This window comes from Aotus nancymaae, unplaced genomic scaffold (assembly GCF_030222135.1).
Source record: "Aotus nancymaae isolate 86718 unplaced genomic scaffold, 86718_ANA_hifiasm-v0.15.2.pri h1tg000007l, whole genome shotgun sequence".
In the NCBI taxonomy this organism is placed as follows: domain Eukaryota; kingdom Metazoa; phylum Chordata; class Mammalia; order Primates; family Aotidae; genus Aotus; species Aotus nancymaae.
Genome location: NW_026988418.1, coordinates 59374069 through 59517812, shown reverse-complemented (window position 1 = coordinate 59517812; position 143744 = coordinate 59374069). Strand labels below are relative to the sequence as shown.

Here is a 143744-nt window from a genome sequence, read left to right as displayed (position 1 = left end):
CTTTCTCCTGTGGGCATTCAGTGCTATAAATTTCCCTCTACACACTGCTTTAGCTGTGTCCCAGAGATTCTGGTACATTGTGTTTTTGTTCTCATTGGTTTTAAAAAACTTATTTATTTCTGCCTTAATTTCGTTATTTACCCAGTAGACATTCATGAGTAGGTTGCTTAGTTTCCAAGTAGTTGTGCAGTTTTGAGTGAGTTTCTTAATCCTGAGTTCTAATTTGATTGCATTGTGGTCTGAGAGACTGTTATGACTTCTGTTCTTTCGCATTTGCTGAGCAGTGTTTTACTTCCAATTATGTGGTCAATTTTAGACTAAGTGCAATGTGGTGCTGAGAAGAATGTATATTCTGTTGATTTGGGGTGGAGAGCTCTGTAGATGTCTATTAGATCAACTTGGTCTAGAGCTGAGTTCAAGTCCTGAATATCCTTGTTAATTTTCTGTCTCATTGATCTGTCTAATATTGACAGTGAGGTGTTAAAGTCTCCCACTATTATTGTGTGGGAGTCTAAGTCTCTTTGTAGGTCATTAAGAACTTGCTTTACATATCTGGGTGCTCCTGTATTGGGTGTATGTATATTTAGGATGGTTAGCTCTTCTTGTTGCATTGATCCCTTTACCATTATGTAATGCCCTTCTTCGTCATTTTTGATCTTTGTTGGTTTAAAGTCTGTTTTATCAGAGACTAGGATTGCAATCCCTGCTTTTTTTTTTCTTTCCATTTGCTTGGTAAATCTTCCTCCATCCCTTTATTTTGAGCCTGTGTGTTTCTTTGCATGTGAGATGACTCTCCTGAATACAATACACTGATGGGTCTTGACTCTTTATCCAATTTGCCAGTCTGTGTCTTTTAATTGGGGCATTTAGCCTGTTTACATTTAAGGTTAATATTGTTATATGTGAATTTGATCCTGTCATTATGATGCTAGCTGGTTATTTTGACCATTAGTTGATGCATTTTCTTCATAGTGTTGGTGGTCTCTACAATTTGGTATGCTTTTATAGTGGCTGGTACTGGTTTTTCCTTTGCATATTTAGTACTTCCTTCAGGAGTTCTTGGAAGGCAGGCCTGGTGGTGATAAAATTTCAGCATTTGCTTGTCCATAAAGGATTTTCTTTAAGCTTATGAAGCTTAGTTTGACTGGATATGCAATTTTTGGTTGAACATTCTTTTCTTTAATAATGTTGAATATGGCCCTCACTCTCTTCTGGCTTGTAGGGCTTCTGCTGAGAGATCTGCTGGGAGTCTGATGGGCTTCCCTTTGTGGGGAAGCCCTTCTCTTTGGCTGCTTTTATCATTTTTTCCTTCATTTCAATCTTGGCGAATCTGATGATTATATGTCTTGGGGTTGCTCTTCTTAAGGAATATCTTTGTGGTGTTCTCTGTATTTCCTGAATTTGAATGTTAGCCTGTCTTGCTAGGTTGGGGAAGTTCTCCTGGATACTATGCTGAAGAGTGTTTTCCAACTTGGTTCCATTCTCTCCATCACTTTCTGTTGGCGTCACCCCACGTTGGGTGCCAGATGTTGTGGTCTGTGAGAACGGCACGTCTGCCAGTGGTCTCTTGACCTGCAAGAGGGTCCAAGTACCTGGAAGAGAGAGTGCGCAGAAGAAAAGAGTGACAGATAGCTGGGGTCTGGAGGACTGACGAGGCAATGCCCCAGTCAGCAGTTTATTTCGTGCACAGGGTCTCATTATATACTTGTCAGCCCGCAATGGCTGACGTCAAATCATTACAACAAAGGGGAACAGAACATTGCAAGCCTGGGGATCAAGATAAAACTAGTACATAAAGATTGATCCAAAAAATCATAAAACAAACAGATGACTTTTTCTATTTACAGGAATAAGATAACATTTTACAACAGTCAAAGCAAGCGATAAATCTTGAGGACAACAATTTCAAATGGCATGCGAATAGTCACAAGCTTCAGTGAATACTTGGTAAACAAAGTGATAAAACTAGCCCAGTACAGGAACTTCAAGAAACACAATGTCTAGTAAAACCAAACCACACAGCCTTCACCCAGCCTTAGTGTTAAGTCAGTGAACCAGAGATAAACTTCTGCAAAACAAATCCCCTTCAGCTCCTTCTTTCCCTTAGCTCGACTGCCTCCGGGGGGAGAAACGTGTCTAGGCTCAAACTCCATTATGGCGGAGACACTTAGGGGTCTCTACGCTGGAGTGATCCCCACAACTTTCAGGTACACCAATCAAACATAGGTTTGGTCTTCTCACATAGTCCCATAATTTTGGAGGCTTTGTTCGTTTCTTTCCTTTTTTTTCTCTAATCTTGCCTTCATGCTTTATTTAATTAAGTTGATCTTCAGTCTCCGATATCCTTTCTTCTGCTTGATCAATTCAGCTATTGATACTTGTGTATGCTTCACGAACTTCTTGTGCTGTGTTTTTTTTAGCTTCATCAGGTCGTTTATGTTCTTCTCTAACTGGTTCTTCTAATCAGCAATTTCTCTAATCTTTTTTCAAGGTTCTTAGCTTCCTTGAATTGGGTTAGAATATGCTACTTTAGCTCAGAGGAGTTTGTTATTACTCACCTTCTGAAGCCTACTTCTGTCAATTTGTCACACTCATTCTCCGTCCAGTTTTGTTCCCTTGCTGGCGAGGAGTTGTGATCCTTTGGAGAAAAAGAGGTGTTCTTGTTTTGGGAATTTTCAGTCTTTTTGCGCTGTTTTTTCCTCATCTTCGTGGATTTATCTACCTTTGGTCTTGATGTTGGTAACCTTCAGATGGGGTTTTTGTGTGGATGTCCTTTTTGTTGATGTTGATGCTATTTCTGTTTGTTAGTTTTCCTTGTAACAGTCAGGACCCTCCGCTGTAGGTCTGCTGGAGTTCGCTGGAGGTTCACTCCAGACCCTGTGTGCCTGGGTATCACCAGCAGAGGCTGCAGAACAGCAAAGATTGCTGCCTGTTCCTTTCTCTAGAAGCTTCATCTCAGAGGGGCACCCACCAGATGCCAGCTGGAGCTCCCCTGTATGAGGTATCTGTCAACCCCTGCTGGGAGGTGTCTCTCAGTCAGGAGGCATGGGTCTCAGGGACTCACTTGAGGAGGCAGGCTGTCCCTTAGAGAGCTTGATTGCTGTGCTGAGAGGTCTGCTGCTCTCTTCAGAGCTGGCAGGCAGACATTTAAGTCTGCTGAAGCTGCCCCCACAGCTGCCCCTTCTCCCAGGTGCTCTGTCCCAGGGAGCTGGGAGTTTTATCTATATGCCTCTGACTGGGACTGCTGCCATTCTTTCAGAGATGCTTTGCCCAGAAAGGAGGAATCTAGAGAGGCAATCTGCCTCAGTGGCTTTGCCAAGCTGCATGGGTTCCACTCAGTTCGAACTTCCCAGTGGCTTGGTCTACACTGTGAGGGGAAAATGGCCTACTCTAGCCTCAGTAATGGCGGATGCCCCTTCCCCCACCAAACTCGAGCATCCCAGGTCAACTTCAGACTGCTGTGCTGGCAGCAAGAATTTCGAGCCAGTGGATCTTAGCTTGCTGGGCTCCATGGGGGTGGGACCTGCTGAGCTAGACCACTTGGCTCCTTGGCTTCATTCTCCTTTCCAGGGGAGTGAACAGTTCTGTCTTGCTGTCATTCCAGGTGCCATTGGGGTATATATATATATAAAAAACTCCTGCAGCTAGCTCAGCATCTGTCCAAATGGCCATTCAGGTTTGTGCTTGAAACCCAGGGCCCTGGTGGTGCAGGCACCTGAGAGAATATCCTGGTCTGTGGGTTGCAAAGACTGTGGGAAAAGCATAGTATCTGGGCCAGAATGTACCGTTCCTCTCAGCACAGTCCCTCATAGCTTCCCTTGGCTAGGGGAGAGAGTTCCTGGACCCCTTGCGCTTCCTGGGTGAGGTGACGCCCCACCGTGCTTCTGCTCACCCGTTGTGGGTGGCACCCACTGTCTAACCAGTCCTAATGAGATGAGCTGGAGACCTCAGTTGGAAACAGAGAAATCACCCATCTTTTGCGTTGATCTCCCTGGGAGCTGTAGACAAGAGCTGTTCCTATTCAGCCACCTTGCCCAGGTTCCCTGACATTTTTTTTTTTTTCACTTGAGATGGAGTCTTGCTCTGTTGCCCAGGATGGAGTACAGTGGCATGATCTTAGCTCACTGCAACCTTTGCCTCCTAGGTTCAAGCAATTCTCTTACCTCAGCCTCCTGAGTAACTGGGATTGCAGGAGCCTGCCACTACATCTGGCTAATTTTTATATTTTTAGTAGAGACTGGGTTTCACCATGTTGGCCAGGCTGGTCTCAAACATGAGTTTGAGACCTCAAGTGATCTGCCTGTCTCAACCTCCCAAAGTGCTGGGATTACAGGTGTGAGCCACCAAGCCTAGCCTCTAAATGGCATTTAAAGGTGAATTTATTATTTTTAAATAACTTATTTGCAACTACCCCTCTTTCCCACAAAACATTGTCTGGTAAGGTGGCTAGACGTAAGAACCTAAGTGAATTAGAATTACTTTCTGAAAACTCATTGAAGATCTCTGTGTTACATTGGAGCTATTCAGGTACATAACGAGAATTGGAAATCCCTGGCCTGTTTGAACTTTTGAAAGGCTTACATTCCAGAGATGAGAGAGACATGTTTTTATAATGCTCTACATATCTGCACCTGAGTGCTGATTTGGGTGAATAGACTATTGGCTTTACCTGTAGGAACCTGGCTGCCTGAGTCAGCAACATCTGCTCTTTGGAGCCTACTTGGAGGCTAGACCGTCTAGGTCACTGAGTGGGGCAGTAGAGCCTGCGGGTTAGGAGTGGTGAAAATCTGACCACATTGAACATACGGGTGTCTTTTCAAGGAATTGTGACATGCGGGAGAAAATGGAGGCTAGAAGGGATGAGGAAGAGGTGTTCAGGGGAGTGAGGGCTTCTTGGGTACAAAGTTCCCTGACAAAGGTTGGTCAAGGTGCGCCTGCGTTTCTCCACTGCAACTACCCGCAATACTCCTGTAGACAGCTCTTAAGAAATTCAGCACTTCTTTCAGAAAATCAAACACCGCATGTTCTCACTCATAGGCAGGTGTTGAATAATGAGAACACATGGACACAGGGAGGGGAGCATCACACACTGGGGTCTGTGCGGGGAAACGAGGGGAGGGAAAGTGGAGGACGGGGAGTTGGGGAGGGATAACATGGGGAGAAATGCCAGATATAGGTGATGGGGAGGAAGGCAGCAAACCGCATTGCCATGTATGTACCTATGCAACAATCTTGCATGTTCTTCACATATACCCCCAAACCTAAAACACAATAAAATATATATTTAAAAAAAGAAGAAGAAGAAATTCAGCACTTCATTATACACTGCTTCCACTGGAAAGTACTGCCACATAAGCGGCTTTGGGTCCTGCCTAGATTGGAGACGATCAGTAAGGAGCCCTAATGCTACCAACACAAGACAACTAAGAAAAGTGCAAATATTCATGAAAAGCGTTGCCAACTGTTTTGTAATACTCACCACAATCCTGCAAGGCAGACATCGACATCCTCACCACTTTTCAGAGAGAGAAACAAAGGCTCAGAGAGGGAAGTGTACCTGGTTGGAATTGGCACTGAAGCTTCAGCTACCTGCTTGCAGAGATGTGCTCATCGAGCAGTTTCTGAGTGCCTGCTCTGATAAGGGAGGAGGAGAGGAGAGGCTTGCGGTGGTGCTTTGTAGGCTTGTAGGGTGTGTGTATGAGCCTGTGCGTTTGGGTGTGCGCGCGCGTGGCTATTTGTGTAGTCATTTATTGCGGAGTCATTTCCAGGGCTACATGTGCGTTTGTGTGTATATGGATTGAGATGCGGTGTATATGGATATTTGTGGGTCAGTTCTTGGAATGTGTGTATATGAGTGTGTGTTGAGTGGGGTTGGGGGGTTAATCCCTGAGACGTGTGAATATGTGGGTTGGGGCGCTGCTGAGGGCAAATGGACTTGAATTTTGTTCATGATTTTGTGTGTGTGTGCGTATGTGCTTGAGATTCCAAATATGTTGGAGGGTGGGTCGCAGGGTGGGGGGAGATCAAACCCTGGACCGTGTGTTAATAGTGCGTGTGTCTGCCCAAAAGAGGGTGGGTTACTGGGCTGTGCGTGTCTGTGTAGAGTGTGTGTGTATGAGGGTGAATGTGTGTGTGGAGTGTCATTCCCCAGGTCCTGTGCATGAGTGTGACAGTGCACGCCTCCGTGTGTGTCCCGGGTGTGTGGGGTCTGGGCGGTGACCAGGGGAGGGGAACGCCTGCCGACCGGGCCCCGCCCTCCGCTGCAGGTGGGCCGGGCCGCGGCGGGGCCGGCTGCGCTCGCTGCTCTTGGCTCGCGGCCGCCCCGGGCTCGCAGGGCTGGGCTCGGGCTGCGGGGCGGCGCCGGGACAGGAAGCGGAAAGCAGCAGTGCAGCGGCGGCGGTGGGGCTCTGCCTCTCCAGGAGCCCAGCGCAGGCCGCAGAGCCGGGGCCGCTGTGAGCCAAGACCGCGGGCCGCGGAGCCCGGGCGGCTGGCGCGGAGGTGAGTCCCGCGAGAGCCCCAGCGCTGCGAGGCGGCGGCCCGGCGGACAGACCTTTGGCGGGGAGACGCCCCCACCCCGGACCCCGCGTGCCCCTGCGCCCTCCTCCCGCACTCGCCCCACCGGACTTCGACCCCGGGTCCCCGGCTCCCGCCTCAGACGGGGAGCTCCCTCCCCTCCGGCGGAGCGCTCCGGGTCGAGCTTCCTCCGACTCCACTCTTCCCCGCGCAGTGCGCCCCTCCTGGCTCTGCCGTGCGATCCCCGCCGCACCCCACTCCCTGGGGTCCCGGGGTGCCCTGCTCACGCCTCGGACGCCCCTCTCTCCCGTGCCTGGCCTTTGGGTGCGCCCCTCGGGTGCGCGTGCCGGGGCGGCGGGCAGGCCGGCAGGGAGTGGCCGAGCGTTGGAGGCACCGGGCGGCTGCAGCAGCCGTGCAGGACGGGAGCCGGGGGCGCACCGGGGTTCCCACCCCCGACAGGGCTCGACCCCGGCACCGCCTGGCCCTTCGCCAGGAACCGGGACAGAGCTGGTCTGTGTGCACACCTCGCTCACAAAAAATTGAGCTGGCCCTGGAGGCCTGGAGGGCGAGTCCGGTTGCGCCTCGGAGAGAGCAACAGGCAGGTAGGAGTTTACTTTCAAAAACGCCGGGGTGGAGCCGAGGCGCCCGGCGGGTCTCTGCCCAAGGTGTCCCTGCTGGAGGAAATCTCACCGCGCCGGGGCAGCCTTCGCCACCGGCAGGACTTCATTTCCTTCTGCAGCCTTTGAACTGCCCAAGCATCGCGCCTGGAGAAGTGTGAAGTTTATAAAAATTTAAACGCGTCCGTAGTGGCGGCAGGAGTGGGGCGGAGCCGCGGCCTGGCTGCTGGGTGATGAGCAGATGAGACTTGGAGTCGAGAAATTGTTGTCAGTTTTCACTTCTCCAAACCAGGTGTAATGCCCACCCTGCGAAGGTGTCGTGAGCGCCCTTAGATGCTGGTTAGGAAGTACTGGAGCGCCTTATGATGGTGATTGTGTGGATGGCCAGTGCATTTTGTTAAAACTCTTGCCCTGGCTTTGGTTAGAAATGAATGTATCTTAGACACTTAGTTCAAAAGCTAACAAACTGTGGAGAATCTGGCATTTTCACTGACATGTTTATAAATTTTACAGGGTTGCTGAAAAATATTATTGCTTTTATCAGCAATCAACAATGATAATTAGCATTCTCCTTTCAGTGGGTGGGTTGAGCGCACAGCTCTCAGGCTCTGTAAATGAGATGGCAGAAATTGCCTGAATACAGGGAGAGGTAATTAGCCATTTTCTGTAACCTCTAATTACAGAGTTTTTAGAGTTGAATTAAATCGATGTGATATAGTTGGGGCTTTGATTTGTGGGAGGAAACTGTTTCTTTTTCCAGTTCAAAGAAATAACACGCTTCACCTATCCGTGAGCATTAAACATTCCCAAACGTTGCTGTCTCTCAATGTAATTAGTGAAAACACTCAGGGTGAAAGTTCACTGTTAACAATGTTGGCAGTGAGGCTTGCTTGCAACTTAATTTGTAAGTAAAATGGGAGAAGAATTTTGAGAGTGACATATTTGTAAAGACTACTTTGCAAGCAGTACCTTCTTATTGTCTTATGTATGAAGCAACAGGACAAAACCATAAAGGAAATTTAAAGTTTCTTTACCAAGCAACAATTCCATGTCACCCTTTGTTGAAGGATAAATGTGCTGAATGAAGAAGGCATCCTCCCTATTATCATCCCCATAACACACACACACACACACACACACACACATACACACACATACACACACACGCCGTGCTTGCTATCCTAGGCTTTATCAGCTATTTGAGTGGGATGGGCCCTTATCACATTATGTTTTAATTGGAGGTCTCCACATTGGGGCTGTGAACTCCTTAGGAGTTGGAACTATTTTAGATTCATTTCTTTTCTCTTGAATGCCCCACAATGCTTGGGACACAGAACCTGTGAGTAGAAGTTGAAATTGCAAAATTCTTTGTGGGATTATATGTAGTTTGGGACAATTTATGATTGTTGCTTATACTCCTCTATATAAAAAAGCAATTCTGGTAATTGCTACAATGCTGTAAATTTTCTGCAGCTAAGAGCACAGGCTCTGGAGTTGACTCTCATCGTTCAAGCCCTGGCTCCAGTGTGTCAGTTTGGTTTCCCTAACTAACAAGATATTAATGTTTTCTTTTCCTTAAAGTCTTATGATGAGGATTAAGTGAGATATTACATGTGAGTGACTTAAAACAGCATCTAACACATAGTAAACACTTGACAACCATAAACTGTTAGACTATTACCATCATTTCTGTGAAGTCAGCTAGTTAGTTAGGGTCTTGCTGTATAGGGCATGCGATTTGGGCATCACGCTATTTTATTTTACTTAAGATGGACAAAACGAGGTGGGCTTGTGATTGGACTGTGTTTCTGTTAGCAGTATTGGTCCCTCTGAAGTTTGGTGCAAGGATACATGTGGGTTCTGCTGTCTCTAGCAGTGTCCTGAATCCCACTATAGAACAGCAGTGATTAGACCCCATACCATCAGATTTACAGAGGAGGTAGTACTCATGAGATCTATTTTTCTGAAGTTTGAGTATCTGGCAGGGGACAAATATTTGCAAACAAATATACATCACAGAACTCCAGACATGTTAACAGTTCACAGCTCTTCAGAAGTCTATACCCAGCTGCTGGAGGTGTTTCAGGGTAATTAATGACTAGAGAGAGAAGTGATTCTGGCAAGGTGAGTTGAACTCATTGGTGAAACAAGTAAAACAAAGTAGACATTTTCTTTCCTTGTAAATAATGACCCAGAATCGTTCATTTATAAGCTGTTGTAATAAAAGAATCACTGGGTTTGTCACAAATGCCATAAGCTCAGCGGATCCTCACATCAGTGACCTACATGATGTTTGATGGTTTATAGACCAGAAGTTCAAAATGTTTTATAGATCGTGCCCTGCATCTCTGCCCCCTCCTTTCCAGCCCCATGCCCCTCCAAATAAACCCACTAAAACACACACAGTTTCCTCTGGTCTCTCTGACATTTGCTTCCAACCTGGGGATGGTAAATAGAGGCCTGTAAGGAACAGAATAGAAATCACTTGTTGCTTAGGTACAATTTATAGTAGTAGTTAAAGGTGGTAGCAGAGACTAGAAAAATGGTATATGTTTGGTACAAATGATACAGAAGTTATATGCCATGCAACCCCTTCAGTTCTTCCTAATTGAACAAATTTCATGTTAGTGAATACTAGCAGTAGTTGACAGTTCTGAGTGCCTACCATGTGCTTGGCACTGTTCTAGTAATTTTTATAAATTTTCTCATTTAATGCCCACCACAGACCTATAATGTAAGTAAAATAAAATTTGTTGTTTCAGTTAGGGAAACTGAGGCAACGAGCAGTTAAGTAACTTGCTCTGAGGTCACACAGCTAAGTACTAGAGCCAGGATTTGAATGCTCTTAACTCCACAATCTGGGCTTATTGCTACTCTCTAGAAGAATAGTTGACTCTAAACAAAATTATTTCAATTGTCACATTCCCCTTGAGTGCTATTTAATTAAAAATGGGTACCCCTAAGAAGAATGCTAGCTTCAAGACATAATATTAATAATAATTAATAGCATAAACCCTGTAGAATTCTATGTAATAATCAAATATTCAAAGTAATGTACACAGCGTATATAAGCATGGTTGTACCAGATGCCACTTTCCCTTGGAAATAGATCTACTGCAGAGGAAGCAAAATGTCTCTTTAAATTCAGTGTGTGTCTCTGTACCCCTTACAGAGTAACTTTCCAAACCAGAGCTCCCTTAATTACTTAATAGCTTTAGGCAGAGCTGTTGATGTTTTTATAATTTCCTTTTTGCGAAGGTTAGCTTATGTTTACCACTGTCATTATCATAACATATTATTTCCTTCATACGATTTGCTAAACACTGTGTTTTCGTTTTAAGTAGTAGGATTTTTATGTGAGTGAACACGACTTTAGGGGAGAATTCTGTTTGAGGCTGCCAATCTTCATTTTGCTTTTAATAAAGGATGGTAAAAGAGGTTCTTTCTGACATTTTTGCCTAGGAAGTCCAGAGTTTAGGACACGGCCACTCAGAAACACCCTGTGCGCCTGTCTCCCAGGGTTGACCTTGCCTGTGTGTGATGTGGTTTGATGAGCCTGGCCCTGTCCTGATATTTGCTTCTAGCTCCAACCCAAGCAGTGCCGAGCAATGCACTCTGAAGGGGTGGGTGACGGGTGAGGTGGGATGCTCTTGAGCAGTGGCTGAAAGAGGCTGCTGCTGATTTTTGCTCAGTGTGTCTGCAGTATGACCTGTGCCCCTGAGTGGGGCTGCCATGCGAGCCAGTAGATAGCTCTGGTTTTTGATAGTTCCGGTATCACTGCTCTATCTAATATCTGCATCTTTTTCTTTTCACCTCTAAAACTAAGGATTTAAAATAGATAATTTCTTTTTTTTTTTTTTTGAGATGGAGTTTTACTCTTGTTGCCCAAGCTGGAGTGTAATGGCACCAATCTGATCTCGGCTCACTGCAACCCCCGCCTCCTGAGTTCAAATGATTGTCATGTCTCAGCCTCCCGAGTAGCTGGGATTATACGCATGTGTCACCATGCCCAGCTAATTTTGTATTTGTAGTCGAGCAGGGTTTTCTCCATGTTGGTCAGGCTGGTCTCAAATTCCCCACCTCAGGTGATCTGCCCGCCTTGGCCTCCCAAAGTGCTGGGATTACAGGTGTGAAACACTGCACCTGGCCTAAAATAAGATAATTTCTAAAGTTTCTTCCACAGTGAATCTATGGCCTCAAGTCCTAAAATCTGCCACAAAACCCTTCATTCAGCAGACTTTTATACGGTACCCATAATGTCCTAGGAGCTGGAGAGACAGTCATTAAAGTACCTCTGCCCTCGTGGAGCTTACAGCCTGTAGAGGAACTAGACAATAAGTGATCACACAAACAAATGTATAACTGGAAGTTGGATAGAAAGGAAGAGTACAAGGTGCTAGAGAAGAGCCTGATTGAGATTGGAGCATCAGGAAAGGCCTCTTGAAAGGAGCAGTATTTAAATTGAGGAGTGATGAGTAGGAATTTGGCAAAACAGGGCATGTAAAAGGTGAGTACCAACAGATACACTGGGCTCTGCCAAAGCCCTAAGGCTCCACCTTAAAGGAGCTGGAGCTGGAGGAGGAGGAGGGAGCTCGAGCACTGGGCAGGACACTGCATACCAAATGAAAGATTTTGTATTATATTTAAAGTGCAATAGGACACATGGAAAGGTTTTAAACAGGGAAGTAAAGTCTGCACTGTAATTTAAAAGGTCATTCTGGCTGCTGTCCAACCTGGGCCAAACACAATATGAGTCATGTCAGGGATCAGTATGATAGACAGTTCCAGGTTCTGGGAGCCATATTCCCACCTTTATATGACTGTCCCATTCATGCTAGTGCGACAGCCTATCAGTTTATTACCCTGGGAACCTGACTCCTTTTCATTGCTTATTATCTTTTCTGATAAGGGATTCCTTCTGCCCTTATCATGAGTCTTGTTAATTTCTTGTGTATGCAAGGGAACTATCTCCTAGATATATCATTGCAGCGATAAGCTTCACGATATCCTTTTCTATTAAGTCTGTTGAAGTTCTTACCTTGGCTCAGACTCTGTTAAAATGAGTTCAGTTTGGATTTTATTAGTTTACCTTTTATCGCATCTCCTTAATCCTCACTCAGATCTTGGATAGGGTAAGAGTTGGTAACTATTAGAAAAGGTATGACTTAGAAGGGGCCTGAGCTGTGTAGACTGGATGGGGTGAGGACACCTGGAGGCTTTATAGTGGTCTAGCCCCGTGTAGGTGGCGCCTGGAGGAAGTGGGTAGCTGTGAATTAGTAGAATGAGGAGGGGAGGATCAGAGAGGGTATTGAAGGCGGCACAGGATTGGATTCATAGGATGAGGGTATTGCTTTAGTGAGAAATTGGGAAGAACAGGACAGGATACTGGAGAACACCTATAAGAGGGGTGATGGTATTCCCAAGGGGAGCAAGATTAATCTCAGTAGGAAATGTACACTTGGGATTTAGTCTTTCAGTAAGTATTTGTTGGATACCTGTTATATTCAAAATATCCTGGGTGGAGACATAGCTGCTGTCTTCAGGAGCTTCTGCCATAGTAAATCTGTGGATGGAGAAGAATGAGGAGAGTTTTGCATGTCAAGGGATAAGGTAATGAGGGGAGAGGAGAGGGAGTGTTAGAGAAGTAGTAACATACAGGCCATTGGAGGCTGGCCAGCTGCAGAGAAGCTCTGCTAGGGCAGGCAGCGTGCATTTGTCATTGCTGTGCCCTAGCATTGTTTGGCATGGTCTTGTAGCTGCCACTTAATCTGGAGGTGGATGGACTAATAAATGGAATAAGCACTGGGGGAGGAGGACAAGGATGCTGCTTGGCTCACAGTGATCCCTGGCCAACGTTGAGTTGTTTCAGTGGAGTGTTGTGGATGGGGATTTGGAGTGACAATGGAGAAGGAGGGAGTGACAGCATGTGCAGACCACTCCTTTGTTAAGTACAGGCAGGAATCATGGGAAGAAAACCGGACTAGGGTTGTTGGTAGAGTTAGATAAAGACTTTCCCCGGAGGGCAGTCGGGACCCATGGTTTCCTTTGAGGGACAGGCCTGGAGTTGTCTTAATGATTGGCCAAAAGTTTTCAATGAGGACAGGGAATGAAGTCCTCGGGCAGAGGGAGAAGGAATAAAACTTGGGTTACCATGTGCTGGAGACTTTACCTTTGCAGTTTCATTTAATCCTCGCAAGAACCCTGGGAAGAGAGAATATTAAATGACCTCATTTTATGGGGTGGGGTTGGACAAGCTCAGAAAGGCAAACATCTGCCCCCTGATGTCACAGCTAGGAAGCACCCAGCTGGATCTGCCCTGATTTGTGGGGCCTGGGCCGCCTGCCTCTGAGACACTCCAGCAGCATTTAGCAAAAAGTAGCCAGAAGTTGAGATGGAATGGGGAATCCAGAGTTATGGGTTGCAAGGCAGAAAGAGTGTAGGAGTTGTGAAGGGTTAATTATGAATCTACAAGAGAGGGAATTTACTGTTCTGGACCAGGGAACTGGACATTAGAATCTGCAAATCAGCAGAGAGCTGGGTGAGGGGCTTTCAGTGAGGATCTCAATTCATGCAGGGTTAGGTATGTTGGATGTATCTTCTAATGTTGATGTCTGCCTTTTATGAAGCAGGTGAGAAAACAGCAAAGCCCAGGGCAGCAAGGAAGTGAGACTGAGGTGTTGCAAGCTGGTTGAAACTGCTAGTGAAAATGGTGGAGACAGTAGGGAGAAAAAAGATGACTCAGCTCTTGAAGTCTTCTAGGAAAGTAGGGTAAGTCCAGGAGCAAAACAGCATTTAAAAAAGTCCTGCTGTGTTTGTTTTCACATTTAATCTTTACAGTTACCTCCCTCCCCCCTCCCCCATAATAGGCTGCCTTGCTTCCTTTTTATGGATTGGGAAATCTCTGAGGCTCCAGGGAGAAACTGCTTTACCCAGGTTTATAGCTAGTTAATAGGCTAACTAGTAGGGCTGAGATGCGAGCTCCCTTGTGTCTGACTGCTGGTGAGCCCATAGAGGAGCCTTGTGGCAGGAAGACCAGCACAGAAACTCTGTCTGCCCTGCTTCTTTCCAAGTATTTCTCTCATTAGACAGAGAGACAGAGGAACAGGAGTTTCAGAAGCCTTAAAGGGAGTCGTGATAGCCACTAACTTTCATTTACCTAGCACATCTGGAGCTCCTGCTGGGTGCCTCAAAGTTGTTAGCTCATTTGGTCTTCTTGGCAACCCAGATATTTGCATTTTACAGTTACATATTCAAAGAGGTTTATTAATTTTGACTGGGGCCTGATAGCTAATAAGTGAGTAAAACCCTAGGTTACACCCGCCTCTGGAAACTTTATCCGCTTATATTTTCAGATCAACCTGTGAGGTCGGTGGCTGGTTGGTTTACCGCGTTTAACAGATGAGGAAACTGAGGCATAAGAAGGCAAGTGGCTTATCCCAGGTTGTACTACACAGTGACTGAGCTCAGACTAGAACTCAGGTTTCCCCAGGGCTAGCCTTGGGCTCTTGATGGCAGAGGAGAAGTGAAATCATAAGTCAGGGCATCAGGGACAAAGGAGGCTGGCCCTGGGTGGCAGACCTTGGAAGTGAACGTACCTGACTTCCAGGAGGAATGAATGGTAAGGGCAAATGCACCCTAACTGGGATTGGAGGCTCTGGGGGCTGTGGTGGTGGTGTATGGCGATTTGGGCTGACCTGATTCCCACCAGACTTCTGTGTTGTTGCTGGGGGGCGGGGCCAGGAAAACCTGGCCTCCTGCCAGGAGGGTTAAGGAATGGCATTTACAGCGCCTTTGTTTTTTCTTCACACTTACCTCACTGGCTGTGTTTGCAGCTTCAGCTTCCAGCTCTGGAAGAAGGAACCCTGTGGAGCAGAGACTAGCTCTGGGGTGAGGGGTGCAGAGAGAGACAGAACTTGTGGATCTCAGTTTTCTAGAAGTAAAAATTTAACATGTGGGAGCTCAGGAATGTACTTGGAAATGTTCCCAATTTATTTTTATTACAAAGCAATATCGAATGAAAATGTGGGAAAAAACCCAGGAGCCTGCAAATAATTTATTACCTGCTTTCATTTTCTGTGTCTCCTTTTAAAAATCTTTGTCCTTACATGAGCAATTTTGTATGACTAACTGTAATGTTGATTCACTGTGTATCAACAGTACTGTATCCTGCTTTTAAAATTTGTCTTTATGAGAGTTTCCGTTTCTTATAATAATCATTTTAAACATATGTGATACTTTTCTGGTGGATGAACCATGTTTTCCTTACCTATTCCTTTATTCTGCGGGTATTCAGATTGTAGCGTTTTACCATCTATAGACAATGAGATATAATTTTTCTTTTAAAAATAAATTAGTTTCCTAAGATAATTTCTCAGAAATTTGGATCTTGGATCAAAAAGATGGAAGATCTTTTTTTCTTTTTTTTAAATTGACATTTGGAAATTATGACCGAATCCCTTAAAAGCAACTTCACTGGGTATTGTTTTTATAACCAGCAAACTGGCAGTGGGGGGCTGGGCATGATGTGGAGGGCTGTAGATATGGAAAGCCATCTCCTAAAGCCAGTGAGCAGGGGTCAGGTCGTCCTGAGAAAGTAGACAAGTGCCTCCCATTTTCCTGCTGCTGTGATGGGGGTTCAGCCTGCTTAGCACCTGTCCTGTCTCTCTCCCACACACCTGGGGAAGCTGGTTGCTGCACAGGCGGAGCATTTAGAGTTCAGTTGCCTCACCCTCTCTCCTTGCTTGTTCCATGAGAGAGACCCCAGAGAGGAGGTGTGGCTTTATCACTTGTCTTTCAGCCCCATTGGTTGGCTTTGAAGATTGATGTCATGTTTTTTCCCTGTTTCTCAGAATTTGTTCCTGTTGAAGAGTGGCTCCTCTTCTAATTTCCAGACTCCTCGAGATTTTAGGAGTCTGAGTGAAATTCTCTACCTCTAAGGAGATACAGTACCTACTCCTTCCTCAAGGGCAAGCCCTCCATTGCTATGGATACCGAATCCACTTATTCTGGATATTCTTACTATTCAAGTCATTCGAAAAAGTCTCACAGACAAGGGTATGTAAGTTGTTCATTATTCCACTTTTCTGTTTGGGGAAACCTACAGGTTGGTGGGGTTCTCTATACTCACTTTTCGCTGACTTGGTACTGGAGGTTCGGTCTATTGGTGCGTGAGAAGCTGAGCTTTAAGAGCATTTAACGTTCTTGGGAGTAACTGTGCTACCAGTTTACATTTCATAGCCACCATTAGAGTTGATGACTGTAATTTCTCACAATTGATTTTAAATTAAAGTTTCTTCCTGCAGTGGAAATGTTTTCCATTTCTATGTATTTCTTATAGGTATCGGCTCTCCTGAAAGCTTTATGAAGAATGTAAATGGAAGACTTAAAAAGTGTCCATTGCTTGTTGCTTTTCACCTAAAATTGTTGACTCATTGTCCATTATGCCTTTGTCCTGAGGCTTATTTAGTGAACTGGTGGGATTGGCCTGGCACCTTATTTCTCTTAGACTAATCTTAAGGTGAACAAGTCTGGGTTTTGAATACATTGTCCTGGGTGATATTGGTCAAACTCCCCCTTTTCTGCAAGATAAACAGGTGTGCACTGGTATTCTTAGGGCCTGCTGTGTTACTGACCTGCAGAACATTTGCTAAGTAGAAGAGCAAATGAACGAATAAAGAAATCAGTGAACAGATAGGTGGTGCTGTGCCAGTTAGGATTGTACTTGGTGAAATTGCAGTGCTGCCATTTACTTACCCTTCTCATCTGTGAAATGGGTACAGTAGTCCTCTCCTACAGGGCTGCTGAGAGGATTAAATGCGATTATGCATGTAAAGCGTGTAACGCAGTACAGGTTGGAGGTCACTTGCCAGTGGTTGGATTAATGCTGTAGGTCTTGGCATTTCAGCACTATGTTCCAAGGTACCAGCTGGCTCCCGTCCAGATGTCCAGCTCTGCACTGACTTGGGAACAGTGATCGTAGTGGTTTTTCCCTAACTGAGCTGTTCTCCATATAAGCAGCCGAATGCAGAGTGAGATTTTGTTCTGTAAAACAGCAGTGAGCTCCATACATCTAATTTTGTACAAGCCCATCTGGGTCACTCACATAGAAAGAGGCTTGGGAGGGTATTCTCCAAGCGGCCAGGAGTGGTCATCCACAGGGGGAGGCTTGGCAGAAGCTGAAGACTGATGGGAACTTTCATTTATGTTTTTGTATTTGTTCAGTTTTTTTACAAGTGTATATTTTATAATTTTTAGAAATGAATGGAATAGAGTATAAAGGAAAGGTTCTCAAAGACATTTGATAACATGAGAACATGTTCATGAGACCACGTTATAAGAAACAGAATTCAAAATGTTGTATGCCGTAATACTTACATGTATATATGATGAGTGCTCACATACTGACTATGCTTGTGTCTGAGTATAGGACAATGGTTGTATTTTCTTTTTAACTTTCCTAAATTTTTATGTATTGCTCTTATCATAAAAATTTGGGGAAAACATATCAGGGAGCTTGTGCTGGAATCCAGGTAAGGCTTTCAAATCAGGATGAGAAAAAGAAGGAACTCTGAGGCAGGTGCCGCTGGACGGGGCCTGGGGTGACATGGCAGAGTCCAGCTCCTGAGACAGTCAGAAACCCGCTGGCCATAACAATTTGATCATACATTTCAGCTGGTGGGTAAACTTATCAGATTTGGTTATAAAATACCAAAAATGGCTGTTTTAAAATACCAGTTTTTAGCCCTACCAATTCCCTTGTCAATGCCAGGCTTCCCTCTGGGTGCTTGGGTGAATAAAGGAGGTTGGCTTGCAGTATTCTTTGTGGGAACCATCTCTGGCCTCTTTTGTGTACACTCAAGTTCTGACTTTTACGCTTCAGGGCCTATTGCCACGCTCTGCTATTTCCTTAGGCCTCTTGGGGTCCCCAGAAATTGATATTCCAATGCCCTTGTGGTGACTCAAAGAGACTGTAACTTCCAATTAAAACAACATGCAGAATTTTTAATGCATTCTTGGACCCATGTGGAAAGTACTTGGCAAATGTTAATACAAGCTGAGACTTTTAATCAATTATTCAAAAAATGTTCCTGGATATTTACTCTGAGAAAAGCTCTGAGGAGATGAGCCTCAGAGATTTGTAGTGTACTCCATGGGTTCTTTAAAAACGCCACGACCACCTACCAGTGGCGGATTCTCAGCTGATGGCAGCGCGGGGCACAGCAGCTGTGGGGTGAGGAGTGCCATCCCTGGAGAGCATAGGCTGTGGTGTACTTTGCTGAGGCCTAAAGAAAGTTTAGCAGTAGGAGTACCCTCCACGGGCTGAGAGCAGGCCCCAGGCCCAGCCAAGAGTGTTTTGTCCCAGGAGTGTCCCTGTGAAGGCTGCCCTGCTCAGAGGTTTGTTGGGAACCTTAATGGAAGGGTAGGGAGGTGCGGGGGGTTGGTGGGGGGGGGGCACGGGAACCATGCTCTTTGGTAATTTTAGTCAGACTGCAACTCAGGGAGGAATAATGAAATGCACCACACTTGATATGCCTGATGACACCGTGATCATCTTAGAAGACTGGCCAGGTTCCAAGCAGATGACAAGTGACTCTTTTCTAACAAAGAGGTCAGTGGCCTGGTTTTGTGATGCTTGCGGCCTCCAGAGGGTGTCCAGTTAACTTGCTGGGAGAATAGTGTGGACTCCTGCTGGCCCCACCTAACCTTTGGGCTTGGAGCACAAGTTCCCTGATTTAAACACAGCAGCTGCCAGCCATGTTAACTGCTTTGGGGGTGTCTGCTAGGCCCCTCATAGCCATTATCTTGTATTCTCACAGCAGTCCTAGAATGATAGGAGGTCGTAGCCCCATTTACAAGTGATGAAATAGAGGCAGCGAGGGCAACACTATTTGTCTAAACTTACAGTTAGTAGGTGCCCTCAGCAGATTTTGGCCCACCTTGTTTCTTTAGAAGGGAAATGCTACTTTTGGAAAGGGAAATAAAGTGTGACTCATGTGACTAATGTGCTGAAATACACAAAAAGAGGGCTGTTGGGGCAGTGGAGGAATTGGTGCTTTTGTTCCAAGGCTGCTTCAGAGTCTGTGTGCCCTGCGCCCAGCCCTGCTACCCCCATCACAGCCAAGAGGAAGCAGCCAGCCGGGCCCCAGTAGCCAGCAGAGAGAAAGGGCAGGTCGTGGGTGGTGGGAGAGAAGGAAAGGGAGGAGTAACCGGTGGGGCCAGCTTTCCCCAAATAGAAATAGGCAAACAACAGAAACGGGACTAAATAATCTTCCCAGGAAATGCTGACTGTAAGTGGGAACGGTGGTAATTACAGGGGTTCTGGCTGGAACGAGGAGGGTGACAGCAGCCCCCAAGGGCTTAGCTCTAGAACCACCTAAACAGATGCATTTGCTCACACACGTGCGGTGCAGACACACGCCCGGCTGCCTACATGCCACCACTTGCTCTTCCTGCCCCCCTCACACACGCAGATAGACTTACCTTTACTCGTACAGTCAGATGTTGCGTGGAGACAGATTCAGAGATAAAGATACAAAGAAAAACCCTCATAGTTGACACAGCAGCCCAGCAAAGGCACAGAAGTGATCCAGACCACTGAGGCAGAGTTGGAAAACCACACAAGTGTACATGTGTTTGCAGCACACCTCCCTGTGGCTCGGCAGCCTGTTTACGCCCCTGGTCTCCCATTTCCATACTCTTAGACACCGTGAACGGATTGTCTTCATTATTGGGGAACCCTCTCTAGACAGCACTTGGCAACCATAGGTTTCCCCTGGAGTTATGGCATCTGGTGCTACAGGGGTGAGCATTTGAGTACATGTTACAGTAAGGTGGCCACACTGTAACTCGCAGTTCTGCAGTCTGGAAAGCATGAATGGCAGGATTTTTGTAGAGTGTCACTATGAAGTCCTGGCTTGGCTCAGAGACCTTCTTAGAGCAGAAATTGGGGACCAGCGATTTCTGATAAAGTTTCTCTAATTTTCTAAATTTTTTAAAATAAAAGCTGTATGGCAGGTTCTGCTCCCTCGGTAGCATGACCAGTACCTGGCGCAGTGCTGGTGCTGAGCTGACGGGAAGTGCCTCACCTTCACCTCTCACCTGACAGTGGGTGAAAGGCTTTCGGCTCAGGGTGTCCCTCAGTCATGACTGCACGCTGTCCTGAGCCTTTCTCCCAAATTCATCCACTTCATACTATTTTAATAAAGCGGCGCTGTGTATTGTAACACTGTGCGGCTGAGCATTACACTCATGGCTCCCGTTATTGAGTCCCTGCTGTATACAGGGCATTTCACAAAGAGGCAGACTTCCAAGCAGTCACCCAACAACCTCCTTCCAGGAGCATGTGGCAAGAGAATCTTGGGGCAAGTTTCCTTTACCACCTGCAGTCACCTCGGATGCTGGAGAAAATTTTGACTTCCGCTGTCTCCCTTCCAGAAAATTATTTGAGAGTGGGGCCAACAAATCTGCACTTGAGTCCATAACCAGGGTAGTTTTTCTGTACACTTTTTTAAGTTTAAGAAGTGTTTAAAGTTTAAGACACACTGGTTAGGGTTTTGGGCTCTGGAGAATGAGAAACCTTCCTTGAGTTATCAGACAATAAGTTCTTCTCTGGTTTCCCTCCAGTGTTACTAGGGGAATTGTAGGACAGTTATTTCACATTTGGGTGCTCCTGGGCCCTTTAAGAGCCAGGCTGGGAGGACTGGTGATGGGAGCCCTGGCTGGTGAGCGAGGCTGTTTCCACCCCTGGGTGGCTCCCCACCTGCTTTCTGCCCTGGTAGGGTTCAGGCTCCGGGAATTGGCACTCAGTGAAAGAATTTTGATTTCCAGTGGAATTTGTGCTGTCACAAGATTTGACCCATGGGACCAGTGAATAGATAGATGGGTTAGGTGAGCATGTGACTTGGCTGGTGGCCGAGAGAGTGATAAATGTGAGAGCAGTTGGGGGAAGTGGAAATGGATTAAGATAGAAGAGGGGCCGTGTCCATCTGGCCGAAGGCAGGGCCGGGTGAAGCAGCCATTCTAGACTTATTCTGAGGTTAGTTCTAAAACTGACCAAACACAAGGAAAGTCCTCCCAAATTGTTTATTGTTTCTCACAGTGGGTGCCTTTTGAAGTGATTGTATTTGACAGCCCAGAGTGTTGGGCACACAGTTTTGTGCTATCTAAGGTCACGGTCCAATTGTGACTCCTAGTAGTAGCTTCAAAGGCATATTTCATAGCTCTAGTAGTTTTCAAGTATAAGGGCGTGAGAATGAGCTTGAGGAATATTTATGCCATGAAGTCTTCATGCACCATAGTGGGTTTGAATAGAAGTGGTGGCAACAGACCCGAATTGAGGTCTGCCACTTACTATAATACTACTTTGGGAAATAACTTAAACTCTGTGAGCCTCAGTTTCCTTGTCTGTAAAATGAAGACAATAATATTAGCTTCATAGGATTATTATTAGGATTGAATGAAATTAATATAGTGAAGCATTCAGCAAAGTATTCTATAATTTCTTAAAATTCTATTTACCCAGAAATACATCTAACAATGCCAGTTACCTCACATCCAGGGTAGTTTTTCTTTACACTTTTTTAAGTTTAAGAAGTGTTTAAAGTTTAAGACACACTGGTTAGGGTTTTGGGCTCTGGAGAATGGTGAGGTAGGATGTGAGGTAATTGGCATTGTTAGATGTGTCTCTGGGTAAACAACCAAGTTCTCTGCTTATTTGCCTGTTTCCCTAGCTGCCTTGTTAAAACAAAATACCTGAGTTGACCAGATCACCTTTATTTTTAGAGTCTAACTTAGCAGTTGTATTAGTCTGTTCTTGCATTGCCATAAATAAATACCTGGTTGGGTGCGGTGGCTCACGCCTGTAATCCCAGCACTTTGGGAGGCTGAGGTGGACTGATCACCAGGTCAGGAGATCAAGACCATCCTGGCCAACATGGTGAAACCCCGTCTCTACTAAAAATATAACATAATTAGCTAGGCATGCTGATGTGTGCCTGTAATCCCAACTACGTGGGAGGCTGAGGCACAAGAATTGCTTGAACCAGGGAGTAGGAGGTTGCAGTAAGCTGAGATCACCCCACTGCACTCCAGCCTGGTGACAAAGCCAAAAAAAAAAAAAATACCTGAGACCTTCATAAATAAATGAGGTTTAACTGGCTCACGGTTCTGCGGGCTTTACAGGAACCATGGTACTGACATTTACTTGGCTTCTAGAGAGGCCTCATGAAGCTTACAGTTGTGGCAGAAGACGAAGGGGGAGCAGGCACATCACATGGTGAAAGCGGGAGCAAGAATTGGGAGGGGAGGTGCCACACACTTTTAAAAAATCAGATCTCCCAAGAACTCACTCACTATTGTGAAGATAGCACCAAGCCATGAGGGGTTCATCACCATGATCCAGACACCTCCCACCAGGCCCCACCTCCAGCATTGGGGGTTACAATTCAGCGTGAGATTTGGGTGGGGACACCCAAATCAGCAATAGATTGTAATTATAATTTGTGCTCTAGGGATAGAGTTGTCACCAAAAGATTCCCTTGGCCATCGGAGCCTCCTGGCTCTTTAAAGGAATCGATCAGTGCTTATCCCAGGGAGATAATGATAAGGTCGAAGTTTAACAAGAAATCTGCATTTTCTTAAGCTAAGTGGTAGCTTAACAGAAGCTATGTTGTGTGTTAATAGTTCTACTTACATCTCTTTCTCTGGGTATATACACTCTGTGTCACTAAGTGAAGACACCGTTCTTTGACATTGGCTAATAGTAATAGCAATTACAGCCACTGTGTGTTAGCACTTACTCCACATCCTTGTACTGAGCACTACTTACGTTAGGTGGTGGTGGTGTCACCATTTCATACATAAAGAAATTGAGGTTTTCAGAGATTGAATAACTTGTGCAAGATCACACATCTGGTAGGGCAGAACCAAGATCTGTTTGTCTCCAAAATCTGCTTGTATCCTGCCTGGGAGACCTTGGGAATGAGGGCGAGTGCTTGTAGGAAGCAGGGCTGATGTCAACGAGGCTGTGGGGGCAGGAGGCTGAGGGAACTCACTGACCCTTGAGAGGTCCTTAGGTGGGGGCTTCTGGGTTTCCTGTTGGCAGCTGGAGGGGAGTGCCAGTTTCCATAAGTAGTTATTGCCCGGGTTGTGACCTGGGCTTGGCCACGGTGATTGGTTCCTTTTGGAATTTCATGAATGACCCCCAGGCAGGATTCTTACAATCACCCTGGAAGACCACCCAGGAAGTTCCTGTGGGGTAAAATGATGCAGCAGACTGCTTTCCTCAGGAGGCCTGAAACCCTCCCTGAACACACACACACACAAACACACACACACACACCCTCCACACCTCTTGGTACCTTTTGTCCTTTTGTCCTAGCTTGTTTGTTTCTGTGGTTGTCTTCAAGTTCAGCTAGAACCTATGGGAATGACTTAGTTTTGAACTTGTAAGAATGAGAAGTAAACAATTCAACCAAATCAACTCAGAAATTATTACAGTAAGGTGTAACTAGCTACAGAAATTCTAAAATTACAATTTTAGGCTTTGAAAAAAAAATCACTGTTGATAAAGGAAGAATGACAGCCTTTGTTTTGGGTCTTGGAATGGCAGAAAGAAAACATTAAGTAGGGAGTAAAAATCAGTGTACCCCTTGAAGTGTGGTGAGGATGTACGTGTTTTGATGCTGTGTGTGCATGTGCATGTGCACGTGCGTGCATGTGTATGTGTGTAGAATTTTCCTAAATTCAAAATGATACTTATATTTCTGTGAACCCAGATCGTTAATTAACATGGCATAAATGTGCTAGTTCATTGTTATTTTTCAGAGAGAGAACTAGAGAGAGACACAAATCACCCCGGAGTAAAGATGGCAGAGGGTCAGAAAAGTCTGTCACCATTCAAGCTCCCACTGGAGAGCCCCTGTTGGCAAATGATTCTACTCGGACAGAGGAAGTTCAGGTAAGGATCAAAGGCGGTCTGTAAGCACACTGCCACTTGGCCAAGACTCCTTTCTGTAAATGTTTTCCTAAGTCTTGTTGCAGTAGGTTCTCTTGGGTTTTTGTCTTTATTTTCCTAGCATGCTAATTAGTTTATCTACGTCCTGTGGTCTCTCGTTGGTCTAAGAACAGCCTGTCCTGCCCTTTGGTAGCTTGGGGATTCTTCTGAAGTATGATTGGTTGGCCTGCTTTGCATGGTGTGGAAAAGAAGCCAGCCAGGTTGATGACAGGGAAGGTAAAAGCTGAGGTCTCCCACAACTCATTTCAAAATGGAGCAGTATAAGAAGGAGAAGGGAACCCAGAAAACCTACATAGTGTTAAGAAGAAGAGGGAAAAACGTGGGGCAGACCAGACTGACCATTACTACTAGATCTATGCAGTAAATCAGAGGCCGCAAACACAGATACCTGGTAGAGGAACATAAGTTAATTAAGGAGGCCCTGGGTCGAAAAGAGGGGGCAAAAATATCTCAAACAAGCTTTGGGTTAACAGCAGTCTGTGCAGTGCCTCAGTGTCACTGCCGTCGTGTGCAGTGAAGGAGCCTGTGGCAAACTGGAGAATGCATTTTCTCTGCAAAGGAAACAGCAGCTCTGCAGCTCCAGACACCTACTGCTGCTCAAGAATGCAAGGATTCAGTGTTTAAGAAAAGCTGGAAATCCTAATTTTATATTATTTTTGAAATATACTTTATTTTTTAAAACATTGAGTGGGTTCTTCTCGAGGTTCCAACTGGCAGCCCATCTGATTTAAATAAACATCTGAGCTATACACAAAAACATGTTTGCACACCCTCTGCACATCCTGAAATGTATATACACATGTCCAGCCTTGCCCCTCATAAACAAAGCAATGTATGATACACAGCTGTAAAGATAGATACAGGACTGTAGATAAGCATAAATCTGTACATACCTGTGCATACACACAGGTGAGCATTTATAATCAGATGGACTTGGAATTCCTAGGAGCACAGAAGGGGTTCTTGGGACACAAAGCTACAGTTGTGGGTTGAACATGGGGTTCATGGAGCAGTGAGCAAATGCCTTTAGTGCTGCCTGCTTTGGCTGTGGGATGGCTGATGGTTGGATGGGACCAATCCTAGGACTGGGTCACCCTGGAGTGCTGGAGGGGGTCAGTTTCCTCCTGGATGTGCGTTCAGAGGGGCTGGTGGCCTACAATGAAGGCTCTTCTTTCTCCACATCTCCTCTGCACCTCATAGCTGAGAACTACTTTGGGAAGCTATGGGTGCTGCCCCAGGATGATCTGGTGAGAAAAGCATCGAGATGGGTATTTGGAGGCTGTATTTCTCAGTAGCTCCATTACCTTGAGCAGTCACAGCCTTTGTAGGCCTCAGTTTCTTTATGAAAATCTAGGATGAAAGGATCCTAGGTCCTTTTTCTTCTAAGAACCTCAAGCTTGATAGGACCCTTTGTACATGTACATTTTTTAGGCATGCATGTGCACCCCGGGAAATTCTCTTGTGCCCTTCCTAGTCAATCTCTGCCTCACCCTCGCTTCTCCAAGGCAACCACTGTGTTGATTTCTACACTGTAGATTAATTTTGCCTGTTTTTGAATTTAATATAATTAGAATCATATGGTCTGTCTCCCTCGCACCCACCACCCCGCTCAGCATGATTTTGAGATGTATCCATGTTTCAGTATGTTTCAACAGCTTATTTTTTTTACTTTTGCTGAGTAGTATTCCATTGTATCAGTGTACCACAATTTATTATCCATTCTCTTAGTCGATGGACATTTGCGTTGCACCATTTTGGCTATTATGAACATTCTTGTTGTTGTCTTTTGTTGGATATATCTTTTCTTTTCTTGTTCTTTCTTTTTTTTTTTTTTTTGTTTTTTTTTTTTTCTCTTGAGACAGAGTCTTGATCTCTTGTCCAGGCTGGAGTCCAGGGATGTGATCTTAGCTCATTGAAGACTCCGCCTCTGGAGTTCAAACAATTCTCCTGCCTCAGCCTCCTGAGTAGCCAGGATTACAAGCGTGCACCACCATGCCCAGCTAATTTTGTATTTTTAGTAAATACAGGGTTTCATCATGTTGGCCAGGCTGGTCTCAGACTCCTAACCTCAGGTGATTTGCCCACCTTGGCCTCCCAAAGTGCTAGGATTACAGGCATGAGCCACTGTGCCCAGCTGGATGTATGTTTTTATTAATTTTTGGATGAAACCTGAGAGTGGAATTGCTGGGCCATAGAGTTAAGCGTATATTTAAATTTATATGAAACAGCCAGAGTGGTTTTCCAGAGGCACTGTATCATGGTCCACGTCTGCCAGCAGTGTCTGAGAGTCCTGGCTACCTCTGGCCATCATCTTAAATAGGAATTTCTTAAATGGGAATTAGGTGTATGTGATCCGTCTAACTTTCCAAGTTGAAGGATTATTGGTTCATAGGATTGAGACCTTCACCACCACCACTTCTTACCACAGCCCATACATTTCATAAATTCACGTTTTTTTGGTTATTACTAGATTTGAGATTATTTGGTTATGAGCGATATCTGTCTTGCTGATTTAGCTACTAACTCGAACCAGCTTTTTCTAAGTTGGTGTCCTAATTTCACCTACTTTGTCACTGCATCTGACCGTTTTTCCAAGTGAAAGGATACATATGAGTCTCTGAGGCAAAACCTCTTTGGCCCCTGTGTCTTTTCAGTGCCTTGCTCTCTCGTTGCTCCATTATTATTGCCAGTTGTTTTTAAACACCAACATCCTTTAAAATTCTATCACCTGGATCTTGCTAAGTGAATAGACTAACTGCTCTAACTAGCAGCTGCCTAGAAGTTTAAAAAGAGAGGAAGCTGGAAAGTAAAAGATACATTATAATAATCCTGGTTATTTCTGTGCCCTTGATGTTTAGTTTGTCATGAAAACATGTTTTAGAAAGAATTTTTAAGCCAATCTGGCCGTAAATGGATTCTTGGATTTGCTTAGATTGGTGCATGAGAAATATTGTTAAAGAGTGCTTGACACTGATACTTGTTAAGTGGGTCTTGTGAACATCATATGGAGATTTTAAAATGTGGGTTCTAGCTGCAGGTAAGTGTGGGTTTGTGTAGTGGTGTGAGTTCCATTGCTACGCCCTTAGCTCTTCTGGGCTGCTGGAGGATGCAGTAATACTCCCACCTCCAGAAGTTGGACTTAGTAAGCCTTTATAACCTAGTGTGAATTGGAAAGAAAATACAGGTGGTTTATCTCTATAGATGAGCTCTCACAAGATTAGTCTAACACCTGGATTGCGCATTGCAGGGCAAACAGCTCCAGGCCCTCAGAGCCTCTCAAGGCTTTTCAGCACAGGGGATGATAATCAGTGTTATGTCAATGAATCACCCAAACAGACAGATCACATTATGTTTTCTCTGTTTGAAAAGGTGAATACCTCATACATTTTGAACATTTCAATGAAAATTGTTTGAGTTAAAAAGTTCTAATATTTAAAGAGTTAAGCTTTCATTTTTTGGAAGCCTTCGTGAATAGGGCTGGGTCGATGTGGCAGGCCCTGCATGTTCACTGCTCTTTGTAGCTTTACAAATGACTTGCTTCGTGTCATCCTTACTGTCTTCTCCCCACCAGGATGACAACTGGGGAGAGACCACCACAGCCATCACAGGCACCTCGGAGCACAGCATATCCCAAGAGGACATTGCCAGGATCAGCAAGGACATGGAGGACAGTGTGGGGCTGGATTGCAAACGCTACCTGGGCCTCACCATCGCCTCCTTTCTTGGACTTCTGGTTTTCCTCACTCCTATCGCCTTCATCCTGTTACCTCCAATCCTGTGGAGGGATGAGCTGGAGCCTTGTGGCACAATTTGTGAGGGGCTCTTTATCTCTGTGGCATTCAAACTCCTCATTCTGCTTATAGGGACCTGGGCACTTTTTTTCCGCAAGCGGAGAGCTGACATGCCACGGGTGTTTGTGTTTCGTGCCCTTTTGCTGGTCCTCATCTTTCTCTTTGTGGTTTCCTATTGGCTTTTTTACGGCGTCCGCATTTTGGACTCTCGGGACCGGAATTACCAGGGCATTGTGCAATATGCCGTCTCCCTCGTGGATGCCCTCCTCTTCATCCATTACCTGGCCATCGTCCTGCTGGAGCTCAGGCAGCTGCAGCCCATGTTCACGCTGCAGGTAGTCCGCTCCACCGACGGCGAGTCCCGCTTCTACAGCCTGGGACACCTGAGGTAAGAGGCGACACCCAGGAGGAAGAAAGGACGGCTGCCGCCTTGCTGGGAGACAGCTGCTCTGTATTACGTGAGGGGTGGTGACAGATGCCAAGTGCGAGGACCGGGGTATGACTCTTTTCTGGTTTGGGAAGAGGATATGCGAGGGTAGGGAGGGTCTCTGTGTTCATTGAGCTTCTAGACTTCTGGATGGCACAGGGCAGTTGCTGGCTCTCACTCGGGTTGAGGTTTTGCTGGGCCTGTTCTCAAAGTTGTTGGCAGCTCCCAAAAATGATGGAGAAAGGAGATGCATAGTGATGGCTGCCTACTTTGATGCTGAAATTGGCCTATGGACAACGGATAAAGTGACCAGCAACTCCCTTTTGTCCAAAATGTGATATCTGGTTTACCATGTTGTCCCAGTGGAATCATTAATTGTTCCTTTTTTTTCCTACTCTCAGAGGCCTGGTTTGGGCAGTGAATTAAATGGTCATCCTAGGGACCCTCCAATAAAGAATCAAATGCAGGTTAGAGACTCCAAATGTGTAAACCTTGAGTGTTTTGAAAATTGTATGCCCGAGAAAAAGTTAGAAATCAGTTGGGTTGTCATACATTAAATCTCTGCATAAAATCTTATTATTTTATGGTTAAATAAGAGTGATTACCATCATTTTATTTACTTCAAGGTACGTACTTTATATAGATTGTATATTTAGTCTTCATAGAACCCTGTGACCTAGGTATTATTAATCCCTGCGTCACAGATGAAGAAACTAGGGTTTAGAGGATTTAAGTAATTTGCACAAAAACATATGGCTAGTCTCATTTAGGATTCACTCACGTGAGGCCAGGGCTGAGTAAACGCCCTCATAATGGCATCTCTCACTTTGTAGTTAGTGGCCTATTTTTCCATTTGTTTTCTTCTACAGACTATGAACTCCCTGAGGCCAGGGGCTCCCCTTATATGACATCCTCAGTGCCTGGCATGGAGCATGGCACACATTTGGTACTGAGACAGCCTCTGGGTGAATGCAGAGCTTGGGATATCTGACTTCAAAGCCTTTGCCCTCTCCCAGTCTCTCTGTCTCCCTAGGCAGTATATGCTTATGTGTTTAGCCTGTTTGGCACAGAGTAGGCACTTAGTTCATTGTAACTATTACTGCTGTGATCGTGTAGCTGGCAGAGCAGCCAAGATCAGCAAGGGCACACCTTAGTGGGTATCAGAACAATCGGCTTTGTCTTAGATTTGGCTGGGCTCCAGGGAGGTGGCTTGGCCTGTGTTTGGCATGAGGCCACACTGCCAAACCATCTTCACGTTGGCATGTACAATCTTTCATTCGTCTGGTTTGGCTTGTACCACGAGGATGGGATGATTAGTGTTCAAGTTAACTGCTATCCTAACTGATCCTTGGTGGAAACGAGTGTCCAAGTCACATGTCTGTGCATCAAAGGTCTGGTGTTTTGAGTCCTTCACAGATGCCTATAGGGCTCTGAAGACAAGCAGGTCACTGCTTCGCTGCATATTCATCTCAGAAGGATTTCTTTCCCCATGTTTGGCGTTGGGGAATGACCAGCAGATTTGTGTTAAACATCTGTGTGCAAAGCCCCGGACACACCAGGCTGGCTGCCTTCAGAACTCTGTCTCAGCACCTGTGGCGCTGACAGTCACTTGGACAGAGACCAGTGCACCGCTCTCTGGTGGGCAGGTGCAGAAACAGGCCTGGGGGTATAGGAGATAGGAACACAGGAGGAAGGGAATTTCAGATTGTGGCAGCAATATAGCCAAGGAGGAGACAGTCTGTCTCAGAACAGGTTTTGCTGCAGTTAAAGTGGCAGAGAAAAATCCGGCGGCGGTCACGGTGGAGATGAGTGATATTTGGGACTCTGTATATGTAAGTAGCCAAGACACTGGCTAGGAGGGAGGTCTGTGGCAGTTTTGTTTTTTGGTGCGTAGGTGGGAAACGGCAGAGCATCTTCTCACCGCAGGTCATCCAGGGTGGTGAGCCTGACTTCCCCCCATGGGCTCCCACGTTGCTCCTCCTTGTAAGACTGGTTGAGCTGCACACTGTTTCTGAGTGGGGGTGGAGAGGGGACGAAGCAAACAGCCTGAGGAAAGTATACCTGTGGCGTGTTCAGAAAATGTAATTAGCGGCAGCTCTCGCCTCTCACCACACAGCTCTGCTGGTCAGGGCAGAACTGGATGGGAGAAGCCAGGCTGTGCTGTCTGGCTCCCAGGCTTGCTACAAACCTCTCAGTCTGTTCTCACCGTGTCCAGCAACTGTCCAGGCTTTCAAAAACTCAAGTCAGTCACCCCAGCTCCCCAGGGAAACCTGGAAGGTGGCAAGTGCCCAGCAGCCTTGGGGAGAGCTTTCTGAGGTGGTCCCCAGCATCGTCCCTTCAGCTTCTCTTTAAGGCTGTTGGTTTTCTTCCTCTCCCTGCCTTTAATAAGGCCCCCTTTGTCCCTCTCATGGAGACCCTGGGTTAGGGGGTGGAAAGAATGGCTGGGGAAGGAGGGATGTCTTTAATGACAAATGGAGCCCTCAGGCAGGGCCAGATGCCCAAGTGACAGCCAGTCTGCCGGAGCTGGAGCAGGCTTGGCACCTTTCCTCCTGGCATTGTGTGGGCCTGGTCACCCACCGATCCTTGGGCTAAATCTGGTCTGAACCCAGCAGTGGCTGGAAGAGTTACTGGGCCAGAAATACAACTTCTAAGGCCCTTTGTAAAGCGTAGAAACAGACAGGAGGGAAGAGGGAGCGGGAATAGACAAAGCGAGCTTCAGAGATCAGAATAGCAGGTCTCCATCAGACCCAGCAGAATCACAGGCTGTCGGCTCTCCCTTTATGTAAAGCCTTCAGCGTGGCAGCAACCTATCGGGCTTAGGTGCCAAGCGATGGTGAGTTCTTTTTTATGTTTTCAAAGATGATTTTATCGAATTGACTGAACTATTTTTGAGAGTTGTCAAAAGAATGCCTACTCTTTAGTTTCTTAAAGAAAATAGGCTTCTCATTAGTTCATCAAAGGGACTTGCTGGTGGCCCTGCTTGTTGGAAGGAATGAGGTTTGGGGCTTATTTGAAAACTTTCAAAAATATAAAAAGTTGTTGCAGAAAGTAAGATACCGTAAATAGATTGAGATGCTTCCTAACCTCCGCCCAGTGCACTGGGAGTTACAGAAAGCTTTTCTTAGGTTTGGACTCATTTACTGCTCCTTGCTGCCCTGTCAGAGATCGGAGCAGGTGGAGTCAAGGTGTCCCCTTTTACAGTTGAGGTCCCCAAGCCCTAGAGTACGGGACTGCTCAAGGTCACAGGGGAGCAGCGCCTTCCTGTGCATCACACCCCTTACCCCACCGCACTCTCTACAGCGTCCTGGGGTCTCGCATGGTCGCTTCGTGATTTTCCATACACACCTTGCTTGTCACTTTTGTTGGCCCCGTTCTCACAATTTGCTGACTTTTCCAGGATTTTACCAGAGACTAATTTCTTTTGATATTCCTTTATTTGAAGAGAAACCTGGAAGAATAGAAACTAAATAAATAGAGACTGGAAAATGGCATTCAATTACCTTAATAATTTCTCAGTTTTGAAATCTCTAAAGGGAAATACTGTGAATATTGGTGCACAGACACAAGTGTAATTGGTTGAATGTGAAATGGTAGAACAACAGAGACAAATAAAGAAAAGCTTAACAATAAACAATCACATAGTCTTTACTGGGTGCCAGGTACCTTCTAGTCTTTTAACATGCAACTCAGTTTTCACAATGGTCATGTGAGGTGGTAGGTTCTGGTAGCCTCCTTTTCAGATGAGCAGACCGAGGCATGGGAGAGTTGAGTGAGTCCAAGGCCCCACACTTTGTAATTGTGGGATCCAGGATTTGAGCCCAGGCTCTCTGGTTCCAGAATGATCTTACCCATTTCACTATTACTAACTCTGAATAGATAGGTTCATGTTCACATCACTGCTTTAGGAACACATGAACAAATCTGGAAGCATTTTTTGAGTGTTTGCCATGTGCCAGCCTGTGTACTAGCTGTTTTTGTATACATTATCATATTTCATTTAACACAGAGCTTAGGGCTGGAACAGAGAGAATGTGGAGGATTGTCAAGATGGCTTGCACTCTGAGGTTCATTCCTTAGCTCCACTGGTTATTTTATTCACTCAGTTGACAAAGTCTGGTCCTGAGAGTCATAGCAGTAGTTTTGAGCCTTTGGTCAGACCTTTTTAACCTCCTGTACTTCACGTGTCTCAGAGAAAACATCTTTTATCTGTTGTTGTGTAACAACTCCCCACCACTTAGTAGCTTAAAACAACCAATTCAGTATTTCTCACAATTCTGCGGCATGGATTGGGCTCAGCCAGGAGGTTCTTTAGCTGATCCTGCCCACGGTCCTGTGTGATTATACTCACATGGCGAGTGAGCCAAGGCTGACTTTCTTTTCCTGTGTATTCTCCCCTCCTTCTAGTGGCCTCTCCTTGTCGCTTCCTTATTAGGGTTGCTAGATTCCTTAAAAGGCAGCTCAGGGCTCCCAGGAGCACAAAAGCAGAAGCTCCCAGGCCTTTTAAGGTCTGGACCTGGAATTGGCCCAGTATTATTTCTACTGCATTCTCTTGGTGAAAGCAAGCCACAGCCCTATCCCACATTCAAGGAGAGAAGACGACACAAGACACAGACTACTAGGATGTTGAGTTCAGCGTAGCAGATTCCCACAACCACCTCAGGCTCTCATTCTCAGAGTCTGTTTATTCTTATTTTGCATATAGTTCTAACAAATTTAATTATTGATTTCTATACCTTAAAAAGTCCAGAAGTAACATATTTTGAGGGGAAAAAGAGTTGCTTTAAGGAGGTGTATGAAAATCAATGAAAAATGATAGCTGGTAGTCATCAAGAAGGAGAGAGACTTAGAAACCACAAAAGCAGGTAAGACTCAGCACTCTGGGAGGGTTTCCACAGCGACCCATTCTGTAGGATATTTATATTGCTGAAGCTTCATTGTACCTAATTCAGCCAGCAGGTTTTAACTGTTTGGGTTTTTAAGCTTCGGGGTCAAAGTTTTGGGGTCAAAAATGTTTCATTCAATGAGACTGAGAAAGAGTAGCTTATAAATCAACACTAACCATGGACCTTGATATGGTTTGGCTGTGTCCTGCCTGAATCTCATCTTGAACTGTAGCTCCCAAAATTCCCACATGTTGTGGGAGGGACTCAGTGGGGGATAATTGAATCACGGGGGCAGTTTCCCCATACTGTTCTCGTGGTGGTGAATAAGTCTCAAGATTTGATGGTTTTATAAGGGTTTCCCTTTCACTTGGCTCTCATTCCTGTCTCTTTCCCGCCGCCTTTCGCCTTCTGCCGTGATTGTGAGGCCTCCCCAGCCATGTGGAACTGTGAGTCCATTAAACCTCTTTTTCTGTGTAAATTACCCAGTCTTGGGTATGCCTTTATCAGCAGCATAAAAATGGACTGATACAGACCTTTTAATCAAAGATGTGGTAACTAATCAATCACAGAACCACCTGTGCTTTAGAAGAAATGATCCTTGGATTGATTTTCAAGCGGTGGAAGTTTATGATTGTCACATTATCGATTGTGATTATATTCAAAAAAGTGTTACAGACTGAACGTTTGTGCTTCCCCCAAATTCATATGTGGAAGCCTTAACCTCCAGTGTGGCGTATTTGGAGATGGAACCTCTAAGGAAGTAATTGAGGTTAAATGTAGTCACAGCGTGGGGCACTGTGATCCCACAGGACTGGCGTCCTTACAAGAACAGATACCAAAGAGCTTGCTCCCTCTCTGCACACACCCTTAGAAAAGGCTGTGTGAGGCCACAGAAGAAGGTAGCCATCTGTAAGCCTAGAAGAGAGCCCTCAACAGGAACCAGATTGGCTGGAGCCTTGATCTTGGACCCCTAGCCCCCAGAACTATGAGAAAATAAGCTTCTGTTGTTTAAGCTACCTAGTCTATAGCATTTTGATACAGCAGCCTGAGCTGAGGCAGGAATATTACATACACTGGAGACTTTTGAGCTGTTGAAGTAGAGCTCATCTTGCCCTCTCTCCAGCTTATGCATGCATCCTCCCAGCTTGCACGGGGCCTCACTTCTCTGGATTATACTTTGGTTTCTAGTTTTAAGTGATGAAGGTAGAGTCTTCTTGGGAGGTTAAAGTTATTCCAGTAATTCCAGGATATTTCTAGCTCCTTTTGAAATCTTTGGCTTGTGATTCTGGGTCAAGTAATGTCCAAGCCAGTGATTACATTGCTGGTAGGCATGGCTCTCATGCTGGACCACACCCTCCATCCCGTGTTCACAAGGAGCACCAGAGCCAGTGGCTGCAACATTGGGAAAGTTCTTAAACGACCATCAGAGGTTTTGACTCATGTTACTACGATCGTGGGTTCATATACCATCTCATTTTTAGAAATGTGTGTTTTTGTACTCCTGTAACTACTTTTTAATAAAGATATTTTGCCAGTCCTCAGCCCCACTCCATAGCAAAGCAAAGGCCAAGAACAAGTAAGGGATAAAACCCAGAGTGTGGAGGGTTTTGCTCAGGCCATGCTTTACTGTGGGAGAATTCTGAAGGCGGGAGTGGAGCTGCCGTTTGTGGTTTGGTGCTGTGGTGCCTGTTAAAAGTGGCTTTAATGAGAGTGTAAGGTGCTGCACACTGAAGCCTTGTGTTTATTCAGCTGCCTGCTGCCAGTGGCTACAGCTGGGATGGCTTCCTTCGCACAGCATCTGCCCACAGCCTTGCGCCGAGGCCCAGAGAACTCACGGGGGAAGGAGCTGGCGAAGGTGAAGCTGGTTTTGATGGTCTCCTGAGGGCCCCTGACCCCTGGGAGATGGGTCACACTCCCTGAATGCTGTGCTGTTGGTTTTTCTGGAGGATTCATGCTGCAGGCCAGCCCCACGTTCTCCACACTCACCATGAGTGGCTGGGTGTGACTTGACAGCGTGGAAGTGGTGGGGTGCTAGCGTTCAGGAGGGCGAACAGCCTGCAGCCTCCTTTCCCTGGCTGCAAAGCCACCACTCAGCTCTGCTCCGGCCCGAGTTTTGGGGAGCCAGGATCCACTTGGGCAGGCCAGGAGCCTCAGACACAAGGCTTTTCATGGCGTGCTCCTTCCTGCTTACTCACGAGGAAGGCAAGGCAGTCAGCATCCTGGGTGGGGTGGAGGTGTTTCGAATCTATATCTAAATCTGCTTCTTAGAGCACCCCAAGCAGGCCACTTTCTTTGATCCCCATGCCTCTGCTGTTTATCTTGATGTGATTCATCACTGTAATTTAAGATGCAGAGAGAGGAGAGTTCCCATCCCAGGCAGGGGAGGCGCAGTGCAGGTTGGACCGTGCAAGGAAGAGGCAGCGTGGCAAGGTCTGCGCCATGGCCTACAAGCAGGGCTGCATGCTCCCCAGGCAGACTGTGGCAGAGCCAAGCCTCTCACTTGGAGGGAAGTGTGTCTCCTAGGTGCCCCAGTGGGGGATGTCAGCCAGCATCTCTGTGCTGTGGGGAAGGCAGCCAGAGGGCTCCAGCCATCACTGGCTCAGCCGCTCAGGAGGAGACCGGCAGTGTGTCTCTGCACTCAGAACTACCACTGGATCATGGTGTTAAGCCCAGGAGGGGTGCACATGTTGACAACCTTGTATTGCTTCGTTGCTGAGACCAGAAGAACCAGGTCGTTGCATGAGCTGTTAGCTACTTCTGGTTCTCACAAACTCCTCTCAGTGTTGATAGAGAATGGTATCCTCCGGGCATGCTCTGGGTGTAGTTTTATTTGTATTATTAGGGACTCAGGGAGAAGTGCTCTGGGTGTCTCCCACACTGCACTTTGGAGGTCATTCTGTGATTCCCAAGTCCTGCTGATTCCACCTCCTTGGCGCTCTGGGATTAGATACCCTAGGCTGCGATCTGCTTGCCCTTTCAGCAGGGATACCCTCCAGGGCTTGTCCACAGCTTGAATTTCAAAGCAAAAGCCAGGCACGCTTTCCAGCCTTCAAATATTGATTCAGAGAATTCGGCTGCTGAAGCTTTTGTGTACCTGAGGCATCAGCAGGCCCAGGGCACCAGTGAATCCTGGTGGCCCGAGGAAGAGCCTTCCCGTGGGCCTCAGCAACCACACACAGCCTCCGATCTGTTTCCCCTTGCGAGATGGGACACCTCCTGTGTCTCAAGACCTCAAGCAGAAACCTGTGGCCCTCCTCTTCTGCCCTGAAAATCCAACCAAGTCCAGGCCTTTGTCGTGCAGTTTAACCCAGGCCTGTCAGTAAACACGAGCTAATTCCGGTTTTTGCCCTCTTTGTTCTTCTCAAGTTCCAAGGTGATCATTGCTTGTTATCTATGGGACTTGTGTAAGCTAACTTCCCAAATGCAGCTGCGAGACAAACATTTTAATTAAAAGGCAGAAGGGCCAGGAGATATAAACACTCATGTGCCTGGTTGTCAGTGAAGGCGGTGGCGTTCAGCGTCCAGGGGCTAATTATATTCTCTTCTCTGGGACTCACACAAATATTGCCACAAATGGTCCTGACTGTCAGACTGAAGTCCTTTATCCCAAGTGTGGGGAGCAGTGAAGCCCACACCTCCAGGTAGATTTAGCTCTTACGGACTCTGCTGGGAAGTAGCAGGTGGGTAAAACTCAGAGTATCAGCTATCGCACCCTGGTTGGAGGTTTTCACAGGCAGCTGAATCAACTTGCACTGGGGGCTCTGCATTTTAGAGTTTTCTCAAAGACCTAGGTTTGGGCTCTAAAATGCAGCCACCAGAGCAGGCACACCTTAAGAAGGAGGCAGTGAGTGGCCTTAGTGCCTGGGCAGCCTTCACTGCTGGCCTCCTTTGGCTGTCCCTGTCTTTGCACTCATCTGCAGCCTGTTACCATTGACGTCAGCCCAGTCTTGCCCCTCACCTGCCTTCTCCCTTCCTTCCCTAAGTTTAAGTGCATTCGTTTCATAAGGCTGAAGTGACAGTATGGCACAAACTCGGTGGCTTAAAAGTTCTGTTTCTCAGAGAGTACAAAATCTAGGTGTCAGCATGGCTGGGCTTCCTGCAAAGCCTCAGGAGAGGAATTCATCCTTCCCCTTCCTAGTTTCTTGTGGCTGCTGGTAATCCTTTGTGTTCCCTTGGTTTATAGCTGTGTCACTCCAATTTCTGCCCCCATCATTACATGACCTTCTCCGTGTGGGTCTCTGTATGTCCTCTTTTTTTTTTTTTTCGAGATGGAGTCTCACTCTGTCACCCAGGCTGGAGTGCATTGACGTGATCTCAGCTCACTGCAACCTCTTCCTCCTGGGTTCAAGCAATTCTCCTGCCTCAGCCTCCTGTGAAGCTGGGATTACAGGAGCACGCCACCACACTCAGCTAATTTTTGTATTTTAGTAAAGATGGGCTTTCACCATGTTGGTCAGGCTGGTCTCAAACTTCTGACCTCAAATGATCTGCCCACCTCTGCTTCCCAAAGTGCTGGATTTCAAACATGAGCCACTGTGCCTGGCCACCTCTTTTCTTATAGGGATACCAGAATGACGTTACTTAACTAAGCATAACATCTACAAAGATCCTGTTTCCAAATAAGGTCACATTCTGAAGTTCTGGGTAAATGCAGATTTTGGGAGACACTATTTGCCACATGGGTTTCTCCAAGCTGTGCTGTCTTGTGACTGAACACTGACCTCGTTGCTCTATTATGGATGTTTGGGAGGATTGACACCAGCCTGTTTCTGCTCACACTGCTTTCTCCGCCTGGAATTTGCTTTACAGCCTGTTGTCCCTGGCGTGACCATCATTCATCTTGTAAGACTTAACAGCCCAGCTTTGCCCCCACTGGATCCCTGGCGGGAGCACCATCCCCCTTCTCATCATGTACATGTTCTGTCACGGTCTCTGGATCACTTGACTATACTTATTGTTTGGGTGGTGCTCACCACCTATTAGAGTATAAGCACCTTGAAGGTTTCATTTACATCCAGGTCTCAGTACTAGGAACTTAGCAGGTATTCATAATTTATAACTGCTTGTGTTGGAGAGGCTAGTTATTAAGATTTTTCTGAATGTCAGCACCCTTAGCTGGTTTTCAGGATAATGACTGTTTGCCCTAAAAGGAGGTCTTTGCAGATTTTACTCTGATGAGAAAACATTTTAGTGCTTTTTCTGTCAGCACGTACCTAGGTAATGAGAAGAATGACCTGGCATATATGTGGGGAATTAGCATACAAGAAGTACTTTGACATTTTCCACAGTGAAGAAAGCTGTTTTTGTTGACCTAGATAAAGGGATCGAATTAATATTTGAAGATGTGGCTAAACTGAAAAGGACTTGTCCACAAGGCATGTCTTCATCCCTTCTCCCTGCTCAGGGAGAAGCTGCAGGCCATGAAGTGTGAGGACATCAGCCTGGATGAGCTCTAAAACTCGATGTTAATTTCTGATTTTCATAACATGGAAGAGTACAAGTTTGATTGCAGAAGCCACAGTCAAGTCCAAGGGAGGGTCAATGAATGGGAAATAGAAGGGACTGTGTCTACGTCTGTGTGTATGTATCCCTGTGTGCACACATTTTTTTGGGCTTTGGTTCCTTTAACTACAAAATAAGGGAGTTTAAAAGGAGGTGGTTTATGGCCACAGTTGTTTCCTTCAAGTGTCTAATAGGCTTTCACAAAAAAGAGAGACTTCGGTTCAGAACAAAGCAGTGGGTGAATCAGTGGTAGAACTGAAAGGTCATTTCAGTGTGAAAGTTAACTTTCTTTTCAAGCAAAGGCTGGATGTCATCTGGGAGCTTATAAAAAGAATTGGTATATGGATGCCAGGTGCAGTGTCTCATGCCTGTAATCCCAGAACTTTGGTAGCCTGAAATGGGCATATCACTTGAGGCCAGAAGTTTGAGAACAGCCTGGGCAACGTAGTGAAACCCTGTCTCTACTAAAATACAGAAAATTAGCCAGACATGGTGGCATGTGCCTGTAGTCCCAGCTACTCAGGAGGCTGAGGTGCGAGAATCGCTTGAACCTGGGAAGCAAAGGTTGCAGTTAGCTGAGAGCGCACCACTGCACTTCATCCTGGGTGACAGAGGAGACTCTGTCTCAAAAATAAAAATAAAAATTGGCCGGGTGTGCTCACACCTGTAATACCAGAACTTTGGAAGGCTGAGGCAGGTGGATCACCTGAGGTCAGAAGTGCAAGACCAATCTGGCCAACATGGTGAAACCCCGTCCCTACTACGAATACAAAAATCAGCCAGGCATTGTGGCGTGTGCCTGTAATTCCAGCTACTCAGGAGACGGAGGCAGGAGAATTGCTTGGACCTGGGAGGCAGAGGTTGCAGTGAGCTGAGATTGCACCACTGGACTCCAACTTGGGTGACATAGTGAGACTCTATCTCTAAATAAATAAATAAAAATAAAGAAAATAATTTTTTAAAAAAACTAATTGACATATGGATTGGGAGATTGGACTGATGGACTCTTGAGTTCTCCGATTCTTGAATCTCTGCTTGAGTGAACACTAAGATTCCTTCCATTTCTAAAATTTTAAGATTCAGTATAAGTGGAATTGGGTCATGCTTTTTTGCCCAGGGGCTGTATGTATATTCTAGCTACCAGCCAACCCCATCCCCACTGCAAAATGCTCATGCTCATTATTAGTAATGTGATAACATTTTGTGTTTGTATAGTGCTTTTTAGTTTATAAACGCCCTCACTGTCATTATTTCATTTGCTCTTCTCAACGACCACATGCAGTAGTTGGCATTATCTCTCCATCAAAGGCCAAGAAAGAGAAAATGACTTATACAGGATTACAGGGTAGGTAGCAGGAATCTAGACCTTCTGGAACCCAATACTCCTACAGTGGATGCCTCCCTATAGGTAGGTTTGATTTTCAGGAGGCCAAGAGTTGGCACAAAGTACTGCCTGAAAACAAAGAGCAGCATAATTTTCTGGCCCCAGTCCCTAAGAAAAACTGTGCAGAGTGGACCAATCTCGACTCGTTTCCCATGGCAGTACCCTCATGGTGAGCCTCTGAGGGGAGCTTGGTACAGGAGCATGTGGGATCAAGTTGGCCTCCTCAACATAGATGGCCATAAAGCTCATGGTAGCTATCGTTGATGAGCTATTTACTTTGAGCCAACCACTTCAGAATGTGTTACGTTATTTCATCTTAAGCATAGACCTAAGCCAGGCAGGCTTCTCCTCCTCAGGAAGCAGGAAAGTGGAGGGCAAACTCCCAAGTCTCCAGTATTTTTCCTGGTCTAAATGCCAGTTAGCTTTGAAGTCTCACAATGTCATAGGATTCAGAATCGTCCCAGTGTAGAGTTAAGCTCACGAGACTTAACCTGCCTCAGGGTAATGCCGACCTCAGCCACCACTTGGTACACTTGGATCTCACAGGCTGCTGCTGGAGGTTCCAAGTGGCTGCCTGCACCCGTCAATTCATTAGCCTTTCAGTGAGACATTATATGCCACTGAGTATTTTGGAGCCCACTTATCATGGTAGAGCAGGGTTTTCGGTGCTGTTCTTCCCATCCTGCAGATGAAGCATCTGAGGTTTGGAGAAGTGTTTGTTTAAGGTGAATGAACGAGTGAGAGAGCCGGGAGTCATGTTCTCTGGGGCCAGGGTCTGCACCAGCTGCATTGTGCGTGCCTCCTCCCACAGCCTCTGTGCAGCAGACTCTCACATGCACAGAGCATGGGGAGGCAGTGGACGGTCTGGATATGCAGGCCGTTAATTTGGCTTGTGTTTTTTTCTTCAGAATTTATCTTTTAAAAATACGTCTTTCAGATTTTCGTGCATTAAAATGTGAACTGTGTTTGGGGGTGCTTCTTTCCAGGTCTGTTTAAGAAATGTCGCCCAAGGGCAAGCCCCTCTTCTCCGTTGCCATGGCAGTCATAGAACAGTTGTCAACAACACTGGAAGTGCTTTTGTGGTTGATTAGGCACAAAAGACCACAGCATTTCTCATTCCATCCTCTTTGTCCTGCAAAGAAAATAGGCCAGTAGGCAATGTGGTCAGCAGAGAGTTTTAAATTAAAATGTAGCTGTCAAATTCCCTCAGAGGTTTGTGTGCCCTCCTTCCCAGGAGTTCAAGTTTAGACCAGCCTAGACCCAAGCCTACCGAGGAGGTCTTTATGCATAGGTCTCAAGCACATTTCTTTCTCAAGCAGAACTAGGCATATCTTTATGAGCTATCTTCCACAAACCTATGTGGTCTGGGAGAGGGTATTTCTTTCCCTGGGTTGTGACTAGGCAGGAATGTTGGCATGCGGCATCAGTAGAGCTCAGAGTCCTCTATCTTGCGAAAATGCTCCTTGCCATAGGTTTCTGAGGGGGCTGAGTCCACAGTCTATATTTCAGGCTCCCCCGACCGGATTACAGGGTTCCTGTTCAGTTAGGCTGCCGCCTTTTCTCTCTGAATGTAATGGTGGTAACAGAGCGGGCAAGTTTCTAACCAACTTGATTTTTCTTGCCTCCCACCTCTACCCAAGATTGTCTGGTCTAGAGATTGGGATTTGTAGAAGGATTTACTTCTATTCATCTCTGGGGCCCTTTTTGCCTCTGAAATTCCATGATTTTATGAAATACATATTCAGGACTGATCTTAGACTTACGGGAATTCTCAGGTTGCATGAACAGATAAACCAGCAAATATATACTCATGGAGGAACCAAAGGAGTGTCCCTTATGTGTCAGGGACTTGCATAGGTGAGCTTGCTGAAGGGACAAGACCAGCTTGCTTGACTCCCTTGAAGATATCACAAGTCATATGTCACCACTGTTGATGCTGCAAGTTTAGAGACAGATCAAGGACTGGAGAGTTGGAAAAGGCTTCCTGAGAGAAGCCAGTCCTGCGTCGGCCTTGTGCTTCCTTCCTTATTTAGAGGATGCAGAGGAATCGGGGCGGGGGGAACGCTGGGCCCTGCATCCTGGCCTCCTGGGACTATGACTGAGGCCATGGCATAGTAATTAGGAATGACTGATAGCCAGTATTAAGGGAGATCACAGTAAATAAAACAGCCTCGCCTATTCACACTTGCTGAAGCCTGGGATGAGTGGGGACAGATGGCCTCCGCCTCCTGATGGAACCCTGTGTGTTTACCGCATTATGTACGTGGCACACCTCAGTGTTAAGATGCGTAATCATCATCCAGAGTCATCAAGAAGACTTAATTCATCTATCACATAGCTTACTCTCTTCAAAAACATGAAGAAAGGTGGGGTGCAGTGGCTCACACCTGTAGTCCCAGAACTTTGGAAGGCAGAGGCAGGCGGATCACTTGAGCTCAGGAGTTCAAGACCAGCCTGGGCTACATGGTGAGGGCCCATCTCTACTAAAAACGCAAAAATTCACTTTGGGAGGCCGAGGTGGGTGGATCACGGGGTCAAGAGATTGAGACCATCCTGGTCAACATTGTGAAACCCTGTCTCTACTAAAAATAAAAAAAATTAGCTGGACATGGTGGCGCGTGCCTGTAATCCCAGCTCAGGAGGCTGAGGCAGGAGAATTGCTTGAACCCAGGAGGCGGAGGTTGCAATGAGCCAGATCATGCCATTGCACTCCAGCCTGGGTAACAAGAGTGAAACTCCGTCTCAAAAAAAAAAAAAAACGCAAAAATTAGCCAGATGTGGTGGCGCATGCTGTAATCCCAGCTATTTGGGAGACTGAGGTAGGAGAATCTCTTGAAGCTGCGAGACGGCGTTTGCAGTGAGCCGAGATTGTGCCACTGCACTTTAGCCTGAGTGATAGAGTAAGACTCTGTTTCAAAAATAAATAAATAAAAAGACATATTGGATTTTATCCCAAAAGGTCACAACCATTTTATTTAAGTCATGCACTTGAGTTATGCGTTTATTTAGTTACCTGGAAATTCTCATTCCCTAATATTGCTAGGTTTATTGAGCATCAGACAGACCGTCCTCTGTAGGTGAGAGCGTGCACACTTTTGGAAGTGTTTATCGTGAGATCCCTTCTCAGCTTCTCAGCTGGGGGCTGGCCAGACCTGCCGCAGTCTCTGAGTCATCCCGTCGCTGCTCTGAGAGGGCAAAGCCAGAGGGAGTGCAGGACGCTTGCACTTTCCCCTTGTTTGGTATTTTTGAGCAAAGGCTCTCACTCCTTGAGAGGACTATGAGAGCCATGCCTGTGACACCCAGGGCTGGCATCCCATGGTACCCACCTCCACCCGGGGCACTTCCTGGGACGGCAGGGCTTTGCTCTGAGGGGGCTGCCAGGTGCGCTGTGGATTCGGCCCATTGGAGAGCATCCACTGAGCCCCAGGCTGGAAGGCAGTGGGCTGGGAGCCCTGCTGGAGACAGAAACCACTGCCCTGGGCAGCGCATCACACTCACAGGGTGGAGGGCTGAGACACAGCCAGGAGGCTGCAACCCAGACATCCCCTCACTGGCCCCAGCTGAATTAGTGGGATTCCCTTGGCCCCTCCTTGCAGCTGAATAAAAAAGCAAAACCCAGCAACCACAAGACAGTTTTGAGTTGAAGATGGTTCTGAGGAGAACTTCTGATAATTGCCTTCTAATTTTTAAATTTAAATCAAGGTAATACTTTCCTGTTGGAATCCAGGAGCCTAGAGATGGTTCTGTATCAGTGGAGGAGTGGGGATGACGTGGGTTTAAAGCCCAGACACTCCGGAAAAGACATGCACAGGGGTGGGAGCTGGGCTAGGCACACGGGGGGGGGGGGGGGGGGGGAGGGGGGAGGGGGGGGAGAGAGAGAGAGAGAGAGAGAGAGAGAGAGTGTGTGAGTGATCAGGGAGAGGGCTGTGATAAATCTCTGGATAAGGCAGGAATAAAGAAACACTTGCACACCAGGGAGTGTGTGTGCGTGCGTGTGTGTGTGTGTGTGTCCAGGGAGAGGCCTGCGATGAATCTCTGGATGGGGTAGGAATAAAGAAGCACTTGCCCCTTTCTGGAGAATGCCATGGATAGAGGACAAGGACAGGGTTGGAGCCACATTGACTTGGAGATTGCCAGGTGAGACCTTCAGGGCAAGCAGAGGGATCTTCTGCAGGAAGAGCTCTCATGACACACAAACCTCCGCGCAAGGCCACCTACTCAGGAAGCCTGCTCTTGCACCCCACCCTGTCCCAGGCAGCCAAAAGCTCTTCTCTGTAGTTACTCAGCCCCACGTGTTCCAGCAGGAGAGCACACTCACCACCATGGGGTTCATGCTCCACATACCGGCTAAGCAGGAGCTCCTTCTGTCCATCTTGGTATTCCCAGGGCTTAGCAGACACAGGCACTCAAATGTGGAATGACAGTGAGCAAATGAGTGATTGAATGACCAGAACTTTTGAAATGTGGATTTGCTTTTAGGAGTCTTAGGTAGACTTCCATTATGCAATGTTGGTCTCACCAGATTTCCCCTGATAGTGTTCCCCAGCCTCACATGACTGTACATTATCTAGGACAATATTAAGTACCAACTGAATGCAGGCACTTTTGGGGATATAACTCTGAAAGCTTTGCCATGATTCTGCTCTTTTTTTTTTTTTTTTTTTTTGAGACGGAGTTTTTTGCTCTTGTTACCCAGACTGGAGTGCAATGGCGCGATCTCGGCTCACCGCAACCTCCGCCTCCTGGGTTCAGGCAATTCTCCTGCCTCAGCCTCCCGAGTAGCTGGGATTACAAGCACGCACCACCATGCCCAGCTAATTTTTTGTATTTTTAGTAGAGACGGGGTTTCACCATGTTGACCAGGATGGTCTCTATCTCTTGACCTCGTGATCCACCCACCTCGGCCTCCCAAAGTACTGGGATTACAGGCGTGAGCCACCACGCCCGGCTGATTCTGCTCTTAAGCAAGTTAGCTGACTGGCCTCCAGATTTGACTCTGTTAAAGTCTTGAAGCAGAGCTCCAAGGGGAACTAAAGGGGCAGGCAGACAGAATTCCAGTGGATAGGTTAGGAGCTCCCTTGTCTTAGTGTGAAGTGGCGATCCCTGAGCCACCCTGTGAGTGCTGGAACACAATGCGGTCATCCAGGAATCAAAGGGAGTCCCATCCTGGTCCTCCAGCTACTGCAGATAATCCTTGTAAGCCGATCTGCTTAGCAAGGTACTAGAAAAGGAAAATCTAAAGGGCAAGATAAAAATATATCTGTGGTACTTAACACGGTGGTGGTTGGAGATGTCAGCACATATGCTGTTACACAGAGGCCATGTGTTACCGGGAAGCCCAGGGTGGAGGTTTGTAAATCATATCAGAGTTCCAGCTCTCCTATTGATTCAGCGCATGCCGTTGTGCAGGTCATAGACTTTTGAGCCTCAATTTTCTTACCTCGAATGATTGTGAGGGTTCAATGAGAATCAGGTATGTGCAAACTCTTGCTGTGTCATTGCAAGTTGTTCTTCAAAGTGGTGAGTGTCCTGCACTATAGACCAAGAGCATATTCTTTAGCTGCCTACGCTCCTTTCCTGTTACAGGTGCCCTCCCGCATCCTGTCTCCCACTTGGTGGTGGTACCTGTTCTTTGCTCCCTGCCGCTCTCTGAGGACCAAGCAGGGGATAGGTTGGAGACCGAGAACCTCGGGACATGGATTGTCACCTTCGTACCCCTCTGCCAAAGGCCAGAGATAGAAGTCCAAGAGGCGGAGGGACCCAGAAAGATCAAATGGTCTCAGCAGAGGCCCTCTTAAGTTCACTCTGCCCTGGATGGCTGCAGTTGTTCTGATGTGTATAAAACCTAAGTTCCAGCCTGGGCGCACTTTGGGTGGCCAAAGCAGGCAGATCATTTGAGGTCAGAAGTTCAAGACCTTCCTGGCCAACATGGTGAAACCCTGTCTTTTTTTTAAAAAAAAAAAAAAAAGTAAGTTCCAGGATTCCTTATACACAGGGGCACTGAGGCCTAGGGGACAAAACCCTGAACGAGGACCTGAGAAACCTGAATCTAGACTTTGTTCTTCACTCATTAGCTCTGCAACCATCAGTAAGCCTCTTGTCCTTTGGGGGGTCCTCAGTGTCTTCTTTTGTAAACTGAGGAAAAATAGAAAAAAATTTTTATGTGCATAAAGTTAAATGTAAGTTACGAGTTACAACTTCCTCCTCTTTCAACAAAGGGCTAGGCGGGATGCAGCTAAGCACGGGTCCAGAAGAGGGCACAGAAGCCACTTGGCCAGGGGGCTGAGTTCCAGCTTTAAGTTCTTATTCTGGAGACAGAGGTGTGATGGAACCTAGCTGGCTTCTGTATGAGGTCATCTCTGATCTTTTGTCCCATTATCTGATTCCAAAACAGGATTTTTCTTTTAGGACCTGCTTATTCAGTGAAAAAGCTTTGCGTTAATTTTGTTTTTATTTTTTTTTCTCAGTATCCAGCGAGCAGCATTGGTGGTCCTAGAGAATTACTACAAAGATTTCACCATCTATAACCCGAACCTCCTAACAGCCTCCAAATTCCGAGCAGCTAAACACATGGCCGGGCTGAAAGTCTACAATGTAGACGGTACGTGCTTTGAAAGGGTGTCTGGTGCTCACAGGGCCACAGCTGGGTGACTATTGAAGCTTCATGGTGCGTTTGGTTCTGCTTCCTCTCTGGGCCTACCTTTATGGTGCATTCTCGTTTCAGAACAATTTCTCTTTTTTACGTAGGCAGACACATTTTTAGAGGAATGTTGATTTACCATCTACCTATGTGGGAAACCTGTTCATTTTGGGATTTTATGATTGAAAACAGTAGTGATGTGTGTTTCCTGCCTTCTGCCAGGATCACCTTATTTTGGAAGTGGCTGCCTTCTGCCAGGATCATCTTATTTTGAAAGTTAGCCCTTTCCTAACCCTATTAGGAAAGGGCTGCTTTTCAAAATGTGTGCACATTACCCAAAGACTCCGAAAGCTACCTAAATCGTGAAGACTAGAAATTTCAGTAGTTGAGGCCTCTGGGGAGATACCTACAGGCACTTCTTACTCGTGGCTAGGAGCTGGAGTTGAGTGAGTGGCAGGAGGCTGGAGGCCAGGCTGGGGAAGTCCGAGCTATGTTTCAGGGTATCAGATGGTCAAGTGCAAGAAACAGGACACGGTGTCATTTCTTACGGGTACCTTGGGTGAGGACAAGGGCTTAGCAGACCCTAGGAGAGGATTATATTGTTAACAAGTCTAGTGATTTATATACAGTGTCCATTTTTGGTGGCAAGATCCTCCCGGTTATTTGTTCATTTTTTGGCCCTATGAGGTGTGAGCTCCCTCATGAAATTTGAAGGATTGATTAATTCCACCTGCCATCTGAAAACTTAGCAAAGATTCCCTTTAGTGAAACCAAGTCACCAGTTAAGTAGGTCATCCATAAGAAAGGCTGAAATCTGCCTTATCTTTCTGAAAAGTTAAGGTGGTCAGGGAACAAGACAGAATTTCTGAGTCTGTTAATTAATGGTTATGTTGCATGTCCTTGAGCATTGGTATTTCCTATAAAAGTCGTGGCTGCCATGACATTCCAGCATAGCTTGTTTTCCAGTGTGGATTCAGTGTCTCGCGTCCTTTGACTTTCTTTCTTGTCTCTCTGTCCTTGTTCTCCCCGTGCCTCTCATTCTGTCTCATCGTCTTGTTGCTGAAATTTGATGTCCCAGCTGCCTTTATGGCCAAACTGAAACTTTATGTAACAGATGCTGACATCTTCAGCACACTCTGTGTGTTTTTGGCCAACATTTTAATTGTCAAGCATTCTTCATCCCCTTCTGCGTTCTTTTTCCATTTCCACTGACCAGATTGGGGTTTAGGGAGATTCCCCTGTTCTCTTGCCTTGGACCTAGTAAATACAGAGCCAGGGCACAGTTCACCCTCTTGGGAAGTGACCTTTAGGATTTGTGTGTGTGTTTCATAGGGGATGGGTAGACAGCATTGATAGATTGTGGTACTAGTTTTCTGCTCTGTTTCCCAGCCTCGTGGTATTAACACTGTTCTTCCACTGTCCTTTCCCCAAAGGCCCCAGTAACAATGCCACTGGCCAGTCCCGGGCCATGATCGCTGCGGCTGCTCGGCGCAGGGACTCCAGCCACAACGAATTGTATTATGAAGAGGCGGAACATGAACGGCGAGTAAAGAAGCGGAAAGCAAGGTATACGGCCCCCCTGATGCCAGTACCCTTTTGTAGACTTTGAAAATTTTATTTTATTTTATTTACTTTTTAAAAAAATTTATTTATTTAGAAACAGAATCTCACTCTATTGCCGAGGCTGGAGTGCAGTGTCAAGATCTAGGCTCAGTGTAACCTCTGCCTCCCAGATTCCAGCGATTCTCATGCCCGGCTTCCCGAGTAACTGGGATCACAGGCACCCACCGCCACGCCTGGATAATTTTTGGTATTTTTAGTAGAGACAGCATTTCGCTATGTTGGCCAGGCTAATCTCAAACTCCTGACCTCAAGTGATCTGCCCACCTCGACCTCCCAAAGTACTGGGATTATAGGCAAGAGCCACCGTACTCAGCCTCTTGTAGACTTTTAATCTTTTATTTTTTACCACAAGAATCAGGTCTCTGTTTGAAAACACGACCTGCTGGGACCTTTGGAGTGCACCTTGCTCCAGTGTTTTTCAAATTGAAGCCTGTATGAGCATCACTGGGAGGGCCGTTAAAATACACGCTACAGGTTCCGGGCCCTGCCTGCAAAGGCCCAGCCCAGTAGGTGTGGAGCTGGGCCCAAGAAATGGCATTTCTAGCAGATTCCTGGGTGATGCCAATACTCCTGGCCCCCAGCCCACACTTGAGTGGGCCTGTCCTGTACCCCTGGACCCTTACTGGTGTTCACCGTCAGGTCGTATTACCTGATGGGGACAGAGGTGCTTTCTGTTACGTGTGCTGTGCCTCTTCCTGTTTCCCAGGGGCCGCTGGTGTGGGTGGCTGGACAGGGGCACACAGCTCTGCTTCTTTGTAGGGCTGCTTCTGCACCACCAGCCACCTCTCTCTGTATAGAGCCTTTTTTAGCCAGTTGGAGGGGCCTCAGATAGACTCTTTTCATCTAACCATTGCAGAGATGAAAAAAAGATTTAAGTGAATTTCCCAAGCTCATCGGTGGCAGAGTTGAGAACAGAATTCATCTCCCAGTCCTGGAGCTCCTCCCTGACCCCTGTGGCCCCTGTTCCACATGTTATTTTTGCTGTTGCCTTTCTTTCTCCCTTCCTCCCTCTCCACCCTCTAGGGGACAGTGTGATTGGGCCTTGAGTATGTTGGCAGGTCGGGCCACAGCAGGGTGGACAGGCGTCATTCTGTTCGCACATCCTGTGGTAGGCACCATCCTGGTTTACTTAATGTTACATCACCTTCTAGGCTGGTGGTTGCAGTGGAAGAGGCCTTCATCCACATTCAGCGTCTCCAGGCCGAGGAGCAGCAGAAAGCCCCAGGGGAGGTGATGGACCCTAGGGAGGCCGCCCAGGCCATTTTCCCCTCCATGGCCAGGGCGCTCCAGAAGTACCTGCGCACCACCCGGCAGCAGCACTACCACAGCATGGAGAGCATCCTGCAGCACCTGGCCTTCTGCATCACCAACGGCATGACCCCCAAGGTGCACTGCTCTGGGCAGCCTCTGCCACCGTCAGCCTGGCTTGTTACTGAGCTGGGCCAGTTGAATTTTAGGGTGTTACTAGAAGTGACAAGTCAAAGCCTTCTCTAAAACACCAAGTAATAACAATTAGTGATTCTCAGTTATTTTCTATTATGTTAGTACAATTGTTTTTTAAAATGTGCCTTTCGAAGGCCTTTAGATTCTAACAGAGGAGAGAATTTCACTTGGAAACAGTATGGAACAGTGATTGGAGAGAGTATAGAATAGTGATCAGGGGCGCATTATGGACTCTGGAGCTGAACTGATTCATTCTAAGCTGGCTCCTCTACCAACTAGATGTGAAACCTTGGGCAGATGATAATGGCTTTGTGCCTCAGTTTCCTAACCTGTTAATTAGTTAAGATAATACTAATAACTATCTCATTTGTGTATTTTGGGAACTGAGTTTATTCATGTGCTTAAAATAGTACCTGTCATATGATGAGGATGGACTAAATAGCTATTATTATTATTATTATTGGAAAAAATAATGCCATCAGACATTTTGAGTATTATAGAATTAGTTTTACTGAGTGGTCTTTTAGATTATGATATTTAGCACACTTTAAAGAGTGTTACAAGAAACAACTATATATCTAATACAGGGTTGTGACCAAGGAGGCAAAATAGAGTAAAGATATAGCAAATGACTTCTCTACAGAGAGGTGGGTTCAAATCCTGGCTCCACCACTTAATTGGTTTGTGACTGTGCACAAATTAGTCTAGCCTCTATTAGATATATGGCTGCTGCTTGTAATATCCCTAAAAGTGTGCTAAATACCATAATCTAAAAGACCACTCAGTAAAACTAATTCTACAACACCCAAAATGCAAAGTGATAGCAATACTTTTTCCAGTAATAGTAATAGCTATTTAGTCTGGCCTCATCATGTGACAGGTACTGTTCTAAGCACTTCAAATGAATTAACTCTTTCAGTTCCTCTATCCTTGTTTGCTCTTGTATCAATGAGGATAATAATAATTTCTATCTGATGAGGTTGCTGTGTAAGAATTACATGAAATATGACAACATGGCATGTTAATCGCATGGTAGAGGGTAGATGAGCGTGGCATGTGGTACACATGTAACATTTGGTAGCTGTTTTTTGTAAGGACCCCTATTCATACATTGTACTATATGTGTATCCTGCTGGTTACATTGTCAACCAATAACTACCCTTAGGAAAGCAATGTAGAAATAGTAAGAAACTAGAAAGTTTTTTGTGTTGACTCACTGATCTCTCTCCTAGGAAAACTATTTAGTACAATCATATATACACATGAATATGCACAAGGGTGGTGTTTTGCAAAATAATCTGTAATACCTCCACAGTGGAAATAATGTAAAACTATCACAGTGGCTTATAAATTATGGTATATCACCTGTTTAATCATGGAAGAGTCTGTTAGAATAGTAAGTTAGAAGAAGTAGAATGCAGAAACGTGAGTGCCGTGGTTGCAAATGAGGAAAACATGTCTGCAGGTGTAAAATGATGACTTTCCCGTGTAGAGCCAAAACAGTTGTTTTCCTTTTTTTAAAGATTTTAGAAAGTTTCCTGGTTGCTTTGCATTTCATTTAAAAATCTTATACTTTTCTGAATTAAAAATAATAGCCATTGTTCATATAGAAATCTAAACATTAAAGGAAAGTATTATGTGGAAAGTGAAGTTTTCATCCTCCCTCCCCTAAAACAGTTCTTACTGATAAGGAGTTGGTGTATATTCTTTCAAATATATGCGGATGTTTTTTAAGCTGAAATGGGAAAACAAAACGGAAATGGGGCAGTTTCTCTCTGTGTGTGTGTAAACCACAGGCACGTGCCACCATGCTAATTTTTGTATTTTTCTATTTTTTTGGTAGACACAGGGTTTCGACATGTTACCCAGGCTGTTCTCAAACTCCTGAGCTCAAGCAGTCTACCTGCCTCAGTTTCCCAAAGGGCTGGTATTATAGGCCTCGGGCCAAGCCTATATATAAGATAGATAGATAGATAGATAGATAGATAGATAGATAGATAGATAGATAGATAGATAGATAGAGATTTACATACTACATCTCTCTATATAATATATATTATCTTTCTATATATAGAGAGAGAAAGATACAGATATACAAAACCTTGCTTTTTTTTCTTAAAGCTATCCCTTGGCTGTCTTTCCAAGTCAATACATACAGATCTTACTCATACAGAGCTAACTACAGATAGAACTCATTTCTGGTAATAGCTACATCTTATTCTACCGAATACCATGATTTATTCCACTGATTGTCTGCTGGTACACATTTGGATTAAGAGGTTTTGTTAGTCAAAGCCAGGGGCTGGGCGTGTTTGTTACTCAGATTTTATTGGCACACAGCCACGCCCTGTTCTTTATGTATCACCTATGGCTGCTTTTACTCTGCACCAACAGTTAAGTAGTTGTGACAGCAATATGGATTGAAACTCTGAAAATATTTACATCTCTGGAAAAGTTTGTCAGTCCCTGGTTTAAACAGCATTGCGGTGAATACTTTTTTACATGTGTATTTGTACAAGTATTTCTGATGCGTAAGTTTCAGGTAGAGAAATGGCCAGGTCAAAGTTGTAGATCCTACCACATTGCCCTCCTAGGGGTGTTACTTTTGCATGCTTTTGCCTCTCACATCTGAGGTTTTTTATTTCCTACATACTTGGGAGCATTGGATGTCATCTTTTTAATCATTGCCCATCTAAGAGGAGGAAGTTAGTTTTTAATTCTTTTAGTTTATATTTATTTAGTTAATAATGTGATAGAAAAATTTTATATGCTAATTTTCCAATAATATTTATTCTCCTGTAAAATTATTGTTTTAGATTCATTTCTCTAATTGTTGAGTTATTTTCTTTTTCTTATTATTCATAAGAGCTATATTTATATTAGAAGTATGAGAGCCGACAAAGTCTTACTTTCTGCCTTACAATAGATGTTTCCACAGATGAAAAATAATATACCTAGCAAGATGTGAATAAAAGAGGATACCTGTTAAAAACTGTTCTTGGCCAGGTGCGGTGGCTCACACCTATAATCCCAGCACTTTTGAGAGGCTGAGGCAGGCAGATCACTAGTGGTCAGGAGTTCAAGACCAGCCTGGCCAACATGGTGAAACCCCATCTCTACTAAAAATACAAATATTAGCTGGGTGTGGTGGCACGTGCCTGTAATCTCTGCTACTTGGGAGGCTGAGGCAAGAGAATCACTTGAACCTGGGAGGCAGAGGTTGCAGTGAGCCGAGATTGTTCCACTGTACTCCAGCCTGGGCAACAAAGTGAGACTCCGTCTCAGCAAAGCAAATAAAACCTGTTCTTGACTCTGTCTGGGACCTGATTGATATATCCCAGTATGTTTCTGTCTGTATTACTGGCTCATTTCATTCTTTCTTCCCTTCTTATAGCTAAATCACTGTATTTATTTGATTTAATTCACATGCTGTTGAGCTCCTAGTATGTGCTAGGCACATTGGAAATTCACGTTTTAGAAAAACAACAAAACATACTTCCTGCCCTTCAAGAGAATGAGGTGTAGTATGGGGAGCAGACCAGCAAGTCAGCAATCACTTTGAAAGTAAAGGGTCACACGAGAGTCAGTGATTACAGGAGCCTGGAGGAGGACATGTTAATCTGCCTGAGAGGTTCGGGGGAGGCGGCTTGAGAAGATTTGAAGGACAAGGAAGAATGAGCTGAATGACAGTGTTTAGCTGGAGGAACAGCACATGTATCAGAACTCCATCGAGCCAGGTGCCACTGGCGCAGAGAAGTCAGGAGAGGGAAGGAGGGCATCAGGCCTGGGCGTCTCCTGGACTTGCCGTGTGTACACTTAGCCCAACGGGAAATAACCATTGCTTGCTTACCATGCCAGGCATTGCTGTGAGTGCTTTTTGAGAGCTAACACTTTCATCCTCATGGCAGCCCTGTGACTTAGGTAGTGTCACTGCGTCCACTTATAGAGAGTATAAATGACTTGTGCAGAATCACTACTGGTAAGTGGTAGAGCATGAACTTACAGTTCATGCAAGTATATTCAACTCATGTTTCCTGAGTGCTCCTTTGGCCCTGGCCCTGAGATACTTTTGGTTCAGGAGGAGGAAGACATGGAGAAACAGGTCCAGTAGGGCCATACCCTAGGAATGGAGTGATGCAGGGGTGCTGGCCTCCAGCCACTCTACCTTCGCTCCCCTCCGTGGGTGCCACTGTTCTCACCCTTGGTTGGTAGTACGTGAAGGGGAATGAGGAAGTCCAAGAAGTCTTCCCTTCCCAATAATGACTCAGCTGATGAGTGTGATGAGCTGGGCTCTGGTCTAAGCTGGTTCATTTGGAAAATGTTCTTCATAGGTGTGAGAGTGCATAGCTGCCTGGCAGGACTGCCCTTAGAACGGGCTGTTTCTTCTCTAATAGCTTTTCTCCTCTGCTTCCAGGCCTTCCTAGAACGGTACCTCAGTGCGGGCCCCACCGTGCAGTATGATAAGGACCGCTGGCTGTCTACACAGTGGAGGCTTATCAGTGACGAGGCTGTGACTAATGGATTACGGGATGGAATTGTGTTCGTCCTTAAGTGCTTGGACTTCAGCCTCGTAGTCAATGTGAAGAAAATTCCATTCATCGTACTCTCTGAAGAGTTCATAGACCCCAAATCTCACAAATTTGTCCTTCGCTTACAGTCTGAGACATCAGTTTGAAAGTTCTATATTTGTGGCTTTATTAAAAAAAAGAAGAAAAATATATAGAGAGATATATATCTATCCCAGAGGGGTGTCTTTTTTTTAATTCTTCTTCATTGCTGACTGAAACTGGCAGGTGATAGACCAGTATCCTTTGACCATCTGCACTTTATTTGGAAGGAAGCAGGGACTGTCCACCCTGAAAAAAAGTGACTGATGACATCTGACTTTTGTTGATAGGACTTCTCAAGAAGCTGTTCCCTGGAGTTTCTGTTACAGCTGTAAACCAAAGTGGAGCTGGTGCATTCTTGGGAGCCTCGCCTTACAACTCCTTCCTGCCTTTTGTCCAGTACCACGTCCCCCGTTGCTTCCGGTCAGCCCACTTGTAGACTTCCAGGGGACACATCTTTATTCTGTTTCAGGAAACCAGTCACGACACATCCACACATGTATTTGTGTATGTTCATGTTCAGTATCACATCACCCATGAAAGTCGTGGGCAGTTCAGGAGATACCTGCCTTCGTCTTTGTTCTTTGTTGCCTTACGTTCTTCAGAGAAAGATCACAACAAAAAATGTGCACTGTTGTTTACAGCTATTAAGTGATTTGATTTTGTTTTTTTTTCCCAAAGAGAAAACCTACCCACCCTGTTTCTGATCCCGCCCCTCTACTGGCTTGAAGCCGGTAGCCCTTTCCTGGCCCTGCAGCTGCCCACCTGGCCTCCATGCCATCATACCCCCACCTGGCTGGCAGCCCTGGCTCTCCATGTGTGCCCTCAGGCTCTTTGTGCAGCCTCAAGTCGGTCCTAGGATTGCTTCCATAGGGAAGGGTGGGGTGCCCAGCAGGTAGAGCACAGGGACAGCAGGCAGTGGGAATGCCCCCTTTAGGCTGTAGCAGGAGCCCCGCCCTGCCCAGTTTTCCTCCCCACTACTTTACACCAACCAGGGGAGACTAACACTGTGACTCTGGGATTGGCAGGTGCGACTTGGAACCACTTGATTTCCTGGAGTCATAAGTTCTCCTGAAGCTTATAGCAAGCTGTCCTGCCCAGGGAGACCAAACCATGCCAGCCATGCTAGCAACTACTGCTGTCCAGCCCCTGTGTTTCTGACCACCGTCACTGCAGCTCATCGCCTCGGCCACTTAGGACCAGGAAAGAGGCTCGTTTTGCTCCCACTTTTAGCTGCTGATAAAGTGAGGAGAAGCAAAATGGACACTCTGCAGAGTTTGGGGAAGGGAGAGTAGGGAACCCATCTTCTTGTCCAGAAAGATTCATCTGTGAGCTGTCTCTCTCTCTCTTTTTTTTTTTTTAGATGGAGTCTCGCTCTGTCACCCAGGCTGGAGTGCAGTGGCGCAATCTCAGCTCACTGCAACCTCTGCCTCCCGGGTTCAAGCAATTCTCCTGCCTCAGCTTCCTGAGTAGCTGGGATGACAGGCACTCACTGATTTCAGTGGCTTTCCCCTGGCCCTGGGAGAGCAGACACTGCTTGGGTTGTGGGTAGAGGAGCCATCCTGGTGGAGCCCTGCTGCAAGGGAGCTTCTTCAGGAGCCCCATCCAGACCTCTTGCACTGGGCTGCCTTTGCCCCCACTTGCCTTCCTGTATCTGCAACAAACGTTTCAAGTGTTCACTCTTGCTTTTCCCAGTATTTCAGGTAATTGGCCACCTTGCTGTAGTACAGGATGACACTGTCCAGTGCTCTTTGCCCCCTGCTTCATGCACTCTACAAGTGGTACAGTATTTTGTGTCATTGTAAAAATCAAAATTGGCTTTGGATCTCTGTAATACACCTGTACCTGAAAAAGTAAACAACATTCTTCAATCACCAGCCTTCAGCTTGGGAAAAGACATGCTGGAGAAGAAGGAAGGGGGAACCCGTAGGTGTGGCATGAAGCCAAGATGTGCTATTCAACTATGTGGTTCTGTTTATAAAAAAACACATACCATGTAACCATGGTGCTTTTGTTCTTAGTTTTTGCCTTTAGGTCCCTTTAAACTGGAAGTTCCTAATAATGTCTTTCTCAGGAAATATTTTGGGAGATGGGGTAAGGGATGGCAAGTGTGAGATGGGCTATGTCAGAGGTTGCTATGTCATAGATACAGTGCAGTTCAAAGTGCCATAAGTGTATATACATATAGTTAATAATGACACTTCATCACCATTCTAAAATACTGTTCTTCCAACCCTATCTTAAGTGACCAGTCCAGAAGGGGTTAAGCTGCATTCATCTGCTCTGGCATGTGCATTCCCAGCAGGGTGAAGAAAGGTCTAAATTAGAGAATTTATTTTCTCTCTCCCCCTTCCTCTCTCTCCCAGTGTTTGCATAGGAGAATGTCAGACTTTCAAGAATTACTGTTTCTGTTTTAAATTGAGTATTGATTTTTTACATTGACTTTGTATTGAGTTCTTTTTGAAAGAATAACAAAATAAAATGCAGGATCTTTGTAAAGCCTTTGCACTTTCAACCTCTTAATAGCTTGAGTTACTGGCGCAGCGGGAACAATGTAAATGACATTTAAAAGATTTAAGGTTTCAGAAAGCTGCATCCCACAATTGAACACAATGCATTTTTATTTCAATTCTTGGAACCAGTAGGCTATTCTTTATAAAAGGGGGTAAACTCTGCCCTAAGCCTAGTAGAGCATATGTTCATATTATAGGAGACAGGATTTCATTTGCCTTAAATGTTTATAGATTTTTAAAATAATTTTCAACCTAAGTTATTAAAATTAGAGCACTGAGTGTTAAAGAACTTAATGAGGAGTATATGTCTGAGATTGCTCTCTTCCCTGGTGATGTTTTCACTGGTAGATAACTTGTTCTTAAATTTGTACTTTTGAAGATAGGACAATTTTTATTGTCCATGAACCGGATGTTAAAAAGTTCCATACGCATTCTCAGAGGGGATTTTAAAGCTATGTGGTTCATCCACCCTTTGCGTTATCAAAATGTTAAGTCAAATGCATAATACTTTGGCTAAAGTTCATAAAGTAAGCCCTAGAGAAAATACTTGAACAGAAATTTTTTCCCCAACTTCATCGCCTCCCTCCCTTGTGCCTCCCACATGGCTCTGTTCTTCCCTTTTGACATCTACATAGAGGACAAGTTTTTTACAACAATTGGTAAGAGGCAGATGACCTGGTGTGTTTGCTGTGTGTGGTTCATTGCCTGGGGCTTGGGACTCCTTTTTTAATGGAGAGACTGGCTGTGCAGGTGTGTGTTGGACAGGGCTGAAGTGCTCACCCCTCTCCTCTCTATAGTAGGTGGTAGTAGTTGATTTCTCTCTCATTTTGCCTCTCATAATCACTTTGGAGTGCACGTATTTACCTAAGGGCTATAGCTTTGTGGGATGCTACGAGCATATTAGACTGACAGAAATTGATTACCTTGCCACTCCAACCCATGTACTGAATGAGGGTTCCAGCCACTCAGTGAAACCAACAAAAGTCAGTCCTTGGTTTACCTTCCAATCTGGGCCCTGCTGTGTAAGTCTCCCTAAGTGGGGATGCATATTTGTTTGTGCGTTTTTGTTTCCATATATGTGAGCATTTCTCTGAGTGTATTACTAGATGGATAGCACATTTATATATCAGACTCTTAACATCTGTGTTGTCTGTAGCAGATAGGTGTGTAGCTTGGCAGATACGTGTGAAATGTGTATATAGCTGAGTGTGTGAGGGTGTGTTTCTGCAGTCCCCTGTGTTTAAGAGATTACCTAATAACCCTGTGTTTTGAGAGGTCACTCTAAAACCAATGACTTCTCCCTCCCCTGCTTTATTCCTTTCCCTCACTGACACTGGCTCCTCCCCTGAGTAAATAGCTTTAGCACAGCACTGTCTTCTGGGGAGCCTGCTGTCCTGCAGGCAAGGCCATTAGACTCTTGCTTTAGGACTCTGCAAATCGCAAGAAACAAAGAAAGGTCAAGCTCTATGAGAATTACTGCCCAAACTTCACTACCCTGGAAGCCTTACTAGATATTGCTTAATGTAACTTACAAATTGGGCTTTATTTTTAAAAAGAAGTGATAGGTTACTTAAAGCAGCACAGAAATGTTAGCATATTTATTTAAATAGTCCTGCAGCAGAGACTCTGTGATTGTAAAGTGATTTAAGTATTTCTGGGTAGTGTTTGTGCTTTATGGATTTGTTACCACAAAACAAACAAACAAAAAAATCACTACTGTGAATTTACTACTATGTAACCTTGTGGTCGTATTTTATTATAAATAAAATATGAATTTCTCTTCTGCCCACCGTGCTTGATTGGTATTCAGTGCAGTAGTGAAATGAGATAGTTTAGACACTGTTAAAATAACTGCATTGAGCTTTGACAAAATGTATGCTCAGAAAATTCTATTTTGGATCACATGTTGACAAAACATGTTTGTCAAAGAAAGGAAAGGCTACTAACACATTTATCAGGTATTGTATATCACAGCCCGTGTTCCACCGAGCCTTGTTAGCCCCACATTCTTTCAAGATCGGAGTTATCTTAGTTTTTCAGGTGAAGAAAGGAAGATCAGAGACGAAGGGGTTTGCCCGGGTCTCATGGCTGGTTAACAGAATTTCAAACTAGATGTTGGATTCTAACCCCTCAGTCTTCTGTACCTTGAAGTATGGTCTAAATTATTTGACACTTCGGGATGTTGAGGAAGGACCTAGAGACACATCCTAGGGTGGAAGGCAGGATCTCTTGTTTCCCTTTGGATTTATGCCTTGTCCTTTGGGAAGCTTCTCCACTTTGCTGGCAAATATCTTGGCATATTTGATGGAAAGAACTTGAGAATCCTCCTTCCTTCTGGAAAACCCAGCTCTGCCAATGTTGTACCTGCCTCAAGACAGGGATGCTGCTGTTCCTTCAGCCCCCCTTTGCTTTTGCCTGGCCCCACCTGCTGCTCCCACTCTGCTGGCTTGGGCAAGATGTGTGCCTTGGGCCTTGGGTACAGGGGGGCAGGCAAAGGCTTGGCCTGGCCTCTCTCTGGTGACATGGCAACATTATGCCCCAACCTTCTTCCATGGTTGGAGTGAGAGGGGCTGACCGCAGCCCCATCCTGGGGGTATCTCGAGCTGGAGTCCCTGGCCTGCCTCCTTGACATAGGCGTTCTCAGCAAGCAGTTTGCATCCCACTGTTTTTCCCACACTTGTCCTCAAGACTTTTGACAGAGCAGACAAAACAGGACTTGGAAAACCATTTTTCTTTATTTTCATCTGTATTAAGTTTTGATTCAGTTGTCCATAAATCGTTTTCTGCCCTGCTGTTTGCTTTCAATGGAAGACAGTAGAGGGAAGGTGGTGCTCACGTCTCTCCTAGTTACATCTCATTAGGAATTAAGATGCGATGGATTAGAAATATAAAACTTCAGAATAAAATTAAATTAAAAATGTAAAACTTCGGGATAAAATTAACTTTTAGGGCTCTGTAAGTCCCTTTTTCCTGGGTCCTGTTACATTTCTACACAGATAACCCAATTTGTTTTGTCTTTAAATAAATCTCTTTACTGGGTTGTTTTAGAGTCTCTCCAGCAAAAGAACAGATTCCTAAAGCCGGATGCAGCACCATGAAAAGTTTCTTTTAATATGACACCAAGAGTCTACCATTTATGTCTCTCAGCTTACAAACATCAAGGATTCTTTCTGTCTTGGTGGAAGAAAGACACTTATTTTGAGCCTTGGGGACAAATGTGACAAACCCAGACTTTTAACAGTGTCTTTGGCACTTATCTTGGCACTGAAATGATATTTGGATCATGTTATTTGAATGTACAGTTGCTTGGTTTTGCACGTGCTTATATTTATCTGAGCTTTGACTTCTGGGAGTGGCCTTTTGTTGTGAACTTGCTTATCATTTAGGAGTGTTTAATTCTAAAAAGCCCTCAGCCTAAGGAAGCTTCATCTGTGGGGACCGGAGACTGTTGCTTAGGGAATTAGTGAGACTTGGGCATCTGATCTCCAGGTGACAAGTTTAGTTCAACTCAAGTTGTAGGGAATTTAGACAGTTGCCCATCATTGCCATTTAGGGGCCTTGCAGAAAGACGTGATAGTTGCTTTTTATTTGCCAGCACCCCTCAGTTATAGAGGCAATGGAACATTCACTTACTTTCCATCATCATTCTTTAAAAGAAATGTACAAAAATCTAAACTTTGGCAATAATTTCTTTTTATAATAGTTTACCGTAGGCTTTAATTAAATGGCAAACTCCTCTGGGACCCTTAAGTTATGGTGTGATTAACCAAATTGGATTTCCAAGTCATTTACGAACATAGAGTGCATGATGCCAGCAAAGATGAGGGTGGGGGCAGATACTGGTTCAGTGATTTAACTCACATTATAGATGACCCCTTCCTCAACAGAAATGCTACTGAGAGAACCGGAGAGGCCTGGGCCAAGCAGATCTTACTTGAGAGGAGATTATTTGATAATTGCTTTGGTTAGAAGGACTTTACATGTCTAGGTTTCAAGTCCAGCACCAATTTAGAAAGTTCAGAGATGAAACCACCTGTCTTTATCTAATAGAGTCATAACTGTTTGTGCAGAAATGTGGCCAGGGATCTTTTTTGTTCTTTCTGATTAGTTACTACTGTACTTTGTAACCAGGAGGGGCAGTTTTGCCAACCAGCCTCTGCTCAGGGTCACCATATGTATATGACAAGGCCTGAGTGAGTTCCTGCATGAACTGGGCGGTGAGCTCTTTTGAGACATTTGCAAGCATGCAAATGAATGAATGACGCTACCAGGAACCATCTGTACAAGTCCATTTACTTACATTCGTAAGGTTTATTCTATGAAGCTGCTTCTCGTTGTGACGTCAGTAACAGAGTTACTGTCTCTGATGGAACAGTGTACCTGTCATCCAAGTTATTTTGTTCCCTTTGGGTCCTCCAGTATAACCCCCCCATCCCAATTAACTGTAAAATGTTTTCTTTTACACATTACATTTTTTACACCGTAAACCTGGAAAATAAATTGAAATCTCAAATCGTATCTTTTTTTTTCTTCGTGTGATTATTTCAATCTAAAAAGTTGCTTACTTTTTCAGGGACATTTTTCATTCTTGCATAATTTTGAGACCTTCAAAATTTCAAGACAACCTGTCATGTTTCTATGAAAACCGAGACAATTATGATAGATTGGGAAAGTAGAGCTACCATTGTAACAAAACTACTGGTTGTCAATCATTTTAGAGTGAAGAAAATGTTTTAAATAGATAACTAAAATGAAATCCTTAGGATCTAAAACATGGAGATCTTCTGAGTAAAATATCTCCATCTTTTGAGTAAAACATCAAAACAGATCTTTTGAGTAAACCAGCAAGGGGAAAGATAGTTGAGTCAAATAAGAAGGAAGAAAAGTAACAGGCCTTGGGTTGATGTGGGAGGTGAATATTGGATTGTTCTTCTAAGTGGCTTGGGAATTCAAGTTAAATTATCAATTGATTTTAGATAGGTCTATTTAAAGGAAACGATTATTTGACAAAGAAATATGAAGCTTGTTTTCTGCTTAATTCAGCATAGAATCTCGACAGCACACAATCAACTGCTTACCTATTGCATGGACAGGAATTAGAGAAAGCGATTGACTAGGAGATATTCATTGGATAGATTATTGATAAGCTATTTCTTTGGGCCATTAAGCAAAATGTGCACAGTGTATATCTGCATAAGTAAATCCTGCTAATACGCCTTGTGTGCTATCATTGGGATATTTGTTCCCACCAAATTCCATGCTGAAATTGAATCCCCAGCTCAGCAGTGTTGGGAAGTAGGGTCTAATGGGAGGTGTTTGGGTCATGGATGGATCCTTCATGAATAGATGAATGCCCTCTCTGGAAGAGGTGGGGTGTGAGTGAGTACTCGCTCTGTTAGTTCCCTGGAGAGCTGGTTGTTAGAAAGAGGCTGGCACCTCCTCTCTCTCTCATGCTTCCTCTCTCACCATGTGATCTCTGCACACACTGGTTTGCCTTTACTTGCTGCCATGAGGGGAAGGAGGCCAGGCTTTCACCTGATGCCCAGTCTTGCAGCCAGCAGCATTGTGAGCCAAGTGAGTATTTTTTCTTCATAAATAACCCAGTCTCAGTTATTCCTTTATATGAATAAAAATAGACTAAAACACCTTGTAAGCTCTGTTACACAATATAAGTATTCTGGTTAATCAATTATTCATCCATCAACTCAATAAATGAGTATCTACTTTGTGATGGGCAAAGTGCTAAGTGCTAGGATACTAAGATAAATTTCTTGCCTCTAAGGAGCTTGCAATTTAGTGAAAATTTCAGTCTCCTTAAATGATAAGTGGCATGGTCCAGGGCTGGACAAAGCGCAGAGGGGACAGGGCACCCTCAGGTCACCTAGACAATTGGATAAATGGTGCTATCACCCACCCAGACTAGGACTCCATGAAGAGGAGAAGGAGATGTTTAGGGGAGAAGGCAATGAGTTCAGGTTTTGTTGTATTGAGTCTAAAATGCTTTACAACATCAAGTCAAGATGTCCGGAGGCGGTTGAATGAATGGGATTAAAAATAAGGTGAGGGGTCAAGGTTAAAGACTCAAATTTGGAGGTCATTAGTACATGGATAGTATTGATGGGCATGACGACACTTGGAAGAGTGTGTAGAGTAGACATGCTAAGAAACACCGTCATTTAAAGAGCAGGAGAGGAAGCGGGGCTAGAAAGGAAGAAATGAGGAGGTAGGACTGGAGCCAGATGAGAATGAGCACAGTTAGAAAAGTCAGAATAGGATTTTCAACAATGTCTGAATATTTTCCAAATATGAGTTTATTGACAGGATTAAGTAGTATTCCACAAAGGGATTGCTCTATTTTCAAAACATTTGCACAGTGTCTTACACATGTGCTAAAAGATTGAGAAAATAAATTAGAAAATTATACTGCACACTTAACACTAAAACTACCAAGCACAGTGTAACTTTTAGACAGCTCTGAAGGCACTTTGGGATTTTTTTTTCAGCGCCTCAGGGCATCATTACGAACTGCAATTATTGTTGCCCTGACCAACTGTGTGAGTACTGATAAGTGAAGAGTTAATTGACTGCTGGATAAAGCAACCTTTCATCTAAATGGGAAGGCTCACTAGCAGCTACAGAGAAGGGGTATTCAGATCCCAGCTTAGGCTAGGAAGCCAGCTGACCCAATCAGAGACATGAACCCATCAGAAAAATGTGAAACCTTTCGTCTTTCTAGTTTTCCCCCACCCTCCACTCCTGCTGCTGAATATGTGAGACTTGACAACTAGGGGGAAGTTCAGAGAGCAAGTCAACCTCCCAACCTCCATGGGTTGGGTCATGATGGTGACCTGTACACGTTTCTTTATCCAAGTTCATAATGTTATGAATGACCATCACTTGAAATAAGTTTAACAGAGCCATGAGAATATGATTTATAAGTTTGCTTCCAAGGCTGAGCCTTCCCTAAGAAGAACTGTCTTGGCTAGAGGAGGGATCTCAACTGACGTTCAAGGTATGGAGGGAGCTAAATCATTAATCATGTATCTTCCCTGGGCTCTGATTATAAGGTCACTTGATGCCTGTGCGTTAGCGAACTGTCAATTCTGTTACTGTCATAATCAAAGACAAGTAAACCTGTGTTAGGGAATTGTTCATCCCAAGCTGCCATGTTCAGGCACTGCCATGACCCTTGATGGTCTAGCAAAGAACAAGATCTGTTCCATGATAGTCAAGACAGTCAACATGGAGATAATTTCCCTTCTGTCCCTGCTAAGTGGGATTGCTGCATTTGAAAAGGCATTCGCTGAATGATACTGTTCCTGATGTGAAGGAAGAGGGAAAAGAGATGATGGAAAAGGGAAAGGAGCTGGCTGGGTGTGGGGCGGCTGCTTGCCACCACCTATGCTGTCTGTGTGGTAGTGGGTAGCTGTGACTTTGTTTTCATCAGAATTGCTTGGAGTTGGGCTACTCATCATTATCATCATCACTGTCATCCTCTTCATCAGAATTATCATCATCATCATCGTCATCATCTTCACCTTCATCTTCATTGTCATCATCTTCAGTGTTTATCTTTCCAGAAAGCACATCTTCAATCCAGTCCTCCAGCTCCTCAGCAGTTGGAAGGTCGTCATCATCTGGAATCTCCATCCAGACACTGTCAGCCTGCAGTGAGGGACAAAATGAATGAGTGAGTGAATGCATGAAGGCTGAGCCAGACCAGGGGTAGCTGTGCTGAGTAGCCGTGCTGAGTGCCCCCGAGTCTCTTACACTTATTAGGAATGTGCACATTGTTAAATGGAAATGCCAAACTGCAAAACGGAATGTGTAGTATACTGTTTGTGTAGCATAAAAGGAAATGTGTATCCCATTACTCAATGGAATATATATATGAATGACACTAGGGATTGGGTCAGGGGAGTAAGAAATACTTTTTCTTTTCACCTTCTATTTTACTGTTCTGTTTTAAAATGTTTTCACTTGAGCATATTTTAAAAGTTATGTATTATTATTATTAATTTTAAAGTAGTTTACAAAATAAATGAATGTAGATTTTGTAAACTAAATGAACATCTACCAACAGGGCAAAATGACATTGTTAACTGGCCCCCATTCTTAAGAGATTCTACCTGAATTAATTATGGCTCTAATGATCTTCTGTGATCATCCCTTTCTGTCCACTGTTTGCCTGGTTGTATCTGTCCCCACTTCGGTTTTATGATGGTGGAGTTGAATCAGATGTCTGATTCATCTGAGATCTAAGATTTCTTCACGTTCTGCCAGTCCACCTCACGAGCCTGTCCCACCCTCAGCTCAACAGTGCATGAATCATGAGGAGAAGCCCCTTACTGGTATATGATTTTCTTACTTCCCTTCTGCAGGCCTGGTCTCCTGGCTATGGCGTAGTTGCCTGCCTGGGATTCTGGGCCACGATGGCCCCAACACCCATTGTGCAATGATGGCTTCTGGTATGGGTTTCCTTCTGTAAAGAGACCTTGTTGTTCGTTGTTTGGCTTTGGGGGTAAATACTGGAGAGTTTGCTTGAGGGGAAATTTCCAAATCGTGATTCTGGAAAGGCTGGCCTGTAGACCAGAAAACTGCTCATGGAAGACAGCCATGGAACCACAGATTGGGACTGGCTCGGAGACCAGGCGTGGAGTATACTAGCAAGTTTCCTTGGGCAGGACCCCTGCCCTCTTCTGAAAAGGCAGGACTCCTATCGATGCTCCTACAATCTAGGCTGTGCAGCAGAAGACAGGCAGGCCAGGGGTGCCTGAGCAAGCCTTCACAGGGGGTACTCACATCTGTCACATTCACCACCCCAATCTGTGGCCTGAATAGGTCAATCTTGAAAGTCTTCTCCCAATAGGCAACGAGCTGCAGCAACAAAGATAAGATAAGACAGCAGGCAGAGGGCGTTCTCTGTGAAGGCCACTCTTTGTGGCTGGACCCACCCGCTGTCCCATTGCAGTAACTGGGTCACCATTTGTTAAAGGTCTTCAAAACAGCTGTGGGCACTTAGCAAATTGAAGACTTGGCCTCAGACTTTAAGCACCTCAAATAAGCATTAAATAAAAGATGACATAGCATAAATTATGGAAACATGTAAGTGTCTACAGCTGTAAGAAAGAATATTACAGAGGTGGTCTAATGTTGCTTCCCAAATTACTTGTGGCTCTTTTATAGTTTATAGAGCCATTTCCTCCACCTCTTTTTTAATGTCCTGTTTTAAAAATCCCTTATCTTGAGCCACTCCGCTACATGAGATAGCTGGGAAAACCATGATGGGTCATAAGTTGCCAAGTAAGAAGAAGTCTTCTTCATTTAACCAGGCTTGGACTCCATGTGGATAAATCTCTGACTGGGGCAAAAATAAAGGAGCAAGGGGCCACAGTTTGTTTGTTGTTTTTTTTTAATGGAGATGATTCAGTGGTAGAAAATCTCCCAAGCAAATATATGGCCTAAAGGGGACTAGGGATATTCAAGAACCTGGAAATAAGAAGACTCTGAAGATTTCTTCTTTGCAAACACCAAGGCAAACACATAGAACTGGCCAGAAGAGAGGCCAGGCGTGGCTCATGCCTGTTGTCCCATCACTTTGGGAGGCCAAAGTGGGCAAACTGCTGGAGCCCAGGAGCTTGCAAACAGCCTGGGCAACATAGTGAGACCTTAGCTCTACAAGAAAATTTAAAAATTAGTTGGGCATGATGCTGCACACCTACAGTCCCACCTACTCAGGAGGCTGAAGCAGGAGGACTGCTTGAGCCTTGGAGGTTGAGGCTGCAGTAAGTTGAGACTATGCCACTGCAGCCCAGGCTGGGTGACAGAGTAAGACCCTGTCAAAAAAAAAAAAAAAAAAAAGAAAGAACTAGCCAGGAGAACTGCAAACCATCTGCAAGCTTGTGTAACAAAACAGATAAAGTAGAAACGCAACCAGGCAGAAGCCAGATCAACAAAGCTGTACTGTATGCAGTCTTACACGGCCATGACTTTGTTATAATTACCCAGTGCTACGACATTGGTCTCAAGTGTCATGGAAGCCTCTGCCTTTGATTCACCCCTCCTCTACATAAGACTGATTTTGAGCACTCTTGAGATCCCTCTCAATTTTCTCTATTTAATCACAGTATCATCCGTCATGACCTATGCAACTAATGATAATTCCTGGAAGATAAAGTCATCATTCATAACCTAATGATAACTAGCTTATGCTGATTACCGCGGTAAGCTTTTACCTAAAGCAGTCGGTAGGCCAAGCTTTAGCATCATGTAGACCTCGGTTGGAATAGCACATCTATCACTCTCTAGCATTCCCCTCCCCAGCTGTCATTCTCTCCACCTTGTGACAGGGATTATAACAGTACCTACTTCACAGGGTGGTTGAGAGGATTCGCTGTGAAGAGGCATGTAAAATATTACTATGGTTCCAGGCATACAGTAGAGTATATCAGCTATGCTTATTATCTGAGATTATTATGTATTCCATGATTGCGTTTAGCATCCGAGGAGGTGGACTAGGCAGGAGCACTTGAAGAAACCCAGTGGCGGCCCCCATCCAGTGTGGGAGGTACCAGCGGGCTCGATTCATGTAGTGTACAAATTGTGCTCATTCTTTTTGAAAGCTAAGTATAATCAAAGCATTTGGGTGTCCACAAAGCTTTTGGGTGTTCATTGATCATGGACACTGGCAAGAGTGTGGACTTGAAGTTTCTTGCCTATTCATCGTGGGCTAGACACTACGCTAGGTCCTGGGAGAACACGGTGAACACGACAGGCATGTTCTGTTTCTCTCCACCAAGTTCTGAACTCGAGGCAAAATGTTCATCTCTGATTTTTATTACTCAGTCATTCAGGTGGCCTCAGAATGATGGTCACCACCCAGAAAATAAAAGTAGTTCTGGAGACAGGGAGTGGAGTAATGAGGAGCAGCTCTGGAGCTGCTGCCGAAGAAGTTGACCCTGCTTCACCTGGGTGGGCTCCCAAGGGTCAAGGGTCTTCAACTCCTGGTCTCCAGGGAGTGAGAACACTAAGTCTAACCCTTTCAGTGTCGGCACCAGGCCCCAAGTTCAATACTGCGCCAAGGGCTAAGGCCTTCCACACTGGATGGGGGCCGCCACTGGGTTTCTTCAAGTGTTCCTGCCTATTCCACCTCCTCGGATGCTAAACGCAATCGTGAGGCTGTGACAGCGACAGAGGGTGGGGCGCTGGCTGGAGCCACTCACCAGAGGAAAGTCGTCGGGGTCGATCCACAGGATGCTCAGGTCGGGGTTGTCAGTATTGTCCCGGGCAACCTGTTTCAGGATCTCCAGGAATTCGTAGCCATCTGAAGCAGGATTCAAGAGAGTTGAGTAACCCCTGCACACACACAGCTTCTAATGTTGAGAGCAGAGAGTGTGGTTTTTCCATGAGGACTTCTTAGGCCATTTGCTGCTTACCCTCAATTATAGGATTACTCTATAGAATGAGTCAGATGAAAGCTCCAGGCACAAAGCAGCTTATACAAAGGAAACAATAAAAAATTTGAACAAAGGATTAAAAGTTCACAGAGAACTGGCTGGTTTTTAACTGGAAGCCAAACTTCATTTGTGAAGAGTGCCCAGCCTTGGGTCAGAAAGTCAGTCCCAGAACAGAGAAACTCCTGCCTGTCCTCACTGATCCTCCGCCATCTCTTGAAACAGATACTTTGCTGTCCCTCAGAGTCCCCAGTAACACTTGCTCTAGGGACCAAAAATGTTTAACCCTGGACCCTTAGTTATCTACAACCTGGAATTCCTAAAACCTTCCAACCAAGCGAGCTTCTGATTTACAGTTGGTTTCACAGCTCTGAGAGAGTAAACGGGCTTCCCTCCCTCCTTCCCTTCCTCCCTCCCTCCCCTTTTCCTTGTATACCGTGCACTCCCTCTGTTCAGTCAGCAGCAGTCATTGCCCCAGGGTCGGGATGATTCATAAGAAAAGCAGAGAGGAGCATTATAAGCTTCAAGAACACGAACTTTTTAGCTTTAAAAGCTAAAATCTTGAAGGACTGGGAGCATACAATTTTTGCCATAAACAAAAATTGTAGGAGAATGTTTAGTAAGAGATAACAAATTCTCAGCTGTCAGCACCACTCCCCAACCCCCAACTAGAAACTGAAAAAATAGTTCAGATTTTGGAAGGTCCCTGAGAATAATAAACTGTTCCTGTGTGTGTGTGTGTGTGTGTGTGTGTGTGTGTGCATGCACACGTGTTTGTGTGTATTCGTGTGTGTGCATGTGCAGAAACACAAGCCATGTGTGCATGTGTGTCCATGTAAAGAATCTCCATTGTCTCAGGGAATCACGAGAGTGTAGAAGACCCATGATGTGTTTCAGAATTAAACTCAGGCAAATGAAAAGATTCCAGAATCCCTTGGAGAACCCCCTAGTACAGGAGCACTAGGGCAGAAAAGCCTACCTGAAGGCCCCATGGAATTGTCTGTCATTCTAAGGAACTTGGACACGCCAGGAGGGGAGGCAGATCAGAACTAGTCCTATAGTTGGGATGGAGAGGACCAGTGGTAACCTGCTTGGAGCAAGAGCCAGAGGTCAGACAGAACGACAGACTTCTTTGTAGATGCCAGCATGGACAGATGATGGTGACCCGTACCAGATGTACACCCCACTCAGCTATGCCTGGGAATCAGAAGCCCCTGGACCCCTCCGGATGGTGGGGTTGGGGTGAAGGGCCATTAATTCCCAGACCCAGCTCCCACCATTCAGTGGTATACACTCAAAATTGAAATTTAGGTTCAGTTCTAAATAATAAAGTTACATTTCTTGCATAGCTGAATTTGTGGCTTGAAATTTATATCTTGAATACAAGCAACTCACCAGCTGCTGGGGAATTCTATGTGGTAACTGTGTTTGCTTTGCAAAGTTTTTCTGCTTTTGCCTGGAGTCTCAGCAAACTTGAGCTCCTCCCTATGGCCTCTGTTTAGCAAACCTCTCCTTTCTCCAGGAATGCTGGCTTTTGTTTGGCTATTTTGGACTCTTGGTAAATTTTTTTCTACACTTCCTTATCTCTAATGCATTCCAGGCAAAATGCATACTATTCTTAGCAACTCTGCTTTGAGTTTTTGAGTTGGTGTAGTCACTGTTGCTAGCTCACACTGAAGATTCAGGCTGAGACCCCCTTAGGCCTTATTACCTGGGAAGCACAGCGACCTCTAGTGGAAAAGAAGTTTCTCTTTTTTTTCTTTCTTTCTTTTTTTGAGGGTCTCTGTTGCCCAGGCTGGTGTGCGTGGTGGGATCATAGCAGCTCACTTCAGCCTCCACCTCCTAGGCTCAAGTGATCCTCCTGTGTCAGCCTCACCAGTGGCTAAAACAACAGGTGTGTGCCACTATGCCCAGCTGTTTTTTTTTTTTTTTAATTTTTATTGTTTTATTTTTGTAGAGACAGAGGTCTCATATTGTTGCCCAGGTTGGTTTTGAACTCCTGGGCTCAAGAGATCCTCCTGCTTCAGCTTCCCAAGTGCAGGATTACAGGCATGAATCACTGTGCTAGGCCATAGAAGGGGTCTTTATGGCCGGTAGCCACTTCCTGCAGAGAGGCAGAGTGTACCTAGGTGATCTTTTAATCTATGCTCATAACCAGATTGCAAATGAAAGTATGACAGACAGCAGAGATTGGCAGGTCCCTAAGCTTTAGACTTCATTTATCTGTCATTGCGGGGCTGGGGGTGGAGGTGGGGTAGCGGTACTACTCCTGCTGCCTGTAGGTGGAACAGAAGGTCCTGCCCCTGCAGTGTCTCACTGGCTGCCATGTGTGGACACTCTGGGTCCTCCTTTGGCCATGTGTCTGTCACAGGAGAGGGAAATATGGTGCCAGCTTGGTTATCTGTAGAGATAGGAATCATAATACTCAGACCACAGGAGGAATTCCTCCAAAACAACTTCAGTTACTGTTTTTAGCTGCAGAAAATAAAGAAATAATAATCAGTGAGGTGACACTGCCAGTATTTTAAAAGACGAGAGAGAATCAAATATAAAAGGGATGGGACAAATCTGAAATTCACAAAGAGGATGAAATGGAACAGCACAGACCCAGATGAAAGCAGAAAGTAAGCTTGAGGTGCAAGAGACGGCTTCACATAAAGGAGAGGAGAGACTAGGCAGGCACAAGCCTTGTGGAGGGGCAGGGTCTGTGACCCAGAGCTACAAGCGGAATACACAACGGAGCGCTGTTGTTTTCTTATGGGAAAAACTCACTTAACATTGGGATTCATCAAAAGGAATGTCGTATACAAGAACATACATACTACATTTCTATTTGACATTCTAGAGCAGGTTAACAGATGAAAATGAAAACTGAACTGTGCTAGAAAAATCAACTGGATTGTAGTTTTTATGTAACTACATAATGTAATTGAACTCCGGTCTTAAGTTTGCACGTCTGGAGCCACTTCCACTGTCTCCTACCCTCTGAGTGAAGTCAAAAGTGTGGCTCAATGCCCATTTTTAAGAAAATGAAAGGGTTTTGATTTTTTGTTGTTGTTTTTTTTTTGAGACTGAGTCTCACTTTGTCACCCAGGCTAGAGTGCAGTGGTGTGATCTAGGCTCACTGTAAACTCCACCTCCTGGGTTCAAGTAATTCTCCGCCTCAGCCTCCTGAGCAGCTGAGATTACAAGTGCCTGCCACCACGCCCAGCTAATTTTTGTATTTTTAGTAGAGACGGGGTTTCACCACCTCGGCCAGGCTGGTCTTGAACTCCTGACCTCATGATCCACCTGCCTTGGCTTCCCAAAGTGCTAAGCCACCGTGCTCGGCCAAAAGGTTTTTGTGAGGAGAATATTCTTTGTGTCTATGGAGAAGCAAATCAATCTCAAAAACCATTCACAGAATAAATTAATAAATAAGGTTGACATTAAAGCTGAAAAAGTTTCACAGAATAAATTAATAAATAAGGTTGACATTAAAGCTGAAAAAGTTTCCTCTAGATCCAAGGGCAGGTTTCTGATGTTCAGGGTGATGAATTCTGTAATGGGCAATGTCTATGTCCCTGAATATTTTCAATAACAGAACAGAGTCCATTCTTCAGGGGATCAGCCCAGCATGACCCTTAAACACACAGAGGGTCAAATGACCTTGGCCAAGGTCCTGGTTGTACACTTAGAGTGTGACTTAAAGCAAATTATTTAATGCCTGTCTCCTCATCTGTAAAACGGGGATGATTACAATGACAGTATCTACTTCATCGGGTGGCTGTGACTTAAATGAATCAGTATCTCTGAAGCACTTCGTGCCTGGAATATAGCAAGCTTTAGCCATTATTCTACTTAAATTATCTGACGTTCTATGTTCGAAGGCAAGGAAGCTGGCTGGAACTCCCTAAGCCTGGCCATTCCTCCGTTCATTTACCACATCCGTATTAAGTTCAGTGATCTGGGCACCGGGAGTGGGTTAGAAGCAGTCTTGCATCCATGTGGTAGGGAATATGATTGCAGAAAATCACATCAAAGACAGTAGAGCGTGGGGCAGATCCTTTCCGCTCCTATTACCGATTCTGTGACTAAAGGCTTCAGGGATGGCTGTACCAGCTGGTGTGACTACAAGAACCCTACCCTTAATAACTGGGTCAGGGAAAGATTTAATTCCTTTGCTTTTAAGGCATTAGCCTGTGTGGCTATTCCTGATCGGAGGCTTACAAGCCTTACACGCTCTCCTCTTCAGACCCCAGCCTTGAGCGCAGACCTGTTAGAATGGATTCTCATTAATCTGGGAAAGTGAGTTAAAGCAGCTAACCTAGTCTCACATGTATTCAGTTGCTAAAATTGTATGTCACAATTCAGTTTTTTTCCAAAGAGAGCTTCCGTTTTCTTTGTGAAACTGGCAGGTCCCCTGGAAAAGGGAAAAATTATCTGGATCCTCCCTTTTTGACCAGGAAGGCAGGTCCCACCTCAGCCTCCCAAAGTGCTGGGATTACAGGCATAAGCCACCACGCCCAGTCACATTTCACTTTTGTAATTAGATATTAAGCAAGGACTAGTCCACTGTTAAAATTATACGGATGAATGAGTTTGAAATGAGTAAATGTTTCCTTTATCAGTGGTAGACATGGCCTGGAGGCCTTTCAAGATTGTGGTCATGTATGTTTCAGAAGGAATATAGCCTATACTTCAAAAAAGTATATAAAGAAAAAGGGGGAAATGCTGTTCAGAGATGTGTAGGTTAACAGTTACCTAGACATAGCAAGCAGAGGACTGTTCTCTGCAGTTATCAGATAAGCATCAGTTCTCAAAACCAGAAGACACTCCTGCAACACAGACATTCCAAATCTCCAGGTAGGTGAATAGCCCCCACTCAGAACATTGGTCTCTTTTGAATATTTCCAGGATGGAGACCCTTTGACCTTGCTAAAGGCTGCTTGATCATTCTAACAGCCAAAAATCTTATCTTTGTATCCAACTGAAATCTCCTTTTTTCACATGATGTTTACTCCCCAATTTCTTCCTTTATGGACACAGGACGTTGTTCTTTTTTGTTTTGTTTTGAGATGGGGTCTCACTCCGGTGTGCAGGCTGAAATGCAGTGATATAATCGTGGCTCACTGCAGCCTTGACTTCCCAGGCTCAAGTAATTCTCCCATCTCAGCCTCCTAAGTAGCTGGGACCAGAGGTGCATGCCACCATGCAGTTAATTTTTTAAATTATTATTTGTAAAGATGAGATCTCTCTGTGTTGCCCAGGCCGGTCTTGAACTCCTGGGTTCAAGCGATCTTCCCACCTCAGCCTCCCAAAGTGCTGGGATTATAGGCGTGAGCCACCACTCCCAGCCAGGACACAGGGCATTGTTCTTCATATGCAGAAAGTCTATAATCATGCTGCTCCAACCTTTACTTTATGAGTCTCTATTGAACACTTACTGGGTATGGAGTACTTTTGCGTTTGATTTTTATGACTAGTCTTGATGGAAGTTGGGAAAATTTTATCATGTCCATTTTAAAGAGGATGGATTTAAGACCCAAGGAGAGCAAATGACTTCCCTAGCATCACACGCGAGCAAATGGTAGAGCTGGGAGTTGAACTCAGGTCTTAAGTCTGCACATCTAGAGCCAATTCCACTGTCTCCTACCCTCTGAGGTCTCCGCACTCCCACCAATGTTGCTGCCATCTTGCTTCCTTGAGTTTGTGCTTGAGATGTTTAAGCCCAGTGTGAAAGCTTCAACATCAGGGAAGCAGGGGCTGGGGCACTAAGGAACCTGTCCATGGGGCAGCCCCGGGGGCTGGCTGGCCTCTGCCTTCCCACGGAAGGGTCCCTTCCCCTCCTTCAAGCCATGCTGCCAAGCCCTCGCCTCCCAGAAGCTGCAGGGCGATGGTTGGCTAACTCAGAGATGGCTCTGAGTGGGGCTGGCGTCTCAGAGATGGATGTAAATAAAGACACCTGGTGCTGTGAGAACTGCAATTCCTCCCCTGCCACTCTGCCTTGGAGTCCTTAGAGACCATGACCCATGGCCAAGGGATACACGTTGAGTCAGGAGGTTTCCCACGGCAAGCGAGCGGCCTCTGGGAATCACATCTTTGTGGGAGGAGAAACTGGTGATTATCCTCTCCTGTTTCCCTGGCAGGGACTGGTGGGAATGAGCCTTTGTCAAGCCCTAGGGGACCTGTCCCAGGCCAAGCACAGCCATGTCAGGACACAAGGCCACATTCGGCAGAGCTCACGTGTCTCCGATCAAGCAGTGGCCCGGGGGTCAACAGGCCCGAAGCACGCAGCAGCCCGGGAGTGGACGGGCCCACAGTGTGCAGTTGCCCGGGAGTGGACGGGCCCGCAGCACACAGCCTGCCCTGCCCTGCTCTCTGTCCTCATGGCCGCACTCCTGAAGGAGCTGGCTGTGCTCACTCCACAAAGGCACTGAAAGGAACACTTCCGGACTCCATGCCGTGGGAAGTTCTGGGCCTCAGGGTCTCTGCTCCTCTGAGGAGCAGCCTGGGCTTGGTAAGGCCAAGCCCTTCTCGTGGGGTCCTGCCCTTGCTTGTGTGGCAGCTGGACAGATAAACGGCCAGGGCTGCGGCCATACAGTCCAGAGGTTGTATCTAAAGAGGGCACTGGGTCTGGAGTTTAAAGACCTTGCACAGGTCACTCAACCTCTCCCCTTTCATTTCCTCCTCTGAAAGTGGAGCGAAAAGCTGCCACACGACCTCTCGAGCATGTTGACAATAACAAGATGGCATCAGCATGTGGACTGGGTAAAGTGTGTAGGGAGGCACACGCAGGAGGACCTCATAAAGACTCTCTGTCTCCTTCCTTCCCCTCCTCCACCCCCATCAAACTCTCACTCATTTTAAGTTTTTTTCTTTCCACTACTTTCATCCTTCATTGATGGGAAGAGTTTTTTGTTTTTTTTTTCTCCATCAGGTAGGTGTAATCTGAGTGCCCATAACAGCTTAAGCCCAGAGCCAGGGGCTGAGACACAAGGGTGTGTGTAGGACAGGTCGTCTCTCAGAAAGGCTTGTTGGTCTCTAGGCCACTGCTCACTCAGTAAGTATAGAATTCTCAGAAAGCAGCCCAGCATCTGAACTAGACCCTTTGGGAAATCTCAGAAGGACAGACAAGGCCAGGAGCTGTCTTCTGACAAGATGGAATTGCCAAGAAGTCACGTGTGAGAGTCAGACATCCGTGTAGGACAGGGGACATTATCTGGGCCCCACGGCTGGGAGATGCACCTGAGACGTGCATACGCCCTTACCTCAGCCCTCTTTCTCTGCCTGTCTTCTCCTGGCCCTAGGAACCCAGAATTGGTGAACAAGTCAAATGACATGGTGTCATGATGAAGAGAAGCTTAAGCTGGTGGTGACAGAGCCCAGACTTAGGGCTAGAATGCTGAGTTTGAATCCTAGTTCTATCACTGATTAGCCATGTGAGCTGGGGAGATTATTTAATTTCTTTGTCCCTGCATTTTCTCATCTGTACACCAGGGAAGATGATCAAAACAGCACCTAACACGATGGGTTGTTGCAAAGGTTAAATGTGTTGATATTTGTTAAGTGCTTAGAATAATGTTCAACACATGGTAAGAACCAGGCCAGGCGCAGTGGCTCATACTCATAATTCCAGCACTTTGGGAGGCCAAGGCAGGCAGATCACCTAAGGTCAGGAGTTCGAGACCAGCCTGGCCAGCACAGTGAAACCCCTTCTCTACTAAAAATACAAAAATTAGCCAGGTGTGGGGGCGAGCGCCTATAATCCCAGCTACTTGGGAGGCTGAGGCAGAAGAATTGCTTAAACCCTGGAGGTGGAGGTTGCAGTGAGCCGAGATGGCACCACTGCACTCCAGCCTGGGCAACAGAGGGAGATTCTGTCACAAAAAAAAAAAAAAAGAAAAGAAAAGAAAAAAGAACCAAATTTAAAATCAAAAGTTCAAAGAAGTGGTCCTAGTTGAGACAATTAGTCTCAAAAAGATTTTTACAAGAACCTGAAGCAGTGGAAGCTTGGGTGGAACAGGGCTTGGAGACCTTCCTTCCAGGGCCTGTCACTAATTCTGTTCCACATGCGCAGACAGCAGCCTGTCCTTGCATTTCCAGCTTGTTAGCGCTAATATTCCCGGTGCCCTTTGAGGATATCCTTCCAGCATGCACTCATGTAGAAACGCCGCTTTGCAAACCTTTCATCATGTTTTATAAAGAAGATGTCAGCCTGACACAGACATATCTAGGGGTGGTGAGGAAGAGAGTGGTTCATTTTCAAACCTGTCAGATGAGCAGCTCTGGCAGGCACTTTGAGTGCAGGAGCTGGAAGAAGAGGAGCAGCACTACCAGGCAATGGATAAAAGCACAGCGCTGGGAAATGCCGTTCCCAGCCAGGCCTGCCTGAGAACATGGGATGAGTACAGCAGGAGAGATCAAGCGATTAGGCTCCAGGGCCAGGAGAGCAGACCCTGCCTCCTGGCAGGTGGGGGTGGGGGTAGGGCTTTGCTGCCTGCCCTCAGCTTTCTACAATGGGTGAACTCAAGTTCTTGGCCATGAAGGTCATGTCAGAACTACTTGAAGAAAGTGTTTGGGGAGTCTGGATCACTGGGATGTATGGTTGTTGCTGCTGTATAATCTTAGATCCCAAACCCAAACAGTCAGTGGGAGAAAGCTGGACTTTTCCTCCCTAACGAGGCTCTCAAGCTTCCAGGTGGTTTTGCGCTCTTCTCACCTCCCCCTGCTCACCTGCCCCTGCTCACCTTCTCCAGCACAGTGCAGCAGCATTGCACGTGCTCAGAGCCTGCGCTGGCTGGGACATTGTTTGGAGCTGGTGTGACAGGGTGGACTGCGCACAGAGGAGGCCCTCAGGGAAATCTAAGCTCGATTTTCACCGTGCTTATAGCCCTGTGATAAGCATGCCATTGCACTGCCCTGGGTCTCTGCTTTCTTGTCTTTCAAATGTTGGAAGTGGAGAAGGTGGCAAAGGGCAATAGAGAAGTAGGAAGGGGGACCGAATGATCACTTAGCACAAGGCTCTGCTATGGGCTTACATGGCACTCAGAGTTGCTACCCTGACAACTTCATATAACTCTACGGCAGGGCCTCGTGGTTAAGGGTGTGGGCTGGGAAGCCAGGCAACCTCAGCATCATTCCAATTTTATGCTTCCCAGTGAGGTAAGCTCTCTCAGCCTCAGCTTCCTCAGCTGTAAAATGGGAATAAAATAACACCTTCCTCATGGAGTTCTTGTGTACATGTAAGTACACATTAAGTGACAATGTGTACTTATATGTACACATCTTCCTCATGGTCATGATGTATTTAGAGGTCAAGACAGCCTGCTTGAATTTGAATCTTGGCTTAGATACAGTGAGTGATTTATTTAACCTCTAAAACTCGTGGTCTTCACCTGACGCTAGAATAATAATCATCGTGCACATATGACAGAGTGGCTTTAGCTGCTAAATGAGGTCATCTACATAAAGCTCCTAGCAAGGTTCCTCAACGTTGTTAGCTCTTTAAGAACTGTATTATTTTCCTGGATGTAGAATCTTCTTCTTTGGGGCAGAGGGGATAGGTGTTTGGTTGGGGCGAAAGGCCATGTCTAACTTGTTAGCAAGAGCAAAGGCATGCAGAGGGACTGTCTTGCAGGAATGAAATTCCTAGTCCCACAGTCAGGCCCCTCGCCCCAGGTTACACATCAGTATCTGTGAGTAAATCACTGATTAACCACAAATTCAGTCAGGGACTTTCGCAGACAAGCCTTTCCCTTTCCCAGCCCTGAGTGGCAAGGCCCTCGCTCACGGAAGATGCTTTTAGAGCTCCTACCCTTCCCCCCACCCTTGCCTCAGTGCATGCTTACAGCTTCCCAGTACAAGCCCCAGCTTGGGTTCTAGTGGGGAAAGGCACAGCTTCCGGCCCAGGGATATTTGTGCAGGGAGGAGGTGGAAGTAGTTTCTGGAGCTTGATTCATTACAGCAGCAATCTCGGTCAAACAGGTTCCTGCAACTTCAGGGAGGCCTCTTTGTTCCATTGTTCCAAAGAGCCAGACAGGCTTCCCCACAACCCTGGACAGGGGCAAGTGAGGCGAGGAAGGAGCCCCCGGGAGTCTGGCCAGCAGGCTGCTGCCCATGGCAACTACATCTCTGTTCACATAACACCAGGGATCCGATTCTGTTTGATTCTAGCTTGTAAACCTTAGGCAATGGGCTTCCTTTGCTATTTGCTCCTCCAGGGCAGAGTGGTGACCAGAATCTGTGGGAAACCCACTGAAACCACGCTGGCTTTTTTTGAACGGGTGGAGACAAGGGCTAGATCTTGTTGAAAAGTGAAAACGCCAAGAGAGTGCTCAGATAATTTACAGCATAAATTTGGTTTTCACACAATGGAATATTATTTGTCCCATATCATTGGTACACCATGAAAACATCATGCTAAGTGAAAGATGCCACACACAAAAGGCTATATATTAAATGAATCCATTTATATGAAATGTAGGTAATTCCTGCTTGCAGGGTGGGTAAGAGGGGAATGGGAATGACTGCTAATGGCTATTTTCCAAAATGTTCCAGAATTAGATACTGATTATGTTTGTACAACTTTGTGAATATACTAAAAACCACTGAAGTCTTTACTTTAAAAGGGTTACTATCATGGTATATGAATTAGATCATGATTTTAAAAATCATATGATTAAAAATGTGAGTTTCACACTATGAGAAACTATGTAGGCTATTAGTGTATTGCCAAAAAAGGGAAGGAAAAGCTGGTCTGAGAGTGAAGATTTTGGGGCTCCATCTTGTTTGGTCATCTAACTCTCTAATCATCTGCCAGACAAATGTTTATTGAGACCTACCATGTGTCAAGACACTGCAATAATCAGCTATGCATTAATGAACAAGGAGATCTGTTCCCCCTCATGCTCTGCCACTAACTGCGTTCTCTTGGGCAGTTGGTTTAGCTTCCCCAAGCCTCTGTTTCTTGATCGTCCACTGGAAGTCATCCCTAGATCTCTCCCTGTGAGTATACAAGAGACTGAGGTCCCCAGCAGACATCGTGAAAGTCTACATTCCCTTGTGTTCTCTGGTTACATTCTGGGTTGTCCCAGGGTTTCCAAAATGCACTTTAGAATGTCTGATTCCACTTTCTCTTGGGGACTCTCTGTCTCACAGAGCACTGCCATAGGGAATCAGCATTTTGCTCGCTGCAAAATTAATTTTCCTGCACTTCACTCTCCACTAGGGTTGAAAAAAGTGAAACCAGAGAAAAGTTGTCCAAGTTCCGAAAACAAAGTTACTCATCTATTTATAGGATCATCTTGCACTTTTAAAGTAAGTTGCTCATTTTCCCCAGTTCTCATTATTTAGGGGATTATTTTCTATTTGATTTCCTAAGCACAGACAATATTTTATGGATCAAAGTATACATTTATCCTATTTTAAGGTAAAATTGTGATTGACATGGCAAAATTGGTAAATAAACTTTTAATGTGAACAGAATTTTACACATGCACACACACACATGCACACACAGCCCCCGTAAAGCTGGTATGTTTTAATATCCTCCCCAGTGCCCAGTGTACGTTCTTGTGTTTGGGCTGCAAAGCAGAATGTTTGAGAGCATCTCCAGAAACATTTTATAAACACAACCAGGGAAAAAAAATCCTGGTAGGCTTCCCACACAATCAGCAACAATCATGAAGCTGGCTTGCCCTCTGGCCCACTTCTAGTCACGGCTTACTACCCCAGGATAATGTGGCCCTTGTCATAAGACTCGTCCATTTTCTGTCCTATAGATAAAATTTAAGACATGGTGTGATGATAAATTATATGCTTTGGATCTGTGTCCCTCACCCAAATGTCCTGTTGAAATGTAATTCCCAGTGCTGGAGGTGGGCCTGGTGGGAGGTGATTGACTCGTGGGGGCGGTCACTCATGGTTCAACACCTTGCCCCGCTTGGTGCTGCCATCACAGTAGTGAGTTTTCACAAGATCTGGTTATATAAAAGTACGTGGCACCTCCCCACCACCTTGGTCCTACTCCCACTTTGCCTTTCGCCTTGAGTAAAAGCTTCCTGAGGCCTCCCCAGAAGCAGATGCTGCCCTGTTTTCTGTACAGCCTGAAGAACTGTGAGCCAATTAAGCTTCTTTTCTTTATAAATTATCCAGTCTCCGGTATTTCTTTATAGCAATGTGAGAATGGATGAATACAATAAGATTTCCATTTGAGTTTCTCTTTAAGTTCTTCATACCAGTAAAACTACTGATGCTGGCTGGTCTAAAAGGCCAAGCAAGGAGCTGACTTATGGAAGAATGAAGTTTCCACATCCTCATGATTTCATCCCTCATACCCCGATTAATCAATGACCGCAATTTTCCAGGCCCCCACCTTCCATGATCCTCTTAAGAATCCTTGCCTAGAACCCCTCAAAGACTTGGATCTGAGGCTTGCGAATCCCTCCCCTTACCCATTTGGCAGCCTTGAGATTATTAAACTCTTTCTCTGCTGCAAATCCCACTGACTCAGTGTGTTGGTTCATTGCTGTGCAGTGGATGTAGGACTCTGGTAGTCTATAAGATTCTGATTTGTTCACACCTTTTCTTCTCTTAGCTGTGTGCACAATTGAAAACAAACTCACACTTAATGAGTGACCACCAGGGGGTGCCCAATATCTTACAGTTGCATTGTGGATGGGATGTGAGGGAAGAGAAAGGTGAGGGCTGACAAAGGTGAGAAATCAGTTCTTGCTAAACGTGTGAAAGGGCAAAGTGAAGGTTTCCTACCTGGGTCACTCTTCTCTGCAAAAGCCACAATGTGGATCCCATTCAAATCATCTTCCTGTAGGAGAAAAGAATCAAAAGTTATACTTCCAGCTGGAGGGATACAAAAGGCTGAGCCAGGGACAGGGACTCAGAAGCTGGAATGGAAATAGGAGAGGTGGGAAGAGGCATGGAGGGGGAGACGAACACAGAGGCAAAGAGGAGTACAGTGGGGCTCACATTAAGGAAGGAATGCTGATGAGCAACTGGAAGGAATGCATAGGGTTTTGATCAAAGATTCAGATAAATGAGTTTGCAAGGCAGGAAAATACCAACCACACACAAGACATTAGCACTAAATGAGTCTCACTCCTGTGGTCTGGTGGTTCCAGGAGAGCAGCAGTAAAAGGCAAAATGAGAAAGAACATAAGTCTGGTTTATCAGGAGATCTGAGGGCAACGGTGGCTCCAGAGGCAGCCCAGTAAATGAGCCGTCAGCCTCTGTTTCAGTAATTTACCACTGGCAGATACAGTCAGTGATGTACCAGGTTACGGAGGCTTCCTAATGCTGCAGACAGATACTGAAACTATTCCCAAATGGATGGCAGACAGGAATGACGGAGGTCAGTTAGGATGTGGGCTGGTGTTGTTCACACGAGAATTGCATACAAGGGTTGTGCTTCCCTGTTAGGACCCTGCCTGCAGAACCCATGAGTATAGGGAACACTTTGCTGACTGTGACCTCTAGGTGACTTCCTTGAAGTCCTTGCCAAGTCAGTATAGGCCTCCAGTGCATTGCTGACGCTGCAGGAAGAGTCTGGAATTTGAGTGTAGGGAAGGTTGAGGGTGTGTGACTGAGAAAAGTGTGTGTGGCTGTGGGGACAGGGGCAGGAAGAAGAACCTAGAGAGAGTATTTAAGTCTATGGGGCAAACAAGGGGCATTTCATGTTTCTACACCGAGGACAGCAAGGCCTTGTGTCTCCTTTGCAATGATTATTCCTGGAGGAAGAGGAGCTAGAGCTTGGAAGGGGCTCTGCTATCAGAAATGTGATTCTCAGGAGACCTGGAGAGGAATATGTGTGAGAAAGAGGCACCCGTGGACAAAGCCGAGTGCATACTGATGATGAGACACGGGGAGAGGTATGCTTTGGTGCCCTGGATGTCATATCAGAATCATCCTATGGAAAAACCTCCAGGCGTCTCAACCTTCCATGATCTCTGTTTCCATTTCAATTGATTTTAATGCTGGTGCAATCCTATCTAAATGCTAATTTTTTTCCTTTGAGTTTGGAATGGACAAAACCTCCACAAATTCTAAGAAAGATTAAATGGAAAATATTATTATTAAAAACAAGAGAGTGGGCACTGCCTTGGTCAGATTTCTCTGGGGAATTTAATTTTACAGACAAATGCATGTGTGTGCCCATGTGAGCCAGCTTATTACTCAAATCCAACGGCAACCAGAAGGGGAGTCTGAGGTTTCACTGTTTTACATTTGCTATTATCTCCAGACAGAATATCCCGATCAGTTCTCATTAGGCTAGCCTGTGTCTCTGTCTCCTGCCAGCAGAAGGAAATGAGTGCTGTTAACTCTGTGAAGCTGACTTCATTTCTGTGTGCCCTTCTAGAACGCATTTGGAAATTGGCTTTAGAATTAAGAATCCATATTTGTTTTCTAGGAGGCTGCTCATAACACGGCTGTCACTCCCCAGATCCAAGATGGTTCCTGGAGGGAGCACTGTCACCAAGGGAAAGAGCCTATCTCTTTGTGGGTCACAAATATTCAGCGCACGGACCTGTATTCCACATCCACAAGGAAGCAGGCCAGAGCTAGATGCCAGGCATTTTCAAGTAATAAAGTCACAGAGCAAGAATCCAAGGGCAACCTGGCAAGTCGGAGTTACTCAGTGAGAACCCAGCTTGCACAGGGCAGGAAGAGCCGCGCGGGCTTGAGGACTGAGAACCCCCCAGGGCCTCTCTGAATACCACAGCCTTTGCTACTCAGATCTCTCATTTGGTCTTTAGGTCACATTGTCTTGGAAATTCTCTTTCCAATTGCATGAATCTTCCCTCCTCAACTAGATGGTGAGCTCACTGAAAAAAAGGATTATGCCTAAAAATAACAATGATGATTAAAATGACAACAGTATCTGCCATTTGCCACTTTTTCTGTACTTACTTTGTAAGTACATTATCTTGAAATCTCGTAAGAAAGTCTTACTGATGCTTGAAGAATCAAAGTAACTTACCTCAGGCCACAGAACTAATAGTGACAGAAGGGGTATTCGAGCCAGTTCTGTCTGGTCCCAAAGCCCACTGTCTAGGTCCATTCTGGCTGCTGTAACAATGTATCAAAAACTGGGTAGCTTATAAACAACAGAAATTTATTTCTCTCTGTTATGGAGGCTGAGAAATCAAGACACCGGCAGATTTGGTGTCTGGCGAGGGCTGCTTTCTGGCTCAGAAACGGTGCTTTCATGCTGTGTCCTCACGGTGGAAGGGACCAGCTAGCTCTCTGGTCACTAATCTCAACATGAGGGTTGAGCCCTCAAGACCTAATTGCTTCCCAAAGGCCCACCTCCTAACACCATTACCTTGGAGGCTATGATTCCCGTGTATGAACTTTGGGGGGAACACAAAAATTCGGACCATAGCACCCGTCCTCTTTTTTTCTCACCACCACCAGCAGAACAGCATCCATGAATTGATTGCCCCCTGCAGGATTTGCAGAAGACGTTGCAAACCTGGGTCAACGGCTCTTAAGTTGAAAGAGGCTGGAAAGAGACCCACATATAAAGGAACCAAGTGCAAGATTTTCCAAAGAACTGGAGATTTGGGAGTAACTTCGGGGAACCCCTTCCTTTGGATTCCCCAGCACTTTGTACACCCCTCTGTCACAGCAGTGAGCATACTGGGCTGGCTTTGTGTGTCTTGAGACTGTTCCATCTACTCAATCTGAGGTCCTAAGGACAGGACAGCAATGTTCATTTTTATAACCTCATTGCTTAGCACAGAGGTTCTTTTGAATACCTAGAGACTCAAAGGAGTATGTCAATAAAAGCTTTACTCATTGAAGAAAATTAGAAAATATTAGGTATACCAAGAAGAAACTATACTTATCAATTACCTACCAACCACATATGTTACCACTTAATATTTCACCCAGTTTCCTTCCAGTCTCTGTTGAATGTTTGTTCTCATGTTGAATGAAGAGATGCAAAGAAAAAAATGCAGTTAAAATTAGCAGGCTCCCTATTTAAGGTGCAGTGGAGTGACCTAGATGCTAGTCTGGAGGTCTCTGACCCCATCTTGAAAGTGCTTTGCTGTTGCAGTAGAGGGAGGCTTCTTTTAGAAGAAATTACTGACTCTCCTTCCCTGTGGGCAGTTCCCCAGAACTGTAGCTGGCTGGATGGAGGGTGGAGTCTCCAAGGTGAATGATAGATCAGCACTGGGTCTCTTTTTGCCCTGCCTCACCTTGACATTCTTTGAATATTTAAAATAAATAGCTTTCCAATGTACACAAAGCAAATATTACCAGGCACCAGTTTCTTTAGTAATCATGTGTGATGTGTTTTCTATGGCCTGCATCTTTAAAAACCTGCACAATTGGAGAGAGAGAAAGAACAATAGTTGTTTTAGCTCTAGCTAGCTTTCCCATCTTAGTTAAATATTTTGTAATGTCTGGGGAAATGGACGTCCGGGGAAGTGGACGACCGGAGAAGTGGATGTTGAAGGTTCTTTTCTTTTCTTTCTTTCTTTTTTTTTTTTTTTTTTTTGAGACAGGGTTTTACTCTGTTGCCCAGGTTGGAGTGCAGTGGCACATCTTAGCTCACTGCAGACTTTGCCTCCCAGGCTCAAGGGATCCACCTGCCTCAGCCTCCCAAGTAGCTGGGACCGTAGGCACACACCACTACACCCAGCTAATTTTTGTATTTTTTGCAGAGACAGGGTTTTCTTATGTTGCCCAGGCTGGTCCCAAATTCCTTGACTCAAGCAATTCACCCACCTCAGCCTCCCAAAGTGCTGAAACTACAGACATGAGCCACCTTGCCTGGCCAAAGATAAAGACTTTAAAGTTTATTAACTGGTCACTTTCCACAACCACATCTGTGGTTTAAGTTGCTGTGGCCACGTGGCCCACAAAGACGCCACTCTTTAGAGCAGTGCCCTGCTAGGGGGCACAGGTAGAAGAAGGGGTATGGAAAGTGACTCCTCAGAGGTCCCTTGGATGGACTGATTCCTGTTTCTCCCTTTCAAGGAAACAGAGATGACACTGGAGGGTCCTGTCCTGCCTTCCCTCTCTAGATGGAGACTTGAATGAGGGACTGACTAGGTCTGGTTAGGGCTCCTGGGGTAAGTCATGGGGCTGTTCCAGAATGGGGAGGGACGGAATAAACCATTTCAGTTGCCCTTCTCTCTACCTGGTTAAATTCAGTGTGCTATCTTTTCCCCAAGTAGAGAACAATTCAATATACAATAATGTGGAGAATATGAGCCATCACCATTATTTTATGTTATGGCAAAAGACTGTCATTTATCTTATTCATTAAATGAAAAGAAAGCAGAGAATGAGTTCCAATGAAACCCAACAGTGAACTTCCTTTCTGAACATCTGCCTCTAATATGCCAAGAGGGAGTATTTCTGCAGCCATGTGGGATATGTGAGGACACAGGCTCACCATCTACAGAACACCATGGTCTCAGGTGTGATACTGCTATAATAGGAAGGAAAGTCCTGGGAGAAGGGGTCCATAGTGTTTTACTCCCTCCTTTCCTGGAACCTAGATAATTGAGACTTGCCGCTTAGGAATAAAGACAATATAAAGAAAAACACTGAAGATAAAGCCATAGCAGAAAAGAGCATCAGTAATGACCTCAATTTAAAGGATAGTTTGTATCATGAAAGACAAATACCAATATCCTGTTCCAGACTAAAGGTGACTAAAGAAGTATGAGCAAGCCAGACGTGGTGGCTCATGCCTGAAATACCTCCTGCCTTTGGAGGCTGAGGCGAGAGGATCACCTGAGGTCAGGAGTTCAAGACCAGCCTGGTCAATGTGGTGAAACCCCGTCTCTACCAAAAACATAAAAGTTAGCCAGGCGTGGTGGTGTGCACCTGTAATCCCAGCTACTTGGGAGGCTGAGGGAGGAGAATTGCTTGAACTTGGGAGGCAGAGGTTGCAACAAGCCAAGATGGCGCCACTGCACTCCAGCCTGTATGACAGAGGAAGAATCCATCTCAAAAATAATAACATATAAAAGAAAAAGAAACATAAGGAAATGCAAGTGTGAGATCCTGGATTGGATTTGGGCCAAGAAAAAGAGAAGTTTTTCTTTTGCAGTAAAGGACATTGGTGGGACAACTGGGCAATTTGAATAATGGTAGTAAACTTACTGTATCCGTGTTAATTTCCTGATTTTGATAATTCTCTCTATCTATCTATATCTGTCTATCATCTATCTATCTATGTGTCTATGTAGATAGAGAGAACGCATGGTAAGATGTTAACATTTGGGAAATCTAGGTGAAAAGATAATGAAGTTCTTTGCACCATGTTTGTATGTCTGAAATTATTTTAGGGTAAAAAGTAAAAACAATTTTTAAAAGAAATATTTTAAAGCACTATTATATCCTTTTGCTATTATTATTTTAAAATATGTTATAAGACTCTCCTTTTTTTTTTCTTTTTTGAGACAGGGTTTCACTTTGTTGCCCAGGCTAGAGTGCAGTGGGGCAATCACAGCTCACTGCAACCTCTGCCTCCTGTATTAAAGTGATTCTCTTATGTCAGCCTCCTGAGTAGCTGGGACTACAGGCGCCTGCTACCACACCCAGCTAGTTTTTGTATTTTTTGGTAGGAATAGGGTTTCACCATGTTGGCCAGGCTGGTCTCAAACTCCTAATGTTAAGTGATCCACCCACCTTGGCCTCCCAAAGTACTGGGATTACAGACATGAGTCACCATGCCTCGCAATAAGACCGTTTTAATATCTTTGAAAGGTTTAAATGTTAGGAAAGTTTGTGTCTATTGTGCTGAGTTGTTATTAAATAGTCCACTCCTCTGGACTGGATTATTTACCCTTCGGTGTCTTGTGAAATGTTTGCTCTACCTTCAAACATCCAAGTAAGTTACAGACCAGTAAAATAGTGTCAAGTTACTCCCTGGTTTTGTTTATCCATCACTTCAAAGTATTAAATAGACAAATACTTCCGTGTTAATTCCTTTCTCTTCCTCCCCATCCCTCATCCCAAATGACCCCTTGTGGGCACATGGTCACTCTGGGGAGGCATTCTGCAGAGAACATGAGGTTTGGCTCCAGATGGCCGACATTTAAGTTCCAAGAACTAATGCTTATTAGTTATGTGTCCCTTAGTGATTAATCTATATGAGCATCGGTTTCTCGATATGTAAAATGGGGCTAAAATAATACTTGGTTTTGTTTGTTTGTGGGAACAGAGTCTTGCTGTGTTGCCCAGGCTGGAGTGCAGTGGCATGATCACAGCTCACTGAAGCCTCAAGCTACTGGGCTCAAACAATCCTCCCACCTCAACTTCCCAAGTAGCTGGGCTGCAGGGGTGCCAATGCCTGGCTGATTAATAATATTTGTTTGACATCACTTTCTAGAGCTATTGGAAGATCCAAGTAAAAGGATGCATTAAATGCTTTGAAAAATGCTCCACAGCCTTTGTTACTTATGAAATTCTGTGCAAAGCTGAGGTGTGAGTCGGGGGTTTATCTCCACGGCCCTCTTTCTAACACTATTTGAGCTGCCCGACATATTATCCGTGACACAGACCTAGAGGACGAGTTGGCTCAGCTGTTTGCCTGTGCCTTCAGCTGATATTTTAAAAAAACAGCTACCATATTCTGAATTCTTCATATCATTGATCCTTATAAAAAGTCCAAATTGTAGATGAGGAAATTCAGACAGCTTAGAAAGGCCACATGACTTGACGTAGGACACAAAGCTACTAGGTGGCAGATTCTGGACTTGAACCCAAGTGTCTATGATGTTATAGTCTGAGTTCCTTCCACTGTGTTACTCTGTGGTTCTGGCGGTCAATGAACAGAAGCTATATCACCATGGAAAATAAACTCAGAGCAATTTTGCCTAGTGAGTAGTACCAAAGAGGCTTAGTTGATCCATGGAGAACTGTGTTTTAATTGAGCATGACATTGTCCTTGTTTTTGTTTTGTTTTATTTTTTTGAAACAGGGTCTCACTGTGTTGCCCAGGCTGGAGTACAGCATCACAGTCACAGCTCACTGCAGACTTGACCTCCCAAGCTCAAGCAATCCTCCTGCCTTGGCCTCCCAAGTAGCTGGAACTCCAGGCACATGCCCCATGCTCGGCTATTTTTTGTAGAGACAGGGTTTTGCTATGTTGCCCAGGCTGCTCTCAGACTCCTGAACTCAGGTGGTCCCTGGCCCCAGCCTCCCAAAGTGCTGGGATTACAGGTGTGAGCCATCGTACCTGGACTATCCATGTTTCAGATACTCATCTAGACATCCACTCAGCCAAATAAAACTTGGTTTGTTCGGGGACTGAATCTAAGAAGCACTCCTCTTGGGGACTATACTCATCTCTACAAGGCAAAGAGAGTTTGCCACTTTCTTACCCATGTTTCAAACATTTCTTCTGGGCGCAGGCGACGTAGAGTGGGTCTGAAAAAAAATAAAAAGAAGGAGCTTCCTTGAGTAGGGATCCCTGTGGCAGATACTGCAGCCACGGCATGGTGAAATGTAAAATGAGATGCTGGTTTATTGGCAAGGCATGGAGAGCCCTAAGAGCCCACTCGTCCCCTAAGGAAACAGATCTGCTCTGCTCTGCTGTGTCAGACAGTGAGCTGGGCCTAAGCCACTCAGCCTTTTCACAGACCCACTGATCCAAGGATTATGAGGTCTGTTACGAACAGTGGGTCAGAGGGCACAGGGCCAGCTCATTCCCAGGGCAAGATGCCATAGATGGGCACCAGTCTGGAGAGCCCACAGCAGGCCAGAATAGGCAACCTGAGGGGAGAAACAGGAAATCTCGGATTTTGTAGGTCAAAACTGCCTTTGTTTTATCATCTGGGGGATCCATCAAAAGTCCTTTAGGGATGTTTGGGGGAGCAGATAGGATCTATATTTTGCTCATAGTTTCATTTCTTTAAAAATACTGGCACATAGAGCTGGGTATATTAATATTTGTCCCTCCAAGAGCTGCCTTTCTGAAGTAACTAGGACTGTCCAGGTGAGGAGAATCACAGTTCTTCAGGTCCAAGGAACGTACTCGTGCACATGTCGGCTAGGGTGGTGGACAAGCCAGTGAGCCTACCGCCGTGTTCCATATTCCCATATCATTACTCCCTCAGGAGCAGGGGTCAAAAAACTACAGCTGGTGGGACAAATCCAGCCAGGACCTCCTGTTTTCCTAAATAAACTTTTACTGGGATACAGCCACACCCATCTGTTTATACATGATCCGTGCTGCTTTCATGCCACAGCTGCAGAGTTAAGCAGTCGCAACAGACGCCATCTGGCCCACAGAACCTGAAATATCTACTATTTTGTTCTTTACAGAAAAAGTTTGCTGATCCATGCTAGAGCTACACTAAGTGGCAACAAACATTCCTCTCCCAGAAGTTTTATGCATAGAGTGCTCATCTTTGGCTAAGTTACTTAACTACTGAGTCCAATTCCTTGATCTGCAAAATTGGGATAATAATAATTACTCCATAAGGTTGGAGATTAGATAAAATAGTTTTCCTAAAGCACTCAGCATGGTTATTGGTATATGGAAACTTTCACTAAATTTCTATCATTCCTAGTATAGAATTATATTTATATCTTGCCCTGGCTTTGAGGGAATTTGCTGACTGAGGGATTTATCAAACCCTGCTTGTAGGTGCAGACTTACATTCAGAAGTAATAATGTCCCTGGTAGTCACCACTGATCAACAAAGCCATACTACTGAGTTCTGTACTGCTGGGGTACTAAATAGGTTGTTGCTCTTGGCGCATCTGAAATGTTAGCACAGAGAGGTTCTTCTCCATTCCCCAGCCCCCAGCCCCACAGCCCCTGCATGCCATCTCAGGCACCTTTGGTGTTCCTTCACAAACTCCACAAGCTCCTCTTCCGTGTACGGTTTGTTGGGGATGGCAATGGGCTCATCCATAAATGGCTCATAGAAGTCAACTTCATTCATCTTCAAGGATAATTTCTTTGCAACCTGTAACCATTAGAAATAAGACAAAGTTTATGCGAATGCTAGTCTAGAATAGCAATGTGTTGTCCATCTAAGATAAGTGTGTATGTTCTCTGGCAAAGACATTAAAAAAACTTGTACAGTTTTAAATTCAATGTTGAAGTGTTATGAACTCCATCACCCAAGTCCTGGCTAGACTAATCTTCTTTTGTGATCAAAGAAGGAAAAAGACTTATCTAGAAAATGAGGGTCAGGCAGGGGCAGGAAGCAGTTAGGATAAGTGGGAAATTTAATTCTACAATCACCATCACTCTACTGCATTTGGCAGGGCTGGATGGGAAGAAAATGCCAATGGAACATGTTTTCTATCCTGGGTTGTATGGATTTAATGGAACCAGCATTGATAGAACAGGCACTTGATGAAGATCCTTAAAGCATGTAGGTACTCAGAATCAGAACCCAACCCATTAGCCTGCCCTTGATCTGCTCATAACCGTAACTGGTATTTAGGTTGAAGCGCTGGCCCTAGAGTTAAATCTCTCAGTACCCAGCTTTCTTTGTGGTTTGTCAGGTTTTGGGAGCTGCCTAGTGTGTCAGAGGTCATGAGGTAACTGACCATCTTGCTTTGCTGTGGGTGGAAGGACTTGCTGGGAGGCTGGACTTTCAGTACTGAAACTTGGAAAGACCCCGGCAAGCCAGGATAATTTGCTCATCCTACAACAGATAAAGAGCTCAGAGAGTCAGCCCATAGCCTGGAAGACATTTTCTCTCTGGATTAAAGCGGCCACATGTTCAGTGTGTTGTCAAGGCAGAATGGTTGCTGTTTGCCTGCACGGCTGCTGAACTCAGGACCTCTGTTTGTGAAATGATTTGAGAGGCCTGGAATATGCAATGCTCTATAGAAAACCAAATGCCACTCTTTTCTGGTTCAGAGCCATGGTTCAAGAAAGCACAGGGATGAACAGTGGTTCCTTTGAAACTGAAGAGGAATTGCCTAAGAGCCGACGCTCTGTGGTGGTAACCCGTGGTGACGTGACCTGGGGTGGCTGCAGCTAACTGGGGAAGGGGAGGAGCTAGGTATTGCATAAGCTCTTACACAAGGAGGTCCATACTGAGGAAACACTGACATCCATATGGTGTTTGTCATCAGTTGCTACTAATTCCAGGTCACTATATTCCAAAAGACATTTCATACAGTACTTATGAGGAAGAAATTCCAGCATCGTACTCAGAGATAAAGAAAACAGGCCATGTTGACAGCTATGGTCAGTCAAAGGAGATTTTATTGTCAGGTTGATTTCAAGAGAGGGAGACGTGGAGTTTTTTTTTTTTAACTGTTTTTCCCTCTTCTCTAGAATAGGGGGTGATACACATGATAGGGTGATGAGGCAGGGAGCCAAGGAGGGGGAAAGAGCAAACATACAACTAGTGTCTACCCACAGTTGTATGTTTGCTCTTTTACGCACAGTTCTTTGCAAAGCTGCGCCTATGGTAGAATGGGCTAGGAAGTGATGTTGAATTCTGGTTTTCTGAGTTCGCTTACTATATATTCTAGGAACCAGAAGACTGTTTTTATGAAAGGAGAAGTGATCAGAGTGAAAACAGTAATGATAACAAACATATGGAGTGCTTATCATGTGCCAGGCACTGCTGCCAGTTGTTTTAGGTTTATTCTTTAATTCTCACTTTGATTGTATACGGTAGGAATGATTATTTCACTTATTTTACAAATGATGAACCTGAGGCACAATCTGGTTAAGAAATGTGTCGGGATCGTAGATCTGGAGGGAGCAGAGCCAGAAGTCAAACCCACCTGCTGGTGGGGGTAGTCTCTGGTCCCTGAATGCCAGTGTCTGGGTCCACGTTCTGTCTATAAATGTGGAAACTGTTGTGTCCTTAATTTAAGTCTTGGAAATGTTGAGGAAAATTTCCGAGGGATCTCTTCACTATCTCCCTACCACCATCATGGAGTGCCCTCATGTTTTATCTCTGAGAATCCCTTTCTTTCATTGTTTTTTTTAAACTTTATTTATTTTTATTTTTTTGAGACTGAGTTTTGCTCTTGTTGCTCAGGCTGGAGCACAATGGCATGGTCTCGGCTCACTGCAACCTCCGCCTCCCGGGTTCAAGCGATTCTCCTGCCTCAGCCTTCTGAGTAGCTGGAATTACAGGAGCAGGCCACCACGCCTTCCCTGCCCGCTCTTTCATTATTATTTCTGTCTTGGACAGTAAGGACTGAAGGAGATTTGATGGATTGAAGCATTTATTCATTCATTTATTCAGTAAGTATTTACTGGGGCCTACTGAATCCAAGGCAGTACTCCAGGAGGAGACCAGGTTCCTGGGTATTAGCATTACATAAGAATAAATTATATTATTAAGAAGCGAATAGGTCCATAAAAATGAATTCTTTCATGCTTTTGTTAACTAGTTGGAATAGATTTTGACGAAGATAAGAAAACTACAAAGTACAATGCTGATGTTCTGATATTTGCATGAATTTTGATACGGATCATTTTTCCTCAAGTTGGCAAGCCATTTTAGTTGCTGCCAATGAAACCAACGCAAAGTGTTAGGTTGGTGCAAAAGCTATTGCGGTTTTTGCCAAAAGTAATGGTTTTTGCCACACTTTTGCATCAACCTAATAAATTTAGGTCTTCCCAACATCTACCTTCTCCACTAACTTTGTTTAGAGAGTCGCAGTTTCCTTTGGCTCCAGTGTGATTAAAAAAAGAGAGTGACTTTTCATCTTATTGTTCTCTCAGACAGAGAGAGGAACAGGCCAGGGGGAGGCACGTGGGATTGTAAGAACTGATATTTTCAGGCTGTGAGGTGCAGCAGAGTGGACGCCAACCTCGGCCCTCCGACACTTTCCTGCTCCAGCTGCATCTTCAGAGAGATTGGACCTTCATGTGGCTTGATGTAGGATTAGTATCAACAGATCAGTGCTGGTCCCAAACCTGCATACCCTTTAAAATTCCTTGGGAGGCTTTTGAAAATGCAGCTTCTGAGACACTGTCACAACACTAAAAAAATTAAAATTTTCAGGGCTGGGGTCCAGAGATTAGTGGTTTTAAAAGCTTGTTCAAGGATACTAATATGGACTAGTTGGGAACCTACTGTCAAATTTACATCGGCAGCTATGACATCTCACTCTCTTTACAGTCCTGCAACTCATACGACGTATTTATTGGTTTGTTTACTTATTTACTTTGTATCTTTCCATCTTTTCTTTTCCAGACTAAACTTTAAAGTCTAAAGGGCAAGAATCTGCTTTACTTAATGTTGTGTCCCTGGCACCGAGAAGAGTGTCTGGCACATAAAGGGCACTCGAGAAATACTTGAGTGAATGAATGACTGAATTAATTAACTAAAGACATTTCCAGTAGAATGTTTTCCCAACTTTTAGAAAATTGAACTCATAACCCCATCTCCTGTTCCTCAATAGATTCTTCTTCCTAGATTTCCTAATGTTTTCAGTAGCTTCATAAGTCTTGAAGCCAAGACTTGCTATCTTAAGTTAGTTTGAGGCCTTCTCTCATCTTCTCATCAATGGCCAGGTCTTCCTGTCACATCCACTTTTGCTAGTGCCAGTTGTTTTTTGCATTTTTGTGACTTCATTAGTGCTTCCTTGTCCCTTGCTTCTCCTGGTTTCAGACTTCAACAAAGCACCTTCAGGTCCCTCTTAGATTCCCTGGAGTGTGTTGTACAAACAGATCCTTTCAGCCCCTTCATGACATTTATTACTTTCCCCCTCTTCTGCTCCAGCACCCCCTGCTGGACACCACTGAGGCTCTGCTGGGTGCAGTCATGCCTTCTGGACCCCCCCATCTCCCTTTGGCCACCCCTTCCACCCCAACTGATGGGTGCAAGTTCTTAAGCACCAAATGGCATCAGAGTCCTCTCAGTGCTCTCCCCTCCGTGTGTCTTTGTCTTTTTAAATGTTCTGAAATCCCACAAGGCTATGTGAACACTGGCACTTATGACACAGTGTCTTACAGAGTTTTAGTAAAGCATCTTTCTGACTTTTTAATCTTAGCCTGAACTTACCTTTTTCATGGGCCACAGGCATGAAACTATACAGTTGTACTAGGAGGCACTTCTAAAAACAGATCCTACCCTGAGCTCAACCTTGAACCACCCCTCTAAAAACTAAGGCTTTGTTGCTTGGCCAAATTAATTGGCCTGCCTCTCTCTTCCTTTCAGCTGGATTCTTACCCGGGAGCCACTTTAGCCACACCTAGTCCATCAGAACCAAATATCAGTAATGGATTCAGTTTAGGCTTCTCTGTTCCTCCCTTTCTCTGCTAATATCCTATCCGAGCCTCCCACCTCCTGGGCCTAGATGACTGACTTTTTATCAATAATGGTGCCCATAGCTGGCTAACTGTTACTGAATGCTTTCTGTGTGCCAAACACCAGCTAGGCAATTTGCATATATTGCTTCTTTCTCTGGAGTACAGTAGGATAGAGCATTGACTTTGGAGTCAGGCTGGTCTGAGATTATAACAAGCTTCTCAATCCAGTTACTGCATGACCCTAAATAAACCACTTAATCTTTCAGGGACTGTTTTATCCTCTGTAGAATGAGAATACTAATTCCTTCCTTTAGGAGTGTTGAGGGGATGAAGTGAGAAAATCCATGTTAACTTCTTAGCACAGACTCTTGCACATGATTTTTAAAATTTTATTATTTTTTATATTTTTATTTTTTGAGAGAGGATCTCACTCCGTTGCCCAGGATGGAGTGCAAAGGAATGATCACGGCTCACTGCAGCTTCAACCTCCTGGGCTCAGGTGATCCTCCCACCTCAGCCTCCCAAGTAGCTGGGACCTACTGGTGTGTGCCACCACACCCAGCTAATTTTTGTATTTTTTGTAGAGATGGGTCTCACTATGTTGCCCAGGCTGTTGTCCAGCTCCAAGGCTCAAGCAATCCACCTGCCTCAGCCTCCCAAAGTATTGGGATTACAGGCGTGAGCCATAACGCCTGGTCCATAATAGATACTTAATACATGATCATTATTTTTTTAAAATATTCTTGCTCAAGATCCCTCCCAACTGTAATCCAACTAATTAGGATAAACATTCTTCAAGTTTAGATTATATTACTTGGATCATAGACCTCTCTTCTGGATCCTAGGCTTAAAGACAGGGCCACATCCATAGAAATGGTTCATCATAGACGTGAACTGAAAGCAATCTCATCCCACCATGCCCCTTCCCTGCTCCAGCTCACTAGTGTCCTCCTGTTCTTCACAGAACACTTGCTTGAACTCATCACAGATGAGTTCCCATTCTACTCCCCACCCTGACCCAGTAGAAGGGGAAGTATGCAACCCCAGGAAGGGAGAGGATACACCATAAGGAAAAAGGAAGCATGGCTCAGTGGGCTGGCACGCTCTGGGCCCACACATTGCCCGTCTCAGTGTACGAGAAGATAAGGGTGGGCCATCACTTTTCTTTGGAAGTTTTTAGAAATAGTCTTCCATCCTCTGAATTAGTCATCTTTGTACTCATCTTTCATCCAATCATGATTTAGTGACATAATTCTTAACCCTTCTAGAGAAAGAGGCAAGGGAGGATGGTTAACGTCTCTAAAAGAAAAAAAAGAGTGGTGGGAAGTTCAAACTTTAATCCTTCATTCCTACAACACTGTTCAAATTGGGGTTTCGCAGGTACTCACCCCTTTGTCAAAGGTGGCAAAGAATTTGATGTAAGGCTGGAAGTGTTCAGCGGCTTCTTCAAAAGCCTTGTAGTCTAAGGGGAAAAACAAAGATGAAGGGAGAGACGTTTTCAAGATGCACACTGAAGGATCTTCTTTTTAAATGAGGTAGAGGGTAGAAAGCCAATTAATCCTGACTGGATAATAATTTATTAGCTATTATTTAGAAAGGTAATGATTTAATACTATTTAAACCCATAGTTCCCCCCAAGGAGTTGGAATTGACTGGAATTCACATGCCCAAGAGAAGACCCCTTCACCACACTTTTATGAAGTGCATAGATAGAAGGCAGGAAACAGGGAACCGGGAGGATAAGACACAGAAAAAGACACGTAAAACCCCAAACCAAAATAAAAAGGCCTTTCACTCTAACTCACTGCTACTTATAATCACGCCCTCTAGAGAGAGTGCAGTTTGCCAGCATAAATGAGCCCTAAGTAAGAAAGAAGTTTATCTCACTGTATAAAGTAACCTCAATCACAAATGACATCACAGAAGTCTTTTAAACTTCTTTTGTTTTTTTTGAGATGGAGTTTCGCTCTTGTTACCCAGGCTGGAGTGCAAAGTCGCGATCTCGGCTCACTGCAACCTCCGCCTCCTGGGTTCAGGCAATTCTCCTGCCTCAGCCTCCTGAGTAGCTGGGATTACAGGCATGCGCCACCATGCCCAGCTAATTTTTTGCATTTTTAGTAGAGATTGGGTTTCACCATGTTGACCAGGATGATCTCGATCTCTTGACCTCGTGATCCACCCGCCTCGGCCTCCCAAAGTGCTGGGATTACAGACATGAGCCACCGCACCCGGCCCTGAAGTCTTTTAAACTTCTTAGAGGAAGTACCCCTGTTGCTGAATTCTAGTTTTCTTTCCCTTTTTTCATTTTAAAGTTTTCTTCTTTATTTCGATGCCGCAAGAGGACTTCCTAAACTTAAACTCTTGATTGACTATGGTCTCAAACTTGAGTCCATACTGGTCGAGGCAGGCATGGGATCAGGTGAGCACGGGAGTGCTGTACCTTGGCACACCTGGGGAGTTACTTAGGAAAGAGATTTGTACTCAAGCCTTAGATGTGAGGGTGGTTGTAATTGTGGCGGTGGTGGCTGTTCCGAATAAATTCTATAATCCTGAGAGTCAACGAGCCTGTGATTTATTCTTAACAAGATTAACTTCTTTCCGTTTCATGGAATTCCATTTCCCTTAACTATCAGAAGTATAAGCCTTAGTTAAATTCTGACACCATGCAGAATTTATTAAGATGCTATCAATTATTTTTTAGAATAATGCTAGTTCAGGGGATACCAAAATGAATAAGAAGTTACTGAACTTAAAAAGCTCTCAGCCTAGAGAGGGCTGTGGATCCTCAAACAGTCACAGTGCAGCATGACAGTTGTTACAGCAGAGGTGAAGGCGACAAGCACAGGTGAGAGAGGGGTTGGAAAGTCATAAGAATACTTGTCCATACTGATACACATTCACCCAAATCATCCTCATAAAAGCAAGTGGGTAGTCAGAAATATCCTGTAACCTGATAGCTGGGATCGAGAATTGGGTAGAGGTGAGAAGACGGCTGGGAGCATTTGAAGAATGAATGGAGAGAAGGTAGGGAAGTTGAATGGCTAAAGCAACAGCTAAGCTGTCTGTGTCTAAAGCAGCAGTGGGCTCTATCAAAATCCTCTGTCCCCCTCTTTTCCAATCCCCATGTCCCTGATGAATTTCTCCTCCCTTCCATGAACTCCCACTCTGATGAAAGAATGGCTTAGGTCCGTGTCAGGGGCCTCCCTTCCTGTCTTGGAGAGCTGTTTTGCATCACTTTAAGGCAAAGAATGAAGCAAGGTGACCCCCAGATGGGTGATTCAAAATGTGGTTTGACCTTTAGCCTCAGCCAAACAGCAGTTGTTTTCTAGAAGGCTCCTCTTGTCTTCTGCTCTATTAGAACTTAGGTCATCTCTAGGCTTTCCCTGCCTCCTCGTCCTGTTTAGATGCTGGCCAGCCTGTTCCTGGTCCCTTCCAGTCAGACTCCCCTCCCACTTTCTTTGATGACTCTTGGCTTCAGGAATAGACTCCTGAACATCTAGCTTACTAAAGATTTAGCTTAGCATTTCCTCACCTCTCTTCCCCCCTCTCTCAGGATTGTCCATTCTGGATATTAGTATAGCAAATTTTAGTAACAGGGTATGTTTGATGGCATCAGTTAGAAACCCTGGTAAGAAATGCTTGGAATAATATCGTCTGTCTTACAAAGAAGAACCAAACCAAGTTGTTGGGATGAAACATTCAAAGAAGTAAATGAACATGTCAAAATATATTCTGAAAGCACTGCCCAAGTTAAGTGCACAGAGTTAAGTGTATAAACTTTACAGTGTATAAATTGTATACACAAGTGTATAAACTCTGAAGTCAGATTTTAAAAGTGCTGTCCAAGTTCGTGTAATGATAGTGCAGCTGACGAGAAGGTGTAAAGGCTTTACATCAAGTTCTTTCTGAAAATCCTGAGATTCAAATAATATTTATTCAGAGAAAAGCTCTGTCATATAAAGGCTTGCCTGTGAATCTGCATTCCACAAAAAGGTTGCTATCTTTAAGAAGTGACTCTAATAACATCCAAACCTGTATAACTCTTTCTCTTTATGGCTTTTGGTGAAGAAATGGGTTCAGGAGACCTCTCCCTGCTCTTTCATCCTAAGGTAGGTTCACTCAGCAACAGGTTTACAGACTTTATTAGCTAAAAAGTAGATTTTAAAATATGCTATGAATTATACTTACTTTGAAAATATTTCAAGGGATCATTAAATTAGTGGCTTCAGAAAAGGCTAGGCCTTGCTAAACACCTACCTGAATGTACTTAACTGAAAATTACAAGGACTATGTGAAATATATAATGTACTAATGAAGTTTATAAATTTAAAAACAAAAATCTAACCTTAAAAAGAGGTTAAAATGACTTACTAACAATTTTATTATTTACATTTTAAAAACAATTATTAAGATGAGTAGAGCAATATCTGTGTATTCCTAAGGAAAAGCTTCATTATTATTTTGAAATACTATGATATAAAAAAATTTAATTGGGATTTGTAATCCTTTCACATTCATTCAAATTATTACAAAGAATATGAACATTATATTTGTCAATGAAAAGAAAAGGAATAGCTGTCAGATTGAATTAAGTGCCCTAAAGGACACTTATAGGTGGAATTCTCTGCATTATGTCCAATGGCAAAAAAAGAATACTCATCAGTCAAAGAAAGAGCAGGCCAGGCATGGTGACTCATGCCTGTAATCCCAGCACTTTGGCAGGCTGAGGCAGGTGAATCATCTGAGGTCAGGAGATTAAGACCAGCCTGGCCAACATGGTAAAACCCCATTTCTATTAAAAATGCAAAAAAATTAGCTGGGCATGGTGGCAGGTGCCTGTAATCCCAGCTACTCAGGAGGCTGAGGCAGGAGATTCACTTTAACCCGGGAGGCAGAGGTTACAGTGAGCCGAGACTGCACCACTGCACTATAGCGTAGGCAACAAGAGTGAAACTCGGTCTCAAAAAAGAAAAAGAAAAGAAAAAGCAATGGATATTATCCTCCTTTTTGTCACCATCCACATATACAAGTGAAGTCTCTTGTCTATGGTGACCATTAAGAATTTGAAGAGATCATCATTTAAAATCTGGATAAGGAATTTCATGTTGTTATTTCAAACATAAAAGCTCACGCCTGTAATCTCAGCACTTTGGGAGATTAAGGCGGGTGGATCACTTGAGGTCAGGAGTTCAAGACCAAGCCTGACCAAGATGGTGAAACTCCATCTCTACTAAAAATACTAAAATTAGCCAGGCATGGTGGCAGGCACCTATAATCCTCAGGAAGCTGAATCAGGAGGAGCTTAATCCGAAGAGTCAGAGGTTGCAGTGAGCTAAGATCATGCCGCTGCACTCCAGCCTGGGCAACAGAGAAAAACTAGGTCTCAAAAAACAGCTATATTCTTGAAGTAAGCATAAGATTCTCATTCAAAATTTTTTAAAAATTGGAAAATTTTTAGGATGCAATGTGTAATATATTTCATATTATTTTCTTATTTTACAATGCAAAGTTAATTTTTTCACTGAGCCCAATCCCTTCATGTTTACTTCCATTTTATAGCCTACAAGCATCATCACATTTTATATGTGCAATGACCTAAGTTTACAAAGTCTTGAAAATATAGCCCAGTAGTTAAGTGTATAAACTCTAAAGTCACATTCCTAGGATTTCAGTCTTGGCTCCACTATTTACTAGCTGTGTGATAATGGGCAAGTTAATTGCACCTTTCAGTTCCATCCTTTCATCATCAGTAACATACAGATGATAATGATAACCACCTCACAGGCTTGCTGTGAGAATGAAATTAAGGCATCCATATGAGCTCCTAGCATAGGCCCTGGCATATGAAATGTGTTAATGAGTGTTATTATGATCATTCATCTAGGTGGGGGAAGAAAGGTACTGGGAGGTGTGCTCTCTATCCTAACCTTGGCTTTGCCTCCCACTTGTCTGCCATCCTGAGCTACATGGATGAAGAGGATAGAGGAACGTAAAGACGGAAACAAATTGAGGCGGAGGAACTGAAAAGGAAGGGGCAGGAGAAGCACCCCAGAGTAGTCAGCACTGATATGGAAATGTACAAACTAAAATAAAGTCGCCTAAAGACGAACTGGGGCAAATCTTCCTGGCTAGCTGCCTCCCTCTAGCACATTCATTTTAAGCACTGTAAATGGAGGTTTGAAGGAAGCAAATGAGGACAGGGTTAAGTTGGGGCATGGGAGACAGAAAATGAATGGGTTGTTGATGAGGTGACTAGGGATACTAGCAGGCAGACTGGTTAAAGAAATGGGCTTGCAAACAATTTCAGAATATTTTGGGGTTCCCAGAAATAGTCATAAGCAGCCCACACTTGCATTCCTACTTGTATGAATGCTACCAGAGTTATGCTCACCCCCTCTAAGGCTTTTTCTCTCTCCAAGGCTGAGACGCTGGAAAAAAAAAAAAAAGCCTACTTCATTGGACCCATGCTATGGGTGCCAAAGCAGTTTTTAAATACGTACAGTACTTAAGTGCTTATTCCTCTGGTCCCTTCTTCCTGATCTTCCTGACTCACCCCCACCACCCTCTCATCTCTATTGGGCTGGGCTGTGCTGATGCTATCATAAGTCCTTGCGTCCACCCGAAACCTGGTCACAAAGCTTTCCAAGGGATATGCCCAAGGGTGTGGCTGCACTGTGGCAGGCAGCCTTGGTGGTCAGCCGTGGCCTTGGCCAGCGATTTTTCACATGCTGTAGCAACTGCTAAGCCCATCCCTACCCCAGTTTTCCACCCATGCTTTCCAACTGACTTCGAAGCTCTCCAGCTGGTGACCAGAGGAGCTGCCAATGCCAGGGAGAGAGCCCGTTGCTTGTCCCATTGTAGGGGAGAATCCGACTGAGGGGTGGATAGGCAGGAAAAGTGGAGAAGGGCTTCTCTCTCTTCTGTAGAACACTCAGCCTGCTTTAAAGCCAGAGAACCTGGCCCCACCTTAATATTCTTTCAGCTTTCCTGACTGTTTTGTATAACTTTTGCACATGTACTCCACAGCGTTAGGCTCAGGAAGGAATCCTAACCTCTATTCTACCCAGCAAAAGAGATGCTGAAGACCCATCCGCTTTTGAGGTACCTTATTGGAAATTTAGCCTTTAGACTGACAGGTTGGGGTTGGCAGACAACTTACATTCTGAGTCCTCACTCTTGAAAAAGCCAATGAGTTTGATCTGGTCCTCAATGCGTTCGAAGGCTTGGACTTCCAGTTTGCTGCTGATGATCTCCACTGGGTCTTCAATTAGCTGAAATGCCACACACACACACACACACACACACACACAATGTTCAAACAAGAGATTTCCCTCTCCAATGGGGAAACAGAGTGTGTTGGAGGGAAGTTGTAGCACACTTTGTGGGTGGTGCCTCAAATATCTATTCCATTCTCCCCACAAACCCCCAGTGAGCATACCAGCAGTACCTTCTGAGGACTAGACCTTAGCTCAAAGAATGAGATGATTGGTGGGGGCAACCTATTCCTTCTGCCAGTTTTAAAAAACAGTTTTTAATTGTAAATTGATAAATTATACTTGTATGTATTTATTGGATATAAAGTGTTGCTATGATCTATAAATACAAAGTGAAATAATTAAATCAAGCTAATTAACTTATCCATTATCATTTTTTGTGGTGAGAACATTTGAAATTGACTCTTTTAGTAATTTTGAAATGTGTAATACATATTATTCACTATATTCACCATGCTGTACAATATATCTCAAAGGACAAAATCGTATTCCTCCTGTCTAATTGAGGCTTTGCACACTTTTACCATCATCTCTCCCTTCCCCTGCCCCCATCCAGTCTCTGGTAACTCCTCTCTGCTGCTGTGAGTTCTTGTGTTCTAGATTCCACATACAATAAGTGGGAACATGTGGTATTAGTCTTTCCGCGCCTCGGTTATTTCACTTAGCATAATGTTCTCCAGTTCCACCTGTATAGTTCCAAATGACATTTCTTTCTTTTTTTCAAGAAATGTCATTTGGAATAGTATTCATTTGTGTATATACACTACATGTTCTTTATCCACTCATCTGCTGGATATTTAGGTGGATCTCATAACTTCCCTTGCCAGTTATTGATTCAGGAATGGGCAAGTAACTAGCCCAATAAGGACAGATTTGCTGAAGCCTTTGGGAAAAGCGCTTTACACTTAAAAGGGCAATGGGAAGCCAAATTCGTTTCTATCGTGGAATATGAATGAGGAAATGTGATGTGCTGGTTCCTGCTGCTGGCCATCTTATAGCTCACTTTGAGAATCGTCAGCTTGAGGACACAGACAACATACTGAAAACAGAGTTATCTGTGATTTACAGAGAAAAATGGAGCCAGTGTCTGGGTTTGATGAAGTGTAAAGTCTGCCCTAATGGAGACTTCTATTTATGTAAGTCAATCGCATTGTTTATTGTTTGAAGTGGTCAGTCTTATTTCCAAAGGCCTCCTCCTAGCTGATCAGGCTGGGGCAGCACCATGTTGTCCCAGAGTTCTGTCACCCCTCTCAACTGTTTTAGGGCTTGTGGGTGTGGGTCAATGAGATGGCCAAGCACAATGGGTCATGAGATGGCACGGTTTTGGTAAGATGTAGCTTCCAACTCACTTCTGACCTTCCCTCTGATTTTTGACACTGTAGAGAAAGAACTATAGACCACTGGGTGCTAGCTGATAGATAAGGAATTGTCAGCATGGATATTCAACATTAGGTTCTTTATCTGTGCAAGAACATGTGTTCAAAGCATTGAACTGCACAGCAGTTACTGAAAGTGTGAGTTTATCTATGGATGAAATATTTTTATAATGTTTGTTCCTCTGTTTCTCTGAGCACATGGATATGAGGGTGTGGTAAGTTCATGGCTGAAAATGAGTGTGATATTGGGGGGCTCATTAGCTCTGCCACTTCTCTATGTTGCTCTGAGGGTAGCTAACTCGGGGTGACCTGGCTGATTGATACTCCTGCCCCTCCTCTCTCTTCAGATGGCTGGATATCCCCCTCTCCCCACATTCCCCAGCTCCTCTTCAGCAGTAGTGGAGCAAAGCCAAGGAGATTTTAATATGCATAACTGGTAAGAGAATTACCATATTACTACTACACGGTTCCCGGCAGTTTCTAGGGTGACTTAAAGATCAGCTTCCTAGTAGACAGTGCAATAATACAGGTGCTCCTTAGTTTTTTTGTGAATCCTGAAAATCCCGTCACATACGAGGTCAGGTTCTCTGGCTTTTCTGTTCTTTGGGGTTCTATCTCTCCGCATATTGGAGCAGAGACAGCTCCATGCAGGGTCACTGTGTGTAAATGCTTACATCCAAGAGGAACTCCACCAAGACATCAGCTGCAAACTCGCCATCGAACTCTATTGTGCGATCACCCTTAAGAATATACAGACTTCCTTCTTCATCAAAACCTGTGAGAAACAAAGAAAGAGGCACACAGAGAGGGTCATCCTGACAGAGGACGAGACATTGTGCTGGCTGAGGTCTGGCTCAGGGCTTCTGGGCGACAGTGGGCTCAGGATTAGTGGAACCAGCATTAACCCAAGAATCAATTCCCCTAAAATAACACTTGAAGAGCTCCTGAAGTGGACATTTAATTGGAAATAGTCAAGAAAAATTCCACCTGGATTTCAACTTAAAAGCCTATTCTCCACCCCACCACTGCTTTAGTCTTCCAAAACTACAGCTGATCTCATGTCATTCTCCTTATCGAAGAGTTTTAATGGCCACTGCCCACCTGGCTCCTTAGCCTTGCGTTAAAGTCCCTCCAAAATCTGGTTCCAATTCTGTCCCTTTCATTCTCCCTTGGGTAGACCCGTGCTCCTTTGAGAACTGCTTTCTTGTCCCTTGTGCAACTCCCTGTGCTTCCTTCCCACTTGCTTAGATGAAAGGGTGGGTAGAGGGAAAGTCACAGAGCATTATTCTCCAGACTCGTGTTTTCCTTGTTCCCCCAGCTTGGAATGACCTCCGTCTTGATTAGCTTCTTCAGGTCTCAGGTTAGGATTCATTTTTCTTAAGAAAGGTCACTTCGGTCTCGCTGAGTTCATGCCGCTATTGATCTTCTTTAGCTCAATTTACAGATCTTCACTATCACAGTGAGTTCTCTGAGGGTAGGATCATTGTCTTCCTGGTATCCCAGTGCCTCGTACAGAGCCTGGGTGCATTAGCACCCTACTAATGTGTGTGGCCAGGATGGACAGCTTGCTTCCTGTTCCAGTTGGATCCCACACATCTTTACCCAGTTGTCTGGTAGGTATTGCAAGGACAGGCTCAGCATCTTCTTATTTTTCTGCCTTGTAGCACCCTTGGTCTGATGTTGTGTACCTTAACAAATGCTTGTTGGAAAACCATTTTTCTCCCCAGGAATGTTAAATAGCCAAAGCTGGCATTTGGTCCAACCGCATGGCATCCTTAATTCTTTAGATTATTTTAAAACTATTAGCTGGAGAATGTTTTCTCCCAATGAACTCTTCTGCAGAACTTCCAGGGACAGGAAGCTTGGACTGCTGCCTGCTGAGTCCCGAGGCATACATGAGGTATAAGGAGCCCCTGGCACATGGTGGGGGAATGGTGGGGGCACTATTCATAAATCAAAAGGAGCAATATGGCAGGTATTCTTTTTTGTTTGTTTGTTTTTTATTTTTTGAGACAAGGTTTCCCTCTGTCACCTAGGCTGGATTGCAGGGCCATGATCATGGCTCCTGCCTCAGCCTCTTGAGGAGCTGAGACTACAGGCATGTGCTACCATGCTGGCTGATTTTTTTTTTTTTAAGAGACAAGGTCTGGCTATGTTGCCCAGGTTGGTCTCAACGCTCTGGGATTACAGGCATGGGACATTGTGTCCGGTCCTGCCAGATTTTCTTGATGTCAATGATGGCTGATCTCAAAAGGTGCCCTAGGGAACATTAGCCAATAGCCTGCTGTCAGATTTTGTCTTGAGCAACACCACAGTTAGAAGGCTACTGCAGTTGTTCAGGCAAAATTTGACAAAGGCCAAAATAAGGCAAATGGAAGACGAATGAAGATGAAGAAGCAGGTTCACAAAGTACCTCCACTGTCCTGTAAACCCCCAGGGATCAAATGGCAAGAAGGAATCTGCCCCAACTCTTTCAAGTTGAGCTTGGAGAAAAGTTTGTTGCAATGTATCGAGCCCCTCATATTCTTTGCCAGTCTATTTTTATGTATACTTGCCCAGCTTGTCCACCCAAAATTTTTTGATCACTGGGACACTAGCATTTTTATGTAACTAAATTTGCTGGAAATTCTCCCAAATTCAACTTCTCATTAAAGCAATAGGAAGGCAGAAGAGGAATCAAGAGACTGCTGGGGGAGGAGGCAGAATTCATTAAATTGTTTTTGACTCTAGGGAAAGAGTTTAACGTATTTTGCTCCCATACTCAAGGGAGAAAAATATCCCTTACTATGTCTTTAGGGAAAGAGACATCCCAGGCTTTATTTATTTATGTATTTATTTTGAGGCAGAATCTCACTTTGTTGCCCAGGCTGGAGTGCAGTGGCAGAATCATGCAGGTAGAAGTTACTGCAATCTTGACCTCCCTGGCTCAAGCCATCCTCTCATCCCAAGTAGCTGACACTACAGGTACATGCCACCATGCCTGGCTAATTTTTAAATTTTTTGTAAAGATGAGGTTTTACTGTGTTGCCCAAGCTGGTCTCAAACTCCTGGGCTCAAGCAGTCCTCTGCCCTTGGCCTCCCAAAGTGCCCACACACTCTTAATAACTCATTATAATTTTGTGGTCATGAATTCTTTCTTGTGTCTCACCTAAATAGTCTCCTGTAATTTAAATCTTTTTTTAAAATGACTGGTCTTCTTGAAAATAAAATAGGAAAGAGTTGTCTGTAATTTTCCAGGATAATGGACCTTTATGTACCTGAAGGCATTTATTGAACCACCACTAATCTTTTCTTTTTCCTGTAATTACTACTCTAAATCCAATTAACCTTTCTTCAAAGGTCCTGTTTTATAACCTGCTATTTTTTTAATAGCCATTCTTCACTGGTCATGCAGAAAAAGCCAAATGGGCAGTACGTGTGTGTCAGTGTGTGAAAATCAGAGGAGCAGGTCAGGAGTGGTGGCTCACACCTGTAATCCCAGCATTTTGCGAGGCCAAGGCAGGCAGATCATTCAAGGTTAGGAGTTCAAGACCCACCTGGCCAACATGACGAAAACCTGTCTCTACTAAAAATACAAAAAAATGAGCCAAGTGTGGTGGCATGTGACTGTAATCTCAGCTACTTGAGAGACTGAGGCACAAGAATCATTTGATTCCAGGAGGCAGAGGTTGCAATGAGCCAAGATCACACCACTGCACTCCAGCCTGGGTGACAGAGTAAGAAGAGACCCTGACTCAAAAAACAAAAAGAAAAATAAAGAAGGAAGGAAGGAAGGAAGATAAAAGAGAAAAGAAAGGAAAAGAAAACCAGAGGAGCTACCAATATTCTCTCTCTTTGAGATGACGGGGGTGCGAATCTTAAAGTGCACCGCACTTAAGCACGACATATTGACACTAGAGAGTACAACTTCCATTATGCGGTCACTTAACTAATCCTCACCTCCGTCCTCCCTCTCATCCTCAGTGACAATGCCCAGCTGGGGTTTAGCCTTAAATTTAAAAAGCACTGTTACCCTGGCATTATTACTATTAATACTATCTTTTGTTGGCTGCTTCAGTCGCAAAGAAACGAAAAAATATGTGATGAAAGAAAAGAATTTTTTAACTCTCTCAGAGAGATCACCACAGTGGTGAGATAAGAGAAGCTCGCCTTTTAGCTTGCTGTAGAAGCTGAAAATAAAAGCTTGACTCTTTAGCATCAGTTTCTCCAGGAAGAAGTCCTCTTCATTGTACTGATACAACAATCTCTTACATGATTAATGTGAAACCATTCAATTCAGGCCTGTGTTTACTTTTATAAAACCCTTCTCCAGACAAAGATGAAGGCATGCAGAATCATTTAATATATCTTTAAAGACAGTCTGCTCATGCAAGAATAATTGCAACTGTACTATTCTTTTTGCAAGACACATTCGTTTCTTTCCCACATACTGTATGAGATACTGTGTCTCAAAAATCACACTTACCCAGTTTCTTGGCAAGCTTGGCTTCTTTCTTGGCATCCACCATCACAAAGCCTATAGCTTTATGTTCAAGGACCTGGGCCACAAGCTGAAGGAACAAGTGGAAAGATAAGTGCTCTAAGGGCAGAAAGATGGTAGAAAATATTACAGGATTACTATCCTGATATATCAACAGAAGGATTTTTCTCTATACTTTCTATTACTGTGTGACCAAGTCAAGCGGCAGCAAAGGAAATCTATTCTTGTCCCCTAAGGAGAAGGATGATTTAGGAGAATGCTGAGAATCAAGGAGGAAAAATCTGAGGAGCAGACCTAAGACAGAAAATTTGGAAGAATACGTCCACTATTACATTATTACATACCATTTTCTGCCCTCGGAGTAGATAAAATCTGGATCGGGAGGGAGAAGAATCAGGAAGGAAGCATGGATGCCTGACGAGAGAGCCTGAGCCCTTCTCTAGCTGCCAAATGTACCTGGAGTAGAGTGGGAACACAAGAGGACCTAAGAATAAAGGAGTCCTATGTCCTCAATATCCAAGCATCCCCTCACTTCCCCCGCTCCTGGGCTTGTGAAGTAGGAATGCTCACTGGGCGAATAGACCTGAGATGTCCTCTCAAGGTTTCCTGCAGCACATTGAGACTAATAGAGTATCGGGGGTCAGGGGCTCGGCTCCAAAGGCGAGGAGGATGCAGCAGTGTCCTAGATGGACAGATAGCTGAAAACTACTCTGGTTAGACACCAGCGTAGATGATGACACCAAGCACAAGGCTGGCATTATGTTAAGCTTCCTGAAACGTCGATATGAGCAAGTTGCGCATACTTGCTTACTTCAGGACTGAGATCTAATTTTTGTCATCTGTTTGAGCAGGGACTTGAAACGGAAACAGAATGGAGATGCTACTAGACAGATCGTGAAATATTAATACTGCTTTTTTAAGTTAAACTTTAAAAAATGATAATTGTAGATTAATGTGTAGTTGTGAGAATACAGAGAGCTAGCTTGCACATTGCATCTAATTTCCCTCAGTAGTAACATCTTGCAAAACAGAGGTACAACTTCACAAACTGGATGTTGACACTGATACAGTTAAGATACAAAACATTGCCATCGCCACAAGGATCCCTCTGTTATCCTTGATGGTCACACCCACTGGCTTGTGTCCCCATCCCCTCTTTAACCCTGGGCAACCACTAATTTGTTCTCCATTCCTATAATTTTGTCATTTCAAGAACGTTACATAAATGGAATCATATAGTATGTAACCTTTTGAGACTGACTTTTTTCACTCAGCTTAATTATGTAGAGATTCGTCCAGGTCGTTGCATGCATCAGTACATCATTTCTTTTTTATTGCTTTTTTATTTTTATTTTATAGAATTCTATGGTATGTCCCAGCACTTTGGGAGGCCGAGGCGGGTGGATCACGAGGTCAAGAGATCGAGACCATCCTGGTCAACAAGGTGAAACCCCGTCTCTACTAAAAATATAAAAAATTAGCTGGGCATGGTGGCGCGTGCCTGTAATCCCAGCTACCCAGGAGGCTGAGGCAGGAGAATTGCCTGAACCCAGGAGGCGGAGGTTGCGGTGAGCCGAGATCGCGCCATTGCACTCCAGCCTGGGTATCAGGAGCGAAACTCCGTCTCAAAAAAAAAAAAAAAAAAAAAAGAATTCTATGGTATGAGTGTACCATAGTCTGTTTAATCATTCACTCATTAAAGGATATCTGGGTTGTTCCCAGATATTGGTTAGTATGAATAGAGCTGCTATAAACCTTTGTGTATAGGTTTTTGAGTCTTAATTTCCCTGAGATAAATGTCTAGTAGTATAATTACTGGGTTTTATGGTGGTTACATGTTTAGTTTTTAAAGAAGCTGCCAAACTATTTTTCAGAGTAGCTGTATTATTTCACCTTCCCATGAGCAAGGTATGAATAATCTACTTTTTCCACATCTTTATCAGGACTTGGTAGCATAACCATTTTTCATTTCAGTCATTCTGACAGGTTTGTAGTACTATCTCATTGTGGTTTTAATTTGCATTTTCCTAATGGCTAACAATGTTGAGCATTTTTAAATGTGCTTATTTGCCATATGTATGTTGTCTTCTATGAAATGCCTGTTCACATCTTTTGCTCATTTTTTAACTGGATTGCTTTATGGTTGTTGAATTTCGAGAGTTTTTTTTTAATGCCAGTCCTTTTTCAGATATATGGTTTATAAGTATTTTCTTTCACTCTATAGTTGTGTCATTTCATCTTCTTTTTTTATTTGACAAATAATAATTGTACATATTCATAGGGTACACAGTGATGTTTTGATTCATGTAATGTATAGTAATCAGATCAGGGTAATTAGCATACCTATCACCTCAAACATTTATCATTTTTTTGTGTTGCAAACATTCAATATCATAATCTTTTCATCTTTTTTTTAAACATTTGAAAAATTATTACTTTTCTTGGCTGATAAAATTAATGCACATTCATAACATTTTTTTCTTTCTTTTTTTTTTTAAATTGTATTTTGGGGCACATGTGCACATCCTGCATCCTGCAGGATTGTTGCATAGGTACATACATGCCACGGTGGTTTGCTGTCTACATCCACCCCCGCCACCTGTCACCTGCATCAGGCATTTCTCCCAGTGTTATCCCTCCCCATTCTCCCCGCCCCCTCTGCGGTCCCTCCCCTCCTCTCCACCCCCTACCTAGCCCTGTGAGTGTTGTTCCCTTCCCTGCGCCCAAGTGTTCTCATTGTTCATCACCCGCCTATGAGTGAAAACATTTGGTATCTGGTTTTCTGTTCTTGTGTCAGTTTGCTGAGAATGATAGTTTCTAGATTCATCCATGTCTCTACAAAGGACACTAACTCATCGTTTTTGATGGCTGCATAGTATTCCATGGTGTATATGTGCCACATTTTCCTTGTCCAGTCTATCATCGATGGGCATTTGGGTTGCTTCCCAGTCTTTGTTATCGTAAACAGCATCACAATGACCATACGTGTGCATGTGTCTTTCTAATAGAATGATTTATAATCCTTTGGGTATATACCCAGTAATGGGATCGCTGGGTCAAATGGAATTTCTATTTCTAGATCCTTGAAGAATTGCCACACTGTCTTCCATAATGGTTGAACTAATTTACACTCCCACCAACAGTGTAAAAGTGTTCCTATTTCTCCACATCTTCTCCAGCATCTGTTGTCTCCAGATTTTTTAATGATCACCATTCTAACTGGCATGAGATGGTATCTCGATGTGGTTTTGATATGCATTTCTCTAATGACCAATGATGATGAGCATCTTTTCATGTTTGTTGGCCGCATATTTGTCTTCTTTTGCAAAGTGTCTGTTCATATCCTTCGCCCACTTTTGAATGGGTTTGTTTGTTTTTTTCTTGTAAATCTGCTTTAGTTCTTTGTAGATTCTGGATATTAGCCCTTTGTTTGATGGGTAGATTGCAAAAATTTTTTCCCATCCTGTTGCTTGCCAGTTTACTCTAACGATTGTTTCTTTTGCTGTGCAGAATCTTAAGTTTAATTAGATCCCACTTGTCTATTTTCGCTTTTGTTGCTATTGCTTTTGGCGTTTTAGTCATGAAGTCCTTGCCTGTGCCTATGTCCTGAATGGTGTAGCCTAGGTTTTCTTCTAGGGTTTTTATGATGTTAGTTCTTATGTTTAAATCTTTAATCCATCTGGAGTTAATTTTTGTACAAGATGTAAGGAAGGGGTCCAGTTTGAGCTTCCTGCATATGGCTAGCCAGTTTTCCCAACAACATTTATTAAACAGGGAATCCTTTCCCCATTGCTTGTTGTTGTCAGCTTTGTCAAAGATCAGATGGCTGTAGACGTGTGGCTTTGCTTCTGAGGCCTCTGTTCTGTTCCATTGGTCTATATCTCTGTTTTGATACCAGTACCATGCTGTTTTGATTACTATAGCCTTGTAGTACAGTTTGAAGTCAGGTAACATGATGCCTCCAGCTTTGTTCTTTTTGCTTAGGATTGTCTTGTCTATGTGGGCTCTCTTTTGGTTCCATATGAAGTTTAAAGTGGGCTTTTCCAGTTCTGTGAAGAAGGTCAATGGTAGCTTGATGGGGATAGCATTGAATCTATAAATTACTTTGGGCAGTATGGCCATTTTCACAATATTGATTCTTCCTAACCATGAGCATGGAATGTTTTTCCATCTGTTTGTGTCCTCTCTTATTTCCTTGATCAGTGGTTTGTAGTTCTCCTTGAAGAGATCTTTTACATCCTTTGTTAGTTGCATTCCTAGGTATTTTATTCTCTTTGTAGCAATTGTAAATGGGAGTTTGCTCATGATTTGGCTCTCTGTTTGTCTGTTATTGTTGTATAGGAATGCTTGTGATTTCTGCACATTGATTTTGTATCCTGAGACTTTGCTAAAGTTGCTTATCAGATTAAGGAGGTTTTGGGCTGAGATGATGGGGTCTTCTAAATATATGATATTGTCGTCTGCAAATAGAGACAATTTGACTTCTTCTTTACCTAATCGAATGCGTTTTACTTCTTTTTCTTGCCTAATTGCTCTGGCTAGACCTTCCAATACCATATTGAATAGGAGCAGTGAGAGAAGTCATCTTTATCTAGTGTCAGTTTTTAAAGGGAATGCTTCTAGTTTTTGCCCATTCAGTATGATATTGGCTGTGGGTTTCTTGTAAATAGCTTTTATTGTTTTGAGATGCTTTCCATCAATACCTAGTTTTTCGAGAGTTTTTAGCATGAAGAGCTGTTGAATTTTGTCAAAAGCCTTCTCTGCATCTATTGAGATAATCATGTGGTTTTTGCCTTTGGTTCTGTTTATGTGGTGAATTACATTTATAGATTTGCGTATGTTCAACCAGCCTTGCATTCCCAGGATGAAGCCTACTTGATCGTGGTGGATAAGCTTTTTGATGTGCTGTTGGATTCAGTTTGCCAGTATTTTATTGAAGATTTTTGCATCAATGTTCATCATGTATATTGGCCTGTAGTTTTCTTTTTTAGTTGTGTCTCTGCCAGATTTTGTATCAGGATGATGCTGTTCTCACAGAAAGAGTTAGGAGAATTCCCTCTTTTTGTATTGTTTGGAATAGTTTCAACAGGAATGGTACCAACTCTTCTTTGTATGTCTGATAGAATTCAACTATGAACCCATCTGGACCTGGACTTTTTTTGGTCAGTAGGCTATTAATTGCTGCCTTGACTTCACACCTTGTTATTGGTCTATTCAGGGTTTCAACTTCTTCTTGGCTAAGTCTTGGGAGTGTGCACATGTCCAGGAATTTATCCATTTCTTGCAGATTGACTGGTTTATGTGCATAGAGTTGTTTGTAGTAATCTCTGATGGCAGTTTGTATTTCCGAGGAATCGGTGGTGATCTCCCCTTTATCTTTTTTATTGCATCTATTTGATTCTTCCCTTTTTTCTTTTTTATTAGTCTAGCCAGCAGTCTATTTTGTTGATCTTTTTAAAAAAACGTAGATTTATTGATTTTTTGAAGGGTTTTTGTTGTGTCTCTATCTCCTTCAGTTCTGCTCTGATCTTAGTTATTTCTTGTTTTCTGCTTGCTTTTGAGTTTTTTTGATCTTGCTCCTCTAGCTCTTTCAGTTTTCACTATAGGATGTCGATTTTAGATCTTTCCTTGTTTCTCATGTGGGCATTTACTGCTATAAATTTCCCTCTAGACACTGCTTTAAATGTGTCCTGTAGGATCTGGTATGTTCTGTCTCCATTCTTGTTGGTTTCGAAGAACATTTTTATTTCTGCCTTCATTTCATTGTGTATCCATTCGTCATTCAGGAGCAAGTTGTTCAGTTTCCATGTGATTGTGCAGTTTTTAGTGCTTTTCTTAATCCTGAGTTCTAATTTGATTGTGCTGTGGTCTGAGAGACTGTTTGTTATGATTTCTGTTCTTTTGCATTTGCTGAGGAGTGATTTACTTCCAATTATGTGGTCAATTTTGGAGTAAATGCAATGTGGTGCTGAGAAGAATGTGTATTCTGTGGATTTGGGGTGGAGTGTCCTGTAAATGTCTATTAGGTTCACTTGGTCCAAATCTGCATTCAAGTCCTGTATATCCTTGTTGACTTTCTGTCTCGTCGATCTGTCCAGTATTGTCAGTGGAGTGTTAAAGTCTCCCACTATTATTGTGCGGGAATCTAAATCTCTTCGTAGGTCATTAAGAACTTGCTTTATGTATCTGGGTCCTCCTGCACTGGGTGCATTAGGATAGTTAGCTCTTCTTGTTGCATTGATCCTTTTACCATTATGTAATATCTCTTTGTCTCTTTTGATCTTTGTTGGTTTAAAGTCCATTTTATCAGAGACCAGGATTGCTACCCCTGCTTTTTTTTGCTCTACATTTGCTTGGTAAATCTTCTTCCATCCCTTTATTTTGAGTCTATGTGACTCTTTGCATGTGAGATGGGTCTCCTGAATACAGCACACTGATGATTCTTGACTTTTTATCCAGTTTGCCAGTCTGTCTTTTGATTGGGGCATTTAGACCATTTACATTCAACCTTAATATTGTTATGTTTGAATTTGTTCCAGCCATTTTGTTACTGGCTGGTTGTTTTGCCCGTTAGTTGATGTGGCTTCTTCATTGTGTCTTTGTTCTTTACCATTTGGTACGTTTTTGCAGTGGCTGGTACTGGTTGTTCTGTTTCCTATTTAGTACTTCCTTCAGTAGCTCTCGTAAGGCAGGCTTTGCAGCAATGAAATCTCTTAGCAATTGGTTGCCCATAAAGGATTTTATTTCTCCTTCACTTATGAAGCTTAGTTTGGCTGGATATGAAATTCTGGGTTGAAAGTTCTTTCCTTTAAGGATGTTGAATATTGCCACTCCCTTCTAGCTTGTAGGTCTGCCAAGAGATCTGCTGTGAGTCTGATGGTCTTTCCTTTGTGGGTGACTCGACCTTTCTCTCTGGCTGCCCTTAGGATTCTTTCCTTCATTTCAACCCTGGTGAATCTGACAATTATGTGCCTTGGGGTTGCTCTTCTTGAAGAATATCTTTTTGGTGTTCTCTGTATTTCCTGGATTTGAATGTTGGCCTGCCTTGTTAGGTTGGGAATGTTCTCTTGGATAATATCTTGAAGAGTGTTTTCCACTTGGATTCATTCTCCCCGTCACATTGAGGTATGCTGATCAAGCATAGGTTAGGTCTTTTCACATAATCCCATAGTTCTTGGAAGCTTTGTTCATCTGTTTTCACTCTTTTTTCTCTGATCTTGCCTTCTCATTTTATTTCATTGATTTGATCTTCTATCTCTGATATCCTTTCTTCTGCTTGGTCAATTCAGCTGTTGAAACTTGTGTATGCCTCGTGCTGTGTTTTTCAGCCCCATCAAGCCGTTTATGTTCTTCTCTAAGCTGATTATTCTAGTTAGCATTTCATCTAACCTTTTTTCAAAGTTCTTAGTTTCTTTGCATTGGGTTAGAATATAGTCTTTTAACTCAGAGAAGTTTGTCATCACCCACCTTCTGAAGCCTACTTCTGTCAATTCGTCAAATTCATTCTCTGTCTTTATTTGTTCCCTTGCTGGTGAGGGGTTGTGATCCCTGGGAGGAGAAGAGGTGTTCTGTTCTTTGATGGTTTCATCCTTTTTGCACTGGTTTTTTCACATCTTTGTGGATTTATCTCCCTTTGATCTTTGAAGTTGGTGATTTCAGGAGTCGTCTCTGAGTGGATGTTTTTTTGTTGAGGTTGGAGCTGTATCTTTTTTGGCCTGTAGAGGGCATTGCTGGGCTCTCTCTGGTTCATTCAGTTGTTGGGTGGGTGGTCCTTCCCTGGAGTTTGTTTGCAGGTGAGATTGGCCCCGCCTTCACTATAGCATGTCTCCCAGAGCTCTATCTTCCTGGTTGGGGTCAAACTGGTGTATTTGCTGCGAAGCTGTCTAGCGAGGGCTTCAGTTTCAGTTCTGTGGAGGTGGGGCCTGCCAGGCTTTATGGTCTGTTTCCCTGCTTTCAACTCTACCTCTTTCTGTGGGACGGTCTGTCCTGCTGGCATTGGTCCAAACTTCCACCCAGGTCCATGGGACAACTTGCTGCTCCCAGCTGGAGCTGCTGCTGAGATTTGCGTCGACAACCCATGATACCCCATGGTCTAGCAGAGCTCTCGTGGACCGTGGGTTGTAGGAGGGATGAGGTAAGCACAGGATCTGAATCAGAGCACCAAGTGGGTGAAGTCCCCCTACCTTCCAGCCGGCTACATGTTTCAGGTGGGGATGCACCCCCCATCTTGATTTGACCCCTTGGGCGGCTGTCACCCTGTGGTTTCTTCCCTGGGCTATTTTCAGTGCCCTATCAGTCCCACTGAAATGAACCTGGCACCTCGCTTGGAATCATAGAGTCCTCTAGCCCTCTGCATCTCATTTGCTGGGAGCTGCAATCTGGTGTTGCCTTCTCACGGCCATCTTGGCGCCCTCTCCTCTTTTCATCTTCTTAATAGGATCTTCCAAAGAACAAAAGTTTTCAATTTTGATGAAGTCCAGTTGATCACATTTTTCATTCATGGATTATACTTTTGATGTTAAGTCCAAGAACTCTTTGCCTAGCCTCAGATCTGAATTCTTCTCCTATTTTTTCTTAAAGTTTTATAGTTTTTCATTTTACATTCAAGTTCCTGATTCACTTTGAGTGAATCAAATTTAAGACAGGTTGAGGTTCCTTTCTCTATTTTTGCCAACAGATGTTCAATTGTTCTGATTTTTTTTCGTGAAAAGGCTGTCTTTCATCCACTCAATTGGTTTTGTACCTTTGTCAAAAATCGGTTGACATACTCATGTGGTTCTATGTGTGGTTTCTCAATTCTGTTCCATTGCTCTGTATGTCTGTTCCTGTGCCAGCACCACACAGTCTTGATTCCAGTAGCTAGGATCAAGTATACAGAGAGCAGGTAGACTATCTCTTTTCACTTTATTCTTCTTTTTCGAAATTGCTTTAATTCTACTAGTCTTTAGCATTTTTGTATGAACTTCAGAATAATCGCGTTTATACATACAAAAAAATCTTACTAGCATTTTGGTAGGAATTGCATTAAATCTGTATATCAACTCAGGGAGAGTGACATATTTACTATGTTGAGTCTTCCAATCCATGAATATTGTATGTCTCTCCATTTATTTGATCTTCTTTGGTTTCTTTCATCAGCATTGCATAGTTTTCAGCCTACAAGTCTTGCACAAGTTTTGTTAGATTTATATCTAATCAGTTAAATTATTTCAGCTACTGTAAATGGTATTTTTTTGTTTTCATGTCCATGTGTTCATTGAAAGTACATAGATATACAATTAATTTGTTCTGTTTGTTAATGTTAGTGCTAAACTCACTTACTAGTTCTAAGAGGTTTTTGTTTTGTTTTCTAGATTCTTTGGGATTTTTCTAGGTAGACAATTTCATCATCTGCAAATAATTTCTTCCTTTTAAATCTGCATGTCATTTTCTTTCCTTACATTTCCTTACTTCACTGGTGAGACCTTCTAGCACTATTTTCAATAAGAGTGGTAAGAATTCTTTTCTTAAATTTTGTGTTTGTTTGTTTCCCAATCTTAGAGATTTGTTCATTTTTCCTTTCAGTTCTATCATTTTTTGCTTTGCATATTTTGCAGTTCTATTGTTTGGTCCAGACACCATTAGGATTTATTGTCTTCTTGATGGTTTGACCCTGGTTCTGTTTGTCTCCACAACTCATACTATAAATCCCTCTACTTTCTTCTCTATCTTTGTTCCTTTCATATCTTCTTCATTTCTATGTCTTCCTTTCATTTTTTCCCAGTATCTGTGTCTTCTCCTTTGGAGTTCCTCTTCTGAACATCTTGAGGTTTTCCTTTGCATATTCATTCTTTCCTCCAAGACCTTTTCATCTGTTCCCAGCCTCTTTCTTTCTCTCTGGCTCCTAACCATTTACCTTCCTCTAAGAGCAAGGACTGTGAGCAAAAGCACAGAGAGCAGCTCCAAGGAGTACCTCTGGTGGTTGAGGACTGGCGGGGAGGAGTGGAATGGCAGGTAACAAATGAACCAAACCCCCCACCACCGCTACCAACCCTCATGCAGTTTTCCCTTATTTTTTTTTTTTGTTTGTTTATTTTGGCTGGAACTTGGCAAAACTTATGATTACAGACATCATCAGTATTTACATATGACTCATCTTGAGATTTTCTGCAGTGCCTAAACAGACCAATCTTTCTGCAAGTCACTTGGCTTCACTCTATTGCATTCAATCTATTAGACAAGGCCATTTTTGAATGACTTTTTTGGTTTCCAGCGTAAGCCCCTGTGTTCTATTTAGTGCTGTTAAACCTTAAGTTAAATGTTCCCTTGTATAACATTCAAAGTCAGTAATGATGAGACCTAATGGCTTTGTGGTATAGTAAGTTTCCTTACTCCTTGAACATGAGTCTCTGACAGTGGTTCTTAAACTTCAGCGTGCATAAGAATCACCCAGGTAGTAAAGTGGGGCTTCCTGGACCTTAGCACAAGTGAGCAGAAAATAGAGCTGGGTGGGGTCAGGAATCTACATTTTTATAAACCATACTACCACACCCCATTATTCTAACACAGCAGATCTCAAACCACACTCTGAAAAACACTGCTATAAATGGTTGAATAACCAATGAGATAAAATGAGAAATTAACTCAGAATTAAACAGGGAATTTAACTCTGATCTCTCCCAGATATGCACTACCTTGTTTTATTTGGTTGTAGGTAGGTGCAAATGTGTGCCTCTCGTAGGCATGTAAAGCATGGCCTTCTGGTTATCTTATGGATATTTAAATGTGATTTTTGAAGATATATGAGTGGGAGGTCCTGTCTCAAATGAAATCGATTCTGTTTTCCTGATTTCCTGGTTAACTAACACAGCCAGTCACCGTCCTATAGATGGAGAGACAGAGCAGGCAATCACAGATGGGCCAGGTTCCCATGCCTAGCTGAGACCTGCCCACCTCCTCTTTGGCACCCTGAGTCAAAATCCCTGCAGAACTCCCATCACTCTTGCCTCCCTCTTGATAAGGCCCAAACCTTCCCACTTTAGTTCTGTCATCATCACTGCTGTCAGTCCTAGCAAGTCTCCATGGGAGCCAAGCGTGCCAGGGCTGGCAGCACCTGAGAGCAGTGAGACTGGGATGGGGAGAACGGCTGTGGTAACAGCCTGGGGCCTTCTAGGTGACTCCTGATATGGTGTCCAGGAGCCTCTGCCGGGCCAGTGGGGCAGGCAGGAGTCTGTCTCTTCCTGCATTTGGCTTGCCCTTGCCTCTGCCTTTGCTTTGGCCCCGACTCTCCAGCTCACATGCTCCCTTCTCTCCTGCAGCCTAGTCTCATTCCAGGTCACTGCCAGCCCTGGCCACCTTGGCTGCAGAGCCCAGCTCCAGGTTCATCTTTCACCCCATTCTCTTTTCTGGAACTCCAAAAGTGCCTCACAAGGGCATAGTACTCTGGCACTTATTTTGTGATCATCAGAGTTGTGTAGAGTCTCTGTATTGTGACTCCTGCCACACTAAGAAGAAGGACCCTGTTTTGTGCTTCCTTTGTATCTTGCAGTTTCTTGGACACACTCAGCATACTTGTGGATAAATGGGTGGATTGGTCCAAGGACTTCACAAGTTCAAGGGCCTTTTGAGCCCCTGGGTAAGAGGCAATTGTCATCAAATACGGTGACAAAGAGTTACATACATGAGAAAAAAAGGTAGAGTCAATATATCTCCTAAATTCCTAGAAAATGAGTACACAGTTTTCAGATAGAATTGCAATTTCCTCCTGCTAATGTACAACTGTCTCTCTGCTGGTTTTGTTTGGTTAGTTCCTTTTTAGTCCGTCCTGGAGAACGCGGTTGTCTCTTATTGGTTGGTTATATGCAGCCTCTGGGCATTGCTCAGTGCTCATTCTTTCTAGAAACATTAGGATTTGCTTTAACCATTGCTGATTCTTTTGAGTACAAAAAACGTTTTTTAAAAGTTCTTTTAAGGTCGTGTGTGTGTGTGTGTGTGTGTGTGTGTGTGTGTGAGAGAGAGAGAGAGAGAGAGAGAGAGAGAGAGAGAGAGAGAGAAACCTGGTCTCATTCCTTTGTCCAGGCTGGAGTGCAGTGGTGCAATCACAGCTCACTGAAGCCTTGACCTCCCAGGTTCAAGCAATCCTCCCACCTCAGCCCCTGAGTAGCTGAGACTACAGGCCTGCATCACTGCTAATTTTCTGATTTTCATCGAGACAGGGTCTTCCTTTGTTGCCAGGGCTGGTCTTGAGCTCCTGGGCTCAAGTGATCCTCCCATTTTGGCCTCCCAAAATGTTGGGATCACAGGCATGAGCCACCATGCCCAGACTAAAAAGTTCTATGTAAATAATATGCATAATTCAATAGGAAAGAAGTGGGTGTTTAGAGTATAGCCTTACTCTTGTTAAAATATTGTATCCCGTAGGTATTTATTGCATCACTGTTACTTCTGTGATGAAAGAGGGGTTCAAGTAGATCTCATCTTCAAATGAATAAATGACTCATGGATACTATGTCCCAGTTGTTAAGAGCTCAGGGCTTGGAATCAGAGACCTGGATTTTTGACTTGTCTACAATCCTGTGCTGTGACTCCAGTGTAAAAGACGGACAATATCAGTATCTATTTCATGGAATTTTTGACTTGTCCAAAAGCCTGTGCTGTGACTCCAATGTAAAAGGTGGACAATACCAACATCTATTTGATGGGGCTGTTTTGATGATTAACTGAAATAATGCATGTAAAGTGCTTGGCACAGTTCTTGGCATGCAGTAAGTGCTTAGTAAACATTAGATGTTCTTCTTACTTTTATGAGAGTTGGCTAGGGTTCTGGATCTTGTGCCAATTCAAAAATACCATAGTGTAAAGTATTGCAATGGAAAGAGAACGATCACTAATTGAGAACCTACTGTGTTAACAAAAACGTGTAAGACACATGTCAGCTTCAAGGACCTTGTGATTTAATGATGGAGGAAAAGCATTAAAAAAAAAGCTCTAGGTGTTATAGGAGAAGGACAGAAAAACAAGAGCTATGGAGACTTAGAGAGTTCGTGGGCTGGGAGGTCAAATCCTGCAGAGCCTAGTGGGCTGTGATAAGCACTGTGGATTAAATTTCCATGCACTCAGGATGAATCTAAATCCCTAACATGGCCAACGGTGTCCTGCACTCTTTGTCCTACCTGTCTTTCAAGCCTCATTTGGGGTCACTCTATTTCTTACTTAATACAATTGTCTTCGGCTCCTCAAAACATCAAACCTGTTCCTGGCTCAGGTCTCTGCACAGGAACACCTCCTTCAGCTGTGCTCTCAAACACAAGGCCAGTGGAAACTTCAGCTGCTTGCAGGGACGCCTTGTTCTAATTCACACAAAGGCACCAACACATACTCTGCTTTTACACACACCCTTCACTCCAAATAGAATTCCCTTTCCCCAACTGTTTGCTGGTTTCTACTTTTTTTGAAGTCTACATTTAAATGTCATTTCCTTAAAAGGCATTCCCTGACTCCCAATCTTAATTTTTCCCTTTTAACCCTTATCGTAGCACCCTGTGCTTTTCCTTTGCAACCATTTCACAGTTGCAAGTGCACATGAATTTATATGATTCTTTGTCTAGCAGTTGTCCATGTTGTAGCCTGTAAGCTCCACGTCCATGTCTGTTTTTCTCCCATGCTATCTCTAGCACCTAGCAAAGTACCTGAACCGAGGAAATCTAAAAAGAAAACAAACAGTAGTTTCTTCAGTAAATGAATGAATGAAGAGGGAGGCTGCTTAGAAAAGGGGAGGCCAGCTAGACCTTGGAAGAGGAGTGTTGGGTAGGCGGGGCGGGGGGGGGGGGCGCTGCAAGGGCATCCCAAGAGGAGGAAATGGTGTAAGCAAAGGCTTGCAGGTGGGAATGTGCAGGGGTGTGCAGGAGAACAGGCTGACCTACCTGAGCAGTGGCTTATTTGGGGAGCTGAAAGAAATCCTGTGTTAAAATCGTGTTAGAAAAAATGTGTAAGGACTTGACTACTAGGACCGGAAGCTCTAGTCCAGAGCTTCCAGATTTGGGGGTTGTCTGAGTAAGAGAATAATATGACTGAATTTGGTAAGAGTGGATCTGAGTACACAGAGCAGACAGAAAGGAGAGTGGAAAGGAAAGGCCACCAGTTGGGAGGCTGATGTCATAGTCTATGTGGGAGATGTCTCTGATCTCAGACTAAGACAGTGTCAGTGGGAGAAAAAGTGGCTTGTGCAGGTGATGCTACAAGTTGAGAATCAGTGAGACCTGGTAACTCTTCCTTGGCTTTGGAGAGAGGAGAGAGACCAGAGAAGAGGGAGGAGGCAAGATGGTTTGTTTCCCATGAGGAAACGAAGTGGAGGACACAGTGATGGCAGAAGGGCATGACAGAGCTGGGGAAGCTTCTCAGCATGGATTCAGACCCAGAGAGTTCAAGGTCATGGCCGTCCAGCCCAGAGCCAGAGGTGCTGATCTAGGGCTCAGGGGAGAGGTCCCGTGTGAGAGGTGAGGGCTTGAGGACAGGTGACATCTTTGGGAGGCAAGTGTGAGAGAAAGCCACAGGGTCAAGGGCTGTCTGTGTCAGAGGGAAGAGCAAGAAGCCTGCCCTGGAGAGAGCTGGGGGCAGAGAAAGGATCCTGGTGTCACAACTCCAGAGTCACAAAGAAGCAGGTGGTCATACCAAATGTTGCAGGGAGTCAAGGAGGGTGGGACCCCCATCTCAGGACTGGGAAGTCATGGGTGACCTTTTAGAGAAGAGCTGGGACAGAAGCCAAAGCTGGGAGTTAAACCGCTGGGTGGGTGGCAAGGACATGTTAGAGCAGGTGTGGCTCACTTATTCAAGGAGACACAGGAGCGAGAGGGGCACCCTGTGCTTCAGGACTGCCCCTGGGACTCCCAGGGCACCACATTCAATACTTCCGTGGAGACCCCACCCAACCCAGTCTCTTCATAGGACTTACTAGCTCTAATCCAGGGAAAGAAAGGAAGAAAGTTACACTTGTACCATTTCCCAAGAATTGTCTTTGTAGAGGAGAAAGACTAATTTACTACACAGTCAGAGGGAAGGTGGGGAGGTGGATGGTCATAAAGAAAAAGGAGGTGGTTACTTGTTGAAGGGAAGTGGGTGACGATTACTTTCTGCAGGGTCAGAAATCTGAAAAAAAAAAAAAAGGTTGAGCCTGGGGGAAAATGTCACAGATCTCTGCTCCAAGTGAATGTCCCTCAGGCTAGTCATTAAAAACACCCTGGCCGCAACCCTGCTCTTTTCATGTAAGCCAAGAGCCAAATGGCTGTTTGTACCCACTGTCCCTCATGCCATCTGGCGACATGACAAGCAATTCAACAACTGTGTGTCCTCCCCTGAAACCAGAGAGCTGACGTTTCTCTCCGGTAATCTCCTGTCACTTTCTGCCACCCTCAAAGTAGGCCTGAGCTATGTATAGCTGGGCAGTCGGCATGTGACGTGCTCATGGAGGAGGCTGGCTCAGTGAAAGGACAGCTACTTTATGGGATTCAAGTGAGTAACCGGGGGCTCTTAGGTTTAGAATGGGCAGCCTCTGAAAGGGCTTTCAGGGAGAGGGAGCTGTTGATTGTTTTTATTGGCATTTTGAACTATCATATTGGTCAATGCCAAGGAAGTGACCCAAGGGAAGATGCTATGTATTTTTGCCCACCCCACAATTCCAAGAGGCTACAGTGAAAAACAGCACTTATTGAGTGTTTACTATATGCCAGGTGCTGCTTCAACCGCCTTACAAGAATTATCTTATTTAATTTCTACAAAACCCTCATGAGGTAGAGGCTTGCAGGAGGAAATTGAGGCACAGAGTGGTTAGCCAACTTGCCTGGGGACACACAGCGCTTAAGCGACTCCGCTAGAATTTTAACCCTGACACTCTGGCTCCAGAGCCCACACTTTCATCCATTATATTTCGTTCCTATACCAGGGCTTCAGAGGGACCTGCGCACAAATCCTGGCTTTGCAGCTTACCAGCTGTGAGACTCTGGACAAGTCACGACTTACCTGATCTTCAATTTCCTTATCTAAAAAACTGAGATCCAATCTCACAGGAGTAACATGTATACAAGTACGTGGTGAAAGTTCCCTACCAATTAACTACAGGGAAAACCCCACTACACCGAGTCAGTGGTTTTAGAGCCTGAGTGCACATCAGCATTCCCTGGAGGGGGAGCTGGTGAAAAGAGATTGCTGGGCCCACCCCAGAGTTTCTGATTCAGCAGGTCTGGGATACGACCCAAGATTTGCATTTCTGCCTGGGTCCCAGGTGCTGCTGGGGCTGCTGGTCTTGGGCCCACACAGAGAGCCATTGCTCTCCCGCAGTCTCTAACATAAAATCAATCTTTTACTGCATAGCATTTTGCCATGTCCAAACTGACAGAATGAGGGAGGCTGTCCCTGAAGGCCAGGTTTGTTTTATTTTATCCAAAAATATTTTTGCAATGGAATTTTTAAAAAGTGAATTTGACATGCGGCAAGACCATGCCCTTTTCCAGTTTTTCTCAACAGAATTCTGTGTCCAAGAGCCTGTGAAAATGCAGTCTGGAAGCCCAGGTCTTGACCTCCTCTGGTAGCCCCTCCCTCTCACTCTCCTTGGGAAAAAGTTCCACATGATACTCAGTGCTTTCTGGGGCCAGAGAGATCATCCCTTTTTAAACTAACCTTCAGTGAAGGTTGATGAACCTCATTTTAAAAAGGGGGTGGGGTGCTTCCTGTCATGGAGAGGCCTCATCAATGTAAAATAATGATTGAATGAAGACATCTTTGACTTACTGCTTCCACAGCGCACATTGAAAAACAGAAGAGGAACCTGTTCCTGCTTGGCTGAAGTTTCTGAAATGTCTGACTCATGTTTATTTTGATAGCATCTGCTAATGACAGCAAATACCATGGATAACTAACTCGGTGGAGAGTGGGAATTTTCAATGCGCTTTCACATACACAACGATTTCAGGAGCAGTCCTTCAGTGAGCGCCAAGCATGTGCCCATCGCTTCACACATGTGACCTGTTTTGTCTTCTTAAAAATCCTATGAGGAGGGTACTGTGGCTTATATTTTATAAAGGAAGCACTCAGCCTTGAGGAGCTCAGTGACCCGCCTCCAGTCACACAGCTAGTGCAGGGACTCAAGCCCAGGTGGCTCTCACTCCAAAGCCTGCGCATCTCACACTGCTAGACGCTACTGCCAATAGTCATCTGTGTGTCGCATCCACTTCTTCTTCTGTGTCTGGAGGATGCTTCACTCCCTTCATAAATAGGAGGTGTGTGGTCAGGCTAACAGTTAGATATCCAGGGCCAGAGTAATTGTGTGTGTTGTGTAGGTAGAAGCAGGTGAGCATGGGAGGGAGTACCTGTTGGCTCTCCTGGCCACCCAACTCACAGCAGATGGTGAGAAGAGGCCCCTGTCTGGCTTGGGGCACCTGGGCAGCAGGTGGGAACTCCTGGAACCAGCACTCTGGGCACACAGAAGCGGCTCTGGCCTGCCCAGCCCATCACATTGCAAGATGCCGCACTGGCCCCTTTCCTGCGTGGCTGTCCAAACAGAAACAGCTTATCTGGATAATTCTGGCCTACCACAACCAGTTTATAAAACAGGGAAGCCTTAGGGGCTTCTTTGAACAGGCTCAGTTCTTCAGGGGGGCTGGCTTTCTGGGGGGAGCAAGTCATTTTGAATGCGCACTAAGGCTAAGCTGAAAATTATGCGAAAATACTCCACACCGACCTGTGAAACTCAAACTACCAGAGAGTAGGGCTGCTGAGTAAAGAAAAATCTTGTGATTTGGGAATCAGATTTTATTTCTTACTTTTAATTTTACTGCCTTATATCATAATAACCCTTATAATATTTCTGCAGTGGTGACATTCATGGTATCTCATGTCCCCATTTTAAAATTTGCGACTCTTGGGGCCAGGTATGGTGGCTCCTGCCTGTAATCCCAGCACTTTGGGAGGCTGAGGCTGGCAGATCACCTCAGGTCAAGAGTTCGAGACCAGTCCAGCCAACATGACAAACTCTGTATCTGCTAAAAATACAAAAGTTAGCCAGGCATGGTGGCACATGCCTGTAGTCGCAGCTACTCAGGAGGCTGAGGCAGGAGAATCACTTGAACTCGAGAGACAGAGGTTGCAGTGAGCCAAGATCATGCCACTGCACTCCAGCCTGGGAGCCTGGGTAACAGAGTGAGACTTTATCTCAAATAAATAAATAAATAAATAAATAAATAAATAAATAAATGTATATTTGGGGGAGGAGTCTACCTCAGGAAGGTGATGAATAGGTGTCCTATTTGGGCTTGCACAATACTGGGGGCTTTGGAGGTGGGAGTAGTGAGAGGAGGTCCCAATGGTCTAAAAACTTCTGAATCAACAGTGTATTTTCCAGTTCATGAAACCTCTATTTCCTTATTAATTCCATAGGTGGAAGGAAACATTTAACTATTATCAACTCAATCCATGCTTTTACAACCAGCATTTCTGTTCTTTTACCATCTCGCTCCACAGCATCACCTGTATTACCCATATGTGCCCAGCGATCCTCCACACTGAATTCAGCAGCACTTGGGCTTCACAGAGAACTGCGGTTTCAAAGTGAGCACCTCCTGAGACAGTGTGGACTCTGCGTGAGGCTTCATTCTCCAAGCCAAACCAAAATAAGCCTGACCTCATCTAATTTTTCAGAGGGGAGCAGGTGTGAATTTGGAGACTGCCATCTTTGGGCAGTGAACAGTTGGAAAAAATACCTGAACCCTGTGTGTGCTGCTATTCCCTGCCCAGCGTTTCCACACGGCTCCATCTGCAAATTCACTCAACTCCAGCAACTTCATTTTGCCTTCCTCTCTTGGGGTTTGGAAATGCAACCACTGGGATATTTGCCAGTGCTAAATAGGTTTAGAACAAGGGTCAGCCTTATAAAGCTTGGAGGTTTCTACCCACCCCAATGTATGTTTTGGGCCGAGAGTCTCATGGTTAAAAAAAAAAATCAATTTTACCCATATTTTGGTGGGATTAAGCAAGTGTAACAAACAGGTTCCTGAATCTGGCAAATTCAACCTCTTTACAATTCAACTCAATACTTTAAAATTTTTAACTGAATTTACAAAAGAGATCAAGGAGAAATATACTTTCAGCATAAGCAATTTATTTCTAATTCTTGAACTTTTCCTTCTTTCTCTCTCCAGCCTTCCATCCAGCAAACATTTATTAAATTCCAAGTGCCAAGCAACAGCCCATTGGCTCACACTAGTCATTTATGTTCAACACATAGTCTGGTTGTACAATTTAATGCTGCTCAAGTGTGAGTGAAAATCCAGAGTACAAACTAAAGACATCTGTCCCTTTATAAGTTGGCACATTGCTTACAAACATGAAGCAATCCCTTTCAGCTGCTCCTCGGCATAGTGGAAGGAACATGTCATTTGAAACCAAATAGGTTTGGGTTCAAACCCTGTTTCATGATCTAATGTTTTACAGCTTTGTGATTTTGGGCAATTTTTACTTAGCTCTCTAGCTCACTTCTCTGTCTGTAATGTGAGAATACGTTGTAAGAATTAAATAAAATAACATATGTAAAGTCCCATATTGGCACGGTTTACGGTAAGTTCATAATACATTCTTTTCCCTTCTCCTCCTTTCCCTTCTCCTCATTCAACGTTCATTCAACAAATACTGTTGAATACCCACTGAGTCAGGCACTGGTTTAGGTGCTGGGGTATAGCAACGAATAGAACAAAGTCCTTGCCTTTGTGAATGTCACATTCTATAGGGGGTGCTGTAGTTTGGACGTCCGTCCTTCCAAATCTCATGTTAAAATTTGATCCCTAATGTTGGAGGTGGGGCCTAATGGGAGGTCTTGGGGGTCGTGGAGGTGAATCCCTTATGAATAGATTAATGTCCTCCATGGATAGGGCGGTGACTGAGTGAGTTCTCACTCTATTAGTTCCTCTGAGAGCTGCTTGTTAAAAAGAGCCTTGCACCTTCTCTCTCTCTCTCTCTCTGTCTCTTTTGCTTCCTCTGGTGCCGTGTGATCTCTGCCTCTTCACCTTCTGCCACGAGTGAAAGTAGCCTGTGGTCCTACTCAGATACAGACACCCAATCTTCAGCTTTTTTCAGGCATCAGAATTGTGAGCCAAATAAACCTTTTATTCTTTATAAATTACCTAGCTTCAGGTATTCCTTTATAGCAACACAAATGTACTAAAAGAAGGGGTGTCAGACAATATGCAATATGTCAGCTAAGTACTATGTAGAAAAAGCACAGAGGAGGGTGGCGGAGGTAAAATGAGTGCTTAGGAAGTGTGATTTACATAGGTGGTCAGGGAGATAACTTCTTTGATAAGGTGACATTTAAGCATAGACCTGAAGGAAGTGAGTTCTTCTCAGCAATAAAAGAGGAACATCTCCCTAGACTCTGGGGCCATTCCATCTGCATCTTTGTTAAGTGCTATGGTTTGGATGTGCTTTGTCCTCATCAAAACTCATGTTGAAATTTAGGAGAGATCCCCTGGGCAGGTAGTGTGTGGATGGCAGCAGAGCATCCCAACAGCCTCTGTTGGTGAGCTCAAGTGAGACTTTCTTAAGCAGGAAGAGCAGAAGGACCCCACCAAGGGCACACTGAGGAGCTTAGACCTTGAACTCTAGTTGCAGCCTGTTGAAAAACTACAGGATATATACCCAGTAAGCTGCCACGTGTGTACCTATGCAACAATCTTGCATGTTCTTCACATGTACCCCAAAACCTAAAATGCAATTAAAAAAAAAAAAAGAAAAAGAAAAACTACAGGAGCAGCAGGCCGACCTGGTTAAACTTCCAAGATATGGCCATTTTTGTGCCAAGACTCCAGATTCCTTGCCTGCTCAAGGGACCTATTTCACTCTAAATGAATGAACCAAGTTTTACTGTTCACAATCTGAAAAGTATTGCTTGTTCCTTATCTGTACATTCACTGATTCATTTACTCATGCAAAGATTATCGAGTGTCTGTTAATAGCAATGACTATTTGATAAATGAATGAATATTTCTATTCAGGGATCTATAATACTTGTTTTCATGTTCTGAAACACTCACTAACTGCCTGAAAAATATCCCCCATAGCTTTCCTTAATCCAATAAATGCATATTCGTTACAGGTTAGTCTATTTAGTTGCTATTTGCCCCTCTCCACCCTGCCACCCAAAACACATATACGTGGCTAACAGCATCAACCTATGAAATGTGACTATGAAATGAAAAGTGCCCAGAGGTCCTAAACTGAGCTCTGAGGTCCTTGCATGTCTTTTTCCTCCCTTCCGTCTACAGGTGATTTCAGTGGCCATAAAATTGGTTCTATGTAAGTGTGAAGCTCACCAGGAAAAAGCTTTTATCCTTTTCTTTTCTTTCCTTCTTTTTCAGGTTGGAATGCTGAACTCCTAGCACTGAAGTGGTGTAGAGGAAAAGATAAAGGTCTTGGAGTTAGGGATAAGATCTGTGTTAAGGCAGAAGGGGAAGAGGAAGGAGTCAATGATTCCTCATCCCAGGCTGGGTGCTGGGCAGAACGGTAATGCTATGTGTAGAGGGCTCAGGAACTCACAATGCGGAGGCCATATTGCTGATGCCTGGCCAGCTGGGGCTCCACTTGTCACGTTGTCATGTGACAAGTCCATTCATTTAGTTGTGTTTCTGAGTCACAAGGAGTTTCTTGATCCTTGTCCAATGTGAACTTGACTCAGTTTGCTTTTCGTTTTGCTTTCCCTATTACCAAGTCTGCCTTTAATTCAGTTCGCTCTCATGAGGCTTCTCATCTACAGGGAAAAATACAACCCATGTCTCCATGGGGAAAAAGAGTAAGGTAGAAGGGATTAGAAGGAAACTGGAAGTACCTCTCAAAGTGGTACTGAACCACGATTGAAAATGGGGCAAGGCCTAATGTAACAAATGGCATTGAAGAGGTGGTTGAAACAGAGCTGACATAGGCTCAGCAAAGCCTTGCAGAACAGAGAGAATGCCAAATAGGGATACATCGAGAGAGACCTGTGACCACCCGCAAGACACTCCTCTCCAGCCCCAGAGAGGAGGAGTGAATAAACGATAAGAGGAGGAGCGAATAAAGCTGGCTGTGAATAAGCGAGATGGCAATGCAGTTCCAGTCCCAAGCTCCCAAGCCCTGGTTTCCTCAGTTTGTAAACATGGGGTTAGCTGCATTGTGTTTAGAATCCTGACAAAATGGAGCGTGTGGGCTGAAAGAAGCCAGCATTTGTTAAATATCTTCTGTGTGCCAGGGCCGTGCTCTTGCTGGGCAGCCTCATTCAATCCTCAAAACAGCACTGTCATCTCCACCTTACAAATAAGGAACCCAGGTCTATCTGATCTGGAAGCCCGTGTTAGAACATGCCATCTCTCAAGCACTTCAACCTCAGGGAAACGGTGATGCTGAAGGACTTTCTCTGGCAATATTTATAGGATATGATAGGAGCAGCAGCTTGCACAGCAGTTTCAAGGAAAACGAGGAAGCAGGAAACAAAGCAGCAAGGAGAAACTGAATTTCCTGCCCATATCCTCTGTTTCTGAGTCCTGCAATGCTAATGGAAGTTGGCCACTGTGGTGTGACTAAATTTACTATCTTGGCGGAAGCTGCAAGAGACAGCATGCAAAATTGCAACTCCCTGTATAATTTGTGTTGACATCCCAATAGAAAAATGAGAAAAGGCATAGAAAAATAATTTATGGAAGAAAAAAATATATAAATGGCAAAATAATTTTATGGAAGACTTCAACCAGAAATCAAAGAAATGTTCATTAAAACAACAATGAAAAGATAGATAAAGACTTTTAAAACTCTAAAAGTTGAGTCAGGATCCAAACATAGGAAAATTATTTTAAAAATATGTATAATGACACAGTGGAATACTATGCTGGTATTAACATTGCTGTTTAATAATATAGAAATACAATATATGGAAGTAAAAAAAGCTGGAAATGAAATTTTATAAATGGCATAATTCTCAATTAAAAAATGTATATTTATGTATGGAAAAAAATACTGGAAAGAAATCTACCAAAACATTATCTATGCTTATTTTGATGTGGTTATTTTTATTGCCTTTTAATTCTTTTTCACATACTCTGAAATTTCTAAACGAGTATATGCTAATTTGTTGATGAAGAATACCCAACCAAGAATCAGAATTACCAGCTGTTTAAGTCAGGATTACAGCTATCAAGTGAGGAGTTCAGATCAGCCTAGATGACTCTCATGAACAAGTATGTGTAGAATATCTGCATAGAACTATGGACCGTGCACTGACCCTTGGGCCCTCCAGAGCTGGACTCTGGCCAGATTGGAAAGCACAGCTTGAGTCTGGCGCCTCCTGGTGTCCTATTACTTGCCTTTTTCCTGCTAAGCTTTATAGACCTTGTCTTCTCCCCTTTCTCCTCTTCCCCTCCTCAAGCCCTGTTCTCACGACAGAATTCAGACTCAGGGGATGTAAGTGATCGGCAACATCTCAAAGGCCTACCTCTCCCACAGGAACTTGACTAAATAGGGACAAAAATCTTACCCTAAAGAAATGAGGCTCTGTTTGCCAAATTTTAGAAAAAAGCTACCAGGTGGAAAAATACTTGAGAGCCATCAGAATATTTGTTTTTTTTTTTTTTTTTTTTTTTTTTTTGAGACCGAGTTTCACTCTTGTTGTTCAGGCTGGAGTGCAGTGGCGTGATCTCCACTCACTGCAACCTCCACCTCCCAGGTTCAAGAGATTCTCCTGCCTCAGCCTCTCAAGTAGCTGAGACTACAGACATGTGCCACCACACCCAGCTAATTTTTGTAGTATTGGCAGAGAAGGGGATTCACCATGTTGTCCAGGATGGTCTCGATCTCATGATCTTGTGATCTGCCCACCTCAGCCTCCCAAAGTGCTGAGATTATAGGCGTGAGCCACCATACCTGGTGAATCTTTGCTATTTTGCCAATAAATTCCTACGCATTTCACAAACCAGTCCTGGCTCTTCCTCTTTCCTCTACTCTCCCTGAGAAACTTATAAGTTGTTCTGTTGTTATGGCAACCTCCCTGCACTGTAGCTTTTTGTTTGCACGTCTTCTTCTGTGTTCAGCTGTGTGCCTCTTGAGGGCCTAACCCAGGGCCCAGCATAAAGTAAGTGGCAGATGCATGACTAATTGAATGGCATTTCAGGTGCCCCTCATCAGGCAATGACCTGGCTCTGTGGATGGAGCTGTTTCGGGCTCTTTCCATTGACATCCCTTAGAGATGCAGACAGAATACACGTGACTGACTACAGTGTCCTTGGAGTTTCTTAGAATGGGGTGGCCTTAGTGTGAGGAGCTGTGAGTTTCTAATTCCTAGAAATTCTTCAGGTGTTTCAACCTGGGGATGGCAACTCCTCACTGGTGAGCGAAATCAACTTCATAGGTTGAATCAATTCTTAAAGTGAAATAGAAGAGAAGAGAGCAGAATAAAAATAGAAAATATATTTTTTTAATTACCCAAGTAGTAAGTATTGTTTTCTGAAATTTTTGTTTCTGGTGTGTGTGTGTGTCTGTGTGTGTGTCTGTGTATACCAGGTCATAGTGGGTTATGATAAAAAGTGTCAGAAGCCACCTTCCTAAGCTGCGACGGGGAAAAGAGCCACCTCCCTTGCAGCTATTTGCCCATAGCTGAGACCACACTGCCTGATGGATGGACACTAGGAACTGCCTCCTCTTTTTCCCCCCACCCTCTATGAGCCACAGCCCTGGAAGTGGGAAGACTATTTTTCTTAGTGCAAGTGTGCGGTCTAGAGGATTAAGAAGACAAAATAGTTGTTTTGACCATGAAGAAAGTTTAAAGGCATATTCACTCTTTCCACTCATGGACTTCCTGGAGCCGTCTTCTTCCTCGATGCTGCACCGGACAAATCTCTCAACAAAGGTCTGCCCCTTCCCCACCTTCACTAATGGATCCCAGACTTCCTCCTCAGTTTGGGCCTTTGCATGAGAAGTGCCTCCAGGCCATGTACCTCTGGGCTCTGCTGGTGGGACAGCTGGCGTCATCAGACCTGGGCCCAGAGGCTGAGCAACTCTGTTTAAGGAAGACTCTTGAAATCATCTTAAACAGGCTACCCAGAAGCCCCTTGGGCATTTTCACACTGATTTCAGGAGCAGGGAGGTGTAGGTATTAAGTACAACAGCCTTCACCTGCAGTAGCTGTGTGACCTTGAACAATCTAGATTCTCTGCTTCAGTTTCCCCATCTATAAAATGGGATTGGTAACTGTACTTACATCACAGAATTATTGTAAGGATTAAACAAGCTAATACCAAGTGCTTAGAACAATCCTGAACTTAGTAAGCATTTAACAAACATTATTATTATTTAATGATTTCTTAAGCCTGCATGATAGTTGTTATTTTTCCATATTTATAGACAAGGAAATGAGGCTCTGAGAAATTACATAATTTGCCCTGTGTCATGTGTCTAGTAGAGACAAAGTCAGAATTTAAATCCAGATATCCTGACTTCAAGTTCTGTCTTCTTTTTTTCCTAATGATGCCTCACTCCAGCTTTAGCAGCCTAAGGGCCATCAAATTAACTCCTGTGGTGAATTTACCCCATCAGTCTGTGCTGGGCCCGGCACCCACCCACGTGTGAAAAGGGCTCTCTTGGATCAAAGGTGTCTGGAGGGATGGTAAGCCCAGGAGAAGTTCCTGCTCATGATTTTGCATAGTTTTTGGGGACAGACATACCTGGGGGAGCGAGAGAGAGAGAGATGGATGGATGATAGAAAGAGATTTCTTTAAAAACAATTAGAATCAGAAATGAATGTCCTTGCCTGTGCTGGCCACTCTTTTAGAGTTCTAGGCTAACTGGACAGTGATGAGCATGTAGAGGAGAACGCTTGTGCCTTCAGTTACATTTTCATAACCATGTCTCTCAATGACTGAGTATGGCAGTTTGAGATGGAGCTATAACGTAAGTGTTGGTGTCATGGGCTAAGCACCAGCCCTGTTCTATGTCCTGTTCTTTCCCAGCCTGCGATTTGCTCTCTTCTATAGTATAAAGGCTTAATAACTATCCCTGCTTTCTCTTTTCTTGCAACCCACAGAGAGAACTGAACTTCCACATTCAGCACTCAAGGTTGGAGATGTATTTTTGATGTATTTGGGACAGTTTTGCTGGGTTTTATTACAGTCTATTTTTTTTTAACTCAAATCCACATGGGTTTTATATGATAATTCCGTTAATCAAACTATTTCATCAACCTGAGTTCTCTGATTGTGCTGGATAATACACTGTAATTCTCAAATATCCCTTTCACAGGATTGCGCCTGGGCTAGGCATGGGGACTGATGAGGCATCTTGGTGCCCACTAGCATTCTTGGCACCCTCAGTCACCCTTAAAGTGTAAGCCATCTTAAGCTGTCCAGGAGGAGCTGCAGAAATAGTTTCTGGAGCACTCACAAATGATTAGAAAATGGGCCTCAGTGCCAGGTTACAAACAGGCAGGCCGTATAATGCGGATAAAATAAGAACTGACTTCAGCTCTGCCCTAAAGTCACACCAAGAACTTTCTGAGAAAAAAAAATCATATAAATGAATATCCCGCTCAGAAGATCTACACATAACTACATTCTGTAATGCTGACTGACAGCAAATCATGAGAGAGGAAAGTCATTTAGTGATATTCTCCATCTGACCCCCGGAGAGATGCAAGGTCAGGTAACTCTGGTCTCTCCAGGATCATGGGGAGATTTGAGGGAGCAAGCAGAGTGGGCACGCTGAGTGAAATCCACAAGTAGTCCTTGGATTTCATTTAAGCCAAACAGTTTTAACAACAGTTTCTACATTCTATCTGGGAAACACTGGCTGGGACAAGGGCCCTTGAAAAGTCAAGGGGGCCATAATGTGAAAGACTTTACATCAGACCCGTCATAGCGCAGCGCCTTTGATCCTCTTCATACGAAGAGTTTGGACCCACCCCTCATTGTTCACACATCCCGGCTTTGTGACAAGAGCATCTGATTCACATGAGGCCAAAATGAAGCAGACTTCAGTCTATATTCTCTGCACTCTCATTCCCACATCCCAACCCCTGGCCAAAGGCATTCCCTCAGCACCCATACCCACTGGGGCAGCGTGGACAGCATGCCCTTTGACTACTCACCTCAAGCACGATTTCCTTCAGTTGAAACTGTTTTTGCGCGACCTTATCTGAAGACACCGGCTCATGGTAGTAGAGGCAGAGCAAATCATATTTCTTTAAAACCTGCTTGAAGTTCTTTTCGGAGAGACTTACCACTCGGTCCTTCCCATCATATGTGGGGAAATTAAGCCCCTCTTCCGCCCTGCAAGAGGACAGCAAATAAAGCCCCACAATAAACAAGTGAGTTCTCTTCATTTGGGAAAAGTTTTGTTTCTCGTTCCCAAATATGCTGTGTGCAGGAGAGAGGACAGAAGACTGCTAGAGGCCTTGTGGAGCCAAGCAGGGAGCAGACAGACTGATTTTGTATCTCTTCTTTGCCCTTCCTGGGGCCGAGAAGTGACTCTTCACCTCCTTGGGTCCAGCCAGCTCTGGAATCGTGGGCTCAGGACAAAGAGCAGACACACACATACACACACACCACACACACACACACACACACACACACACGCACGCGCAAGAGTAGAAAAAGAGCCAGGCTAGGGAGGCTGGGAGGCCAAGCCCCAGATACCTTACATAGCTCTGCTCAGCCTCTGTCTCATTAGGAACTCCATTTTTAGGATGCAGTTGTTTCAGGCTAAAAATAAATCATGCAATGAATAAAAAAGTTAGACACGACACTGTAGAGGGACTCACTGATACAGTCTGTCAGAGTGGTAAAGAGGGAAGAGGCAGGAGAAAAAGACAAGAATGTACACGCATGAAATAAAGAGGCTAGAAAAGCCAAAGAAGGAAAAAACTTGAGAGAGAGAGATAAGGGACTATGGCACCAATAAGCAAATGGAGAGTTGGAACACTCATGCGTTACTGAGTCGTTAAATCACCCCAGGGAGGGAACTCAGCCTGTCCTCTCATGGCGGTTGCTCATCCCCTCACTGCAACATGGAACAAAACGGAGCCCCGAGGTAGACTTATTCACGTTCTACTCCTATCTTTTTCTGCCTTCCATCCTCTCTTCTTAGAAATCCTCTGCCAGCCACTGGGTGAGGGGTTCAGGGACATCCTGCTGAACCCAGCTGACACCAGAAGAATCTGTCCTCATTCAAATAAAGTGAAACAAGCTTCAGAGTTCAAATCCTACTCTGTCTTTTAACAGCTGATGAACTCGCCCTCTCTGATCTCAGTTCCCCTCTATGTAAAGTGGGGCTGAATATAACCATACGGTTTGAAACACGTAGGTGGAAAAGCATGGCACAGCATAGTTGCTCAAAAGCGGTAGCTAGTATACTTCTCACTGGAGCTGGTGGAACATTGGTAACATAATGGACATTCGTCTGTTTCTAATATGAATGGTTTGTGAACCCTTTCTTGTCCATTTCTTCCTCGAATCCAGTAGGCAATTGGGGCAGAAGTGATCAGGCTCATCTGACAGTTGAGCTAACAGGTTCAGAGAGATCCGCAACTTATCTGAGTTTGCCACATTTCTAACCTCTGGAGCAAGAATTCAACCCTGCCTCAAAGCCGGTGCTCCTGGTTGCTTTGCTTTTGACTGGGCAATTCCCTTGCAGACACCCCTTTTCTTAAGTAGCTTCTTGACCATCTCTTCCAATCCAACCCTGTCCAGTTGTGTCTCTCCACTCTTCAAAGGCATCTATGGCACTCATGGTTCTGATCAAGTTTTTGTTTTGCTTTAGTTTAAATCAGCTTTGGAAAGACAGAGCACTCTGTCACACACAGCTTTCACGTCGGCTAGAAGGAAAAGAGAAGACCCGTGGCCTCTCTGAGTAAGGTGAGGCTCCCCTGCAGTCAGAGGGCCTTATATTGAGAGTCAGACTGATGTTACACTTCATGTGCAGGAAGTCGGGGCCTTGAAGAACCCATCACTAAAACCCTTGACAGCATTCCGTTCTTTCTAATGATGTAGTCTCTATGTTTTCAAAAGATGGAGCCAAGAATATCCATTCTAAGGTGCACTTAGCTTTCCAAGTCAATGGCAAGCATGCAAGAGCTCTGCTTTCTTCAAGAAATGTAAGGGGGAAAGGTTTCTGAGTGAAACCACGTGGGTCTCGTGTTTTTCAGGTCAGCCTCCCAAAACTGTTCCCAGTTGTCTCCATCTTACTGGGTTACCTTTATTTAGAATTTGCTCCACTTTTCTCAATATGTAAGTAGGTTTTTTAAACTGTTACTGAAAAATCGGGAGATATTTAAAGTCAGAGTCTTTGAGTTTCCTTCTGACTTACAATTGACAAAACTGTAAGGAAAAGTAAATAATTTTTTTAAAATTTAGTTTAGCCTTCAAGTCTGGTTTACTACGAAAAGCAAATCCTGCGCTGTGGGAAGTTCCTGCCCCAAGATCACGGACTCGGTTTGGGCCAGGCAGCCCAGCCCTGAGGACACGCGACCACTGACATACGCTGTGGTGATCAGGTTTCCCCCGAGCATGCACGGGAGATATGAGGTCTACACTCACGCCTCACTCTCAGAAAGAGGTAGGCTTTCATAGTTTACATTTAATGTACCAGGCTTATTTTCTGCCTGCCTTTCATTTTCCTATTTTTGTTTTTTCCTCTGCCTCACTGCTCACTAATTTTAACTCATTTATTTTTTAAACAAGGAATGCTTCACACATTTCTGAGTCAACCTTACATCCTGCAAATCAGCTGTTTTTTTTTTCCAGTTTTAGCTGCAGCCCAAAGCCGACGTGTCATGCACTCCTAATGTTTGTGGTTGCGCTGAAATGCGTGGATTTTTATGTGCCATCAGTAGGTACTTTTTGTTTTGTTTTAAACAAGAAGGGGTAGAACAAAATACACAAATCGATACGAATAAATGTTTACTGTTGTCACAGTACATGGCGTAGGCCCCCTTCCCAGTCCTTCACTGTGAGTGGCCGCCGCATAGAGTTCCTTAATCTAACCTAGCTCATTTCATTTGTTTATTCTTGACAGATGGCAGAACGATTTTCTCTCAGAACATTTTACCTACAAAGAGAAACGTGTGTGCTCACGCCTGCCTTCGAAGGTCTGCAGGTCTCTATCTGGGCGCCTGAGGCAGCGGAGAGCGAAAGAACCGCCCCCTGGTTCCCCGCACCCCGCCCCCGCCTGTGTGATTAGGTCAGGAGCCCTCAGGCTGGGGCCCTCGCGTTTCCAATCTGTGAAAGAGGGATAGTCACCAAGCTCCTAAGTCCCCTTTCTGGCTCTAAAATGTTAAAATCTGTTACAAGATTTCCTTTTACCAGGATAGGCCTGAGCCCAACCCACAGGTGTGAGGAAGTTTGGTGAATGTTCGCTGCGGAGGAGGGTTTTGGTGGGCGTGGCTCCGGAAGAGTCCAGGATCGCCTACGAAGTCACGGCTGCCAAAGTTTCCTTCTTTGGCTAAAATACTCCACCCAGTGGACAAAAGAGAAAACGGCCTATATCTTTGCTCCTGTTCCCGGAGGAAGCACAGCCTATGGCCTGGTAGAAAGAGTGCAAAAATGCCCAGGTCTAGAGCCCTGTGCTCCATGAGCCCCCGGCATCCTCTGGCCAAGTCTAATCAAGCCTGTTAGCAACCCCAGGGCCCTCCTTCTCAACTTTACCAGGTGGTCCCTGGAGACTTCCTGCCTCCTCTGCACCAGGAAACTCAACAGAACCAGGCAGAAAGAGATCAATGCTATCCTGAAAAAGAGCCCCAAAGCTCCACCCATATGATTCCAGGTTTTGACAAATGTCACTTCCTCAGGGAGGCCCTCAGTGTAGACCAGGAGCTGACACTCACTCCCCTTACACACTGTACTTCTCCTTAGAAACACTCCTCTCACGGGGAGCCTGCTCCCTCTCCCAGCTGAACCTCACTGGGGCAGGGGCAGCATCTTTTCACAGTATCCTCACAGCAGGCCTGCTGCCTATAGTAGTTCTCATGAACTGTTAATTAAATAAATCTGTAGCATTACTCTGTGGCCGGGCCAGGTGGCTCACACCTGTAATCCCAGAACTTTGGGAGGCCAAGGCGAGACCAGCCTGGCCAACATGGCAAAAACCCATCTCTACTAAAATATAAAAATTAGATGGATGTGATAGTGCCTACCTGTAATCCCAGATACTCAGGAGCTGAGGCAGGAGAATCACTTGAGCTGGGAAGGCAGAGGCTGCAGTGAGCTGATATTGCACCACTATACTCCAGCCTGGGTGATAGAGTGAGACTCCATCTCAAAAAAACGAAAACGAAAACAAAACAGACATTTTAACAGCAGAAACAAGAGGAACAGAGAAAGAAGAAAGAGAGAAAGAGAAAGAAAAAGAAAGAAAGGAAGAAAGAAAATTTAACTCAGAAGAAAAGGTAGACAAGAACAGATAAATGGAAAGCTTAGGGCTAATTTGTCCTGGAACTAGGGGGGAAATATAGGCTTCTCGGGGGTAGCAGTAAAATAACAGAAAAAACGTGAATATGGAGGTCATATCAAAGGGTCCAGATGGAGGGTATGGTAGGCAGAATAGTGCCTCCACCCCACTCCCACACCCACAGGATGCCCAGGTCTAATCCTCAGAACCTGTGTGTGTGTGTGTGTGTGTGTGTGTGTGTGTGTGTGTGTGTGTTGCCTAGTATGGCCAAGGAGTCTTTGCAGATGTGATTAAGGATCTTGGTGGAGAGATTAACCTGGATTATCCTGGTGGATCCTTGTGAAAGAGAGACAAGAGGGTCAGAGTGAGAGAAGGAGATTGAGGATGGAAGCAGAGGCTGCAATGACACAGGCAGGTCAGCAGCCAAAGCATGCAGGCAGCCTCTATCTAAGAGGTGAAAAAGGCCAGGAGAGGATTTTCCCTGAAAGCCTCCAGGAGGAATGCAGCCCCACAACCCATTTCAGACTTTTAACCTCCGTAACTGTAAGACAATACATTTGTGTTGTTTTAACCACTGAGTGCTTGGTAATTTGTTACAGCAGCAATAGGGAACTAATAGAGGGTGACAGTGAAAACCGACTCCTAAAATGACAAAAGGCTGCCTATCCTATGGCCTCAGCTGTTTTACCTGTAAAGTAACCTGTACTTTCACCTAGCTCCATTGCCTGTACCAGACAGATGAGAAAACAGCTCAGCTCAGCACAGTCGATCAGATCATTCACATTTATGATTCCTTTGATTCTTACTCCATGAGGGAGCTGGGACATGTGTCCCATCATACCTCTCAAGACCTCTCCAATAATCTAGATCCACATTCTCATACCTTTTTGACTTTTCCTTATATACATATATATATTATTGCGTTTTAGGTTTTGGGCTACGTGTGAAGAACATGCAGGATTGTTGCATAGGTACACACATGGCAATGTGGTTTGCTGCCTTCCTCCCCATCACCTATATCTGGTATTTCTCCCCATGCTATCTCTCCCCAACTCCCCACCCCCTGCTGTCCCTCCCCTAGTTCCCCCCAACAGACCTCAGTGTGTGATGCTCCCCTCCCTGTGTCCATGTGTCCTCATTGTTCAACACCTGCCTATGAGTGAGAACCTGCGGTCTTTGGTTTTCTGTTCTTGTGTCAGTTTGCTGAGAATGATGGTTTCCAGGTTTATCCATGTTCCTACAAAGGACACGAACTCATCATTTTTTATGGCTGCATAGTATTCCATGGTGTATATGTGCCACATTTTCCCTGTCCAGTCTATCATTGATGGGCATTTGGGTTGGTTCCAAGTCTTTGCTATTGTAAACAGTGCTGCAAGGAACATTCATGTGCATGTGTCCTTTGACTTTTCCTTTTTATGGTAATATACAATCTCTCAATATCTCTCCTTAGGAATTTTTTTAAAGTTGCCATTTTTGTGTAATATATTTTTAAAAAATTATTTTCAAATATGTCTAGGTTGAGACTATGTTATGAAATTCATTTTACTATCATTCATAATAATCATTATATACAGAATAAAGATAAATTATAATTTGCCAGTTCATAAATGATTCATTGTTTAATTTAAAACAGACAACAGAAAGGTTGATTTGTTAGCAAATGTTTAACTGGCATATTGATTTAGGAAACATATATGAGAAATAAAGATTGAAGTTTCTTCTTTTTTAAATTTATTTTTTAAATTGAGGTGTAATTGATATACAAGAAATTGCACATATTTAAAGTGTAACATTTGATACATTTTGTCATATGCATACATGCATGAAACGATCACCACAATCAAGATATTGAACATATCCACTGCCTACAAGTTTCTTGAGCCCTTTTATAATCCATCCTTCTCCCCTCCTCCTTCCCCTAGTCCTTAGGCAACCAATCTTTCTTGTCACTATAGGTTAGTTTTTATTTTCTATAGTTTTATGTAAATGGAATCATACTTTTTTTTGATGTGGCTTATTTCAGTCAGCATAGCTATTTTAAGATTCAGTAATGTTACATATATTAATTATCTATTCATTTTTATCACTAACTAGAATTACATTGTATCAACATATACAATTTGTTTATTCTTTTTCCATTAATGGAAATTCGTGTTGTTTTCACACATAAAGCTACTATGAACATTAAAATCTGTGATTCAATCTAGTTAATATAGTGTGAATAAGTATGAATCAAAGTAGGGTTTTTCTGGCATATTCCATTGTTCTGTATTGTACTATTTCTTGAAAAGACTCCAATTCTACTGAATTGCCTTAACATGTTTGTTAAAAATTGGTCATCTGGCCGAGTGCAGTGGCTCACGACTGTAATCCTAGCATTTTGGGAGGCTGAGGCGGGCAGATCATTTGTGCTCAGGAGTTCAAGATCAGCCTGGCCAGCATGGTGAAACCCCATCTCTATACTAAAAATACAAAAATTAGCTGGGTGCAGTGGTGCGCTCCTGTAATCCCAGCTACTCAGGAGGCTGTGAGGCAGGAGAATCGCTTGAACCTGGGAGGCAGAGTTTGCAGTGAGCTGAGATCATGCCACTGCATTCCAGCCTGGGGGTTAATAGTGAAACTATGTGTCAAAAAAAAAAAAAAAAGTGGCCATCCATGTATATATTGGTCTATTTCTGAGATCTCAGTTTTGTTCCTTTTATTTATCTTTTTAAAAATATTCACTGTGTATTAGTTTTGATTACTGCAGCTCTGAAAGTCTTGAAATCAGGTACTGTTAGCTTTCCAACTTTCTTCTTCTTTTTCAAGTTATTTTGGGTAATCTAGGTCCCCTACGTTTCCATATGAACTTTTGAATCAGTTAAACAAGTTCTAAAACAAAAATATGTTGGGATTTTTATTAGACAGAATTCATATCCTTACAACAATGAGTCTGAAACATGAACAAGATGTATATATCTCTATAAATTTAAGTCTTTACTTTCTTTCAACAATGTCTTATAGTTTTCCCTATTTAGGTACTAGATCTTTCGTCAGATTTAATCTTTAAGTATTTCATAGTTTGGTGTTTTAAAAACGATAAAGTTTTAAAATTTTGATTTCCATTTGTTTGTTGATAGTAAATATAAATATAATTGATTCTTGTGTGTTGGTGTTGTAGCCTGTAAACTGGCTAAATTCATTAGTACTAGAAGCTATTTTGTAGATTCCATTGGATCTTCTTCATAGATGTTATGTCATCTGCAGATAAAGACCTATTTATTTATTCAGTTGAAATCTGGATGCCTTTTGTCTCTTTGGCTTGTTTCATTGCACTAACTAGAACCTCTAGTACAATATTGAACAGACATGGTAACCGTAGACATCCTTGTCTTGCCCTGATCTTAGGAGAAAAGAGTTCAGTTCACTTACTGGCATGGTGGTAGCTACAGTTTTTGTTTGTTTGTTTTTTACAGATACCCTTTACTAGGTTTAGGAAATTGACTTCTTTCCTAGATGATCGAGACTTTTTCTCAAGAATGAATATTGCATTTTGTCAAATACTTTTTCTTCATCCATAGAGATGATCATATGTTTCTTTTTTTACTATGTTGATTTGGTAAATTGCCAAATTGATTTTTTTTAAGTTAAATCAGCCTTAGATTTCTAGTATAAACCCCATTTGGTCATGATGTATTATCATTTTTATACATTTTTCAATTTCATTTGTGAGAATTTTGTTTAAAATGTTTGTACCTTTGTTCATGATGGATATTGATCGTAGTGCTTTGTGCAGGTCCAGATTGCCATTTGGTGTCATTTTCCTTCTGCCAGAAAAACTTCCTTTAACATTCTTGTGGTGCAGGCCTGCTGCCAATTCTTTTAGCTTTTGTTTGTTTCAAAATATTTTTATCTTGCTTTTTTTCTGACGTATATTAATACTGGGTAGAAGTTTTAGGTTGACGTTCTTTGCCTTTCAGTACTTCAGAGTTGCTCCACTGTTGTCTTACTTGTATTCGTTCCCATAAGCAGTTACTGTCATCCTTACGTTCGTTCCATTGTATATCACTTCTTTTTTCCTCTCGCTGTTTTCAAGACATTGTTTTTATCAATAGTTTTGAGTAATTTGGTTATGGTGTGTCTTGCTTTAGTGATTTAGGGTTCTTTCTTTTTTTATGTTTCCTGTGCTTCTTGGATCTGTGTGTTCATGATTTTCTTCAGATTTGTTAAATATTTGGCCGTTATTTCTTCACAAGGCTTTTCTGTCTCCTCCCCATTCTTAGGGGATTCTCATTATATATATTAAGCCACTTTGGGTTGCCTCATTTATGTTCTTTTTATTTTCTGAAATTATTATTATTATTATTTGTACTTCATTTTGCATAGTTTCTATAGCTATGTCTTCAAATTCACTAATCTTTTCTTCTTTAACATGTAATCTTTTGTTAATACCAGCTAGTGTTGTTTCGTCTTGGAAATTACGGTTTCCACCTCCAAAAGCCTGATTTCGGTCTTTTAAATATTTATTGTCTTGAATTAAATTTTTAAAGGTAGGAAATACAATTACAAAAACCATTTTAACGTTGTTGGCTGC

The 143744-nt window shown here is 44.2% G+C and overlaps 2 protein-coding genes across 3 annotated transcripts; one reads left to right on the top strand and one right to left on the bottom strand.

Annotated features, from left to right (window-relative positions):
* The first annotated feature begins 6448 nt into the window (after positions 1-6448).
* Positions 6449-56168, top strand: VANGL1 (VANGL planar cell polarity protein 1). Of its 2 annotated transcripts, none has more exons than XM_064372664.1 (8): positions 6449-6498; positions 15980-16184; positions 23955-24087; positions 27716-28323; positions 46599-46732; positions 48205-48337; positions 49546-49780; positions 54252-56168. In XM_064372664.1, exons 2-8 carry the CDS (start codon positions 16114-16116, stop codon positions 54510-54512), a joined length of 1575 nt encoding a protein of 524 aa, XP_064228734.1. In that variant the 5' UTR covers positions 6449-6498; positions 15980-16113; the 3' UTR covers positions 54513-56168. The 2 variants fall into 2 exon arrangements, with proteins under 2 accessions (XP_064228734.1, XP_012314304.2); XM_012458881.2 differs by lacking the exon at positions 6449-6498 and adding an exon at positions 13574-13898.
* Positions 56169-63250: 7082 nt separating this feature from the next.
* Positions 63251-135363, bottom strand: CASQ2 (calsequestrin 2). The gene is made up of 11 exons (XM_012458880.3): positions 134874-135363; positions 107738-107822; positions 103947-104047; positions 101782-101893; positions 96011-96084; positions 90218-90348; positions 88756-88801; positions 81161-81215; positions 68180-68280; positions 65760-65834; positions 63251-64622 (listed from the first exon to the last, which is right to left on the bottom strand). The coding sequence occupies exons 1-11, from the start codon at positions 135105-135107 to the stop codon at positions 64422-64424; spliced, it is 1215 nt and encodes a 404-aa protein (XP_012314303.1). The 5' UTR covers positions 135108-135363; the 3' UTR covers positions 63251-64421.
* Positions 135364-143744: the final 8381 nt, after the last annotated feature.

Coding starts and splice junctions, on each gene's coding strand:
- VANGL1 (XM_064372664.1), top strand. CDS start 16,114: ATGGATACCGAATCCACTTATTCTGGATATTCTTACTATTCAAGTCAT. Junction 24,088..27,715: donor CTCGGACAGAGGAAGTTCAG/GTAAGGATCAAA, acceptor TCTCCCCACCAG/GATGACAACTGGGGAGAGAC. Junction 28,324..46,598: donor TACAGCCTGGGACACCTGAG/GTAAGAGGCGAC, acceptor TTTTTTTCTCAG/TATCCAGCGAGCAGCATTGG.
- CASQ2 (XM_012458880.3), bottom strand. CDS start 135,107: ATGAAGAGAACTCACTTGTTTATTGTGGGGCTTTATTTGCTGTCCTCT. Junction 96,085..101,781: donor CAAGAGTGAGGACTCAGAAT/GTAAGTTGTCTG, acceptor TTTTCCCCTTAG/ACTACAAGGCTTTTGAAGAA. Junction 81,216..88,755: donor AAGAAATGTTTGAAACATGG/GTAAGAAAGTGG, acceptor TTTCTCCTACAG/GAAGATGATTTGAATGGGAT.